Below are 120487 nucleotides of genomic sequence, written 5' to 3'. Positions count from 1 at the left end.
CCCCAGGGGTCAGAAAGGTCTACCTTGCCATCCTAGCCCTTATCACATTCAGCCTCCTGCCTTGTGGTGGTGTTTGCTTACACGTCTGTCTCCGCCACCCGACTGGGAAGCCCCCCTCCTACCCCCACAGTGTCTAGCACTCCAGCACCCTGTCTAGCAAGGAGGAGAAAATCAATAAAGATTTGCTGAATGAATGAGCCTTTGGAAGGACACTCAGGCGAGGTTGGGGAAAGAAGGGGAACCAGGCTGTACTCATCTGGACCTAGGGAGGAAACTGGGAGGCTGGAACTCTGACCATTTTATAGACAGGGACACTGAGGCACCAGGAGGGAAGAGGACCATGGGAAAGAATTTGGAGGAAAGGGGCTGGGATTCCCATGCCTGGGAGTTCAGCTAAGCTGATTGGTCCTCCCCTCTTTCAGCCTTTTCTACTTTCATTTTATTTCACAGTAACCCCTAACCCCAACCCACCCTCTACACATACCCTCCCCCCATGGGCCTGTCAAGGGCCAGCACAGCCTCATTCAACTGTGTAAGGAGTTGTAGAGAAGGACTTACGTTCTGCCATTTACCGTTTATTACTGGGGGAAGCAGGTCAGTCGTGTCTCTGGAGGCTCAGTGTTCCCAGCTGTACAATGGGCAGACCAGAGACCACGCGCTCCCGGAGTACTCAATACACCTGGAGGCACCAGGGCAATGGCGAAGGCCGCTTGTTACTCCAAAGAGAGCACACCTGCACCACGCCATCCCAACCTCATTTGAACTGAGCCCCCCACTCCCAGCTCCAGCCCGCAAGAGGCTCTGGTGTCTTATGACAGCGAGGTGCTTCCTTGTGAAGGAAAACTGTGCTCTGGGCACAGACCACTCCCTGTCCTCACTGGATCTGGGGATTCGGGGTGGGGGGGGGGCAGGTCACCCGGTTTCGCAGAGAAGGACACTGCGCGGGGGACAGGGACTACTGAGGCCACAGGCACCCCAAGCAAACGCAGCCCGCTGGCGCCCCACCGCCGGCCTCTCGCGGGGACTCTGATCCTGCCACAGTCCCTCCTGCTGCAGCGCACCCGTTTCCTCCGCGGGAAACAGCCCCTCCCGACCCCCCGCCGCCCCCTGCACCTGGCCACCCCAGGACTTCCCGGGCCGAGCCCCGTGGACGCCCGCTCCCGGCCCGGCCCGAGGCTCAGGGCAGAGGCGCCGAGCCGAGGGCCGGGCTGAGCGCCCGCCTTGACCGGGTCCGCCCGGGGGCGGGGCCTGCGGGGCCTCCTCCGCAGGCGGCGGCTGCGGGGTGGGGGGCGCCCGCGGGCCGCAGCGGGATAAAAGGGCCCCAGGGTGCCCGGGGAGGCCCGTCAGCGCTCTCATCCCGGCGTCCGGCCCCTGCCCGACCGTCCTCTGTGCTGCGGCTGGTGAGCCCCCGCCTGGCCCCTGGCCCCTGGCCCCGGGGTCTGTCTCGCGTTGTCCTGTCTGTCCCACTTCTGTCTCTCTGTGAGGCTGCCAGCCTCTGAAGGTTCCTGAAGGCTGGGGGCTGGGAGAGGTGGGGGTCCCATGGGCAGATGGCCTAGCCTCCTAGTCGCTCACCAACCTGCTTCCAAGGGAAGTGACCAAATTAGGGAGCTTGGCCCAAGGCCCGCCCAGGGTGGCTGGCCCCAGCCCGTCCGGGGTGCCTGCGTGTCTTGTTTGTGAACATGCTGTGTGTAACCATTTCTCTGCCCTCATCGAGGAAGAAGCAAGGAAAGGGGCAAGGTGGGTTCAGATGTCAAACTTGTGACTTGGGGGACAAAGAGGCAGGGTACATAAACCAGAGATGATTATGCTGAGGGGTAGGGAGACAGCGAGTGGAGGTGGGCAGAGGGCTTCAACCGCAGTATGTCCCGTGCCTGGCCAGGTAAAGCTCAGAGTCATTTGCTGGCACTACTTCAGGTCACCATAATTCGTGGTCCCAGGGAGGGACCCCATCCCCCAAAGAGCTAGAGAGAAGGGGCTTCCAGTGATCCCAAGGCTGGTGCACAGGAGGGCAGCCCCCCTCCCCCAACCATGTTCTCTCCTGAATATCCTTGGGCATTTCCAGCCCATTCCAGGGGGGCCAGTGTCAGCGTCCACTGGGAACACCTGAGCAGTTGCCTGTCTGCGTCAAGCTGGCGGGATCCTGGATGTCACTCAGTTGCACTATGTTGGCACCAACCCCAGTGCCCTTAAACCGAGGCTGGGTCATCAATCAGCCTGCAGCAGGGTGGAATTTCATTCATCCCCCTGCCTCCTTTCCTCCTTCCCCTCCTCCTGGATCCAGCGTCCAGGTCTCCCATGGCTGAGAGCCTGGCTTCTGAAGCCGGGCTGCCTGACTTTGTCCCGGCTGGACAAGTTACTTAGCTTCTCTGGACCTCAGCTTCTCACCTATAAAGTAGTGATAAGTACTCCGTAAATAGTTTCAAATGTATTACAATAATTAATTATTAACTACCCTCCAACCTTCCTTCCCCTACACTATCCCCTTCTCTGCTTGTGAAGAGAACGGCCACTTCTGAGGCTGTTTCCTTCTCGAAGGGAGACTTCTCAGCTGGTGCTCTTCCCCATGCTGGGCACTGGAGGAATAGTTTTGGGGAGATGCGGTGGAGGCTGGGTATGGAGACCCCGAGCAAACACTGAGTGCTGGGGTGGTGGGAGGTAGCTGGGAGGGCTTAATGGAGGAGGCAGCATCTAAGCTGAGTGCTGGAACACCTGTAGGGATTTACCGATCTGACACAGAGGGCTAGGGTCCTCCAAGTAGAAGGAGCAGTGAGAGCAGAGGCCGGGATGTGGAAGCAGAGGATGGACGGCTATGTTTGGGGAATGGTGAGAAGGCAAGTTTGGGGTGACCAGAAGCTACAGAAGGTCCTGCAGTGGCAGGCAGGCTGGGAAGAGGGGTCCTCCCCACATCTGACCCTTGGTTTCTGCTGCCACCCATTCCCCCTCCCTGGGCCACTCTCATGGAAGGGAACTGTCCTCACCCAGATCCCAGTGTCCTGCAGCAGAAGGCCACCCCAGCTCCAGGCAGGCCTGGGACTATGCTTCTCTAATGAGAGCTCCAGGGTGCTGTGGGACATCAGCCCACTCTGTGGCCCATCATAGCATGTCACGGGGAGCAGGAGCCCTAGTGCCACCCCATCATTTTATAGGTGTTGCCCCTGAGTCTCAGAGAGAGGAAAGCCCCTGACTCAAGTCACATAAGGACTTGGTGCCAGAGCAAGGAGCATCCTGACTCCTGGGGGATGGGGCAAGGGTGGGGGATGGGGGTCATCATTCAGGTCAGACTCAAGGCGACCACTGGGTCCTAGCAGCTGGAGGGCTCTGAACCCAGTCCTTTTTCTCTTGTCATCTGGGGAAGGTCCTTACCCAGAGCGACTTCATTTTGGCTCAGTCCCTAGCTGTCCACCTCGTCCTTAGTGGGGCATGTCCCAAGCAGCCAAGCATAAGCTGCTCATGGTTGACAGCCCGTCAGGAGCCCCCGCCTGCTCCAGAGCAGAGAGTCACATAAAGAAAACAGTGTTTAAGTCTGGAAAGGAAGTGCAGGAGGGATCATGGTGGGAAGAGACTTAACCACAGCACCCGGCCCCAGGGAGGGGAACCCGGAGAACCTGGGCTAAGAGGAAAAAGAGGCAAATCTGGAGGATGTTGCAAAGAAAGGTCCTGGGGACTTGCTGCTATATGGCCTCTGTTCCTTCTTTATCTGAGACGGGCTGGGACCACCCCAACCCAGGGCTCCCCCCGGGCCGTTCCTGCTGCTGTGTGACAGTTACCTGTCCGGGAAAGCTGCTCTTGTCAGCGTCCAGAGCACATCCGTTCGTCTAAGCTTCACGAGAATCCTATGAGGTCCTTGCTATTTGGTATCCCTGTTTCACGGAGGGAAAACTGGGGCATTGTGCTATGAAATCACCTGCCCAAGACTGCCCAGAAGTGGAATGAGAACCCAGGCAGCCGGACTCCCAGTCTCTCCCCTTAAGCACGATGCAGTGCCACCTCGCAGCCATGCAACCGCGGATATTTACTGGGGCCACCTACGTACCGGCCTGGCACTCTTCTGAGCACTGGGGGCATGACACAGAGTCGCTGTCCCTGTGGAGCATAAGTCCTGAGCTCATCTAGTGTCCTTCTAGGAGCTCCCTCCGGCCAGCTCTGGGCTCACCAAAGCCAGAGGATTGGTGGCCAGAGGGGTTGGGGGCTGTGTGAAGGAAGAAATAGGACTGAGGCCCAGCCAACATAGCAGTCTGTGGGAAGGGGAGCAGCAGGGGGCCCTGGGAGGCCCCCGCTACCGAGACTGACCAGCTACATAGGACCCCCGGGGCAGCAGTGGCCATGCAAGAGCGGGTCTCCCCAGAACGAGCTCTCTTCTGACTCCAGTGCAGAACAGGGAGTCAAGGACACAATGTCCTCCATCATGTCCTGGGCTGGCATCAACTCCTCACCGGCTGCAGAGCCTGGCAGGGGAGGACCTCGAGCATTGGTGACTGCAGACCCTCTGGCAGCCCTCATCAGCCATGACCTCTCCCCCATGCTCCTCCCTGTGCCCCCAAGACCAAGGCTGCTCATGTGTGAGGGGGAGAAGACCCGCCCTGAACCTCACCCCGCTAAGGACCCAGAGAGCAGCTGATTATAGGCTTCTGGAAACAGGAGCCTTCTCTCTGGCATGTGCTCACTGCCTATAATTTTTCCACGGCCCCTCACCTCCTATAGGATGAAGAGCAGACTGTCCGCAGGTGCACAAGACCCCCAGTTGTCTGGCCCCAACCCATGCCTCCACCTTCACCCCCCCTACATACAGGACTATGTCAAGGCTAGCTATTTATTGAGAGCTATGTGGTAGGCTTGTACTAAGCACTTTAAACACAGTGTTTTATTTAACACTAACAACACTGAAACAAGGATTATTATTCCCACTTTATAGACGAGGAAATCGAGACTCAGTAAGGCCAACTTAAACTTCCTCAAGGTCACGTGAACAATGAATAGTGGGTTTCAACCCAGTTTACCAGCCTCCGAACTCGGACTCCATCGATACCACCGGTAGACATGTGCCCATGGCACACACACCCTTGGAGGGGTCCTGCCATCTTTTGTCCCTGCCTGCAGAAGAAGCCGAGCTCAGGGGTGGAGGCGGTGATCATCGTCACGTTTGCTCCTTCCCCAGGTGCCTTGGCCCCGGCTGCCCTCGAAGTCATCAGGATGTGGTCCCTACCGGCCGCCCTCTCCCTGCTCCTGCTGCTGCTGCTGCAGGCACCCCCTTGCAGTCTGCAGTCGCCGAACCCCGCGAAGCTGCGGCTGGTGGGTCCAGGGAGCAGGCCAGAGGAGGGCCGCCTGGAGGTGCTCCACCAGGGCCAGTGGGGTACCGTGTGTGATGATGACTTCGCTCTCCAGGAGGCCACCGTGGCCTGCCGCCAACTGGGCTTTGAAACAGCCCTGACCTGGGCCCACAGTGCCAAGTATGGTCAAGGGGAGGGTGAGTGCCCGGTGCTACCCAGCATGATGCCGAGGAGATGATGGTCGGTTGCCCTCCGAGGCTGGGCTCACTGAGGCTTCCGCAGACTCCTGCCCACACTTTAATACCCAGCTCCGGTGGCCTGCCCTGTGAGGCATTCCCTGAGCACCCCAGCTGCCAGTGCCCCTGCTCTGACCCTCCCATTCTCGCCTGCAGTGAGGCCGCCACCCTCCCCGCCGCCACCCTAATCCACTCTTACAGAGTGCCTGGCACACGGCAGGTGCTCAGCAAATGTTGCTGAGTGGATGAATGGATGGAGGGATAGGTGGACAGGTAGATCTGATTGCTAGACCTACCTGGCATTTTCCAAAAACAGATTCTACCTCCTCTTGGCAGTAGGTAGGGTTATAGATACCAAGGTCCCAGGAGAACCAACTCCTCTCCCCCACCCCTACTTTCTACACAGGCTCTGGAAGAAGACAGTTGATACCTGTGGGGTCCTAGGAAGGAGGCACAATCCACAAGTGCCTCTCTGTCCCTAAGCATCCCCCTTCCCCTGCCCTCAGGACCCATCTGGCTGGACAATGTGCGCTGTATGGGCACAGAGAGCTCCCTGGACCAGTGCAGGTCCAATGGCTGGGGTGTCAGTGACTGCAGCCACTCAGAGGACATCGGGGTGGTGTGCCACCCCCAGCGCCACCGCGGCTATCTTTCTGAGAGAGTCTCCAATGCCCTTGGGCCCCAGGTAAGGAGGCTGTTCAGGCCTTGGCCTGAGCTAAGGGTTGAGTCATGGGACATAGAGCCTCCTGGGTGATGAACCTGGAGGAAGAAGGAAGAGAAAGGGAGCAGCAGACTGGGCTGAGAGATGTCCCCTGGGACCCCACCTCCTGTTGGTGGCCCGGAGCAGGTGCATGGACAGAGGCCCCACCTGTAGCAGGCCAGGTGAGGGCCCGGGGGGGGGTCCAGGCTGGGGTTACTGGGGATTGCTGAAGCTGCTCCCCATAGGGGAGGCAGGAGGGGGTGTGGGGCTGCCTTACCCCCAAGGCCGGCCACAGTTGCTGCCTCTTCCCAGCACAAACAACCTCGAGCTACAAACGGCCCAAGCAAACAGAAGCAGGCGGGGCAGGTGCTGGCCCTTACCCTCCACTGCTGGGCAGCCCTAGCCTGCGGACAGCGGAACCTGGCCCACGGATGCAGCAGACCAGGGTGTGGTCGGTGGCCTTCATGGTCTAAGTCACCCCGGACCTGGGGTCCTCTGGGCCAACGATCCTGCTGGGAGTCTCAAGCAGCGGATCTGTGTCCATCTTCCGCTCTCCCCAGGTGGCACAAAGAAGGTCCCTCTGCATCCTGCGGAAGTCTCCCAAACTCCAAAGGCCCCGAGCCTGATCCCAAGGAAGGCACAGATCTGCCTGGTCCTCTCTTGAGTTGAGGGGAGGAGCGCAGACAGACCAAGGTTCTACCTCGTGCTCACTGTGTGGCCTTGGCAAATACACTCTTATCTGGGCCTCTGTTTTCTGACCTGTCCAGGGAGGGCCAGGGTTGGGGGGTGATCTTTAAGTGTTCTGAGCCCTTGCTTGCCCATATGAAGGTCTGCAGCGGGCTCAGCAGGGGCAGGAGGCCTGGGGCCCTTGGTAACCTTATGCGCCCTGCAGGGCCGGCGGCTGGAGGAGGTGCGGCTCAAACCCATCCTCGCCAGTGCCAAGCGGCACAGCCTGGTGACCGAGGGGGCAGTGGAGGTGAAGTACGAGGGCCACTGGCGGCAGGTGTGTGACCAGGACTGGACCAGGAACAACAGCAAGGTGGTGTGTGGCATGCTGGGCTTCCCCAGCGAGGCACCTGTCAAAAGCCTCTACTACAGGTAAGGAGAACCGGTGGGTAGAGGGGCGTGGGGTTGTGGGGAGGTGGCCGAGTGTGTGCATGCCTGTGCGAGCTATACACATGTGCTCCTGTGTGTGTGCATGTGCGTGTGTGTGCATGTGCCTTTGTAAGGCAAGGGCCTTACAGAGTCCAGGGAGATGGGCAGGGCGGTGTCTGCAGGAGGACACTCCCTGGGTGTGTGACGGGGAGGGAAACAGGCCCCACAGATTTCCCGAGCTGCGGGGCTCTCAGAATAATGAGGACTGAGGATGAACTTGGAGACCCTGGGAAGTACCTAGAAATGGTCAGAAAAGAAAAACAGCCCTTGCTAGTCATATGGAAAGAGCTGAAAACCACTGAATGCAAACCCGCGTGCCTGGTTAAAGAAGTGGACTTGACTGAAGATGCTTCTGGCAGGACCCGCCAGGACAGACCACCTGAGCCCCCGTCTCAGCTCTGCCAGTAACACGCCGAGGCCACGGCAGGGCCTCCAGGCCTCGATCAGCCAGTCGGCAGGGAATTTCCTCTGGTCTGATCTGAGCCAGGCTTTGACTGCTGCGCATGTGAGCAAGGCGGGGGGCGGGGCAGCACTTGGGAGACGAGACATAAAAACACTCTGTCCAAAACGTGACCGAACTGTCGCAAGATTGCATCAGCCTCTAAATGACACCAGCTCTGTGCCAGTGAAAACTCTGTGTTTCTCATCAAGGGAGACACCCACCACACTCCGTCTGTGTGGCCTCCCCTTGCCTACCCCCAGTCAGTTGAGCAGCTCTTAGATGGGTCTGCTCCCTGGGACCAGCCACGTGGCTCCATCCCTGGGGATGACTGGGATGTGGGCCCCTGACTCCCCACTGCCTGGTAATTGCACCTCTGGGCCCAGCTGGCTCACCCACCACCCCCGAGGAGGGCAGCCCTGATTATAGCCTCTGGGTGGGCAGCCCCTACCAGAAAGCCTTCAACTTGCACCTGCCCCCAGAGGACGTTTACGCTGGGTCACGTTTCTCAGGACACTCCCTGTAGGCTCCCGTCCATCTGCAGGAGGAGAGGGCGAGCTGGGGGCTGCCCACTTCAGTCAAGTGCTGAAGAGACCCCAGTTTGGGACTAGTTGAGGAGGTACCTTGCTGGGCCCCGCTGTTCTCCCTGTGACATGGAGATCACCGGCGTCTGTGACGAGACCACGCTAACAGGGCTGCTGTGCGGCTTGGCGCTAAAATAATGCGGGCGAGTTTCCGTACGGAATCCCCGTGCAAACTCAAGGACAGCCATGAGAAGCCGGGGCACACTGGGTATTCAGCACTCCCTCCATCCCCCCGACTTGTTTTCTCCCACCTAGGAGAGTCTGGAATTTGAAGATGAAGGACCCCAAATCTAGGTGAGGAGCCACGTCCCGAGGGGAGGGGTATGGCACGAAGGGGCAGGGCACGTCCCTTTCCTCCCCAGTGCCTCAGCCTCCCTGACCCCCGAGCTCCCTCAACCCCTTCCCACCTTCAGGCTCCCTTGTCTTCCAGGTTGAAGGGCCTGACACAGAAGAATTCCTTCTGGATCCACCGGGTCAACTGCCTGGGGACAGAGCCCCACCTGGCCAACTGCCAGGTGCAGGTGGCCCCAGCTCAGGACAAGCTGCAGCCGGCCTGCCCGGGCGGCATGCACGCTGTGGTCAGCTGTGTGGCGGGGCACAAGGAGTCCCGGGCAGAGGTGGGTCCCACCGCGTGGCAGCAGGAGTGGGTGAGAGGGACAGGCAGGGAGGGACACTCCGGGACAGGCAGGAGCGGAAGGACCAATCGCCCCCATCGAGGAGGACTTGGTGCAGACTGGGAGGAGGAGAGCAAAGCCTAGCATGGTAGAAATGTGGGATTTATTTAAAAGGAACCGTTTATAACCCGCCCATAAATGGAAAGCTGACATCACGGGCCAGGAATAGCAGGTAACCATAAAGACAGTAATTACATCGTAGCTAACAGGGTTGAGGCCAAAGCTAGTGAACCCGAGCCTGGCCCTGTTAGAAAAAGCAACAAGCAAGTGCTGGTGAGGTGCCGCGGACGTGGCCTCCTGGCAGTGGGATAGCGTCCTCCGTGAAACAGGAAGGACTGGAGAAGGGTTAACACGGAAGTCACTGCCCCACCGTGTGAGTCAGCTTCATTCATACCACGTCCCTGCGCAGCTTGAAATCATCTCACGGATCCCCTTGGGAACACCGATCTAGTTTAACCCCAAGGATAAGGAAGGAGCCAGGGGTGGACGACAGGAAGGGACCCCCCCCCCCCGCCCCGCGCCGCCCGAAGAGAGCAGGTAGAGGGTTGTGAAGGGCAAGAACCCCAGCTCCTAAGGCCCCCTTTTTACCACTGTGGCCCCTGCGGTGGTTCTTTGTCATGAGGGAAGGGCGCTTATGAAGAACGGCTTACTGGTGGATTCGAGGCAGTAGCTCTGAACCACCAGAGGTGGGACTAGAACCCTGGTCATCAGCTCGCCTGGGGGAAGGGGCCTGGCCCAGGCTCCCCACAGCAGCTCCGCCATGCCCGCTGCTGCCTCCTCTGCCTGCCCTGAAGCCGGTTTTCTCCCAGCAGGAGCTGAAGGTGCGCCTCCGCTCGGGGGCCCAGGTGGGAGAGGGCCGTGTTGAGGTGCTCATGAACCACCAGTGGGGGACGGTCTGCGACCACGGATGGAACCTCATCTCTGCCAGCATTGTGTGCCGTCAGCTTGGCTTTGGCTCGGCTCAGGAGGCCCTTTTTGGGGCCCAGCTGGGGCAGGGTAAGCAAGGAGGCCTGGGGTGGGGGGTAGGAGGCCGTGGATGGGCCACTGTTCCGTCCCTTGGTGGCCCTGGTGGTGAGGCCCAGGAACAGAAAGTTCTCTCCGACTATGGGGGGTAAGCCACGGGAGTAGGGTTCTAGAGGCGGAGCTTTACATGGCACCTCCCCCTCTCCTCGCTAGGCTTGGGACCCATCCACTTGAGCGAGGTGCGCTGCAGGGGTTCTGAGCGGACCCTCAGTGACTGCCCCTCACTGGAGGGGTCCCAGAATGGCTGTAAACATGAGAATGACGCTGCCGTCAGGTGCAACATCCCTGACATGGGCTTCAAGAATCAGGTGAGCTCAGCTTCTGGCGTAGCCTCCATCGGGGGGGTTGGAAAGCACAGAGAGCACCCCAGGACACCACATGGAGCCCGTGGAGAGGGGGGGTTCTCAGAGCTAGCCTGGAAACCCTCTCCTCTAAGCCTCCCCCGCCTGGCCCATGTGTCCTCAAGGCCAGGGTCTGGCCTTCAGAGATGTCCCATGGCAATGGGGGCCCTTCACGTGGATGCGCGTTCCCACAATAGGTGCCCTGTGAGGAAGGGGTCTAGGGCAGAGGACCCCAGTGCTGTCGGTGCTGGGGAGTGTCACTGCGAGGCTGCATGGAATGGCCAGAGTTCAGGTGTCATGTGTCATGCGGACAGTGGACAAGTCACTCCTGTCTCTGAGCGTGGCTCTGTCTTCTGTCAGTTGGGGTTGTCTCCTGGGGTTATTGTAAATGCAATAAGAGATACGAAATCCTTTTGCTCCTGGCAAGTCTTCGCTAATGATAGGGGCAGGCACCTTGGGTCTGACTGCTCTAGAGGGCAGGGACGCAGGGACTCTCTATCTAAGTATCTCAAGTGACAGAGAGAGAGAGATAAAGCCAGAGAAGGGGAGAGCCAGCCGGGACCCGGCTCCAGGCTTGTAGTCCTGAGCCCTCCGCCCGGAGGCCGCCGTGCTCCTCACACCCCTCTGACCACTGCAGGTGCGCCTGGCCGGCGGGCGCAACCCCCAGGAGGGTGTGGTGGAAGTGCAGGTGGAGGTGAACGGAGTCCGGCGCTGGGGGGCCGTGTGCAGTGACCACTGGGGGCTCACTGAAGCCATGGTGGCCTGCCGACAGCTCGGCCTGGGTTTTGCCAACCATGCAATCAAGGTAGGTCTCTGTCTTGCTTCCAAACTTCCTCTGTTAAAAGTGCTAACAACTCATTCATGCATTCATTGATTAGTTACTGAGTGAAACCGGGGGCCGATGCCATGCTGGGGGCTGGGGACAGTGTGGTGAACAAGACACAGTTCCTGTCTCAGGAACAGTCAGCGAAGTGGGGAAGGCGGTCATTAACAAAACATTCACGCAACAGGCCCATACTTCCGTCTCTAGGGAAGAGGACTTGCTCAGCAGACCAGGTGGGGAGGGGATAAACAGCCCACATGGGGGAAGCTTGACCCCACTGGGAAGATCAGGGACTGGGGCCGGAGTGGGGCTGTCAAGGGTGTGATGTGTGAGGGAGGGAGGAAGTGGCTGGCAAACGTTCAAAGTCTGCAAAGCAGATGTCTCAAACATTTCTTCTGTGCTGTTCAGCACACTGCTGGGGCAGCGAGAACGCTGACACTCACTGCAGCAGCCCCGCTGAGAGACGATGCTGGCGTGGCCCAGACTAGTGGCAGTCCTGGGGGAGTTGCGGGTAGATTCAAGAGGGATCCGGGAAAGAAAACCACAAGGCCATGGAGTGGCTGGGTTGGCACAACGTCCTCTGCTGGGCCCACACTGGCCGTTGGGGGAATGCCGGGCACCCTGCCCCTAGGAAATGGGACCTGTTCATGAGCACCGCCACCCCCCACCACCCAGCTATGGGAAGCAAAGCTGAGTGGACAGCAAGGGAACGGGACCGTCCTCTTCAACAGCTGAGGGCTGCCCTGTGGGTGAGGGTGGGGCAAGGCAGTGGCGGAAGAATCTCCCTGCCTAGGTCCATGGGAGAAACTTGTGCTGCCGGAGGGGTGCAAAGCAGCGGGGACTGTCACCACGCTGGAGACTTTCAAGCTGGGGCCGGGCACAACCAGGTGGTGGCGGTCCAATGGGGTTCCAGCATCAGATGGGTGTCGGAGGGGATGACTCCAAAGCATCCCCCCTGACCGGGCGCTGCCGGCTCTTTTCTCAGGACACCTGGTACTGGCAGGGGACGCCAGGGGCCACCGACGTGGTGATGAGCGGCGTGCGCTGCTCGGGCACAGAGCTGGCCCTGCAGCAGTGTCAGAGACATGGGCCGGTGCTCTGCTCCCACGGCTCAGGGCGCTCCTCGGCCGGGGTCTCCTGCACAGACAGTGAGTAGCACCCACGGCGCCACTGCTCCCTGCCACCCAAGCCTGGCCAGCCCACACGGCCCCTTCTCGGAGAGGGCCTGGAAGGGTGGGGGTGGAAGGAGGGCTGGACTTGGAGCAGCGGCCCTGCCCTTTACCAGCTGTGGGTGCCCAAGTCACCCATCCCCTGGGGACCCAGTCCTGCCCCGCCTGGCTCACAGGGTTATGGTGAGGATTAAAGCAGAGGAGCGGGGAACACACAAGGACGCACAGTCATGTTTTTCACTTTCTGTGTCGTGACTGAAAGTTGAAAGAAAAAAAAAAAGTGAGAAAACAAGAGAATGTGTTAGACTTAGTAAGGGCAGCCTTTTCTGCTGGGAACCCTATACACACGCACTAGGCCACAACCGCGTGTCCTCGTCCTGAGCTGTGGATTCCCTGGCAGGCTACAGGACAGGACTGTTCCGAGGCAGGGGTCCACCCCATGCATCCGGATGCTCGGGGCGGTCGCATCGGTCTGACACCTGCCGACCAGGTCAATGCCGATATACTGTATCTGGTCCCGAGGCTGCGGATGGCACTGCACCAGGTGGCCACTTGACCTTCTCCCCAGCCAGGCTTGCATGCCAAGACATCCTTGATCTTTGTCAGCGAGCCTGAGCGCTCTTCTCCGTCCCACGCACCTTAGAAAATACTGGGTCCTCACGACACACCCTCACCAGCAGGGAGCTGTGTGGCACCAGCCTGTGCCTTCCCAGCACACTGGGGGTCTGCTCCCCGGCCTGGGACCCCTGTACCCTTCCCTCAGAGCAGCAGCTCTCAGCCTGAAGGCTTCTGACATTTTGCCATGGGCGAGCACGGACAGGCAACCTGCCTACTGTGTGACCATCCCTATATCTCCTCTGTGATCTTTCTCATTCCTTTTCTTCTTTGCCCTCTCTCCTTCTCCGTCTCTCTGGAAGCTCTCCTTCTTTCCCTCAGGAACTCAAAGGTTTGCCGTGAGAATAGCCTAGGAATAAGCACAGGACCTTCGGGAACATTTGGTGATGGTCCAAGCCCCCTCTGGCCGCCCAGCCCAGCACCCGCTACCACCCACAGTGCCCGCCTGCCGAAACTAACCGGCAGTCCCATCTCACTGTCCTCAGCACATAGACTCTCACCCGGCTGATGCCTCTCCCCAGATCTGAACTGTCACCCTGCTCTTGCAAGGCAAAGTCCTGAGAACAGGCAACTTTTCTCCCCTAATGCAACATGGTAACAGCAGCAGAGCTCCACTGGCATGGGGGCAAGGACACATGGGGCTCCAAGGTGGGTGAGAGCCCCAGTGGCAGGAAGGGAACAGGCATTTCTGGCACGATGGACGCTTATGCACAGAGAAGCACTGGGAATGTCATCAGGGAAGAATGCACAAGACAGGCTGGTGTGAGTACCCAGGAGAGCAGTCAGGTTAGAACAGGGACCCTGCGGGAGGGCCTGAAACTGCAGCAGGGTGGACCGAATGGCAGAGCCCAGGAGCAGGCTCAGAGATGATCTCTTCCGACTCTTCCTGTCAGCCCTCTCCCCTTCGCGCCCCTCCCTTGAAGGAACTGAGACCCAAAGAGAGTGACTGAGCTGGGGAAGCCAAGCTGGGCAGCAGGGCTCAGGAGGGGCTGTGTGAGCTAGACCACAAAGAGGCACTTGGAAGCTGAGGAGCATTTTGCAAAGGAAATACCAGCTTACATCGAGGGCATGCTTACCCGACAGTGACCTGAGCACGTTACGGGTACTGGCGCTACTGGCATTATTACGATCCCCACCTTAGGAATGGAGAAAGTGAGAGCCAGAAGCTTAAGCAAGTCACAGAGCTAGTGAGAGGTGTGGCCAGAAACAAAGTAAGACTTGAACGCCGGCAGCCGACTCCAAAGCCGTCATGCCTAACCAGGGCACGGGAGCACTTGAACCCACCTTTCCTGACTCCTGTCCTGGGGAGAGCCCTGCCCTGCTGGTAGCTCCCCCAGAGAGCCCCTCTGCCTGAGAGCAACACGGCTGCCTCCCTTCCTTTGCCCTGTGGCCGCAGGCGCTCCAGACCTGGTGATGAACGCCCAGCTCGTGCAGGAGACCGCCTACCTGGAGGACCGGCCGCTCAGCCAGCTGTACTGCGCGCACGAAGAGAACTGCCTCTCCCGGTCTGCCGACCACATGGACTGGCCCTATGGCTACCGGCGCCTCCTGCGCTTCTCCTCCCAGATCTATAACCTAGGCCGGGCCGACTTCCGTCCCAAGACAGGACGCCACAGCTGGATTTGGCACCAGTGCCACAGGTCAGTGCTCACTCACGCCATGGCTCTCAAGGGACAAACAGCCAAGTCCAAGAATCAAGCCAGTGTGGTCTTCCCCTGTCCCCGGGCGCTCTCCTGGGAGGGGCGCGCACTCTGAGAGCCTTCCTTCCTCAACGCCTCACTGGCTTTGCCTCTAGGAGCCGGTAGGGAACTGCAGGGGCACTGACTGGCCCTGCCCCGGATGTACAGCCCTGAACGGTGCTCATGGGGTGCACCCCCCCAGCAGCGGCTGGTGGAGCACTCCTTGCCAGCAGAGCTGGTCTTTGTTAGAATGATGTGGACAATTAATTTTTCTGTGGTGGACCTTAGGCCTTGTCTTTAAAAGCCACATAAAGTGAAAACTCCTAGAAACCTGGAAACCCAAAAGAGACATCCCAACCAGGATGCTGGCTCTGCAGAAAAAGCTTGCTGGCTTCTGCAGGAGCAGAGCAAGGCCGCCCAGAGACAAGTGGGAACGCAGGGACTGAAAGGAGACAATGGGCTCTCTTTCCTATCAGGAGTCTCCAGCCCAGACAGGAAAGACAAGGCCTGTGACAAAGGCAGAATGGGAAAGTGGTGGTTTCTGCTTTCAGGACGCAGCATGGTCGGGGGGAGCGGAGTGGAGTGGGCAGCAGCGTTGGGACTTGGCCTTGCTGAGATAATGAGCACCTTCCCCTGTAGCAGGAACAGAGTTGTCATCAGGCCTGGATTGGAAACAATGGTAGCAATTTGGTCGCAGGCTCCCAGGGAGCAGAGTAAGCACCCCTCCTTGGCAGATGGGCCCAAGGCTCATTCGTGGAGGTGCCCCTCCCTCCTGCCTCCGATTGGGCCTCCTGGAGGGTCGCAGGGCTGTGCTCTCCCCTCCTCCCCTGGGTCCACACCGGGTGAGGGCAGCTGTGCCTGGCTGCCGTGCAGGGAGTGCCAGAAGGTAGACCATGGTCCCACGGATCCTGGCTTGGTGAGGGAGAAGGGCGCTGCCCTGACGATACCGTTCCCCTCTGGATAGTGATGGGGCCTTGGTCTGGCCTGCCGACTGCTCCAGGCTGACAGCGCTTCCCCTCCCGCAGGCACTACCACAGCATCGAGGTCTTCACCCACTATGACCTCCTCACTCTCAACGGCTCCAAGGTGGCTGAGGGGCACAAGGCCAGCTTCTGCCTGGAGGACACACACTGCCCCCCAGGTAGGCGGATCCCCGGCCTCGCAGCCTCCTGGTGTTCTCTTCCTCAGCCCCGTCCCGGTGAGGCTCCTTTCCGCCCTCAGCCAAGACCCCCTCAGGCACCTGGAGACTCTGGTCTGGCAACAGTCAGCACTCAAGGCATTCCAGAAAGATCGGTGTCTTATCTCCTGACATCTTAGGTGGAAGGTCCCTGCTGCTGCTGCATTGCCAGCACGTTTCATACCACCTGTAAAGGCTTCATACTCTCGGTATGAGATGCAGGCTTGTTTCACTTTGACTAAGTTCTCTGAGGACACGGGTTGTCTAATTCCTGTTTGCAGTCCCACAGTTCCTAGCCTTTCAGAATGGCATGGCAAACGCTCGCTCTTCAGACAGTCAGAAGGATGTAGGGCTGGAACCTTCCACCCATAATTCCTAGGCCAACAGGAGTTCCCACTAGAGCATCCAGAGAAATCCTATCACACATGGGGTTTGCTACTGTGCTGGATTCATGGTTAGTAGGAATTCAGGCTCTGATTCCCAGGCAGGTTATCTAACAGAACCGCAGGTCCCTTGTCTGATTCCACTGAGAGAGATGACCGGTGTGAGGATTCCGTGTGTAGGGCCTGCCTTGCAGGGTCCCGAGCCCCTCCCCCCTGCCTAGTAACCATTGGCGCCCTTCCACACAGGACTGCAGAAGCGCTATGCGTGTGCCAACTTTGGGGAGCAGGGAGTGACTGTCGGCTGCTGGGACACCTACCGGCATGACATCGATTGCCAGTGGGTGGATATCACAGATGTGGGCCCTGGGAATTACATCTTCCAGGTAAGGGGGCTTGGGGATCCCCCATAGGAACTCCAGTTCCTGCAGATATTCCAAGTCTCCCTGCAGTGAGGGAAGAGTTTCACAAATAGGGTCTCCCAACAGGTCTTGCACTTGAACACCGAAGAAGGATCCCGAGGACCTGGGTTTGAGTCTTGAGTCAGTGGACAACGTAGCATAGGAACGTTGACGCCTGCCCTCTGGGTGCCTGGAAGGACTAGTGAAACGAAGGGCGTAAACACCCTTTGCAAGACTGTGTGCAATGTAAACGATGATCACAGCCACTATCGTCACCGGCTTTCACTCGTCCCCTTGTCTCTCTGCAGGTGGTTGTGAACCCCCAGTTCGAGGTGGCGGAGTCTGATTTCTCGAACAACATGATGCGGTGCCACTGCAAGTATGATGGGCACCGGGTGTGGCTGCACAACTGCCACACAGGTAACCACGAGCCCTTGTGGGGCCAGCCGCCTATGGGCTCGGGAAGCTGGGAGCCGCTGCCCACACCCTCCATGGGGCTGGAAGGTGGATGTGGAAGGCTAGGGGTAGGACAGAGATGAACATCCCTTGACATCTTCATAGGTCCGTTTCTAGACCCAACTGGTGACACCAGCAGCCTCACCCAGTCACAACTGACTTCTATATCCCTCTTTGTCCTTAAGGCTGTTTGGATTATAAACTCAGTCTCCCATCTGTCCTGGAGTCTTTTCTGTTACTTCAAGCCAAGTCTGGATTTCTCTTTCCCAGTCCCGTTATTGTTCACCCTCCCTTTCGTATGGTCTTTCTTAGTCGTGCCCGTCCTAAGTTGACTGCCTCACAGGCAGAAGGGGAGGTCCGCCAGCTCTGTGTTGCTGTCTCCAGCTGGGATCACGGAGCACAAGAAGGTGGCCGCAGAGAACAGGGCTCAGGACGCTTAGAGGATTGGTTGTATTGGACAATGGAAGAAGCAGATTCAGTAGGGGACAGAGTACGGAAATGGTTGCTCTACTTGTCTAGGAAGGTAGCAGTCCCTCCTCTAGCTCAAGTTACGAAATGCCTGAACTTGCTATGGGGAGTGTGCGTTCACACCCATGCTTAGCACATAGCGCGGGACGGGACTGGTTTATTCAATCAACAAACACTGAAGACCTACTTTTGTGTTGAATACTGTGCCAGGCACTAGGAAAATAAATAGGAGTAAAATGTGGAGCTCAGTGTCAAACAGGGTAAGCAGGCATGCCAAAGGATAACCCCAATACTCCTGATTATTCCAAACCCGTAAGAACTAATGCTGACCAGGCCCAGAGAGAAAGCAACAACTTGGGGGCTAGCAAGGTCTCCCGGAGGAAATGATGCTTGAACCGGGTTTCAAAGGAGAGGTACAAGTCCGGGAAGAAGGGAACACTAGAGAACGAGCACAGGATTTGGCCCCCGAAGGCTTCACTGGGTTCCAAATCCAAGTCCACCACCTTCTAGTTGTAAATTGAGGAACATCTCAACCTCAAAGAAGTTTTCTTTTTTAAAATGGGGGAACCATGTACTTCAAACCCACTGAAGTGCTTTGCAAGGGGGGTTATGATAGGTCTTGCTAAGAGAATGACTCTCCTGTGGGTTCGGGAACCACTGAACAATTTTAGTCAAGGGGGGGTGCAAAGAGATCAGATTTATGTTTTCAGAAAGGTCACTCTAGCAATGGATGCAAGACCGTAAGAGGAGAAAGAGGAAATAGTCCAAAGATTCAAAATTGTGTAACTGAGTAGGTTTTGCTGCCACAAACTGAGACAAGAACATCAGAGTTACCAGGGACTGGAACCTAAGGCTGCACAGTGGAGAGAGCCTCCCGAATGCTAGTGGTGGGCTGCAAGGGATCCAGGGCGGCGAGGGAGGAAAGAAAAACAGTGCACTTTTGAGCACCGTCGGGGTCCTTGCACAAAACAGAGGACATACCAGGTGATAATACAGTTATTTAATGAAAGGACTGGTGTGAAGAGGTGTGAATAGGACTAAGGAAATGAGGGTTGTGGAGGCATCTGAGGATAAGCCAGAGTGGGAAATTGTTAATGCCTTTCAGCTTGAAGGGGCACAGGGCGTCCTAGAGGCAGGTTAAAGTTCAAGCTTGGAGGGAGAACCTGACCAGAGCAGGAGGCAAGGGAGGCCACCACCACAGGAACAGGGAAGAAATACACCAATGTCTCCCTCCTTCTATCCACTAATCTTCTGCTGTTGCTTCTCACTGACCTAAATCAACCAGAAACAGAGGCTGAGGAAGCCAGAGGGAAGCTATCTAGAGCACAGAGAAAACAAATAAGGGTAGAGAATGAATCTGGGGATGGTGGGTAGGCAGAGTATCAGCATAACCCTTTCTACTCAATAGCCTGTTCTTCCTGATGTGCTTGAAACTACACAGCAGGGTCTGTTTCTACAAAATGTTTATGCCTATGACTGACCTGATGTAAAGGGTGAGTGGGGCAGAATGTAACTCTGTGTGTGTGTGTGTGTGTGTGTGTGTGTGTGTGTGTGTGTGTGTGTGAGAGAGAGAGAGAGAGAGAGAGAGAGAGAGAAGGAGAGAAATTGTCAGGAAGGGGATAAGAGCTTGGGAAGGTTGGCTTCTTACCTGTTCTCCTTTGGTCCACAGGGGATTCCTACCGAGCTAATTCAGAGCTCTCCCTGGAGCAGGAGCGTCTCAGGAACAACTTCATCTGAAGCCATGACTGCACACTTCCGGCTGCTGCCCACACACCAGATACCTCAGCTTACTGGAGCCATGCCCTTCGCAGAGCCCTAACTCAGAGGGAAAGGGGTCAGTGCCAAGGGGCACCAAGAACTGCTCAGGAAGCCTTTTGATGGCAAGGTCACCAAACCAAAATGGTACTGTTCCCTCAGGAGGACTCTGGGCCTGTCCCCTAAGGGCCTTTGGTCTATGGTCTCTGGCCTCCAGGCTTTGTTGAGCTGAGCTCGTCTTCCACAAGGAGACCCAGTCCTTACTGGATCTTGCCCCAGAGTTCCTGATTCAGGAGCAATTAGAGATGGACTATGGCTCAGTCCCCCATTTGAATGGTGCTTTGCAAATGTCTTGGAGGAGTAGGGGACAAAAGGATAAAAATACACGGAAGATAGGATTAACTCTGCTAAAAGCTCAAAGTCACAACTGGCAGAGATGCTGATGAATCCAGGCCCTCATTTGGTCTGTGCTCATTTAGAACTCACCTGTTATTCCTAAGAATCCACTCTAGTGCCTTTACCTTTATCCTACCACACATATGGGTGTTTCTATGCTTCTGGAAGCATAGGCCTCAGGCATCCCCTTATCTCCTGATGAGCCAATACCACCAGTTACTGAGTGCTTGAGAAGGGGCAGGATTTGCAGAGCTGGCCAGATGAGGCCTTCCTACAGAACAGCAAGAGAAGGCCAAGCAGAAAGATTGCTGCGGTGGTATGGACTCCAGCCCCTGCCATGGCCTCTGCCATGGAAAAAATATATATATGCCATTCCCCTGGCAGGCAATCCAGTCTCCCTCAAGATCATTGTACGTCTCAGGGCTGGCCTAAATTTCAGGTCTCAACTAAGCTTCTGGAGTGAACTTCGCATGGAATAAATTAGATACACATAAGAGATGATTTTTACAGGTTTGATGCTCTAATCCCAATAAAGGTTGCTCACTATGGACAGCTACAGTGACAAGACTGGCTCTTTGCAGTTCCCAGCACACGAAGTCTAACTTCTTCCACTCTTGCTGAGCTGGGGACTAGGATGTGTGGGGGACACACTACTCACAACAGTACTACTACATTTCTCCGATATTAGCCTATCATCTGCTTCCCAATTCTCTCCCCAGGCTCAGCACTGAAACGTGGGTCAGAAAGGTCAAGGGACGAAAGGGAGGAGGCAAGAAGGAAAAGTCCAAGGATTGTAAACTTTTATAACCCAGGCTGCAAAACCAAAGTGAACGGTAGCAGATGGGCAGATTTACAATAGTACTCCCCTCCCCACATCATGAGCGCCGTCCCCTCCTCAGGGAGTAAGAAGGGACACGATCTGTAGCTATCCTCTATGAATACAAAGACGTACTTTCTTCCTTCTTCTCTTCTACCTTCTCTCTCCTCCACTCCTTCATCTCCTTCATTAGGCAAAGGGAGCATTATATCTTGGCATGGCAGTTTAGGTAAACAAGGGAAGGACTGATTTCCTGTTGGACCCAGCAAACATTGCCCAAACAGTAACAACATTATACTCGCACATGCGGCTAATGGTCTGTGAAAGAATGTGCAGCCCATGGGGGAGTGTGTGGCGGCTGATGACTATATTCAGGCAGGGAGGTGACCCACCGCTTCTTCCTGGATCCAGTTTCCAAGAGAGCCAGGAAAAGCAGGCCAGGCAGCCAGCCACTGGCTCTGGTCTCAGTCTTGCTGCCCACATCACACGTTCGATAGATGCAGCCAGTTCCAATTCTTGGAAAAAGCTATACAAGGGCTGTGCTGTTATACCACCGAGTTGAAAGGGAAGGACATAGGAAGACTGCTGGCTGGCATGACTTGTAACTAGATGAGGAATGTTAACAGAATACCAACCACCAAATTCCAGACAGAACCAAAAATGTCGTAAGATTTTCACTTCAGCATTCTTTAGTCTCACAGAGGCTGAAGGGCTGGGAACCTCAGCTTACTAATTAGAAGCCCAATTTATTTCTATTCCACCAAAACCTTCATTCTACGGGGAGCATATCAGAACTCAAAGGGAATATACCTTTTTACTACAAATTCCAGGTGACACTGGGATTTAGTCATTTTACACGAAGCAACAAAAACACCTTGCAGAATGCATTCACCGTATTCTGGAACATATTTAACAGAGGAGCCAGAGGCACCTACAGGGTGCTCTCTAGTCAGCTCTGCTTGTGAAGGCACAGGTTAGATGGGACCAATGATCTGGTTCCCATCTGGACAAGCTCAGTGTAGTCCTTGCTGGGCCAGGGAAGTTCCTCCTACGTCCACCCACTATACATAATCCCAACGACTGGAAAAATAGAACTAAAAAGCATATTTTCTACTAATGGTGGAAGCACCAACACTCCATAGCTTTCAGTATTAGCTAAAAACAAATCCCTTTTCTGGACCTAATTATAAGGATAAATCTGAAAGTTCGAGGTAGCTGGAAAAAAAGCATATTCTACTAGCCACCTAGTATACAGAATCCGAATGAGAACAGTACCTTATGGAGTTATGAGTAATACAAGAAAACTGGGTAATGAACATGTGGCTCTATGTTACCATTAATGAGGCCCTTAAAAGCCAGAATGCTATCAGAAAGGGGGAGCACCTCAAAGACAAGTGATAGGAACAATCATCTTTTTTACTCCCCCAGGTCACTCTTAGCCTTGAAGAATCAAAACAGAGCAAAGGTATACCTCAGAAATAAACCATTCAATATGGAGAATTTGCTGCCTTTCCAATGCAGCCATATCATTCAAACAGACCTGCCTGTCTTAGAGAAGGCTGCTGCGTGAAGACCGAGAGCACAAGTCCTGTAGCTGCCTGCCGGAGAGAGGGGCCTTGGTCTAGGCAGTACTAGGACGAGGGTCAAGAGAAGGATTTTTTTCAATGCCCCAAACTTGAAAAGGAAGCACTGGGTATGAACAAGGGACACTTTCAGAACTGACCAAGAATGAGAAAACAATGCTGAGGAAGAACTGCAAGAGGGCTCCAAGACCAGAGAGCAGCAGGGATCGCTGGGTCAGGGCTAAGAACCAAGGCCAGTGTCCTTTGAGGAACATTTGAACAGAGCCCCCACTCCACCATGTTCTAGGCAATGCTAATACTCCACCATTGTCATGGGCATGAAATCATACACATATGAGGCTCTTACCCTCAGTGAAAGCACAGATGGGACATTATTTCTTGCTACCTCAGCCTCTTAAGCCCTAGCACTGCCATTTCTTCAGCGTAGAACTTCTTTCCAAAAGCCATGAGAATGCAGGTAGAATATGAATAAAGCCGAAATTGGTGGCTCAGACTCGTCAGTGTCCTTTAGGAAATTTCTCACTGCCCAGAGGTGTTTGTTTTATTCTGGCAACTCTTCATTGTAACAGATGGTTTGGTGTCACTTGCCAAGCGCCTCTGGTACAGGCTGGGAAGACGATACCAAGAACTTGCCGAGTGCCAGATGCCTTCTGCAGAATGTCAGGCGTGACAGAAACAGGAGGAAGCCAGAAGCCAGGGTGGGGGTGTACAGGGAGGGCAAAAAGGGGAGGGGGGCTACTGCACACCAATCCCAAGAGATGCATGTTTGCAGTATACTCTGGGGCGGAGAGAGGAGCAGCGGACTACTCGGTGCGGCTCAATACAGCCAGCGGATCCACTGAACCCGTGCACAGCACCACAGGGATGGATGTGAGGAGAGCTGTTCTCCAAGTTTTTTGTGGGAATGACAACATTGACAAAGAGAGTGATGTGTGTCATCAAATGAGCTTTAATGTCTCCCTCTCACAGCATGATAGTATTGTTTCAACTGGAACTAGCACAAGGCTTCCACAGCTGACTTCCTGTGAGGACGGAGGCTGGCAGGCCCCTGGATGCTGGAGCAGCTCCAGGCCTCAGCTCGGTCCAAACACCCACATCTGCCGCAGCTCACCCGCTCTGGAGTTCTGGAAGTGACAGTGTCGATTCTGTGAGAACCAAGTTCTTCAGACACTGTTCCACCTCGGTACTAACTGCTCCCTCCACCAGCCCTCAGCTCTGTGAGGTCCGAGGGAGCACGCCGCCTTTGCAAGGCCAAAATCTCTCATCATCGCAGGTTTGAATCCTCTGTTTTGTAACTTCTTCAGACATCTTAGATGCGTGAGCCAGGCTAACTATGGGACCTGCCCCACCCAGAGCATTCTTGGAAGTCCTATCCAAGCCCGCACAAGTGAGCTTCCTGCCCAGTGGCTCCCTTCTATGCCCAACACAGGAGGGTAGTTCCACAGAACTGCAGTTAGAAGTGAAGACGGACAGGAGCTCACCTGCTTTCTGTATCCAGTCAGTGCTTGTCTTGATGGCTTTCTCTCTTTCTTCCATTAACAAGCACTTCTGCATGTACACACAACTCTAGAAGGATCCTCCTATCTGAAGACTATGGAAATATTTTCTGAATTCATAGAACTATCCCCTTTGTTGAGTGATGTTCAAACCGCAGACTGGTCTCTGCCTTCCCAGATATCTTCCCGTTGCTTGGCTTCCAGTCGTTTTCTCTCTGGAAGTAAGGACAGTGTTAGAAGTAGGAGTACCCTTCATACCACCAGGTACTTCCCTTTAATCCAAATTATAAGCAAACTTTAATCATGAGAAAAGGATTTCCTGGTCTCCTTGTACCTGATTCCAAGAGTTATTATTTTTAACTTTCCAAGTGTTTTATAAGTGGAAATAATGTGACTAGTACTATATAATAAAGAGAAAGATCTGGAGCGAATAGAAATAAAAAGTCTGTGGAGTGGGGCGCCTGGGTGGTTCAGCAGGCTGTGTTCAACTCCTAATCTCAGCTCAGGTCTTGATCTCAGGGTTGTGAGTTGAACCCACTTACTGGGTTCCACAATCCAGTTTTGCTGATAATGTATTTATTTTAATTCTACTTCTCAACTGTGTTAGTGGTTATACATAATTGCCTGTTATTCCCACTTCACTGATCTTTAAAAATATTCAATAGGGATAGAGAATATGTTTCAATATTCTTCTGCCTTCTTGCTCAAATGGAAATGGTAGCCACTTGGCTTTAGTTATATCTCCCTATTACAGTCTCACAGAAAAAATATTTCAGAGGCAAATCAAATTTCAGTATTTTCAGAGCACTTTCAGGAGTCAAAAATCTTCTGGTGGGGTGCCTGGGTGACTCAGTGGGTTGAAGCCTCTGCCTTCGGCTCAGGTCATGATCCCAGGGTCCTGGGATCGAGCCCGCATCGGGCTCTCTGCTCAGCAGGGAGCCTGTTTCCCCTCCTTCTCTCTCTGCCTGCTTGTGATCTCTGTCAAATAAATAAACAAAAATCTTTAAAAAAAAAAATCTTCTGGAATGCACAATTCCCACCTGGAAAAATGACCACATATAATCAAGAGAAACAAAGAAATATTTCTAAAACCAAAACAAAAACACAAATCTAGGCAATCCATCTTCAATTTGTAACAGAGAAGCTTAGTTTCCATATAATACTTTTACCAAAACCTGAGACAATACAGACTATACATGATCTGGTGACGCAAGCACTTTGTGAAGTACCACCATACGAGCTCTAATTTCATGGCTAGTCATTCATCACCTTTACAATGAAATGTACATGATAAGCCTAAGTGCTTCCTCTCGAGGACTATTATTTCAGATAGTGCCTGTAAAAGATTTTGAAAGTCATGACCCAGGAAAATTATTAGAGAAATCAAGGTGAGTTTAGAGTTAACACTTGCTATGTTGACATACCTTTCCAAATCAGGATAATCCCTTACAAAATTCCTTTACTAAATATCTGACTGTACTTTAAGGGCAAAGAACTTGGTCAGGAAGTTGACTGGCACTTGGAAATGTGAGAAAGAGAAATTCACTGCTATTTGGGCACCACCTTGTGGCATTATCTGAATATAGCAGCAAAGTTCTAACTTAAGAGACAAAAAAACCCGGGGGAAGGTGCGGTGGGGGGTGGTCGGCAATTCAAAACTGAAGGCTAATTAATTCAATGCCTTGTGACTTGGCTTTAAGACAGGCTTGAACTGGGATTGGGATTCTCCAGGGAGACAGCAGTAAGGAAAACTGGCTTGTCTAAAGGTAAAAGCAATGTTGGATGAGGGGCGCCTGGGTGGCTCAGTCGGTTAAGTGTCTGACTTCAGTTCAGGTCATGACCCCGGGGTCCTGGAATGTAGCCCCTAATCACAATCAGGATCCCTGCTCAGAGGGGAGTCTGCTACTCCCTCTCCTTCTGCCCTACCTCCTCTGCTTGCGCTCTGTCTCTAGCTTTCTCTCTCTCTCTAATAAATAAAATCTTAAAAAAAAAAAAAAAGAAAAGCAGCAGCAATGTCAGATGAAAGCCATCAAAAACTGGTCCTGGATTCCTAGAAAAAGTGAAGAAACCAGGAAAGTGAAATACTAGAACTCAAATTTTTAAATAATAAGCTTAGAAATTTAAATCAGAAAGGCTATCTGGGAAGTTCTAAGAAAAGAGAGTAGAAGAATATAACTGCCCATAAACCACAAGTCCAAAATCAAAGCAATTCTGAAAACAAAAAAAATTTTTTTAAAGTTTAGGGCCAAAGCTCACTTGGTGATAAAATACACTGGAAAAATAAGAGGCTGCTTATAGTCTTACACATGTTATTTTATGGAACAGTCATACACTTTGTGGCAGAAATATTAATGTTAGTGTATTTGACTTTGGTGTTAGGTTATGTTGGATAACCATATTATCTTTCTAAAATTAGAAAAGTTTAGAATACTGAAACATTTTTTACCCTAATGCTTTCTAATAAAAAGATTATAGATCTCTACTGCCAAATACATGTAAATATAAGGGGCAACTCCGGTGGTCAGCCATACCAGAAATCATTGAAGGCTGGGGCACGAACTGAGAAGCACAAGGAAACGGTAGCAATGTGAGGCACACATGCCGAAATTCAGAACACGGGTGGATGAGGGATTTTTAAAGAAGAAATGTAGGTATGGAGAGGCTAAGTGACTTGTCTAAGGTTACATAACCAGTGAAAAACTAAAGCTGGAACATGGATCCTTAATTCTTCAACCAGCATACTTTCCAGTGTCCTGACATCTGAAAATATGTAAAAAAGGGAAAAATGGAAAAAAAAATGTATTCAGAAAGATAAGGAAGCATGTCATCCCTTTATTAAAAAGAGAAAGGAAAGCAGATAATAGCTGACAGACTGCATGAAAAAAGCTCCTGTTAACTTTACCTCCAACAATTAAAAAAGGTAAACTAAGTAAAGAGAAAGCACAAGCGCAGCCATAAGGACAAGGAGCTAATGGAAGAAGAAAAGAATCTGTATGAAATGATTAACCTACAGCGCACGGGGAGCGGGCCCTGCAGACTGTCATTGCCCAGTATGAGAAACCAGCTGGCGGCAATGATTTTATTAAATGAGGTGACTGAATCACCACTTATCACTGAGGGAAGAAAACGGCCTGAAGATGGAAAAAAAGGGCCAATTTGGTGTCATTTCAAAAGAAAATAAAGAAAAGGGATGTAAATTAACACTTCCAAAATCTACTTCTACACCTAAGAAAATAATGGAGAAAAAAAATCACAAAATTCCCAGGCAGCTGCCTACAGAGTAATAATCAACATGAAGACTGGAAGTACAAGTCTGGTCAAACTCATCTAATTGCCTTCTTTTATGGATTGACAGAGCTGATAGATTAAGGAGAAGTAATTTAAGTAACCTCTTAATTTTAGCAAGGTTTTAGATTTTAGGCTTACCAAGTATTTATATAATCACTAATATCCTGGGAAATAAATAGTCTGGATCACAGAAGTGTTAAGGGGGCATTTAACAGTGGAGAGCGGAATGTTCACCAATGTATTATTAAGTGTCAACACAAAGAACTAGGTGCTACTTATTTAGCAATAGTTGGTAAACTGGTCAGTTAATCCTAGGGTTAACATTTTCATCTCTGATTAGGTCAGGGATATACGTTTACTAAATAGAAGGCAAAGGCAAAAATATGAGTAAATGCTGCATCTCAGAGTAGATGATCACATAAAGATGAAAAGAGAAACGTGGTTAGAAATGAAGGGAATTTCACGTTAGGGACGAAAAGACACAAAGAAAATGCCACACGACCCAGATTATGAGTCAGCAATGCAGCAGAGCCCTTGAAGGCAGATAATAGAATGCCTAACCAGGATTTCAAAAGGTAGCAGTTGTGATTAAATTTTTTTATTACAGTTGACTAAGTATTCTATAGGGATGGTTTTACTTTTATATTCTTAGTGATTTAATTAAGCATACTAGGGGATCAAATCATTGTTTACTTACTCTGCCTTTTAGGCCTGTGACCCAAAACATGCCTTTTAGAACCAGCCAATTAGCCATTTAGCCCCAAGAGTAAAATGGAAATAAGTTATGAAATAAAATTTTGGCAGGCTCTGAAAATCAGAGAGTACCTTATTCTGAGAAGCAATGATATCTTTTATCTCCAATTTTAGGCAGGAATCAAGTGTTTTAATAAATGAAACATGGGGAAATTTTACACATACTCCTGCATCTGGTCTTTAAAATTCAGTTTTATTGTTTTTGTGTGAATCACTGGTTTAAAACATGATTAAGTCAAGTACAAGTACAAAGGATCAAGGATGAACTATGCTTTGATTTCCCGCTCTCCGTGCAATGATTATGCACGTGCTCTGATTATGCACTCTGTTAGACTAAAAATCACTTCTCCCATGTTCTAAGACTCACACACTAAAATTTTTTAATTAATTTTTTATTTTTTTCAGCATAACAGTATTCATTATTTTTGCACCACACCCAGTGCTCCATGCAATCCGTGCCCTCTACAATACCCACCACCTGGTGCCCCCAACCTCCCACCCCCCACCCCTTCAAAATTCTCAGATCGTTTTTCAGAGTCCATAGTCTCTCATGGTTCAACTCCCACACACTAAAATTTTTATCCTCCAAATATATACACTATGATTTGCTTAAAATGATTTGGGTACTTCTTTTTTCTCAACTTGTCCCAGGGTAATGTTACTTTCTCAATCTCCTTTAAAGAAAAGGAAAAAACAAAACAAAACAAAAAACTTTCTTACCTACTTTCTCTATTTATCTATTTACCTACCCACCTCTTTATAAGCCGATCCCATGCCCATTGTGGAACCCAACACAGGACCTGAACTCACAACCCTGAGATCAAGACCTGTGCTGAGATCAAGAGTCAGACACTTAACTGACTAAGCCACCCAGGCACCCCTGAATCCCCTTTTTAATTAAGGGCTAAAACACAGACTTCTCATCAAAAGAGTAAGAGGACCAAAGCAGGGTGAGGGAACTTACCAGGAAGTATTTAAACCTGGGAAAATCACAAATTCCAAATTCATTAATTAGAAGGTTTTCATACAAAGTGTTCGACTCTGGGTTTTATAAAGAAAAATATAGAGGACTTGAAAGAGTTCAGAGTAGAATCACGAATGAAATAAGATTTATGAAGAAAAAGTGACCAATGTCCGTCATGCATTCTTCCATCAACGAACATACACACTGAGTATCTTTTAATGAACCAGACACTATGCCAGACAGCAGAACTCAAGTGAGGGTGGGGACAAAGCCTAGCTATTCTATAATACTATTTATAAGAGTACCTATATCAGGATGGCACATAGATTTCAATTTCCATGCTAATTCTGATCAAATGGCAGAGGTCAAGTCAAAACTCACAAAACACTATCATGACTGATTAGCACTATTTGTCGCAAATGGGGAAGCTGCAGTACATACTTGTCTTCACTCTCATTATTACAAATGAATACTAATTTTCTAAGAGTCACATAAACAGAAGTATCCTGAATTTGTAAAGCACCTTTCTAAATAAATGTTTTTACGTATTAACTTCGATTGTGCTCAAAAAATTCTCCAGGGTAAGTCAGGTATTCATTTTGCTTTGTTGGAAACTAGAGCACAGAGAGTATAAGAAACAAGCCCATGGCAACACAGCTGAAGTTAATGGCAAAACTCTCTTACAGCCCAGGTTCCCTTATTCCTCAATAACCTGCTCTTGGCGTCTAAAGATTAGAACAGGATGGTGTCCACATGATCCCTATTTCCACAAAGGAAAAAAAGAAAAGGAAACTGGCTTAAACTATTATACAGATTTAAGTAAGACCCAGGGAAGAATTTTTTGACAGTGAAAGCTGCGTGTAAAAAAAAAAAAAAAAAAAAAAAAGGCTGCCATATTTAACTTTCTAAAGACCTTAAAAATTCTTTTATTTTGTTTTCCCCTAGGAAAAAATGTTAATTACTCTGAAGTCCTTCAAGAGGGATTATAGCATTATAGAGAGAGCATGGGTTTTAATTAGAGAGGCCTTGGTTTAAATGCCTCCTATCAATTTACCAACTAGATAACTTTGGGCCCCATAGTTAACTTCCCTGGGCCAGCTCTAAACTGGAGATACTATTTTCCATCATGGGATTATCATAACTTACAACATTGCCTGGAGTTGTCTTCCCATCCTTTTAATCACAAAAACCCCATCCTGTTTTTAATCCTAAAACCTTCAGAACTAAAAACAAATAATCCAATTAAAAATGGGCAAAAGCCTTGAACAGATATTTCTCCAAAGACAAAATATAGATGGGGAAAGACATGAAAAGACGCTCAACATCACTCAACCTCGGGGAAATACAAATCAAAACCACAATAAGACCATCTCACACCTGCCAGAATAGCTAAAATCAAAAAGGATAAAAAAACTACACGTGTTGTATCATACTCAAAGGGTCTGTCCAACAAGACCTAATAATTTTAAATATCTATGCCCCTAACATGGGAGGAGCCAACTATATAAACCAATAACAAAATCAAAGAAATACATCGAGAATAATACAATAATAGTAGGGGACTTTAACACTCCCCTCACTGAAATGGACAGATCATCTAAGCAAAAGGTCAACCAGGAAATAAAGGCCTTAAATGACACACTGGACCAGATGGACATCACAGATATATTCAGGACATTCCATCCCAAAATAACAGAATACACATTCTTCTCTAGTGCACATGGAACATTCTCCAGAATAGACCACATCCTGGGTCATAAATCAGGTCTCAACCGGTATCAAAAGATTGGGATCATTCCCTGCATATTTTCAGACCACAATGCTCTGAAGCTAGAACTCAATCACAAGAGGAAATTTGGAAAGAACCCAAATACATGGAGAGTAAACAGCATCCTTCTAAAGAATGAATGGGTCAACCAGGAAATTAAAGAAGAATTGAAAAAATTCATGGAAACAAATGACAATGAAAACACAACGGTTCAAAATCTGTGGGACACAACAAAGGCAGTCCTGAGAGGAAAATATATAGCAGGACAAGCCTTTCTCAAGAAACAACAAAGGTCTCAAATACACAACCTAACCCTACACCTAAACGAGCTGGAGAAAGAACAACAAAGAAAGCCTAAACCCAGCAGGAGAAGAGAAATCATAAAGATCAGAGAAGAAATCAATGAAATAGAAACCAAAAAAACAATTAAACAAACCAACGAAACTAGGAGCTGGTTCTTTCAAAGAATTAATAAGATTGACAAACCCCTGGCCAGACTTACCAAAAAGAAAAGAGAAAGGACCCAAATAAATAAAATCATGAATGAAAGAGGAGAGATCACAACCAACACCAAAGAAATACAAACAATTATAAGAACATACTATGAGCAACTCTACGCCAACAAATTCGACAATCTGGAAGAAATGGATACATTTCTAGAGACATAAACTACCACAACTGAACCAAGAAGAAATAGAAAACCTGAACGGACCCATAACCAGTTAGGAGATTGAAACAGTCATCTAAAATCTCCAAACAAAAGTCCAGGGCCAGATGGCTTCCCAGGGGAATTCTACAAAACATTTAACGAAGAATTAATTCCTATTCTCCTGAAACTGTTTCAAAAAATAGAAATGGAAGGAAAACTTCCAAACTCATTTCAGCATCACCTTGATCCCAAAACCAGACAAGGATCCCATCAAAAAAAGAGAATTACAGACCAATATCCTTGATGAACACAGATGCGAAAATTCTCACCAAAATACTGGGCAATAGGATCCAACAGCACATTAAAAGGATTATTCACCACGACCAAGTGGGATTTATTCCAGGGCTGCAAGGTTGGTTCAACATCCGCAAATCAATCAATGTGATGCAACACATTAATAAAAGAAAGAACAAGAACTATATGATATTCTCAATAGATGCTGAAAAAGCATTTGACAAAGTGCAGCATCCCTTCCTGATTAAAACTCTTCAAAGTGTAGGGATAGAGGGCACATACCTCAATATTATCAAAGCCATCTATGAAAAACCCACTGCAAATATCATTCTCAATGGAGAAAAACTGAAAGCTTTTCCGCTAAGGTCAGGAACACGGAAGGGATGCCGTTATCACCACTGCTATTCAACATAGTACTAGAAGTCCTTGCCTCAGCAATCAGACAACAGAAGAAATAAAAGGCATATAAATCGGCAAAGAAGAAGTCAAACTATCACTCTTTGCAGATCATATGATACTATATGTGGAAAACCCAAAAGGCTCCACTCCAAAACTGCCAGAACTTGTACAGGAATTCAGTAAAGTGTCAGGATATAAAGTCAATGCACAGAAATCAGTTGCATTTCTCTACACCAACAACAAGACAGAAGAAAGAGAAATTAAGGAGTCAATCCCATTTACAATTGCACCCAAAACCATAAGATACCTAGGAATAAACCTAACCAAAGAGGCAAAGAATCTATACTCAGAAAACTATAAAGTACTCATGAAAGAAATTGAGGAAGACACAAAATAAATATTGTGAAAATGTCTATTCTACCTAAAGCAATCTACACATTTAATGCAATCCCTATCAAAATCCCATCCATTTTTCAAAGAAATAGAACAAATAATCCTAAAATTTATATGGAACCAGAAAAGACCTTGAATAGCCAAAGGAATATTGAAAAAGAAAGCCGAAGTTGGTGGCATCACAATCCCAGACTTCAAGCTCTCTTACAAAGCTGTCATCATCAAGACAGTATGGTACTGGCACAAAAACAGACACATAGATCAATGGAACGGAATAGAGAGCCCAGAAATAGACCCTCAACTCTACAGTCAACTAATCTTCGACAAAGCAGGAAGGAATGTCCAATGGAAAAAAGACAGCCTCTTCAACAAATGGTGCTGGGAAAATTGGACAGCCACATGCAGAAAAATGAAATTGGACTATTTCCTTACACCACACACAAAAATAGACTCAAAATGGATGAAGGACCTCAATGTGAGAAAGAAATCAATCAAAATCCTTGAGAAGAACACAGGCAGCAACCTCTTCGACCTGAGCTGCAGTAACATCTTCCTAGGAACATCGCCAAAGGCAAGGGAAGCAAGGGCAAAAATGAACTATTGGGATTTTATCAAGATCAAAAGCTTTTGCACAGGAAAAGGAAACAGTTAACAAAACCAAAAGACAACTGACAGAATGGGAGAAGATATTTGCAAACGATATATCAGACAAAGGGATTTTGGGTATCCAAAATCTATAAAGAGCTTATCAAACTCAACATCCAAAGAACAAATAATCCAATCAAGAAATGGGCAGAGGACATGAATAGACATTTCTGCAAGGAAGACATCCAGATGGCCAACAGACACATGAAAAAATGCTCCACATCACTCTGCATCAGGGAAATACAAATCAAAACCACAATGAGATACCACCTCAAACCAGTCAGAATGGCTAAAATTAACAAGTCAAGAAATGACAGATGCTGGCGAGGATGCGGAGAGAGGGGAACCCTCCTACACTGTTCATGGAAATGCCAGCTGGTACAACCACTCTGGAAAATAGTGTGGAGGTTCCTCAAAAAACTGAAAACAGAGCTACCCTATGACCCAGCGATTGCACTACTGGGTGTATATCCTAAAGATACAAACACGGTGCTCCAAAGGGGCACATGCACCCGAATGTTTATAGCAGCAATGTCCACAATAGCCAAACTATGGAAAGAACCTAGGTGTCCATCAAAAGATGAATGGATAAAGAAGATGTGGTATATATATATATACAATGGAATACTATGCAGCCATCAAAAGAAATGAAATCTTGCCATTTGCAACGACGTGGATGGAACTAGAGGGTATTATGCTTAGTGAAATAAGTCAATCAGAGAAAGACAACTATCATATGATCTCCCTGATATGAGGAAGTGGAGATGCAATGTGGGGGGTTTGCAGGGTGGGAAAAGAAAAAATGAAAGAAGATGGGATTGGGAGGGAGATAAACCATGAAAGACTCAATCTCAAAAAACAGCCTGAGAGTTGCTGGGGGTAGGGGGGACAGACGAGGGTGGTGGGGATATGGACATTGGGGAGGGTATGTGCTATGATGAGTGCTGTGAAATGTGTAAACTTAGCAATTCACAGACCTGTACCCCTGGGGATAAAAATATATTATATGTTTATTAAAAAATTTTAAAATAAAAAAAAACTACGTGTTGGTAAGGATGTGGAGAAATAGGAACCCATGTGCACTGTTGGTGGGAATGCAAACTGGGGCAGCCACTGTGGAAGACAGTGTGGAGATTCCTTGAAACATTAAAAATAGAACTACCATATGACCCAGTAATCACACAACTGGGTACTTACCCAAAGATTTTTAAAAAACACTAATTTGATAGGATACATGCACCCCTATGTTTATTGTAGCATTATTTACATTAGCCAAACTAAGAAGTAGCCTAAGCATCCATCAGTATTTATCCATCCATCAATGGATAAAGAAGAGGTGGTATATATGTATACAATGGAGATTATTGAGCCATAAAAAAGGATGAAATCTTGCCATTTGCAACAACATGGACGGAGCTAGAGACTGTAATGCTAAAAGCAAAAGAATAGCATATGATTTTTCACTCATATGTGGAATTTAAGAAACAAACCAAAGGAACAAAGGGAGACAAACACTTGTCTCTTTTGAGACAAACCCAAAAAACAGATTCTTAACTATAGAGAACAAACTGATGGTTACCAGAGGGGCGTGGCATGGCAGGGGGGTGGGGGGGCAGAGATAGGTGAAATAGGTGGTGGAGATTAAGAGTACATTTATCTTGATGAGGACTGAGTAATGTATAGAACTGTTGAATCACTGTATCCTACACCTGAAACGAATTTAACACTTCACATTATATTGGAATTTAAAAAAATTCTTCAGAACTGAAGTGAGAAGAGAAACAACTGCTTAAAATCATATTTTCTTTCTTACTCAAGGCAGATATCCTCACCTGATTTTAAGTCTTAAGCAAAGAACAAAATTTTTCCATCTGTCTAATTCTCCCGAATAAGAGCACAACGCTAGAGGACAGGTGCCTAGTGAAATGCCAAATAGAGTATTACAGGAAATTTAAAATAAAAAAAGTATTGATAAAAAATACGCACTGGAATCTGTGTTAGGCTCACCATACAAATAATATTTCCACTATTACTAAAAACAGCAGCAGCTAACATTCATCATATACTTATTACAGGCCGAGAGAAACAGGAGAGCACGCATTCTGATGGGTTCTGAAAATGACTAAGCATTCCTTGTGAATTATCTCATTTCATTTCCATTTTATGGATGAGGAAACAGAGGCCTCCAGAGAGTAAGTACTCTGCCCAAGGTCACACAGCCAGTAAATGGTAGAACTCAGAGTAGATGTAGACAGTCTGATTACAGAATCTAATGTTACCCACTATGCTGTATGGACCCCTCCCCCTCCAGCAGAAGAAGATCTGGACAAAAAGAACTGTTCTGTTTAATACCTAAATGGTACTTTTAATTTCCACAGGAAAAGATACTTTCTTCCCTTTTTTTTTAAAAGAAAAAACTCTTTAAGTGAGCAGTCTTGGGCTCCATGCAGGCAGGTACAAGAACATCTGCCTAATGCATAAAGAAGTCAGAAAGAGATATATCAGGAATCTTTCAAATGCGTTTTCTCAGATATGAAGAATGGGAGAGCTCTGAAGCATAATAAAGAATCTTCTATAATCTGTACAGCCTCAGCACCAATGGATAAGAAGAACTTATCACAAGGAGTCTCCATTCACAACTAAAGGCCTTCTTTAAAAAAGTAATTAATAGGATACTCACTGAGCGATTTTTACTTGCATCACTGAACTGCCCATTGGTTAAGTGAGCATTTAAAACAAATACTTCAAATGAGGCTGCATGCCACTGTGTTTACAGAAAAACAGAGAGCAGTCCTCCAGACGGTCCCTGTGCAGCATTCCTGCTGCAGTACACGGAGCATTCCGGTTAAGGTGACACACAGGGTAGGGAAGCATGAGACACTGCACAGTCAAATCTTCTCTCTCATCATTGTGGTTATCACAGAGAAAGCACTTTCCTCAGAGATAACCAACTACTAAAGGGTCTTATGACACATTCACCTTTACTCTAGTTCTATTACTGCCATCTATAAAAAAAGTTTCTGAAAGGGCCTCTGAGTGAACATGCATTGGAAAAATCAAAACTGCCTCATTCTAATCATTAAGGCTTCAAAAATTAGTTGGGTTCCACACTGAAACTCTAGCACCTGCCATGACACACTCTGTCACTGGTTATCTGGCCAGTGCAGCTGAGAGTCCCCAAGCCGCCTGCTATCACCACAGCAGAGTGGACAGGAAGTATTAATGGCCTTGTTAGACCGGCAATAAACAAGGAGTTTGAAACTTCAATTCGTTTAATGGAAAAATGAAGTTACTTTTTGGTAAGTGGAATTTTCAGAATAAATTGCCTTTACAGATTCCACAGATCGTGAGCTAAGGCAATGAGACTGTCTAAAGCCTGCAAGGTTGATAAAAAGTACTTAAGTGTAAAGCCAGAATCCCAGGCCCTCACATATAAGTCAACAGCCTAGAAAGAGGGAAGAGAGAGATTTTAACCTCAATTCCAAACTACAGGGAAAGAAAAACCCTGCTGTGCATCAATGGAAATAATTTCTAAGAACTCATAGGTACTGCAAAATAATCAGAAGATAGATTTATCTAGATGTACTCTAATGGAGCCACTCAAGACTGTCTTTAGAGAAAAAAATACCTCCTATAGTTACTATCAACCATGCCAGTCGCTGGCTTTTCCTTAATCTGTCTTCTACCTGCAATCTAAATCATCAGATAATATCATGGCAATCATGGCCCTGTAAAACCAGAGCAAATGTTTAATGCCTGGGAGACTCCTATGTCTTCATAGGAAAATTCTGCTCAGACTTTGGAGCAAGAACTACAGAAAAAGCCATGGATGACGAGTTGAAAAGGCCGAACCTATCTCTTGGAAAACAACAAGTTAAGAGCATGGATTAGGATGCCTTGTGTGTGGAACAGGAAGACAAATCCTGAAATGTCTTCCCCCTAAATATAAGGCATGAAAACAATTTCAATAAACTTGGGAGGCTTCTAGGAAATGGAAATGACAAAATGGAATGGGCTTCATTCATTTTTTTTAAACGCATGCCTTATAGTGAGCTCTAGAGAACTAGAGAGGTCTAGAGAGCTAGAGAGGAACGCCATCACTTCAACTCACCTCGGGCTTCCTGCAGTTTCTTGAGCTCTGCTTCCCTTGCCGTTTTGCTCTGCTTACTTCGAACCCCAAGGGCACTGATGACTAACCTTCTGGCTAGGGCTGCTGAAGTTTCAGGACGCTCCTTTGCTGGCTGCAGGAACTCTGAACGGGAAAAGGGGGGGGGGGGAGTAGGAGGGAGTAAGAAGAGAAAGCACTCTAGCGCCAAATGATTTAACTCTGTAATTAACATATAAAACAGACTAACAAGGGCTGCCTTAGCAGTAATTAATATAAGCCAATAGATGATGATCAGAGGAAACTAGCACGGCAAAACACAAACAACCCTGGCTTCGTTATCTATATTAACACAATTTCTACAGTGACCCTTGGAAACAGGTCAACACTGAGGTAAATCAGATAAGGATGTCATCAGAAAATGGTTGCTGCATTGATTGGCCATCTCTCTCTCTCTAAGTGGCTGCACAGATGCCTTATTTCCAACATAGCCTTTGTCTTTTCTTTAAAAACATACTTCCTGGGGCGCCTGGGTGGCTCAGTGGGTTAAGCCGCTGCCTTCGGCTCAGGTCATGATCCCAGGTCCTGGGTTCAAGCCCACATCGGGCTTTCTGCTCAGCAGGGAGCCTGCTTCCTCTTCTCTCTCTGCCTGCCTCTCTGCCTACTTGTGATTTCTCTCTGTCAAATAAATAAATAAAATCTTTAAAAACAACAAAAAAAACCATACTTCCTTTAACACTGAAAATAAAAGTGATATGTCTTTAGGACTCCAGATGAGGTACAAGTGCTAGAAAAAACAGTAACACAACTATCAACAAGAAAAAGCCCGAGATTATAGGCTCACCAGCATAAGCTCTAGCTTTGGCCTTGGCTGCTCTTGTGGCCTGTGACAAGGGCCGGATTTTCACCATGGTATGTTTACTACCCAGAGCATCACGAGCTGCAAAGAGGAATAAATACAAGAAAACAGAAGATATGAGGAAGAGTGATAAAAGGAAAATTTAAGGCTAGCTCTCAGAAAGTATTTCCTAGATGTCTAGATGTTCCGCCTTTTTTTTTTCTCATGGCAAACAAAAGAGATGGTCAGCTCCAGAAAATCCATAAACAGCTTGGCAAGTGATTATTTTAGATCAGGGATCAATAAACAATGGTTCTGTGACCAAATCTAGCCATCCACCTGTTCTTGTAACATTTTACTGAAACAGAGCCACTTCTATTCATTTGAATACTGTTCAGGGATGCTTTCTTGTTACAACAGCAGAATTAAGTAGTGACTTTCCACCCTAAAATATTTACTACCTGGCCCTTTACAGTTTGCAGACCCCTATTCTAGGTGGTTCAGACAGGAACCAACATCTCTAACATCTTTGAATGCCTCTGCATCACATCTTTCATGAGGCTAATGATGTAAGTGAAAAGGAACCAGGTATTATAGTATCTCAGGATCAAGGCCTACTTCAAATTCATTTGTCTGGGTGGAAAAAAAAAATCACAACATTTTTAAGATTCAGTCACACTGGCTTCTTAAATTTCTACCTATAATCTGTTTATGTATGATCATAACTGACAGTTACACAGCACGTAACCCTGGAAGGAGTTGGCTCTCTCTCCAAATTGCTATTGGATTAAGGTGAAAAGGGAGAGGAAAAGCACATTGGTACAAAGTACTATGCCTTAAAAACCTGTATCCCGTTTACCTACACTGGCTGAATAACATGCCAGTTGGCTAGAATAAAAGGGAAATAAGAACAAGTAGCAAGAGAAAACAGACAATAAGGAAAGACCACAGAAATCCACTAGGTGAATACCTGTAATCGGACTGGAGAATACTCCTAGGGCATGTGTGTCATCCACCCATTTAATATCAAAACCTTTCTTTCTGCAACAAAACAACACAATTTTATTTCTTAAAATATACTTTTATGAAACATCTTTCAAATAGAGTCTCATAAAGCATTTCATAATGAGATAAACACTCAACGAGCACACAGGTGGAATGGGGATAATGACACAAAAAACAGCTTGGAGGACAGAAGAAGCCACTGAATTTTAAAAGCAATAATACCATCCTAAAGAACTACCTGGCAGTATTTTACATTCCCAGCCATTTATAGACATCAACTAATTAATCTCCACATGTCCCTTGGGGAGGTAAAGTATTTATCACACTATTCACAAGAGATGCTCTTATGGGCACAGAACAAGAAGAGGTGAAAGGAGGAAGCAGAGAAGGGGCAGAAGAATATTGGAAGAGGAGGTAGACAAGGAAGGTCACCTGGATTTAAGGCAAACAAACGTAGCCTCACAGAGACAGAGAGGGAGACAGGTCATTCAAAGCAAGAAACAAACAAGAAAGAAACCCCCCAAAAACAAAACAAACAAACAAAAAAATCCAAGAAATTGAGAAAAAAGACAACTATAATCAGAGAGGCTGACCTATTATTTCAAGTTGCAGAAAGGAAGTAAAGGGAGAACAGGAAAGAACCGTGGCAAACTCAGAAAAATTCAGGATAATTAAGATATCAAGATCAGAGAAACATTAGATGGGATTAGAATCAAAACAATGACCATTAAAAACACATTTATTTTGGAGCAGAGCTATTACATAGTGAACAGAAGGACTATCAAAATGATGGCATTAGTTTTTCAGCAGGGAACTTAAAAACTGCTCATACATTCAACATAGTTCTGTAGAAAGGATATGGGGTTGAGGGTCGGATACAAAAGGACTCAGGGCTCTGCCACCTTGAGTTCTTGGACAGATTTAACTTCTCTTGAAGCTAGGTCTGCTTATCCATAGAAATGGGCATAGCACCTTCCAAACAGAGTTATTGAAAATGGAAATGAGATCATCTATGACAAGGCAAAGAGCAGAGTGCTGAGGACTTACAGGCCTTTAATAAATGAACGGTGCTCATTATTTTTTATGACTAATAACAATATTCATTAGGAAGATTATTAATATTGATAAAAGATGGTGACTAAAATATAAAGTTGACTCGGGTATTTGACTCTCAGACATTATTATAGGCTTCTGCACCGTGACCTTGACTTTATTTTTATAAAGCACTATAAAGAAAGAAAAAGAGACAACAGCTAAAATATCTTCCTTCAGTCAAGAAAAAAATTCCTTTGAGGAAAAAAGGAATGAAGGAGGCTTTGAAGGTTAGAGAATTTCCTGAATGTGAGGGTAAGTTTGACCATGGCTTAAAATGACCACAGGGGTTGGAGACTGAAAAAGTTCAATAGCAGAAGAGCCTGTCTGATAAGAGTTTACAAAAAGCTTAGAAAAAGACCTTAGATGCGATGTGGAGAGTCTTTTAGACTTTGGAATTTCATAATCCTTTAAAATGTTGCTCTTCTTTTGGGAATGTTTTTGGGTTTGATAGAAAAATGGTCTTGCAGGTAAGATTAGGAAGAAATAAAGCAAAAGTTAAATAATTCATAAGAATTAACTAGCCTTTAGTAGGAAATTCTAGATATCAATAAAATGAATCCTTGGTTTTAAAAATCATCATTACTAATAACAATCTAAGGTAGTACTAATTTGAGATTTAAGCTCATTGACTGGTTTTTAAAATCCATTAGGCACTTTATATGGAACAGGCCCTGATATAGGGTCTTAACATGTTAATGAATTTGACTGACTAACCAAACCTATACATTTAGCAGAAAGTCTACAGAAAGATTAACTATTCTCTGGGATCCAGTTACCCCCTTATTTCTTTTAGCTATAGAACTGATATCCTCCTCCATCCAAATTTAAGTGAGGTACTTGGCTGCTAGCTAATTTTGCCTGTTCTAAGAACTTCATAGAAAAACAGGGTGCTTTTTTAAAAGATTTTATTTATTTGCAAGAAAGAAAGAAAATGAGCAGTTGGGGGGACGCAGAGGGAGAGGGAGAGAGAAGCAGAATCCCTAGTGAGCAGGGACCCCGATGCAGGGCTCTCTCCCGGGACCCGGAGATCATGACCTGAACTGAAGGCAGTCACTTAACCGACTGATTCACTCAGGTGCCCCATGTTTTCGTACATAAAATTTCACTGAATACAATCATGCTCATTTGTTTACATACTCTCTGTGGCTGCTTTTATGCAATGATGGCAGAGTTGCCTAAAATATTTCCTATCTGGCTCTTTAAGAAAAAGTGGGAGGTTAAACCCTGATGCAGAATCTAACAAATTCAAGATCTACATGAACTGAATTTTAAATGTACATTTGTAGTATGAGACAAAAGACCTAGTTCATTTTTAGTATCAGGATGAGAATGTTAAAGTATAATCCTTCTTTGTATTGACTTTTCCCAGATCCTGAAGATCTTTTCTTTAATAACTTTCTTTCTGAAGCTTATTTTTTATTGTTTCTTTATTCCTGAAGCTTGTTTTCTTCTTCTAAGCTAAAGATACAAAGGTATACTTGATTCTTTATCTTGTCCTATATGTGTAAGAATTATATACATAACAAGAGTTAATGGAATTGTTTTCAAACCCTTTATATCAGTTTTAATTTGTATTTTCATTACATAATTTACTAAAATTAAAACAATGAAAAATGAGTGTGAAAAAAGATGTTGTGTCTAAAAAAACTTAACTGAATGCTGTGGAACAGCAGAGAATGGTGAAGTCACTAAAAAATCCAAAAATGACTATCAATTATGTTTGGGCAAAACAGCTATAAAGGACAGGAAACATTTTAATCTACAAAGAGTAAGCACTCAGATGCCTCTAAAAAGGTACTTTACAGTTCTCATTCCACTTTAATTGATATATTATGAGGAAAACATACAAGAACTCTTCTATCAATAGACCAGTAACTTGAAAGAAAAAAAAAAGGTCTTGGCACCACATCAAAGACTGGCAAGTAACTAGATATTTATATGTGTTGTTAAAATAAACTAGTTGAGACACAGAACAATCATTTTTTATCATTCTCCACTTGACTATTTCTATCTCAGTGGTCAAAATAACCTCAAATCAGTAATTTTTTTTTTTTTAAGATTTTATTTATTTATTTGACAGAGAGAGATCACAAGCAGGCAGAGAGGCAGATAGAGAGAGAGGAGGAAGCAGGCTCCCTGCCGAGCAGAGAGCCCGATGCGGGGCTCGATCCCAGGACCCCTGAGATCATGACCTGAGCCGAAGGCAGCAGCTTAACCCACTGAGCCACCCAGGCGCCCCTCAAATCAGTAATTTAATTTACAGTGCTGCTGAACTCTTTGGGCCCTTGGTGCCTGGCAGAAGAAAACACGTATCCTCTCAGGAGAAATCCTCTTCTTCTACAGTAGACTTCAATTCCCACAAATAAAATTCCAAGGAAAACAGTTGGCTCACAATAAAAAATATTACTAAACCTGAGAATTTGCAGAAGCAGAACTAAAAAGACTTCAGGTAAAGGAATTACCAGACACAGACCATAGAAGGTCTATGTTTAATACATTTAAGAAATTTTTTAAATCTTGAAAATATTTTAGAAAAAAACCAAGAAACTAAAAAATGACCACGCAGATTTTAAAGAGAAATAGAGAACTTAGAAAAATGAAAAACAAAAAATGAAATTTAAATATTCAACGGACAGATTTAACAGCAAATAAAACACAGCTGAAGAAAGAAATCGGTGAACTGGAAATCAGAGCTAAGGAAACGATTCAGAATGTAAGAGACAAACACAAAAAATATAAAAGAGAGGTAACATTAGGATTAAGTGAGAAGGTCTAATATATATTTTCTTGACATCTTAGAGAACATAAAAAAGACTGACACAAAGGAACTACCTGAAGAGATAACTATGTGTTCTCCAAAACCAATGAAAAATACTTAGTGATTTAAGAAGCTCAAATACTCTCAAGAAGAATAAATTTTTAAAAACACAAAGCCACATCACACTAAAATGCACAATACAAGACAAAGAGAAACCCCTAAGAGCATCCAAAGAGAAAAGAGAGATTACATTCAGAAGTAACGGTTGTGAACTTTCAGCTTGCTTCTTATTTCCCACAGAGAAAGCCAGGAGATGGTAGAATAAATCTGCACATTTCTGAGAGAAAAATGACTGCCAACCTAGAATTCTATACCTAGCAAACATGTCTTTCAAAAACAAAGTTGAAATAATGCCATTAAGAAAACAAAACCGAACTGAGTTTGTTGATGGCTGACTGTTACTAAATTAAATGGTAAGAGTATGTTCCATGCAAAAAGGAAATGATTTCAGATGGAAGATATGAGCTGCAAGAGGTATAAATGAAGAACACAGAAACCGGATAAATCTGAATGCTGACTCTATAAAAGAGTAATAGCAAATAATGGAGTTTAAAAAGAAAAAAATTTTTTTAAAAATAGTCTCCATAGCATATAGTTGGGAGTGGTGGAAAGGGAGGGAATGGAATTGGGAAATGGAGTTAAAAAGCCCTTATAGTGTTTGGAAAGAGTGTAAAAACATTAACTTTAGCCATTGGTAAGTTAAGCATGCATTTTGTAATTTCTAAAGTAACCACCAAAGAATAGAAACAGAGTATCATTTCCAAACAAAATAGAATGAGAAAAAAATACCTCATCAATCCAAAAGAAGGCAAGAAAGAAAGAGAAATAGATGAAACAAACACAAAAAAAGATGGCAGGCATACATCCAAATACATCAATAATTATAATAATTATAATTATAAATGGATTAAACACACCATGAAGACATCCAGAAGTCATAATCGAAGACACTCTTCTTAAATGCCCAAAATGGGGTCTAGAAAGACTATTTGGTATTTTTAAAGAACTTACAAGAAGACAGACTTGATACAGAAGATTTCTAATGGACTTGGAAAAGACAATAAACAAAACTGATGCTAAAATAAATAGGGAATATGTAAACAAGAGATGATTTTTCAGAAGACATCTTAAGAAAACTTCATCTCACCTTCCCAAACATGCCCAACTATTTGCAAATACTTACTGATAACTGCAGAAAACCCGCAGGAGGTCTTCAGTACGAAATTCTTGGGGGAAGTCATAAATTTCAATGACATGTGGAAATTCACAGTCACTGAGGTCAATATCAGAAACTTCATGGTTGTAATAATCAAATCTAGGTTCCTGGATGCTTTTTCTATTCTTCATATTCCCTGATAACTAGAGAAGAAGAAGCATATAATTGACTGTTAAATCAAGCCAAAGCACTATAAAATATCCTACCATATATAAATGATCCTTCCTTGTCTCCATATTCCAATTCCTTAATCTTTAACAGTGTCTCTGTATTAATGCTATTCACAAATACAAATACACAAATACAATAATGACCAGGAGTCTATCATCCAGTTTATATTAACATAAAGAATACTTTAAAAAAGGTGTTGAAATTCCAACAAAGATAGGCAATGCATGAAACTTAACTTGCATCTATCAACCAGAGTGTGAGAAAATGTAGACTGATTAATGAGGTGAGTTACAAATGATACATCTTGGAAAATGAATTTCAGAAAATAGCTGAAGAGATGAATTAATAACATTTGTTTTATTTGGCCTTATTGATCAGGCTCATCTCATAGTTTCTTTTCTGGGAGTAAACAAAAATAAACAAGAAATTTTTAAAATGAAAACACTTTGTTAGTCTACCTTTTCTTACATGTAGCTTACAAAGGAATTTGTTAAGACAAATGTGAGTGGTAGAAGTAATTGTATTCAAGGTCTCTAACATGACAGCTACCTACAGGAATTCCCACATCACAGATTAGTTAAAAAAAAAATTAACAGTAATGAAAAATACTCAAAATTCTACTATTCTAAAGAAAACTGAAGGCTATTCACTATTTCACGCTTCTGGAAGCAGAAGGGAAGGGGGAAAATAGAATATGGCATCAAAGCCAAGACAGTCCTTTGTCATTCATCTGTTATAAAACCTAGGGGCTAGTACTGATCACCCAAAGCCTTCAGACCTGAGAGTATCTTCTCCCTGTTAATCAGAAGTCCGACTAGCAGTGGTGGGCGGAGGGGGAGAGTTCAACTAGGTCTCTTCCAGCTTTTCCCTCGTTTATACTATGCCTTACTGCCCATCAAATGAGGAAAAGAGAATTTGCAATGCCAAGGATACATCTCCTTTCCTTGCAGAAGTAAAAAATGGATTCAAGAATTTATTTGGGAGGAAGAGGAGAGGGAAAGTGATATAGGTAGAATCAACAAAAATGTTTATTTATTGCTGTACCTCTAATTCCTTTTCTCCATTAAGCTTTAGTTTACATTTAAAAAAATAGGAATAATAATAGCACCTATACCTCACAGATAGGTGTGTAGATTAAATGATATGTAAGTGCTTAGCACACTAAGTATAATACTTATATAATACCTAAGTATTCAATGAATTCAACCCACTTAATTAAATTTTAACTGAGTGCTGAATGTATTACAGGCCAAGTGCCATATTATTTCCACTCTGCTTAGGATGTAGAAAGCAGGAAGAGAATTATTCCTTCCACCATAACAATGAGAAGATTAGGTGATCCATAAAATAGTAGCTTTTCTTGAACTCACCAGACCACTGAGCATTCGAGATGATCAAAAAAACTGAAATCCCAAGAGTGGCAAAATTCCTCCAAACAGAAACAGAACACAGAAACTGTTTTGCCACTGACAGATCATGGTCAAAGAAGTGGGCACTATAAAAGCCGGCAAGAAGAAATCAGCTAAACTTAACAAATCCTTAAAAGCCTAAAGTGGGCTGGTCTATCAGTTTAAGATAACTGTCCCAGAGACAAGGAAGGTCAGTAGTCATTTCCAACTCCATCCTTATGTCAGTGTCACACTGTCTTGATTACTGTAGTTTTTTAATAGGTTTTGAAATCAGAAAGTTTTATCTTCCTATTTTGTCCTGCTTTTTCAAAAATCATTTTGGCTATTCTAGTCTCTTGGATTTCCATATAAATCTGAGGATCAGTTTGCCAGTTTCTGCCCCAAATGGGGGGGGGGGGTAGCTGGGATTTGCTGAATATGTACATCAATTTGAGAAGTATCTCAACAGTAAAAAGAAAAGATGAACACGGGATAGCTTTCCGTTTACTTAGGTCTTCTTTAATTTCTTCCAACAATGTTTTGTAGTTTCTGGAGCACAAGTTTCATATTCCTTTTGTTAAATTTATTCCTAAATAGTTTTTAAACGCAATTGTAAATGGAACTGTTTTCCTAATTTCATTTTTGAATTTCTGGCATTAACTTTTTGAGGTACTCTGTAAAAAACAAAATAAGTCACTGCATGTCTGTGCATTTATAAACTGGGCCTAAATAATGCATTGTGAGACATAAACAATGCATGACTACAAAATGCCTTAGAATTATAAACCCTAAGAACTGATTATAAAGAGGAAGGAAAGGGGCGCCTGGGTGGCTCAGTCAGTTAAGTGTCTGCCTTCGGCTCAGGTCATGATCTCAGGATGGGATCAGGCTCCAAGCCCAGTATCAGGCTCCTTGCTCAGTGGGAAGCCTGCTTCTCCCTACTCCTGTCCCTCTGCCTGTAGCTCCCCCTGATTGTGCTCTCTCCCTCTGTCAAATAAATAAATAAAATCTTTAAAAAAATAAAAATAAATAAATGAATAAAATAAAAAATGGTCTGCCAAGGACATCTGTTTATGGTCCTTTGCTCTAACCTACTCAGCAAAACTCAACTTGACATACTTACATTCCATTTCTAAGGAAACTACTGAGTGTTTTGGCTTCTGGGACTGGTTAAACGCAAAGTGTTAATAATAACAAAACACAATTCTTATTCTACATTTCATAACAATAGATATAAAGCCTGCAAATTAGATACTCCTGACTAGTTTTTCCTATCAGACACCACTATTATCAGGGATTCCTAACTTTTCCAAGGAGGAGGAAGAACTTCATTTCCCCGTGGCACTGATATTGGTGAGATCAGTTTACGTTTCTACTAGTAACACATTTTTTTTGGTGACGGTATGGTGGTAGGTAGGAGGCCATACTGTTAATGCCACTTTCTCTCCTGAGAACCCCAGCCAAACATGACAGGGAGCCTTGACAGAGTTTGTGACACTGAAGAGGGAAATGTCTAAGAGAACAATACGGAATGAAGTGAGGATCAGAGCAAGACTGTGAAGGGAAGCGAGGGGGCGGGGCCGCTGTCACAGCGGGATTAGACAGGGCAATACAGACAGCTTTAAGGAGAGGCTCTAAGATTTCACACACCAATTACGTAGATACACCTGCAGCAGACCTGAACAGCCCAGCACGGTAGCTGCCAGCCACATGTGGCCACTGAGAACTTGAAAACTGTGGCTAATCTAAATTGAGATGTATTTTATACATAAAATACACATCAGGTTCCAAAGACAATACAAAAAATGAAATATCTCATTAATAATTTCTTATATTGATTACATGTTGAAATGATATTCTGGATATATTATTAGATGACACTTCTCTTAATGTGCCCACTAGAAAATTTTTAATCATATACATGGTTCCTATTTGTAGCCTGCATCATATTTCTATTAGACAATTGAAACATTTACTCTAATAGTCACGTATAGTAGAGCAAGTATCTGCTATGCTGTCAATGTGAAACCTTCATATTTTAAGACCTACATATGTATTTTTCTTTCTGATGACTAAGAAATGTTTGATAGAGCAATAGAGGTTTTGAATTTGATTCATTCTCTCTATTCATAATCTCTCTATTAGACCAAGGGAATAAAATAACTCAGAGCAAATAATTTTGAGTTATGAATCACAAACATTTTAGGATTTTTTTTTTTTTTTTTTTTTTTTTTTTTTGCCAGTGGTCTGTCTTGTTTATTTATAAAGTGTAAGTGAAATGTGAGTATTCCTTCATAGGCATAACCAGCTTCCATATTCAGCTAAATTAAAATCATCTTCCCCAAAGTGAGGGTTTTAAGACTCTTAAAGCCTAATAGTCTGGTCTTAAAAACAAGTCTGTAAAATAGTACCTGACTTGCTATGACTTAATTGCCTTGATCCCTTTTTATAGAGGAAAAAAAAGGGTGAGAAGAGTAGGTCAATCAGGCATGGATCCTTGAGCTTTTTATTTTTTGTTGTTTTTTGTTTGATCCTTGGTTCTTCAAGGATCAAAAAGATCTTTTCTTCAAAAAGAAAAAAAGTTATGAAGTTACGAAGCCAGTTACTCTCTACAGACAAAAAACAAAAATATGCTACATTACTCTGGAATAAAGTCATATTTATATCTCTGTCAGATGAGCATGTCAGATGGCTGCTATTATTATCCTGATTACAAAGATGGAGGATTGCATCACCGAGAGACTAAAGGGTATCCTTAAGATTACAAATCAAATTACTGACAGAGTTTGAATCATAACTCAGGTCTCCTGACTGCTAGTCTAGTATTCCTTCCATAACATGATGAAAAGGTCTTTCAGTGAACACAATCAGAAACAGTGCTGTATTAATGTTCAGGACAACTAATTCTCTCTGATTAGGGATTTATGGATATAAACTATTCTAGAAAGAAGGAAGGGAAGGGCAAAAGGAGAAAAGGAAGGAGGGAGAAAGGGAAGATCAATGGCAAAACTAAAAAGATAGTACAAGGTTGCTGATTTCTTTCTAGTTGTATATTCTAGATAGTATAAGGGGCATAAATTAAACTATCCAAAATACTGCCGTGACCATGTCATTCCTTTGATCAAAAATTTTCAGTGGCTGTACTTAAAGCTCTCATAATTTGGCCCCAACCAGAATAACAGCCTCTCAAAGACATCCATATCCTAACTTCCCTTAACCTGTGGTTATGGTACATACGGCAAAGGAAAACAGAGGTAGCAGATGGAATTAAGGTTGCTAATCAGCTGACTTTAAATCGGGGAGATTATCCTGCATTATCAGAGTGGACCCAGTTATAACCACAAGGGTCCTTGAAAGCAGAAGAACTCAGAGGAAAACTCAGAGTCAGAGTGATGATATTAGCAAGACTCAGGGGCCCCGAGCCAAAGAATGTGGGCAGCCTCCAAGAAGTTGAAAAAGCAAGACAGTACGTTCTCTCCAAGAGCCTCTGGAAAGGAATACAGCCTTTGCCAACACCTTAATTAATTATCCCAGTGACACCCATTTTAGACTTCCGACCTCCAGAACTGTAAGTCAATAAATTTGTGTTGTTTTAAGACACTATTTTGTGGTAATTTACTACTGCAGCAATTTTATACTACTATACCTTTCTACCTTTATCTCATGTCATCCCTTAAAATATGCTAAATTCCAACCAAAGATTAATATTCACTATGCCTCAACACATCTTACTTCCTCCTCCCTATTGCTTTGGTCTTACTACTTCACAAGTGCTAATGTCTGTCAGTTTGCATATCTCAAAATATCACACCATTCTCCAAGGACATACTCAAATACCACCTCTTCTGTGATTCCTCCCCTAAACACCCCAAAGCATGGATAATCTAACTTGTCCTCTACCCTTTTACAGTTTTACTTCATCTACATTTACTTCATCTGTACTACTTTTGAAATACTCATTACACAAGACCTTATATTAGAGCTGGACCTGGCTCTTCCTTCCACCTCATCCTGATCACCTAACCACTCACCCAACACACATTTAATGTATGTTCAGCATACATTACAAAAAGAACTTGAATTTCAATATGTAATAAAGTTGTATGAAATACAATAAACCACTTTATACTATAGGTATGTCTGTAACAAATTTACACATGGGGGCATAAGTTACAGGGAAAAGGACAACAAAGACTTGACCACAAGTTGGTGGTATAACATGATAACATGATTTACAGAATCAACCCACACAGTCAATTCTCAATTATATAGGCTAGGGTATCCAAGTTATTTGTTTCTTTCTATTTTTCTCTTCCGCTTATATCTTATGGCTACATAACTGCTTATTAACTCACTTTCTGTTGAAGAAAATCAATTTAAAATGTCATTATTTACTATAAACCTTGATAAATGTAAAGATTTCATTGGAGAACAGGTTAAAGCTATAAACAAAAACATAAAAAAAGCTTTTTGAACTATCTGGATTTAATTCTATCTAAGGTATGCCAGTATCACAGAAAGTTGAGAGTTAACAGCCAAGAATTTTTCATGTTGGTCTACAGTATTGTGAATAGACCAAAAGCTAGAATTAAAATGTTTTACCCATTTAACTTCTCCTCTTTGGCAGACAGGGAAATAACACTATTTATTTAAAAAAAAAAAAAAAAAGTTTTTCAAGTTTTTTCAAATTTCTCATAACCCAAATTCAAAAACATCCAAAAGGAGTTCCCTAAAAAGGTAATGCCATGGGGCGCCTGGGTGGCTCAGTGGGTTAAGCCGCTGCCTTCGGCTCAGGTCATGATCCCAGGTCCTGGGTTCGAGCCCCGCATCGGGCTTTCTGCTCAGCAGGGAGCCTGCTTCCTCCTCTCTCTCTGCCTGCCTCTCTGCCTACTTGTGATTTCTCTCTGTCAAATAAATAAATAAAATCTTTAAAAAAAAAAAAGGTAATGCCATTAAAGTATTATAGCATAAATATTTATATGCTATGCAGCATAAGTGATAGCTTCTAGGCCTCTCCTGTACTATTCTGGACTTACATCCTTTACAACAGAAGGATAAATTTAGACTTTTAAACTCTAACATTTTATATAGTAAGTGTAAGAGGAGAAAATGTCCCCAGTGGAATTCTCTACCCACAAATAAAAATTATCTACTCTATCTAGGCTATGCTGACCTTACCACTGACCTTACCAGGAAACCACAGCTGGAAAGGCAAACTTTGGCTTCATAAAATTTGTAACAAGAATGGGTAGAATCTCCTGTAAGGTGTCATCTACAGATTTCTCTAGAATAGGTATAAGCAATATCTCAATACCTCTGGTTATCCTCAGTGGGAGAAAGCCATGGCCACAGCTTTGGATTAAGGCATAATTAAAGAGAAGAAGGGGAGTGGGGATGAACAAGGAAGCAGAAAAGGAAAAGGGCTAAAGGATATAAGAGAAAAGTTAGACAGTGAGACATGTATGACAGCCCAGCCATTGGTTCAGATGATCATTTACTGACCCTAGTGTCAGAGGTTAAATTTGAAGAGCCCTAATTCTCTCCCATGGATGGTAATGTATGACACATGAATATATGGGCAAAGATCAAGTGAACATCCTGAACCGACATGGACCTGGTTCCTGTTCAGATCGTACATAAGCTAACATGGCAGACTGGCACTGGCGTCCTTGAAAAGATGCTAAACCGATCCACCAAACAGATTTAATTAATAGTCAAGAGAAGTGCTGAGAAGGCAGGGAGACATCTCTACTTCCTCCTCCTCCCAGCATGACTGGAAAGATTAGATGGAGAGATGCCATTGATGATGCAGAAAGCTCAAAGACCGGACTACCCAAGAACAGGAGACTGCTAGAGGTCTGAATCTTCCCAAACTGTCCCCGACAGCTTGACTCAGGTACTGTTATGATAATCACTGACAATGGCTGCTCACAAGTCCTAAGAAACACTGCAAAACAGATAAATGTAGCGTTCACTGCCATTCCACTTCTTGGTTTCTCTAGTTCCTGATTATGCTCCCTTCAACTACCTAAGATCCTATATCGTATCTATGCCAGTTCTCCCAAATAAAAATTTCTTCGTTGTTTATTACTTTAGAGAGTATTAGCCCTTGCCTATTTGTCCCCATCAGGCAATACATATGTGCTTCTGACCTTCAAATTGCAGACTCAGACCCACTGCTTTAAGAAATGAGTCAGTCTTGTCGTGGGCAGGGAATATAAGAGCATGACCCATCATCTGAAGGATCAGAAACACAGACTTCGTGCATCAAGCCTAGGATCCAGCACGCCTGGGCATCCTCTCGGCTTTTCCTCAACAGTCTCAGTTTTGGGTCAATTCACACAAATGATCTGTACACGGCTGCTGACTAGCACTTAATTTCCCTCTGTCCTGCAGGCATTACTGCTAATTTATACCTCCTCACACCCCATCCCCAGATTCATAACACAAAACAGTCTGAATTTAAATATATTTTGACTGCTGGCTACCCACTTCAGGAGTCAGGCCTATAGCTGGGACCCTCTCTTCCTTTCTAGCACTCCCTCCCAAAGCCCAGCAACAGAGTATTCAACGTGCCATACGAGAAATTTCTGATACAAATGACTACATTAATTCAGATCAAAGTGTAGATGAGTTTAATTCTTGTTAACCAAACTCTTTAACAGAAATGAACTAAAAAAATCATGAAAACATTTAAACATTTTTAAAATTGTTAAAATCTTTGTGATAAAGCTGTTAGTATGTTTTTCTCCTGACTGGGGTAGAGTGCACACGCTGGTTCTCTTTGCCAACCCTACCATTTCCCCTCCCTGCTACTGTCACTGAACAGGGAATGAATTAAATGGAATAAACATTACAAGTGATATCGCTACTCCTACCCCAGCTGCCCCAACTATATTCCACATATACATGTCATGGAGCTCACTAAGGCAAAAGCACTGCCAGGGACAGAGTACAGCACACCAGGAACCTCCCAAGCTGCAGACAAGAATGCCTCCTTGTACCGACAATAGAAGCCTAGAATAGTTTACCTCTCTTCAGTTCTGAAAAAGCATCAGAAATTAAACGCTGTTGGTGTGAACGCAGATTAAGAGGAAAAAAATTTATGTAACAAACCTAATGGAGCTCAGATGGGAGATTTTTTTTCATTTTAGGAGATGTTTGGTTTAGAAATAAACTATGAGCAATGGTATCCCCTTAATATTCCCTCTCTTTCTATATGAACCAGAGATCCAGTCATCATCCACTAGTGGACTGAACAACAAATAGAGTACTTAATTCAACCAGATTCTTCACTGGATGTCCCAAGTGACTGCATTCGAATATACGGCATCTGGAATCCTCATTTAGGCAGCCAATGACCTATTAATTCAGACATTTTAATAAAAATATTAAATATAAGTCTGCTAAAATGAGTTGCAACTAATAATAAAAGGTACTGTGAAAATAAAAATTAAAATAGTAATAAAACAGTGAAGGAGTCATATGGGAACCCTGAACTTTTCACTCAATTTTTTTCTGTAAACCTAAAACCACTCAAAAAAAAAAAAGGTAAATCTATCAATTTTAAGAAACAGAAAAAGAAAATAGAAATTGGGAACATAACAACAATCTAAGTGGGGCTTTAAATCTTGTTTAATTCTACCGCCTCAATAACATGCAACAGTATCAACCAGTCTAGCCCTCAGGGATCTCATCCTCTGTTGACGCCACTCTCTAGATCACCCATCAGACAGTCAAACTTAGGACATCTCTCATGAAGTGGTTTTATATTAATTAACCTTCAGATTGCTATATGACTATCTAATCACATGGTTATATCCTGTTTCTCCAAATTAAAAAACAACACCACCACCATAGATAAAGGTGAGAAAAAAGCTGCCATGTAACACAGTGCCTTTAAAATGGAAGTGATGGGGCGCCTGGGTGGCTCAGCCATTAAGCATCTGCCTTTGGCTCAGGTCATGATCCCAGAGTCGTGGGATCAAGCCCCACATCGGGCTCCCTGCTCAGCAGGAAGCCTGCTTTTCCCTCTCCCACTCCCTCTGCTTCTGCTTTCTGACAAATAAATTTTTTTAAAAATAAATAAAATAAAACAAAACAGAAGTGATAATAACCATATATACCTAGCTATTTACAATTTACAGTTTCTCAAACTCTAAGTACTCGATCTTTCCATTTAACTGCAAAGTGATGAAGTACCAACTATTAACGAAGTCCCTAGGGGATGGGATATGAAGGACTTTCCTCCCTTCATTCTTCATATAATTTGCTTTTAGCGATGGAATTTTGAGGTTTTCCTTTTGCTTTTGGGCTTCCTACTTAAATTCAGAGAGCATTTTTCCCAAAGTCTGTGTAGGAAGAGCACATAAATGTTGAGTCAGTATACACAAAGGAAGAGAGTTTGGGACGGCTGGTGTTCCTTTACTCTTCTCTTTTCCATGATTGTAACATTGTTAGTAGCCTTCTGTAGCAAAAGGAGACTCCTACCTAAATCAAGACCAGAAATGACCAGTTTCAAATGACCAGTGAAGGGGCCGAAGCCACAGTCTATCAACATCAATGTTACATTGCTGGTATTGTACTAACCCTCCTACCAATCAATAGATTTGCAGATCACTATAGGAGGCAGAAGGAGCTATGGACGTTTTTTTGTTTTTGTTTTTGTTTTTAAAGATTTTATGTCTTTATTTGACACAGAGAGATCATGAGGAGGCAGAGGCAGGCAGAGGGAGAGGGGGAAGCAGGTCCCCCACTGAGCAGAGAGCCCAATGCGGGGCTTGATCCCAGGACCCCGAGACCACGACCCAAGCCAAAGACAGAGGCTTAACCCACTGAACCACCCAGGCCCCCAGCTATGGACGTTTTATCTAGACAACAGTAATTCTTGCGTTCTCATACCAGATCTCAGAGGGTTAGAAGGAGAAGTCAGGCCAAGATCTTTCTCTTTATCAATTACCAACTTAAAACTTCTGCATCCCAAACCACGGCTTAAGGAGAGTAAGTGTGATCTTTAGAGGCTCATCAAGAATGGTAGTTCCAGGAATTCAGGAATGACCTATCTATGCTCTCTACCCACTCACGCAGTTTTAGAAGTTCAGACGTTGCAGGAAACTGCTTCACATGCCAATGGCTGCCACACCCTGCTCCACAGCATACCTCCCTGCCCACTAGAAGTATTAGACATACCTCCATGTGTAGGCATTGTCAACAAAGAAACAGGCCCGCTGGGAAAAGAGCCAAAAAATCATTGGCTGGAAAATTTTCAAGACCGGCAGACATTCTGGTTTAGCCTTTAATAAAGTATGTTTGGAGCAATATAAATAATAAATTAAGAGTAATAGTCACTAGAGGGCTATTAATGTTACTGGATCTGTGGCATCTTTTAATAACATTATTATTACATCTCCTGAAACTCAAAGCACAGGAGACCATAGTTTGTGGAGTTGCAGCCGCTACTTGCTTTCTCAATCCATTTCCTTCCCTTGTGCTCTCATCACCACTTATACCTCAACACAGACCCCACCCCCGGCAAGCACCAACCCAGTATGTGATATCCAAACACAACCCCCAAGAACTAGCTGTCTTTAGCTTAAAACATTACTCCATCTTCTAGCCATTCCCAGCTTTAGGTCATGCAAGTGTCCTCTTTGGCTATATTACTATGCGCCTCGGAACACTTGAGTGATTGCCTACATTCTTTTGCACCTGTTCTAAAAAGCATTAAGACCTGAAAAACAGTTGCACACATGAACCCTCCTCCCCTGTTAGAGAAGCCATATCCCTAAGCTACCACCATAGAGAATCCAAATTCCAGCAGCAGTGAAGTTTTGACAGCCCCTGGAGTCCACCCTAAAAAAATCACAGAGCTCCAACTCTACCCTATCACCTACATCCATTCAATAAATACTTACTGAGTCCCATCATGTGTAAAAGGCTCTGTGTGCCATGCCCTTCTTTCATAGGAAGCTATTCCTTCTCTCCAATGCATAACTGTGCTCTCTACCCCTCAGGTAATCCCTTTGCCATCCCTGAGACCTTCTTCCAATGACGGGATCCTTAATAACTTCTCTATATTCACCTACCTTCCCACATTAGTAGTATTTCTTAACCTAATTTGGGTCTAAAACCTCTGCTGAACAGTGTTCTTTCTAGTTACGGTTGGACAGCCATCTCTAGTTACCACACTCACATTCTGATACCTATTTACATTGGTCTATTACCTTTTGAGCAACGGTTCTCACCTTATGTGCATCAGAGTCACCTGGGAAACACATAAATATATAGACCGCTGGGCTAAAGAGTCTGCATTTCTAACAAGTTCCCAGGTGACACTAATGCTGCTTGCCCAGGGACCACACTTAGAGAAGCACTGCCTTTGAGAATCTGATGAAAGCTATGAAAAACTCCACATACATGTAACATTTTGCATGCAATTTCAAGAGGTTTGTGGGTGCTCACTCACAAATACCTTCTGCTCTGTATTTCTTTCAAAGGATGTTAAGGACAACGACTTGCCCATGAGGAGTGCTAACCGTGGTACACGTGCGCATGCAGACACCTAAAAACGACGAGGAACTGCTTGGTATTGGAAAGTCATTTCTGTCCAATGGCCTGTCCCCGCTGTAGTCTCACGTGTTTCTTCACATCCGTGTGATCATTTTTTGGTACTTCTGGTTTAATTCTCAGAAACAAAAGCACTACTCACTTCATATTTAAAAGGCTCTTTGGAATCACTCAAAAGTATTTTATAGGTAAAGACATGGTTTGGTAGAAAGAATATAAACACTAAATTGAAATTTTGATTATGCCTTTCCTAAAAGTATGACCACTAAGCTTCAATTTCCTCATTTATAAAATTGGGGACTTCACAGGGAAATTATTTTTTCTCCTTCCAGACAAAGGTTATGTGAACCCACTATAAGGAATGAAGGGGGAAGTGGTTCTACTATTTAAAACCAATGATTGTTATTTGTGGTAAGGAATTTAAAAATTGGATATAGAGTGAATGTCTAAATTAAGAAAATGAAAAGAATTAAATAATTTCTAAAATGTCTTCAAACCCAACATTTTGTATTTATGAACTCTAACCAGCATGGCATTATTCACTTATATTTTCTGTATGTACTCAACAATCATTTACACATTAATTTAACTCAGCATAAACTACATAAAAACAATCACACCTTCCCTCATTTTACCCTTCCCTTCTCTACTTCCTTCCCTCCACAGTGTCTAACAACACGGCAACATTGCCCGGAAAAACGCAACAAAAATAAATAATAATAAGTTATTCTTCTCCCTCAAATAGGCCTGTGTAAAATACATCTTGTCAATGTAGAAAAGCCCTTTTGAAGAAGCTTCCCTCTGTGTTCCCGCAACAGATAGCCAGAACCCATTAACTGCATCCCTAATCTACTCACTAAGATCTCTCAGGACGTGGCTATTATAAACACAGCTCAATTCGGTATGTTTTACTTGGTAAGATCTACCAGGCATTCTCTTCTCAATCTACAATCCCATTTGTTTACCGCAGGAAGCCTCACTGGATGTAATGAGTGAATATATGAGTGTGCACAAATGTCTATCAAAATTACCCCAAAAATATCAGGCTCTACGAATCTATAAATCATGTAAACACTGAGCAGCTTCTACTGAACAGACCTCTTGTAGAAGACGTGGATCCAGGCAGTCACCATCATCATTAAACAAAGACTCCCAGCTCTCCTCAATAGCAGCACTTCCCTCCACACGAGCCATTTCCGTTGCTTTCGGTTCCATGGATGTTTCCATAGATACAGTTTCTATATCAGGAAAGGATACACCAAATTCCATATTCTCTGAGTCATCTTCCTCTTTTGTTTTGAACTCTTCAGTTTTTAGTTCGTGCAATGCCTCTGTTGTATCACCAGTACAATCCAGATCATTGCCCGAGGCATTGTCTGAAAGTACTTTTGTCCCATTTAACGTACTGAGTTCAGAGTCCAAAAAAGTGTTACAATTACTACCAGCAATCTTCTTTATAGGTAAGGAGGAAGCACAATCTGACAAGCTCTCTATCAACTTTCCTGTTGACTCTGTGAAACCAGAGGAAATACTCTCAGGGTAAGTATCTGAGCAAGCAGTCAGGCTGCTGGAATTTTCCACGTCATTCCCACATCTAGCTACATGAAGAGGGGCTGTATCTGTACTCATTTCTAAGTATTTTGAGAAACTACCTGTGTTACTGCAGACCTCATCAGCTGTTCTAACTGCAACTACACAAGGGCTGTCCACAGTTATTTGATCAGATGGGACATCTGTAATGTCCATCTTACATGCTTTATTAGTAATGTCACCTACACTCTTCGACTCATCTGTATCTGTTTCATGAGCAAGGAGAGCTGTATCAGAAGGTTCATACTTTATACATAAGTCATCAGCAGTGCTGTCATTCTCCTCACATTCTCTAATCACTGCAGGATCAAAAATGCCATTTACGCTCTCTAATTTGCTGACTATAGTCATTTTATGAGAGATGTTATCTAGAGTCTCAGGAATGGAATCTATACCACTCTGACCCAAGATGAAATCTGTATTGTTGGCTACCTCACTAACATTCTCAGCTTCAAAGTCTACACAAGTTTGGTCAGTGACACCATCTGGACTTCCAGGAACAGAAATAGCAGTGATGCCTCCACTACTGGGAGTCAACATTCCACATGATGTTTGCATGCTTTGTTGTACAATTGCAGAATCAGAATTCAGTTTTACAGGTACTATCATACTCTCAGGTTTCAACACACAATTAAAAACTCTAGGAAATTGGGATAGTATCTTCACAACTTTGGCATCAGTTTCAATTCTGCTTTCTAAACCCCTGCTTTCAAATGTTTTGCCACTTAATTCATGCCTACTGACATCACAGAATTCCACATTTCGGAATGGTTTGTTTAGAACCTGAGCCTCATTCATTTCTGAACAAGACCGAGAGAGAAGCAACTTCCCAGGTCCTGTCACATCTGTGGCTTCAACCTCCAAACATTCCACCTCCTTTGGTTTAAAATGTCTTTGTAAAGGTAGACTAGGTATCCCAGGATTTGAGACACCCTCCTGACATCCTTGGCATAATGTTTCTTTGGATCCTGTAGTTTGCCTCTTAACACAAATCCTATCTTTCTTCCTTTCTTGAAGGCACACGTCTTTTCTTAATTTTGTTGAAAATTTCTTTCCTTCTCTACGGTTGTGCTCCTTTTTATCAGGATTAATGCTTAATCTCGGAGTCTCAGATTTGTCTCTGAAGATCTCCTTTTGGAAGAAACGATCCTCTTTTTGTTCTTCTTTCACCATGGAGCTAAGTGGACCACAGCCTTTTTCCTCATCACCTGCCTTGACCAGCACTACACTTCTTCGAGCTTTAGGTACATAAAGTGCCATGTCAGGCCTTCTGACTCGAACTCTGCATCTCTCCGCTGCTTGCTGCATGGTACCACCTCAATCTGCAAGAAGAGAAGAATTCAATTACCAAAAACGAATTACAATGTATTGAACCAAAAGATTTTTAAAGGCTAGGTAGAGGGCCTACTAATCCATCCTATAGAAACAGAAACCCTCAAGTTAAAAGAAAGCAAAACCTGCCATAAAGTAATTAATGCAACTAAGGAAAGTAAATTCCAAAATAACTCATGAGCCCATGAATTTTATTATCCATATATCCTCCTTCTTCATATCCCAAAACCCTTTATCTCTACGTCCCAAGTCCTTTCTACCTTTTTAACAAGTAGCTTTATCTTAGTTAAATAAAACGATTATTCAAAAAGTGACTGCCAGCTATGAAGTACTCATAAAACACTATTGCTAGCGACCAGAACTTACACTGAAAAGTATATGCAAGGAGGAGCCCTAAAAACACATTAGTTCAACATAAATGTATACATATAAGTAAGACTTTTAAAAATAACTCAAATGTAGGTGAGAAAATGAGACAACTAATCCAGGACTGCCTTCTAGAAGATGTTTACTATTTAATCAAATGACCTACTATAAATTTTTCCTCTAGTAGCAATAAAAAACAGCATCAGCAGGAAGGAGAGTGGAGACCAAGCACTGGGATGAGAGGGGCACCTGGGTGGCTCAGTTGGTTAAGCGACTGCCTTGGACTCAGGGCATGATCCTGGAGTCCAGGGATCGAGTCCCACATCAGACTACCTGCTCGGCAGAGAGTCTCCTTCTCCCTCTGACCCTCACCCTTCTCGTGCTCTCTCTCTCTCTCAAATAAATAAATAAAATCTTAAAAAAAAAGAAAAAGAAAAGAAAAGAAAAGAAATGGAATAAGACAACTCACATTAGTAACTGCTCGACAACCTCCACCATGGCTGGTCAATGGAAATTAACAAAGGGAAAAAATTTTAACAAATGGTTAAATAAACCTAAATCTACTATAAGAAAAATACAAGAGAATGTGCCAGTCAACTTCATATTGAGTTCTTTTAATCTTCAAAATAAAACTATGAAGTATTAGTGTATCCACAACGAAGAGAATAAGGAGGTGCACTCCACAGCAAAGAAATATCCTTATATACTCAGAAGTACTTATTGTTAAGAGTTCACCATACACGTCAAAGCAAATAGATAACAAGAGAGAAACTATTTCCATACCCCTAAATTCTCACCTGATCCAGAATACTTGCTCAGTGAAAATGCTGGGCTCTCAAAGCACAGGCTTTTTTCTTTTCAGCCCAGGTATATACCATGACCCTGACCATCAAGTGTTCCCAGGAATTCTCCTATCCCTTTTCTCTTCTGGTATGTTCATTATTATCTAACCCACAATTCATGATGGATTTTCTATCTTTCCGATTGTGGGTGAACAGAACTTTAACATTTAGACATGCCAGGATTTTGGAAAATGCCTACTTTTCAAAAACAGAAGTACTGAAGTGTATTTCATTGGTGGAGATCCCACAGACATCATGTGTCTTGATCTCAGCAAAGCATCTGACAATATACATCATGATGAACTTCTGCATATAAGACGGAAAATGTAGGCTACTTAATAGAACTAGTAGCACCCACAGCAAAAAATAATAGGTAAAAGAGAACTTAGGATTATTTGAAGGTGATCTGTGTCCCCATAGTCCTTTGAAATTCAACATTTTAAATAATAATTTGAATATAAACAATAAACACTGCTTATCAAACCTGCAACTGACATAAAGTCAATATGATTAATAAATACCAAAAATGGTAAAATTACAATTTAATATCATTTCTACAATCTGGAATGCTGTGCTGAAAGCAATAGGAATAAGTACAAAGATCTACTTTGATTTAAAAAGAAATTAAACAATCCAACACTTGACTTGTGTATAATTTGCACAGAAAAAGATTTAAAGGCTTCACAATCTTAGATTATAGAGCTCAGAAAAAACACCACACAAAATACAATTAATGGAACTAAATAGGGGCGCCTGGGTGGCTCAGTGGGTTAAAGCCTCTGCCTTCAGCTCAGGTCACGATTCCAGGATTCTAGGATCCAGCTCTGCATCGGGCTCTCTGCTCAGCAGGGAGCCTGCTTCCCTTCCTCTCTCTCTCTCTCTCTCTGCCTACCTCTCTGCCTACTTGTGATCTCTGTCTGTCAAATAAATAAATAAAATCTTAAAAAAAAAAAAAAAGGGAACTAAATAAAGATATACTTCTTGCCCAAAGAGGTCTAAATGGAAACATCCAAACTACCTTTATACCTGAAGGGCTGGCTGTTCTACAGAGGAGATAAATGTTCTCTTCTGTGTTTCTCAGAAGTCAGTACCAGAACCAACTGGTAGAAATTAAAGGAAAACATAGGTTAGCTCAATATACAGAACTTTAAGAGCTCTCCAACACTATTATCAGGTAATGAGCTCCATCTCTATAGTCTGGATGACTGACTGATACACTAGAGAAAAGAATTTCTATCTGTAAATGGGTCTGGATTTATTTTAAGCATTCTTTGAACTTGAAATTCTATGATTCTATTTCTGTTCTACAGTAGACATATAATCAAAAGCTTCAAATTTAAAATTATTTGTGCTATAGCTAATGACTTTTAAAACTCAACTTTTCTTTTTTCTTAGTTAATGCCCACATGTCATGATATGATTTCCTAAAGCTGAAAAAAAGCATAAAAAATTTATACCATCCACTTCTTACCAACACACTGAACTCAATTATGCCATGACCAGCAATGTGCTGAAACATGTTTAGCAACCAGCTAAATACATATCCACATGGAATTCCAAGTACTGGTTGATATTTTCACTTACATCAATGATGTCAACAATGTAACATCGTTGCTGAAGTGGATAATCATTTTTGAACTGCAAAATATATTTTCAAATTTTTGAGCTATGTACAATGTAATAGCTAAAGACATGACACCTTTAAGTTTACATTATTAGCATTTTCTCCCTCACCTTACATCTAGACAAGCAATAAACAATAAATCAAGCCCGGATTTATGGCATTTGCCTAATAACTCTATGATGTAAGTATTCCCACCATAGCTAATTTCAAGCTATCACTGTAACATCACTGAAAAGAGAGCTGGGAAAAGACACACAGTAGCACACCATAATACAGTACTTCAACCGAAAGATACAATATTAATAAATAGCTTCAAGAACATAAATCATAGTAAAATATAGTGAAATAATTAGGAAGTGATGAATTTTAAGTATCTACTACCTTTTTATACATGCCATTTATTTAACAAGCTATATAATTTAATTTTTAATGATGGCTGTTGTTTAACCATCAGTTTGCATAATTCCTAAAATTTTAATAGTCAGCTCTCAGGCCAGTAAGAGATTCTCCAATATACCACTGGCTAAAACAATTCTTTCATAAAAACACAGACCTACAAAAAAAGAGGAGCATCCCCATCTTGTGGACTTTCAAGATAATGCCAATTCAGTTTAAAGCCTTGGTGTGTTTTTGTGAACTTTTGCAACTATAGGCACGAAAGGCCTTGAACAAGGAGAGAAGAGGTGCCTATCATAAACAATTTTAAAAAAATAACTTAGATTAAAAATTTCCCACTCAGTATTTACTCATAGCACTTGATGTTTCATTTCTCTCTTTAACATGGTTTTAACTTTTTTACAATATTCCACATGCTTTTATTGGTCCAGTTTCCTTCTTTTTTTTTTTTTTTTAAGATTTTTTATTTATTTGTCAGAGAGAGAGGGAGAGAGAGCAAGCACAGGTGGACAGAATGGCAGGCAGAGGCAGAGGGAGAAGCAGGCTCCCCGCCAAGCAAGGAGCCCGATGTGGGACTCGATCCCAGGACGCTGGGATCATGACCTGAGCCGAAGGCAGCTGCTTAACCAACTGAGCCACCCAGGCGTCCCTCCAGTTTCCTTCTTAACTGAAGTGGAGAATCAGTTATTTGGGGTGTATTTTGCAGTCAACTTATCCTGGAATGGCCATCAGCATGCAATTCTGTTTAAAATTATATTATCTAAAAGAGATAAAGATTCATCTGTTAATGATGGGCAGCTAACTGCTAACATATACCTTTAAAATATTTTAAGTCAAACCATCATTTTCTATACTATACTTCGGAACACTGGGATCATATGTGAGAACCTGTCCAATTACTTCTATGGTTTCAAATATTCCTTGAAAAAAAATAATCAGTATTTCCTAAAGTACCTCTCCACCCCATCTTCATGAGTAAGTGAACTAGCACAAAACAAATCAGGCTCTTACATCTTTTTAACAGAATTTTAATGCTGTTTGTCCATGTTTGGCATATAAAACATATGGATCCCTCTTCAATCAACAATAGAGAATACTGGCACTTAGGGCATTCATTGGCTAATTCAACCATGAACTGATTTGATCCAGTACTTAACCAATGGCTCACTTGGGAAATCTAATATTTGAGAGAAACTGCCTAATGGGCATGTAGACTATTCATTCTTCGAGAACAAATTAAGCACTATCACTTTGTTAGCTCATTAAAATGCATCATAACAACAGCATATATTTTGCCTTTTTACTTGGAAATAATTTCATATTCACAAATAAGTTAAAGAAGTAAAAATACTACATACAGAGAGCACCTGTACATCTTTTACCTGTATTTATCTACTGGTAATTTTACCCCATTTGCTTATCATTTGCAATCATGCATGTTCCCACTCTCTCTACACACACACACACACACATGAATTTTTTTCTGAACTTTCTGAGGGCAAAGTACAGACAACATGGCCCTTTATCTCCAAATACTTCAGAGTATATTTTTTATAAGCAGGCATATTATACAGTTAACAATGTCGGGAAATTTAACATGGAAGTTCTATCAAATCAAACATAGGCATTCCAATTTTGTTGGCTGATCCAGTAATGTCCTTTAGAGCATATTTCCCTCTCCAGTAATGGATCCAGTTTAGAATCAGGTAATGCATTTATTTACATCTCTTTAGCCTCCTACCTTCTAGAATGTTTCCAAAGCCTTTCACTGTATTTTATGACACTGACATTTTGGAAAACTACTCCCCCTCCCACCCTTTTTTTAATAGAACATCCCTCATTTAAGGTTTGTCTGACATTTCTCATGATTAGATTCAGGTTATACATTTTCACCCATATTAGGTTATATATTCTCAGAATAGTACACAGAGGGTCAAATGTCCTTTTCAGGGCATCACATCTGGAGGCACACGATTCCCATCTCTCCTTCACTGGGGATTTTATTTTGATTACCTGTGGTCAAGGTATTGTCCAATTTCTCTACTGAGTAATTACTGTGTATTTTCTCCCTTTCAACTAAAAGCAGTCGTGGGGTAACCCTCCAAGAGCACGCGAATATCCTGTTCCTCATCAAAGGATTTAGCATCCCTAGATTTAGCATCCACTAATGATTCTAATCTGATCCAATCTTTATTATGATGGTTGCAAAATGATCTTCCAAACTCTGAAAGTCCCTTCGCATTTACTAGTCAATCCTTGGCTTTTTTCCTGAAAGCAGAAGTAAACCACATTATCTTCACTCACCACAAAAGCTAAGATTTCCTAAGTTAAAATTCAATGTTAAAATCTGTTTTCACAGTTGGTAGATAGAGAAAATGTTGCAGATCAAAGGTGTTGTCATCTTACCCCACCTCACATGTATGAAAAAGGGGAAAAGACATGTCACTCAGATGAAGTTAACATAATCCCTTTAGTAGGTATAGCAAACATGTCCCTTTCTGCTCTTTTCCAGAAGATACCAGAATTAAGTCGGGTATACAAACACAATGATTAACCCATCCCAGATGTCTGGTAATATTTATTTCTCTGCCCCTTTTTAAAGTCATCTCACATTCCTTTGGGAAGGAGGCAAGGCACAATCAATTCACATATGTTAATAAACAGAAAAAGGATCTTCTCAGTATCATTTCCGTATCATTAATTTCTGCTCTCAGCTCTCATCTTTATTATTTTCTTCCTTCAATTTTCTTTGGGACAATTCTGTTCTTCTTTGATTAACTTCCCAAGTTAGTGACTTTATTAGCTATATTCTAAAGTTTTTGTTGTTGCTGTTATTACTTATGAATTACAAAAATTTTCAAACATATATAAAAAGAAAACATTTATAGTGACTATCAAATACCCATCCCTCAGCTTCAAATCATGGCCAGTGTTTCATTTTATCTGTGCACATGTTCCCAAATATTTCATTTCATCCTTAAGTATCTCGGTATCTATCTTTAAAAGATTTCGACTTTTTTTTTTTTTAAACAAAATCATAATACCAATATACACCTTAAAATGGGGGGGTGGATACTTCCTTATATCATCACATTTCCAGTGCCCAAATTTTGCCAACAGCGTGCCTTTTTTGAACACTTGGTTTGTTAAAATCAGGATCCAAAAAGATCTATATGCTGTCTTTTAATTTATAGGTGCCTGTCAATCTGTTTTTGTTTTCCTATCTTGCCATTCATTTGTTAAAGAAACTGGGCTATTTGTCCTATAGAATTTCCCATATTCTGGAGTTTGCTGATTACATTGTTGCAGTATTGTTCAATAAATTCTTATATATAGTCTCTCTATTTCCTATAAAGCAGCAGTTGATCTAGAGGTTTGACAGGATTTGGGTTTAATTTTTTTATAGCAAAAATATGTCTTAAATGGTGCAATGAACTTCCTATCACATCACATTGGAAAGCTATAATATCTGATTGTCTCCTTTTTGTAATGTTAACATTGATCAATGGGTTCGTGTACTGTCAGCCTGAACCATTCACCATAAAGCTTTGTATCAGACTGTCACCCAATGGTTTTAGCAACCCCTGATGAATAGTGCCAAGATATACTATTTCATCAGGGTTTACACAATGATGACATTCTAGCTATTGTTCTTTTTGTATTTATTAGCTAAAATTCTTTTATAATAAACTTTCATCCACTATTTTGTGACTCTGAGGTAGTTTATATGGGTAACACAGAATACTTTACCAGCTTCTGAATGAACTGGTTCCATGGCATCTTCCAAAGGTGACCAACATTTTGTTGATTTTAACTTAATGTGTTTCAATCCACTGCAATATTCTTCTTGAAGCTCAAACTATCTTGGCCAATGGCCCTTTTTACATAATCTCAAGCTGTCTCTTGACAAGAAGAGTTAGTCAAACTGTGAAAAGAAGTTTCTTCTTTTCCTTTTTTTATGACAAGATGTCCTACTATGGCCGACCTAGAGCTGGAATCAGCCACATTTTTCAAGAAGCCCTAGTTCATTTTAATAAAAAATAGTATTTTAAAACTACAATCTGGGCACTAACATGAGTTTATTGCTACTGAGTTGGTCATTGTGTCTAAGCCCTTTTAGATCTCACAAGCTTTTTGATTCCCAGAAAGGATAACAAAAATACCTATTTCTATGATTTTTCTGTCTCCTAAGTTATTCAGAAGTATCTGCCAATATATCTATTTTATTTTTAAGTTGATTTCCAACTTAATTACATTGTAGTCAAAATGAGATCAATTCTTCAAAATGTGTTGATTTTGTTTTATGGTTTAGTAAAAGGTCAATTTTGGTAAATGTCTCATCTGTGCCTAAAAATAATGTATCCCTACTAAACTTTGGGGTGCTATGTGTGAAATCATTAATCAAATGTACTGAAGTATTATTCAAATGGTATCCTTACTTATTTTCTGTCCACTTAATTAAGCATGGGTATTGTGTGTGTGTTTATTAAATCATGTTTATTAAAGCATTGTTCAAATCATATCTTACTTATTATCTGCTGGCTTAATCACTGAGATATATATATAAGGTACCTGTTTGTAGATTTAATGGTTTCTTCTCTGTTTTTGTATGTTATTTTTTTATATTTTTATATAATTTTTGATGTTATCACTTATATTTAGAATTCTTCTTCTTTCCTGGTAAATGGTTACTTTTACCATTATGCAGCAAGCCCTACTAAAGTGGCTTTTGTATAAAAGGAATATAACTATGTAACTTTCATTGGTATCATAAGGTATCTTGCCTTTTTACCTTTTTTTTTTTTTTTTTTGCCTTTTTACTTTCAACTTGTCTCACCATGTTTTAGGTTCGTCCTTTGCAAAACGAATACAACTTAACAGTGCATTCTTTACCCACTCTGTCAATGTCAGTCTTTTAATTGAGAATTTAGTCCATTTGTATTTATTGCAATTATGGATACATCTGGAAGTATTTCTACCTTTTTATTTTGTGCTTCCTTTTCATTTATCCTACTTTTTATAATTTTCTTATTTTCTTGCTTTCTTTAAGGTTGATCAAGTTTTTTTTTTTTCCTACTGCTCTAAAGGCTCTAAAATCTTATTTCTAGTCTGTTAGTGTTTTAACATGAGTGCTTATCTAAATATCTAAAGTTAACCATTATTTGTATTTGTCTCCTACACAACCATACAATGTTTTTTATTTCACAATGCCTTCCATATGTACTCTTAGTTTTTGTTTGAAAAATATCTTTACACTGCTCCCATCCTTTAATGGATTTTGACTTCCATTGTTACTGTTAAGAAATGTGTTGTCAGTCTGTCATAGGTTTGTAGGTAATATCTGTTTATTCTCAAGATGTTCTTAAAATAGTCTCTTAAGTATTTGGTGTTCAAGTGTCTACTATGTGTTTAAGTATGTGTTTAGTATTATTTTTCTCCTAGAACAAGACTATGCTTCTTGAATTTGAGTATTTTAGCTCTGAGTCTTTTTACCAATTCTATTCATTCAAGTCAATACCTTCAGATCCACCTTCCCCATCACTAGTTTTCTCTCCAAATTTGCCTGTTCTGTATTTTACCGTATCCAGTTCTTAAATTTGTATGACTAAGGTTTTGTCACAGAAGTTATATTTACCTCCTATCACCCCCCAACCCCTCCTGATCTTATGTCTTTTTAACAGCTGTGTTGATGTTGTTCTGATGTTTGTTTTCTTCTTTTATCTTTTATCATTTTTAAACATTTCCATTTTATTTTTAAATGTTTATTATATTTATTATAATTGTAGCATTTGCTTTTTCTTTTATTAATTTTTATAATACCAAATATTTGTTATTTAACAGTTCTACTTTCAAAAATTCTTGAGGATTTAATTCTGCTGTGTTTTGTATCACTGACTTTTGCTTAAGGAATGGTCTTTCATCGTCATCTTCTCTAACTTTGGGTCAGTGAGCTCAACACCAGTGGGGCTTTATCTATGGGAATTTAATAAGTGAGACTACAAGTGTTCCTCTACGGACTGGTTCTACATTAATGCCAATTTTAAGACTGAGGTTTTCTGGACCATTCAGTAGGTATAACTATGAAACACCAACCACAGCAGCTACAAAAAATCTCAGGGACCTTTTCCACTTCACTCGGAACCCAGGTGAAAACAGAAAAGCTTCTCAATTTCTTTCTGTAACCCTAATTTTTTTTTCTAGTCTATCCTCTGAGTGGGGCACAACCTTTTGAGTATTAAGGCTTTAGGGGGTAAACTCAGTTTCTAACTCATCTCTCCTAAGCCCAGTGACTCCACTCCTATTTCCCACATGGCTATTACAATCTAAGCTTCTTGGTTCTCAAGAACAGCAGCAACAGCAATATAAAAAATAAACAAAAACTGTAAACAATCTAAACAGGAATAACTCCTTAAAAGTATGGTTCATTCATAAATGGACCTATATCCAAAACATAATATTAAGTTAAAAAAGAAAATTATAATCCAATCATTTTTTCTTTTTGGCACAAGTGTGTGTGCATGTATGTGTGCACGTGTGCGCACACATACTAGTGAACAGTCAATACAGGCTGTGTTTCCCGGGTTAGAATCCCAGCCCCACACTTGATTAGCCCTTTCCTTGGACAACTAACTTTATTGGGGCAAAAGTTACCACTCTAAGCCTTAGTTTACTCAGAGGATAATAACAGACTTATTTCATAGGCACACAGAACAGATTAAATAAAATGATCCATGTATACAAATTTGCCACTCATGGTAAAGTCTCGATGAAAGTTAGCTATTATTTAAATAGGTAGTTGAGTTCCTTAAGTTACAAGTTCGCAGACAGAATCAAAACCCCTTATTACAATATACAAAATGTGCCTTGATCACCTATAAAACCCATTTCTACCTAACACTAACACCTACTCCAACTATATATCCTGGTTTTGTCTACCACTATCTCACGAAAAGTCTCATGTTGTAAACATCCCATAATTCAAAGTAAACACAATCCAACTCAGTTGTAAAGTGAAAATACAAATCTTGAAAAAATGTAGGATTTCATGAAGTCTACGAAAATAATATTGAAGGAAGTGTTCTTCTCACAGCAAAACCCTCAGGGAATGAAGATCTGGCTAAATCAAACCAGTAAAAACTGAAGAAGGGAAAATGCAACAAGGATGATGACAGAACAGGAAACAAGAAAGAAAATGTCAAGGGATTAAGAAAAATCCCTTGAGAAACTGCTAAAGCTCTCAACGGTTTTCCTAAACCAATGTGATAGGTCTACTCTGTAATGATAATAAGAAAATCAACCAAAGCGAAGGATACTATTAGACTATCACACAATTTTAGTGGAAAAATTATACCAAAATATATCATTCTTTGTTAAAGGACAGCCATAATGAAAACCTAAATTGTATTAAATATGTGGTAAAATAAATGTTTTTATTTTAGAAAACTGTCACTACCAAATCTTTTTTTCATTACTTTAAGAGGTATTTTCAAAGTAACAATTTTCTCACCTAAAACTTCTCATAAATGTGTATTTCTTTTTTTTTTTTTAAGATTTTATTTATTTATTTGACAGAAAGAGAGAGAGCACAAGTAGTCAGAGAGGCAGGCAGAGAGAGGGGGAAGCAGGCTCCCTGCTGAGCAGAGAGCCCAATGCAGGACTCCATCCCAGGACCCTGAGATTACAACCTGGGCGGAAAGTAGAGGCTTAACCCACTGAGCCACCCAGGTGCCCGTCATAAATGTATATTTCTAAGGGGAGAAAGACTATCATCTAAACTGTTAACAGTGGTTACCTCTTGGAAAGCAGAAAACGACAGATGAAAAAGAACTAAGGATTAATTATCTTTTCATACACATACCTTAATAGTGTTTGAATTTGTTACAGTAATTACATTTTTTTGTAATAAAAACAAAATCCCTAAATTTTAAAGATATGCTGTTGTTTTTGTGTAAGAGGACATTACCATGAATTGCTGTAGGACAAAGCAAAGATAATGAAAATTGATAAACAGATCTTTATTGGACAAAAGTACTCCCAAGTAGGAAAATGATGAATGGAGAAAAGAGCGACTTCTTTAATATACTTGACAGTATAATAAAACAAGTGGCATATAAATTACTTGATGTTGGAAAGATACCCTCAAATGTTGCAGAATGCTGAGCCAACTTCTACTCTTTGGTCTAAGAATGATCTAGAACAACACTGTCCAATACATAACCACTAGCCACATGTAGATATTGAGCATTTGAGAAGTGGCCAATCTAAATTGAGATGTGCTATGAATGTAAAATACCCCTTGGATTTCAAAGGCCTGGTACCCCCCAAAAAATAAAAAGAAAATATCTCACTAATATTTTTAAATTTATATACGTTGAAGTGATACTATTTTGAATATAATGAGTTAAATAAAACACATTAACTTCATCTGTTTATTTTTGTATTTTTAAATGTGACTACTACAGAATTTACAATTACAGATGAGGCTTATATTTGTGGGCTGTGCTATATATTTAATGCAACAGCACTGGTCTAAAATCTTGCCATAACCTTAAGACCACAATAACAGTCTCTTTTTCCTCTTGTGTCTTACCTGTTTCAGAATTTTCCACTTACAACAAAGTAATACACCAAACCAAGAAATCAGCTAAAACATAAATGTGTAGATAAGCTTATTATCTCTGCACACATGAAATACTTTAACGTTCCGTAAGTTCACAATGATCAAAAAAATAAAGCATCAAAAGAAGTAAAGTCTACTTATATTTCACAAATCAGAAAATAAGACTGATTAAACAACATTAACTATATGGTAAAAGTTATCCTCAACTCAAATTTCGGTGCATTTTTTCCATCTATGTTTAAAACTGTCGAGGGCCCTAGATTTAGAATTATTTCTTTACATAATAATAAAGCTTCCTTTGTGTTGTTATTCTATCAAGAGCATTCTTATTCTCACTGGTCTACTTACAAACTGACAAAACTAAGACATGCCAAAATCTTTCAGTTGAACATCATGTATGTCCATTTGTAAGAAATAAAGATATCTTAAAAGTAAATTTAATAATGTTTATAATAAAAGGTAATATGTAAAATATATTAAGTGGCACAAGTAAACTAACAGATTTTTGAGCACTAAAATAATGATATACTTTTAAATTCTAGCCATCCCCTCAGAAAGATTCATTGCTCTTCAGTTCCCAATCTCATAGCAGGGTGAATGGAATCACTGTCAACCCAGTTGTCACACCGGCAACCTGGAAGTCATTATCCCTGACATTTCAATCGGTTACCAAGCCCTGTTCATTCTACTTCTACACTGTTTCCAGTAATTTTCCAAAATACAAATTAGATTTGGCCATTTCCTTGTACAAAATTCTTCCATGGTTCCTTACCACATACACACTGTCGAGCATCCTGCGCAGCATATTTGCCCCTATGTGCTGTAACTTCACTGCGACCCCTAGAACTACCTATCTGCCTAGTTTCATCTCCAGCCACTCCTAATTTCAGACTTTATATTCCATCAATTCCATACCCTGGTATGACTAGAAACATGCCCAGCTGCCTTCTCCCATCTCTGTGGTTTAAGACTTACAACCTTCTCTGTTGGCTGCTTGCCTAAATGGTCTCGTCTTTCAACTCTCACCTTAAAGGTTACCTCCTCTGCAACTTCATCACTGACTCTCCCTGATATACTCTGGTACTACCAGTAAGTTCCCACTATACACCTTTACCTATACCTTTATGAAACCAGTATCATATTGCTTTTATAGTTAGGGTTTGCATATCTGGCTCTCTTCTAAAAATCAAGTTCCTTCAGTGTAGGGCTAATGTCTTTCTATCTTTGTGTCTACAATGTCACAACAGTACATTTGACACTAAATGAATACCTGTCCAATCATGGCAAATGAGACTTCTTGACAGATGATGTTTCCCTAACCTCCAGTTGAGATCTGGGGCCCCATACATGTATGTATTCATTCCACAAACATTTACTGAAAACCTATTATGTGACAAATCCCGTCTTAGGCACCAGGAACACAACAACAAACAAAACAAAGTCTCTGGCCTCATGGAGCTTACGCTGTAGTAGTGGAGATAAGAAATAAACGTTTAACCTAGATGTCCATCAACAGATGAATGGATAAAGAAGAGGTGGTATATATATACGATGGAATACTATGCAGCCATCAAAAGAAATGAAATCTTGCCATTTGCGATGACATGGATGGAACTAGAGGGTATTATGCTTAGCGAAATAAGTCAATCAGAGAAAGACAACTATCATATGATCTCCCTGATATGAGAAAGTCGAGAAGCAACATAGGGGGTTTGGGGGTAGGAAAAGAATAAATGAAACAAGATGGGATTGGGAGGGAGACAAACCATAAGAGACTCTTAATCTCACAAAACAAACTGAGGGTTGCTGGGGGGAGGGGGGAGGGAGAGGGTGGTTGGGTTATGGACATTGGGAAGGGTATGTGCTATGGTAAGTGCTGTGAAGTGTGTAAACCTGGTGATTCATGGACCTGTACCCCTGGGGCTAATAATACATTATATGTTAATAAAAAATAAAAAATTAATTTTAAAAAGAAATAAATGTTTAAACATTTAACTTCTGATGCTGATAAATGCAATGAAGTAAAATGGCAGGAACACAGATATAGAGTGATGGGGTCTGTGGCTATTTTAGAAGGCAAAACCATAGAGTAAAGCAGAGAAGACCACTCTGAGGAGTTAGTACCTGAACTGATACTTGAACTGAGTCAGTGAGTCACACGAATTATCTAGGGAAAAGAGAAATTCTAGGAAAAAAGAAGAACAAGTACAAAAGCACTGAGACAAGACAAGCTTGAAACATTCAAGGTATAACAAGAAAACAGGTATAGTAACAATGAAGTAAGAAGACTCTAAGATAGCTAAAGGCCAAAACAAGTAGGGCTCACAGGCCAAGGCAAGAGCTCTGGAATTTATTTTGAACATGTTGAAAATCACTAAAAGGTTTCAGCAAGAGAATGACACGATCTGACTCACCTTTGCTAAAGATCATTGTGGCAGAAATGTGAGGAACTGACTATAAAGGTAAAAGTAGAAGAAGGAAAATCTGTAAAAAAAAAAAAGTCTAATAACTAATAGGCATGCAGCATGTCTCCTTCAACAGAGAAGGTCACAAGAAGTAACCAGAGTAATGATATATACTGAAGGCAAAGCTAACAAAGGCTTGGTGGAATGACTGTATGGGATGTGAAGGGAAAAGAGGAGTCACTTGGAGAGTTTGGTCTGATCAACCTCGGTGAAGACAGTTACATTTACTAAGCTACAGAAGACTGGGGGAAGGAAATAGGAAAAGAGAAATCAAGAGTTGTGATTTGGACATTTTAAATCTGAATGTCTGTTGGTCATCCTATATAGTTTCTAAGGAAGCAACTGGAAATAGAAGTCTAAAGCTCAGGGGAGGTGCAAGAATTGGGAGATAAAATTTTGCAAGTCACTGTCATAAGGATTCAAGCCAAGGAACGAGGTAAGACTACCACCTAGGGAGTGACAGAGAAAAAAGGCCACGAGGATTGAGTCATGGGGGAAATCTATGACCTTTAGATGTCAGGAAGAGGAGATGTGGCCAGCAAAGGAGAATAAAGAAGAAAACAGGAGGAACAGAGGCATGTAGTATCCCAGAAGCCAAGTGAAACATAAGGGCTGTGTTAAGTAGAATATAATATTATGAAGAGCTCAATTATTCACCTCAGGACAGCTAAAGTACTGTGAGCCTCAGTATTTATACATAAATCAAGCTCACATATTCAACATCTTTCTTGAAAGTTATTTGTACCTTAGTAAAGTTCAGGATTACAAAATCAGTTCCTCAGTCGCTTGAATTTACTCACAAATACCTAAATTCTGCTTTTTCAACAATGGACACATATAACTTTGGAGTACTGGGTCATGATCTTGGGAATGCAGCAGTTAAAACCCATTTACATACTTGTATAGAGTACTCAGTGTTCTGATATCAAAGTTAGATTACAAAATTCTTTTACTTGGTTACTATGGGCTACTACCTGAGGAATGAAGTCTCCAAATTTAAAAAAAAAAAAAAAAAAAAGGGTTTTTTTTCAGACAGGTTACCTTTTTTATAAAGAGAATAGATGGCTCAAAGAAAGGTCTGTGATAGAGGGAAAATCTCATTTTAAGAAAAAAATTAATAAAGTATAAAACTAACTAAAAAAGTAAAGTTTTTCTGGTATTTTCCTTAATGCAAAAGCATTATGCAATAAACCCCCAAATAAAAAAGCTGTATTCTCACCTTACAAAGATGATAACTATTGACATATTGCTATATATTCTCCTAGGCCTTTTTGTATTTTTTAAAAAGCTTTGTGAGTGAGACTTATCAGAATAGATTCCTGTTAGGCTTTCTAAGCCAATTTTTTCAAATTTTTTCTTACACTCCAGCTAAAGACATTTCACATCATGACACAGTAGATTCACACACAAAGATGAGACTGAAACAAATTCCATAAAACACCCTTACTATTTGCACTGGTCTTATTTTCTAGTCTATTTTATTTTACTTTAATTTAAAAAATTGTAGTCTTATCATAATTTAAAATCAGTTTATTCACTAAGTTGTTTTACTTGACTGACTTTGAAAAATACTAAAGAGCATATTCATGTCAGAAATTTTCACAGCAGGCATAGAAAACATTCTCTGTTTAAAATGATTTGAAATTTTTGTTGTAGAGCAAGGGCAAAGTAAAACACGAGTAAGACACCAGAAGGTTATACCACCTTACCAGGAGTCTTTAGCAAAATAATAAAATTAGGAATATATCTATACCTAATCTTCCCACACTTTTAAGGTCCTCTACCCACGGTTGAATACACTTCAGCAAATAAAGAAAACAAGAAATGTCCTTCCTCTGCAAAAGAGCTTCACTTTAAAATATACTTGACCTAAATATAACACAGAGGCACTTGTGTGTGATATAATAACATAAAAAATTATACTTGGACAGCAGAGAAATGGCTTCATATTTAAAAACTATAAAATCTGCTAATGAACCACAACTGATTCTGCTGTAGTTTTCTTAATGCATCCTTCCGTAAATGCACTTGCACTAGTTAATACAATGACATATTTTATACTCGAAGACACAAAATAATTCCTACATCCATGTGAAGGCTTATTCTTATTTCTATCCAAACCAGGTTTACAAAATATATTTTATATTTCAAATTAACAGAATAAAGACAATAATTTGCGACATTAATATCTAGAGTTGAAGAGATGACTCTAAGGCCTTCTTTTAACATAACCTGGACTGAAAAAGTAAGTTGTAGACACTCATTTAGAGGACCTTATATAGATTTTACTGAAAGGCATGGAAGAAACAGATTCATTAATGGGAAGTATTATCCAAACTGCTAAACTGGCCATGTATAAAGTAACATATCAGGGCCTTATTCACAGTGAAAGTCTGCTCTCAGCCCACATACAACACAACCATATTATGACCTCCGGATTACTATTTTTTTAGTAGAGTACCTGCTTTTCATTGTTTCTGCCTCTTCACCACCTGTCATGTCTTGCCACTCCAAGCATTTTCATTTCTCTCAATCTAGTGAGTGCTGAATGTTCAAAGTATATATAAAATAAGAATAAAAAGCTTTTTTTTTTTTAAGGTTTTATTTATTTACTTGAGAGAGAGAGAGCATGAGAGGGGAGAAGGTCAGAGGGAGAAGCAGACTCCCGGCAGAGCTGGGAGCCCAATGCGGAACTCGATCCTAGGATTCCAGGATCATGACTTTAGCCGAAGGCAATGGCTTAACCCACTGAGCCACCCAGGCACCCCAAGAACAAAAGTCTTCTAAGTAAGGATCAGAGATGCCTCTTATTTGAGCAAATTACATGAACTTTAATATATGAACTTTATGATACCTATTTTGGCCCCCTTTCACATTATTTGCTTATTTGATGATATTCAAATAGTATCATCCTCATTCAAGCCTCCCCAAAACTCTACAAAGTGGTATTATTACCGGTTCAATTTTATAGATGAGAAAACTGAGCAAGGATGTTAAATAATACGTCAAAGGCCAAAGAATTAGAATGTGGCTGATTCTAATCTAGATAATCTGACCCCAATGTGTGTGCTCCTAACTCTACTTTTGGAGATATGCTCTGCTGCCTTATGACAATACGAACATCCCAGTGTGTTTAGTACCCTCAGCTTTAGTATCTCTGACAATCCTTTGAGGAGGAAAAATAGTTAGGAGTAACTGCATCAATTAGCTGATGCTTAGGAGATCAGAAGCCCTAACTACCACCTTTCACTTCTTCAAAAGCTGCTCCAAAAAACATAATTGAGCCATGAAAGAAAGAAAAGCCAGAGGTATACCAGTGCGTCAACAAAGCTGTTCAGGCAAGTTTTCAGAGGTCTAGCCTTGTCTAAGATTACACCATGCCTGCTCTACAGTGAATCCAAATCCAAGATTCTCCATTACCATTTGAAGATCTACTTGCCAAGGATGATTTAGGACTGCCCCTTTTGAGATGCAGCCCCAGATGAGCTCTCTGAATACCTGCTGTATGCTGCAGAGGTCAATAAATATTCCCTAAGTAAATGTGGGGCAGGTATTTTCTGTTCCCTGCTGCCATACCAAACTACTAGCTCACCTGACTCTCAATTCCACCTTAGCTCCTTGAAAGCAAGACATGCCTTATCACTATTATATCCTCAGTGCCCAGCACCACTCCTGGCAATGGATGGCATTCAATAAATGATTGGTAAATAAATGAGTATAAATACAAATGTTCCTAACACAAACCAGTATTAATCCAGATGTCTCTCCTTGAGACTCAATAAGTCAAAGTATTCTCAATGAAAGTTAAGAATTCTTTATCCATTTATTAATTGTACTATTTTTTATACAATTCATTACCTAGTTTCCCACAAGTGGACCTTTCTTAACTTGTGTATGTAACACATGGTACATATCTCTTTACAGAAAGAGACCTTATGTATAAACTAACAGTGAGAGCAAAATTAAACCAGAGCCAGGTTAAAGCCCTATCCCCCATATCTGGTTCATTCCAGAATACCACAATGTACTACCACCATCAAAGAAATGATGCTCTATATTTTTAAAGTATTACCCATTTTTACAGATAATTAACATATACAGACATATTCCAATTACAAGATGCTGAAAAGCACTAAGACTATAAATGTTTCCCAGATTATAAAAACCTTATAGTATGTTGAATTTAAAGAACTGTATATGGCAACATAATTTAAATTTCTACTGCATTTAAAAAGATGATGAATTAAGCACTATTCTAAGTGTTCATATATAATAATTCATTTAACCATCATAAACAAGTCCTTAAGGTATGTACAACTATTACCATTTTAAAGATAACACCACTAAGAATCAAGGTCAAACAACTAGCTAGTAAGCATTGGAGCCAGAACTGAAACCCAGCTTTAACTAATAGCTAAGTTCATAACTGCTCAAAACTCCACACCCTACAGTATACCCTCAACAAAACAACTCTTGAATTTTCTGAATCACACTAACAGTGTGATAACATACCATATTTATTTTTAATTTCATCATTCTGAGAAGTAAAATTAAGGAAAATTATTTACCTTCATGAGATCTACACATACTTTCCTAACTTAAACCCCTGAAATTTTGACTCATATAGAGGCCATTTATCACTTACTTCCCCTTTTTTTGAAAATTAAGACTGTGCTCCTCCAAAACTATGAAAACATTGTTAGCATCCACCACTGCATTCTGTATAAAACTTGCCACAGCTATTGGTGGCAGTGGTCACTACTTCGGTGACACTTGGTGGAGTCTTAGAAGACTTGTACTCTCTAATGCTTGTTCTGAAGGTTTTTATAATAACTACCACATGAAATGTTGAGTAAAAACATCTGGGAAAAACAAGGAAATTAAGTGATTAAATATAGTAAATTTTTCTCTACATGCAACAGCTCTTTCAGAAGATCGATTGTATGCTATTTTTGCTCAAAAAAAGCAAGGAAGCCAGTTTGCAGATTTTATTTGTTTATATGCCAACAGGCTAAACATCAACATTGAAGGAATCAAACAGTCTTATATTTTTTTCAGTACTCAAACCCAATCAGTGAAAAGAACTGACTTTATTCACCATGGCTTACAAATTATTTAGATATATTTTCCTTGTCTCCTTTTCTTTTTTTTTTTTTTTTTTAAGATTTTATTTATTTATTTGACAGAGAGAGATCACAAGCAGGCAGAGAGGCAGGTAGAGAGAGAGGAGGAAGCAGGCTCCCTGCTGAGCAGAGAGCCCGATGCAGGGCTCGATCCCAGGACCCTGAGATCATGACCTGAGCCGAAGGCAGCGGCTTAACCCACTGAGCCACCCAGGCGCCCCTCCTTGTCTCCTTTTCTTACTTCCACCCAAAATCTCAATGAATTTTGAATCATGGGTCCATGAATGGTGGTATAATTAAGGTAAACCATTGGGGCACCTGGGTGGCTCAGTTGTTAAGCGTCTGCCTTTGGCTCAGGTCGTGATACTGGTGTCCTGGGATCGAGTCCTGTGTTGGGTTCCCTTCTCCGCGGGGAGCCTGCTTCTCCCTCTCCCACTCCCCAAGCTTGTGTTCCCTCTCTCACTCTCTCCCTCTCTCTGTCAAATAAACAAACAAATAAATAAATAAACCAAATATATTTTCTTTCTGCTTCCTTTCTTAAGGAACAAAGGAAATTTGGAAGTTCTGTAGAACATCCTCAAATAAGCAGGACTTCTGGACACTGTTGATGATGTAGAAAGCTAGAGAATACCATTCCCACCCATAATACATACAAAATAAATGGTGGAAAATGTGCACAATCACAAATTTTCTTGAACTCATCAGAGAAGCAAGGTCACAGGTCAAGCAACTAATCCCAGATCTAAAGAAAAGAAGAAAGGTTTCCTCAAAGACTTTTACTCAATATACTTCAAGTCTTCTTCTCTCTCTCTTTCCATACTCAATCACTTGACAAGTTCCACTGATCTTATCCGAGTATCTCTTCAAGCTGTCTAGTTTTCCCCATAACTACTCCAAGTTAAACCCATTCATACAAATGCCTAAATTACCTTAAAAATCCATCTAACTGGCCTCTCTGTGTTGCTTACTTTCTATTCATTCTTCACCTTGGATCAAGAATGACCCTTTTAAAACCATTAGCTGCTCAGGAATCCCCCTCCCTAAAATCTTTCAATGACTTCCCATCATTCTTATGATAAACTCAACTTTTTTAAACATGGCTTACAAGACTCTTTTTAACCTGGCTCCAATTTCTCTTAGCTTTTGTCACTCCTGTCTTCATATGCCATACAGCCACATCAAACTTCTTTCAGATTCTTCAACTCTCCATGTTATTGGTTTTCTGGTTTGTTTGGTTTTTTTCTTCTTAGGCTCTACACAATCTCTTTCCTCTACCTAGTCTACTCCCCAACAGCCTCCTAACCAACTTCAACTAATTTCTACTTAACCTTTAGGACTCTATCATTATTCTTTAAGAGCTTTACCTAATCATTTTAGATTAGGTGAGGTGTCTTTGCCATATACCTCTGTTATAGCTCCTGTATTTGATAATAATTACTTCTTTAATTTTCTGGTCCTCACCACTGTACTGTATGTTCATTAAAGAAGGAATTATGTCTTACTGCCCATCACTGTATCCCCCACACTTAATACAGTGCCTAAGACAGAATCAAAATAATTTTTTTTTTTTGTAGAATAAGTGAATTAAGAACAAACAAAAATAACAATTTGGGAGTAGTAACTGAAAAGGACAGATTTAAATGGTATTCTGATCAACAAAAATGCCGTATCAAAATCACATCCTCAAATAAGTAGGACTTCCAGACACTGTTTATGATATAGAAAGCTGGAGAATGTCATTTCCACCATTAACACAAATAAAATAAAATGTGGAAAATGTGTACAATCACAGATTTTCCTGAACTCATCAAAGAAGCAAAGCCACAGGACAAGCAACTCACCCAAAAGCTAAGGAAAGAAGACAGGGTCCTCAAAGGAGAGACAGAACATAAACCCTTTCTTAGCTGCAGTGAACACAAGATGCCGTAAAAGCCAGTATGAAGAACTCAGTTAAAATGTTTTAAAAGTTGCTAAAGGCCAAATATGGACTACCAGGAGAAGACAGAATGCTTGGCAAACACAGAAACAAGAGGAATTCTCACCACTCACAAAATCTTTTCCACAGACCTCAAAACAGAGGCTCAAAAGACTAAGGACTAGGCAAGAGACAGAGAAGTCTAAGTCTAGCCTTGTAGTGCAGACTTGGGAGAAATAAGTTACCAGTCCATGTAGGAAAAGTACCAAGCCCCACCTGGATCCTTCTTGCCTACTTCCTCTACAGGTTAAAAAAAAAAACCCTTAAGTAGCTGGGGAAAGGTAGCAAATCCTGTTTCCCTCAGGCAGCAGGTTAAGGTCCATGCAGCTAAGGAAAGTAAACAAAACAAAAGCACTAACACTTCTACCCCTAAAAAAGGGGCAAGACTGCTGAAAAAGAACCACCCCTCTGAGACTCGTGGAAAGCATCTACCTAAAACTGAAACTGAACCATATCAACAAAAAATGCCATGCCTTCCTCCTCTCCCCCCAACAGGCTAATAAAACATAACAGCAATTGACTACTGTGAGAAGAACAAAAGCACAGAGACTTATCTGAGATGCAAGTTCAAAGGGAAGATCTAAAGCCAAGGGGAGAGCAGACATTAAGAAAAACTCTTTGGCAAACCAAACCCCACCCTAAACACAAGGTAATACAAGGGAAAGTTGAAGCCTATGGTCAAACCAAAACTCAGCTCAAAATCCTGACCAGACAGGGCTGGCTCAAACCCCTCTCCCCTCAACACACATGCAAACATCTTCAGCAAAAGATAAAGCACACTCATTTCCAGGCATAAATACTATTTACTACTCTATACAAAATACGCAGATTTTTAACCAAAAAAAAAAAAAAAAAAAAGAGCAAAACACAAAAATCAAAAATGAAACAAACTTAACTTGCACTGTTAAGAGACAAAGCAACCAAGAGAATCGGATTCAGATATGACCCTGATGTTGAAACTACCATACATGGAATTTAAAGTAATTATGATTGTGTTAAAAATTATAAAGGCAAATGTGGACAATATGTACAAGCAGATGGGCAATTTAAGCCAAGAGGCAGAAACTAGAAGAATCAACCAAATGGAAATGCTAGAAAAACACACTAACACAAATAAAAACCTTCAGTGGCCTTATCAGTAGACTCAACACAGCCATGGAAAGAATAAGTAAAGATGGATCAGCAGAAATGACTCAAACTGAAGCAAACAAACAAACAAAAAAGGAGAGCCTGAAAACAAAACAAAGCAGAAGACAGCATTCAAGTACTATGGGAAAATATCAAATAGTCCTAACATATGTGTATTTGAAATCCCAGGAAATAAAAAAGAACTGTGACAAGCAATGTTTAAAAAGATAATAGCCAAGAATTTTCTAAAATTAATAAAGTATGTCTAGCCACAGATCCAAAAAGCTCAGAGAACACCAAGCACTGAACACCATACATCAAACAAACAACAGAAACCAACACCTAGACACATCATATTTAAACTGCAGGAAAGAAGAATTAAAGATAAAGAAAATGCTTAAAAGCAGCCACAGTGGAAAAAGACCTATTATATACAGAGGAACAGGATAAGAACTTTAGAAACTATGAAAGCCAGACATCATTAAAATGCTGACAGAAAAAAACTGTCAATCTAGAATTCTACACCCAGCAAGAATACCTTCAAAACTGAAGAATAAAAACTTTCTCAAACTAAATATAATTCACCATAGCAAAAGATCAAAGAAGATAAAATATGTAATCATCTCAACAGATGCACGAAAAGTAGGACAAAATTCAATATTTGTCCATAACAAAAACTTTCAACAAGCTTGTTGATAAAGCTTGTTATCTTCAAGCTTGATAAAGGATACCTACTAAAAACAAAACACACACACAAAAACACCAAACCGTGAAAAAAACATACAGCTTGCATCACACCTGATGGTGAAAAATCAATTGCTTTCCTCCTAAAATCAAAAACAAGGTGTTACAGAACCCGGACAGGGTCCTGACAGAAGAATCTGGCGGCACTCAAGAGACTTTGGAGGTTAGGAGGTTTATTTAACACTGGCAGGCTCAGAGGAGGGTGATCTCCAAAGGAGCCCCCAGCACAAGCCGGGAGACTAATTTATACCCTTCTACTTCCTCATATTTGGAACTTTTGGCACAGGAAACGGGGTAGGGAAGAAGAACTTGGAAGGGCTCTGAGACAGGGACTGGAATTCCCTTGCTGGTTTGGTCAGCCATCTTAAGAGTACAGGTTTTCCCTTATCAAAGATAAGGATGATCATTCACACTACTTCTACTTGACAGTGAAGTGAAGGTTATAGCCAATGCAATAAGGCAAGGGGAGAAAAAAAAAACAACAAAAGAACTCCAGGTTGGAAAGAAACGAAACTGTCTTTGCAGAATTACCTTCTACATTATAAAATCCCACAGAACTTACAACAAAGCTAGCAGAACTAGTAAGTGAGTTTAGTAAGGTAACAGGATACAAGTAGTAGTTCTATGTGCTATCAATGAACAAATAAAGATAGAAAATGTAAAAAAAAATGTAAAGAGTATCACTTACAACATCACTCAAAAACATGAAATACTTAGGTATAAATCTAACAAAGTATATGTAGAATCTATGCTAAAAACTGTAAGACACATAAAAGAAACCAAAGAATGTCTAAATAAAGGTCATGAATGGGAAGATTCAATATCACAATGTCAATTCTCCCTAAACTGTCTCTGTGTTTCGATCAGAATCCCAGAAGGAATTTTATAGAAATTAACAATCTCATTCTGAAACAAATATAGAGGAAAATAAACTAGAAAAGCCAAAACAATTTTGAAAAAGGAGAACAAAGTTAAGACAACTTACTCTACCTTGCACTACCTTACCTGATTACTGTATAGTAATCAAACAGTGTGAGTCTTGGAGAAAGGATATACAGATCAACAGAATGGGGAGAAGAGTCCAGAAACAGACCCACACATATATGATCAGTTGACTTTCAACAAAGGTACAAAGCAAATTCAATGATAAAAGGATAGTCTTTCCAATAAATGGTGCTGAAACAATTAAAATACATATTGAAAACAAGAAGATAATTTCTATCCATACCTCACACCATATATAAAAACTAACTCTAAATGAATCAGAGACCAAAATATAAAACCTAGAACTATACCGTTACTAGAAGAAAATATTGAAGGAAATCTTTTTTGACTTTGGGTTAAGCAAAGATTTATTAGATGCAACACCAAATGCAGATCCATAAAATTTAAAAAAAAATGTTTAAATCAATAAACTGGACTTCAGGGGCACCTGGGTGGCTCAGTGGGTTAAGCCCCTGCCTTCGGCTCAGGTCATGATCCCAGGGTCCTGGGATCAAGCCCCACATCGGGCTCTCTGCTCAGCGGGGAGCCTGCTTCCCCCTCTCTCTCTGCCTGCTGCTCTGCCTACTTGTGATCTCTCTCTGTCAAATAAATAAAATCTTAAAAAAATTTTTTTAAATAAAATAAAATAAACTGGACTTCAGCAAAATTAAGAACTTCTGTTTCTCAAAGACACTGTTAAGAAAATGAAAAGACAAATCGCAGACTTGGAAAAAATATTTGCAAAATGCATAACTGATAAGAACTTTATCCAGAATACATAATGGCCTCTCAAAAGTCAATATCCAAAAACAAACAACTATTTGAACAATACTTTACCAAAGAAGATATAAAGATGGCAAATAAGGGCATCTGGGTGGCTCAGTGGGTTAAATCTCTGCCTTTGACTCAGAGTCCTGGGATTGAGCCCCACATCTGGCGCTCTGCTCAGCAGGGGGCCTGCTTCCCCCCTCCCGCTCTGCCTACTTGTGATCTCTGTCAAATAGATATATAAAATCTTAAAAAAAAAAAAAAAGATGGCAAATAAACATTGATGCTCAACATCATTTACCACTAGGGAAATACAATTCCATTTAGAAGAAATTCTGGAAAAAGCAAAACTTAAGGGCCAGAAAATGTATCAGTAGTTGTTAGAAACTCAAGTTCGGGTGAAGGGCTGATTACAAAGAGGCAGAGAAGAATTTTTTTGGATTGAGGGACTTGTCCTGTATCTTAGTTGTGTGGGAGTTACAGGACTGCAAGTTTTTGTCAAAATTGACAAAATATACTCTAAGAAAAATAAACTTTACTGTATGTAAATTATATTATCAATTTTTTAATGAAAAAAATCACATCCTTTAGAAATTCCTATCAAAATATAGCTGACAGCACCGACTTCTTAATTTCTAATTCTTGGCTTTAAGAAGCCAGGGAGTAATTAGCGCAACTTTAATGAAGTTACATTAGTAAAACTGAAGATCAATTTGTTTCTTAAAACTTGAGGCTATAGTCTTTCCTAATTTAATTCTTTGGTCATTACTTAAAACTTCCACTGACTTACTCAACTGAACATGAATAAAGATTCTAAAACTTAGTCTGTTATCTATTCTATATATAACCAAATCACATAATCTTTGCATTGCACTCAGAGAGGTATATCAAACTGTATTTTTAATCTGGATGGTTTTGTTCTGAACAAACAACCTTAGAAAAGAGGACACTGAGAATATTCTAAGATACTCTGGTAATTCCAAATAACATTAGGCACATCAATATATAATACTTTTATCTAAAATATACCTTCTTTTCATAATCCCGTGCTCAAAACCTTAGTGACTCACCAGGGTCTACAACATACTAATTAATCTTACCCAGGACTCAAGATTCTCCAAAATTTGGTGTCACTCTACTGATCCAACCATATTTCTATTACTCTCTGACACAAATCCTCCATTCTGCATCAGATGGCCTCATAATCCATTCACTCCAACTTCTGAAATGCTCTTCTTGAATTGTGTCAGTTTAAACGCTCCTCCTAGTCACTACTCCTTCAAAAGACTTATCTCAAATCCAACTTTTTCCTTTAACTGTTTGAAAACATGTTGATTTCACCCTTCTGTGAATTCCTGTGCATTCGTATCTACGGTATTCATGTCATTATATACTAACTTATATTCTTCTTTAAATGTTTTACTGATGAATGTCACCTCATATTCTCTAACATAGTTTCTTGAGAGTAAATACTGTTCCTCACATGCTTCTTGTATCTTCAGGAACATAACAAATACTCAATATCCCAACAAAAAAAATTAATGTGAAAGTTAATATAAAAGTAAATTTAGAGGTGGCTGGGTGGCTCAGTCAGTTAAGCATCCAACTCTTAATGTTAGCTCAGGTCTTGATCTCAGGGTTTTGAGTTCAAGCCCTGAACTGGGGCTTCACACTAGGTATGGAACCTACTTAAAATTTTTTTGGGACGCCTGGGTGGCTCAGTTGGTTAAGCAGCTGCCTTCCGCTCAGGTCATGATCCCAGCGTCCTGGGATCGAGTCCCACATCGGGCTCCTTGCTCATCAGGGAGCCTGCTTCTCCCTCTGCCTCTGCCTGCCATTCTGTCTGCCTGTGCTTGCTCTCTCTCCCTCTCTCTCTCTGACAAATAAATAAATAAAATCTTTAAAAAAAAAAAATTTTTTTAATCACTTTAAATTTTAAAGTAATTTTAAATTAATTTAAAATACTTAACTTGGGCACCCGGGTGGCTCAGTGGGTTAAAGCTTCTGCCTTCGGCTCAGGTCATGATCCCACGGTCCTGGATAGAGACCTGCACTGGGCTCTCTGCTCAGCAGGAAGCCTGCTTCCCCCCCTCTCTCTCTGCCTGCCTCTCTGCCTACTTGTGATCTCTGTCCAATAAATAAATAAAATCTTTTAAAAAAATAAAATAAAATAAAAATAAAATACTTAACTTCCTGGAAAAGCTCATTTTAAAGCTTGAGGAACTGAAGCCAAGGGCACAAGCTTTCCTTCCCAAGGTCTGTGCTGTAATACTTTCGTCTTCATAGTTCCAGGGTTGAACAGAGTGCCTAACATATGGAAAGTACTTAATATTCAAATATTTTACTAAATTTCATTTTCTTAGACCAAAGTAGGAACAGAAATCCTGGAGTTCTATCCCAACCCTCCCAAGATTATATTAGTACCTTGAAATGTTCTCTAATTTCTCATATGTGTTCACAGATTCTCCCTGAATAGACATTTAAAAAAAAAATCACAAGAACAAAAACTATACTTTCTCCTCCTTTTAAAGCTCACAAAGCAACTACCATAGTGCTGAGCACATGCAGAGCAGGTAGGCGATATTTCTATCAGATTTCTTAAAAGCAACATAAAGGCAGCTCATATATACTTTTCTGCTCCATGTAAAAACATACTAGTTACTATTCCTACTGGGAAGATTTATTTTTCATCATCTTTGGCAAAAATTCTAGAATGCTATCTGCCAGGTCCATTGCCCCAATAAATATGCATCCACAAGCAATTATGGAGATAGATAGCTTATGAGGAGGGGGCACTCTTTGGTCAGGTCCCAATGCTGGCCTGTGGTTAGGGGGAAGGGAAAGTTGGGGGAGGGGTGTGGCCCCCATGATTAATCACTGCCCACTCTGCTTAGGGGTATTTATCACAGCCCGCTGTCAGGTAAATCACTGGAAAAACACCTCTTCAGTAATTAATGTGAAGTGACGGATGGACAGCCCCCGGGCCCATTAATCAGGAACATCAGCAGCCTACTGAGATTATGAATGTCAGGATGCATAAACTGCCGGTGGATCAATAGGCCCAGGAATTCATCCAAGGCTCTCATTTCCGAGGCATCTCCGGTACATTAGGCTCCCCTGACCCCTCCCCCAACCTGCAATGAAAAGCAAGGCTTCAGAACAAAGAGCAGGGGCTGAGGTCTGAAGTGACCACTGCAAGAACACAGTCAAGCTGGCCATGATAGGAAACGGACCAGGACAGGCAACATGAGCACAGAGCTGTACCTACAGTCCCTGCCTTACAATGACTTGACTTAATAATTTTACAACTTTACAACAGTGGGAACACATATGTATTAAGCAGAAACCATACTTTGAATTTCCATCTCTCCCTGGGCTAGCGGTATGCGGTACAATACTTCCTAGTGATGCTGGCCAATGGCAGCAAGCCGCAGCTCCCCATCAGCCACACCATCACAAGGACAGACAACAGATACACTTAAAATCACCCTGCACCCAAGCAACCATGCTGTTTTTCCCTTTCAGTACAGTACTCCATATATTACATGAGATACTCAACACTTTATTATAAAACGGGCTCTGGGGGCACCTGGGTGGCTCAGTGGTTAAGCCTCTGCCTTCAGCTCAGGTCATGATCTCAGGGTTCTGGGATCGAGTCCCACGTCGGGCTCTCTGCTCTGCAGGGAGCCTGCTTCCTCCTCTCTCTCTCTCTCTCTCTCTGCTTGCCTCTCTGCCCACTTGTGATCTCTCTCTCTCTGTCAAATAAATAAAATCTTTAAAAAAAAAAAAAAACGAGCTCTGTGTTAGATGATTCTGCCCAACTACAGGCTAATGTAAATGAGAGCATTTAGGTTAGGCCATGCTAAGCTATTATGTTCAGTAAGTTAGGTATATTAAACAAGCTTTCAACTTATGATATTTTCCACTTACAATGGGTTTATCAGGACATAACCCCATCATTAGTCAAGAAAGATCTGTACTGGGGCGCCTGGGTGGCTCAGTGGGTTAAAGCCTCTGCCTTGGGCTCAGGTCATGATCTCAGGGTCCTGGGATCGAGCCCCACATCGGGCTCTCTGCTCAGCAGGGAGCCTGCTTCCCCCTCTCTCTCTGCCTGCCTCTCTGCCTACTTGTGATCTCTCTCTGTCAAATAAATAAATAAAATCTTTAAAAAAAAACAAGAAAGATCTGTACTGACCAAGAGGCTCTTAGACAGCTCAGCGCCCTGGAAAAGCAGGGAAGCAGGAAGATGACAGTTAACACTCACGTTGAGCCTGATTATTCATTTTAGGAGTAATCCAGCTTCTTGCTTCTAGTCTTTTACCCATTTTTCTATACGTATTTTCTTTTCTTTCCTTCATACTGACACCACTAATATAGAGAGAAATAAGAGAAAGAAAATTCAATTTCTGCTACCTAACAACCTAGGTACAAATTTCAAATTAATAGGAAAAAGAATTTGTATAAAATAAAATCACTGAATCATCCTTGAATTTAATTTAGCCTTATCGCTCAATACTACAAAACTGGGAGTTGCCAAAAGTACCCAGTGTTTTCAACTGAGAAAAAGGTGGTCATCCTGCTTCATTAGCATTTACAAAGCATTCTGCCAACATAAGACATAGGTTAAAGGCTACACTGTGGTGGGATTCCAGCAATATGAAATCAGATCTTAATTCTTTTTTCTTCTCCAAGCCAAACAAACTCTCCATCAAAAAGATCTGTTCAACTTGTAATGTTGCCTGGTCACCCCAAGTTTATCAAATTGTATGGGAAGTAGGGTTGTGGTCTGGTCTCACACTGAACACATTCTAGGCTTGTGCTGACGGGAATGAGACTGCACTTGCTGCCACATCCCGCCAAACCCCAGTGCTGTGCTTTGTGGTCACACTCAGGCCAGGGCTGCAATTGTTGGTCAGAAAGTGTCTCAGAGTTACGGCTGCCTGTTCCGCTAAATCTCATTTCATCCTACTGATGGATGGATGGACAGATGGCTGCTTGGTGAAAGCAGCATTATCAGGCAGCTTCTATGGAGCCTCTGAATGATGGATAGCCCTCTTTCTACTTTCTCCAAACCACCATCGATCCAAGCCATATTTCAGCGGTCAGGAGCCCAGTAATATTAAGACACACAATCAGGTTAAGTTACTTGCAGTGTAAACCTCTAGAACAGAAATTCTAACACCTCTGCTTTGCTGTCATGAGCTAGGCTGAAAATGTTACAGTTTCATTCTTTCTAGCTGCTATCCCAATGAATTCCAAGAGCTCAAAGCCCAAAGGGAACAGCTGGGCTCCATTCCTAGGAGCACTCAGAAAGCTGCTTGCCTGCCAAATCTTTTACTAGCCAATTCTGTGAAATGAACTCTGCAGTATTAGTGCACAGATCTGTGAATATGTCTACCCACTGGAGTGTAAAGCCATCAGGACCATACAAACCATGTAGGGTTTGTCAGTGATAAATTCACTAGCCTCAAATGTGTGGAGCTTTGGGTATACCAAGCAGACCCTACCTACCAACACCCAAGGATGATGCTTAATTAAAGCCAGGACAGGTTAAAATTTTGTCTTTTGCTCATAATCCTGAAATTCTGTTTCTATGCAGTCTCCCTGGCTGGCTTCTACTCTCTTGTGTACATATCACATTATAAGTACTAATCCTTGCCTGTTTTCATAAACATACTTCTGCATCCATTCGATCTGTCACCTTCTAGACACTCATCTCAGCTTGTCTACTTGGACTCCATATCCTCTCTGTTCCTTCCACGTTATCCAGTGCTCTCAGACAGCAACTCAGACTCATAGAACTGGACACTGTATCAAAGTTATTTTCACCTATGTAGCTGGAAGAAATGGGACTCTGACTCCAGCTTTTTGATACAGATTCCCTTTGTGATATAGATGTCCTCTTTTTTCAAGGTCTCTTATCCCGAAATGACTTCCCCTATGAACGCTTCATTATCAGCTATTTCCCAAATCAGCTTGGCCCGGCTCCTACCACAGTGTGGCCCCTCTTGAATGACTTGTTGCATCCTGAGCCTATGGTCTAGAGAATTTGTTTGTGGGGTTAGAAAAATGTCTCAGTGGAGTGTTTTTCTTCCTGCTCTTATGTAGTTTACTTTAATACTTTAATGTTAATGCCTTAACAACACTTAAAGTCTTGTTCCTTGCCCCCCCAAAAAAAAAGAAATTATGTACTATTTTTATAAGATACTACTTAATTATAGTGTTGTATCAAGAATATCCACTGCCCTTCACATAAATATTAAAGAATTTTTAAAGAATCTCAGAATTACATTACTGAAAGGGATTGCATAGGTCAGAATTCAACATCTTTATTTTCCAAATAAGAAAACTGAGGATCTGAGGTTGTGATGCCCATGGTTAAACAGATATTAAGTGACAAAGAAAGGTTGGTACCTAGGTTTTAATTGTAAGTGCTGTGCTCATTCTATTATATTTCTCAGATATTTCATTTTCATTCTGGGGATTTACAAAGACAGTGGAGGTAATTAGGGTTCAGTGTCACTTGTGTGTGTGCCTGTGTATTTGGGGGGAAGAAGGCAACCACAAATTATTGAATTTGGTCACCTATACTATTGTGTCTCCCACCAAAGTTGCCCACGGGTCATCTGAGAGCCACTCACTATCCTGGAGAACAAAATTTAATGAATCCCTGGCAACTAGAAACCTCTACTCTTTTCCCTTCCTCCGTATTTGTCGCAGTCCTATCTAGAAGGCTAACAATAACAAAAGCAGAAATACATTTAATCCAAGTAGAATGAGAAGAGCGAGAAGCTCCATAACGTATTTAAACAAAATGGATATAAGAGCAATGTGACCTCCTCATTTCCAAAGATGCTACCGTTCTTGTCAAAACATAGCACAAACTGACTGACTGGACTTCACCCTCTGGTGGCCAAAATGTGTCACTGCTGCATATCCCAACTGCCAAACTCCCTCCGTATCTATCTAAAAAGCTTCCAGCTAAAAAAGATCTTTGAAAACCAAGTGGTATCACCTCCTCATTTTAAAGATGAGGAAAGTGGTTGAGGAATTCATCTAGGACTTACAGCTATGTGAGTAGGAACGGAGATGAGAACCCAGGTCTCGTATCAACAAGAACTAGTAGTCTTATCCTCATCATATTGCCTTACCCAGTTTTTCACCCCGTATGCGCTCCGGAAATGAACAAAGTTTAATCAGGAAGCTAATCGTGATGCAAAAATAATCACATAATGCAGAACAAAACCAAATATATTATCCATACTAGTGCTCATCTCCATTAGTATAAACGATCAGGAAGACTTTTCCATCCCATTCCCACAAAAAAAGTGCTTCATACATGGGACAAGAACTCTACTATGACTATTCTTAACACCAGACAAAATACTTCTCCTAAGAATTTTTTAAAAAGGCACTTCTTCAGAAAAAGCAGCTTGTATAAGTGAGTAATAAGAAATGACAATACTTTGAACTCTTATTTCTATACACTCCTTAAGTTCAAGAAAGGCTGTTTAATTTCCATTAACCAAATACATTTTAAAATAATTTTTTATATTCATTTGCAAGGCTATCTTAAGTCAACATAACAATCCTTTCCTTTCATGAAAAAAGTCTTCTTACAGAGTTTCTATCTGGTTAAGATCTAGTAAGCAATGTCTAAGAGAACAATGACATTATTTTTCCAAATCTGCTGCTGTGAACCATATCTAATTATATTTTCTGTTTCATTAAGGTTTAGGTCCTATAAGAAAAACTGAAGAAGTGGTAAAGTAGTACTAAGAGTAGTAGCAGAGGAAGAAGAAGAGGAAAAAATAACCAACTACCATTTAATGAGTATTTACCATGTGACAGGGACTATGCCAAATGTTTATATATATATACATATACATATGTATATATAATTATTAGTTATATATAATTTGTATATTATATGTACATATATGTATATACATGTAATTACCTTACATATATACATACACACACATACACATATATACATATATATATAAGATCTCATTTGATTCCAACTATAATACTACGAGGTGGTTATAACTACCCCAGTTTTACAAACGAGAAACCTGAAGCTTAAATAATTCAAGATCACACAGTTTTGAGCACCAGTTAGGATTTCAAAGTTCCTGCATTTAACTGTTAAAATACACTGCTTGATATTCAGCAGGAAGGTCTCTTACAATAATGTATTAATTCATAAATATTCACAAATCTGCTTCTGTATAAATATAAAAGCAACCAAACAGAGTTCAAAGACCACTGCAGTAAAACACGAAAACCAAAGAGGAAAAGAATGAAAGAACTTAAATGCTTTTCCAATAACCTTCCAGCCTTAAAAGTGCTGACAATAACAACTCACTATTGTCTCTGAAACTTCCTCATTCACCTTGCCTCACCCTCAGAGCCATATGGTGAAGAATCTCACCAGGTGTCAGGAGAGGAACTCCCTCTCTTCTATTCCCCTTAAGAATAATCTCTATACTTCTTCCTACCAACTCCCCCAACCATTTGAAAACATTAGCCTTCTTTCCATACTTCCCTTTCTCCAGAGGCACATGTGAACATGGGAACAGCAACCAATGAAAGTGCTAACACAAATCTTAGACTGGAGGAAGCTTCAGGGCAGAATGTAGAGTGCACTTTCAAATCAGTCTAAAAACAGAAGAAACTTGTACATCAAATACCTACTGAAGATGGTATTTTCAGATTTAACCTTCAACAGGATATAACAGCTACAGTATATTAGCATTAGTCTGTGTTAGAGATTTATAGCCTTTGCCTCTCTGCATGCAGTTGCACAAGAATACAGTTCGCATAACTGGAAGAAATATTTCATGAAAAATCTGATTATCAAGACAATGAAACTGTATATATGATTCCAATAGGATCGTAGGGGCACCAAAATACATAAACACACTATGGCATGAAAAGGTTTTCCTCACAACGAAACACAATTCATGTCCTCAAGTTATTTTACACTCCAGTGGCGAGAGTCGCCATGCATCGGCACCAACTGATTTCACGCTTTATAGGCTGGGAAACAGTCCGAAGCTTAGTCTCTTTCACACTCCACTGACATGGTAACCCCATAGTTCACCAACTTAACTGTCTGAAGTTTAATGTTAGTGCATTAGTGCACCTATTAATGACCACCTCAAAATGTAGTCAAACCAAAACCTTACTATAACTGAACAGCAGCAATGTAACATGTAAGAGAGAATGGTGGAGAGAAAGCTCCACTTCCTACTCCGCATATGTACCCAGGGAAAAGAGAAAGGAAAAACTCCCTCCTAAACTTCTTTCCCTCAGCAGACATCTGGAGGTTGGTCTGTATTTCTAGACTTCTTAGAAATCAGTTCCTCTCCTGGGTCTATCCTGGGTTTCACTCCAATATCCTACAGCTGACAAGCGAGAGAGTTGAAATGGACAAGACTTTAGGATTGTACCTCAAACTTGACATGCATTAAACTTGATCTTTCTCTCCTTTTAGGGAGAGACTAAAGCTATTAAGACTAAAGCTAATAAGCCACCCAGTAAATTTTCAAAGTAGAAGCCACTAGGCTGTTATATATATTACCTCATTTGCTCCCGACTACATACGAAGACGTAACTATGATTATTACCTCAATTTTACAGATGAGAAATCTGAAACTTAAGTTACTTACCATCACATAGCTTCCAAGTGTTGGTTAGGACTCCAAAGTCCCTTAACTACTGTGGTAGACTAGAATATATGCCTTCTAAAATTGGAGTAGGGGTGCCTGGGTGGCTAAGTCAGCTAAATGTCCAGTTTTGGCTCAAGTCATGATCTCAGGGTCCTGGGATTGAGCCTCAATGTCAGGCTCCCTGCTCCAAAGGGAGTCTGCTTGTCTCCCTCTGTCCCTCCTCCTGCTCATGGGCACTCGTTCTCTAAAATAAATAAATAAATAAATAAATAAATTGGGGTAAAACAACAGATAGCAGAGAAGAGCTTTAAAAACGAAACAAGGGGCCCCTGGGTGGCTCAGTGGGTTAGAGCCTCTGCCTTCAGCTCAGGTCATGATCCCAGGGTCCTAGGATCAAGCCCCGCATTGGGCTCTCTGCTCAGCGGGGAGCCTGCTTTCCCCTCTCTCTCTGCCTGCCTCTCTGCCTACTTGTGATCTCTGTCAAATAAATAAGTAAAATCTTAATAAAAAAAAAAAAAAAAGCGCAATAGCAATAGCAGAGTAAGTGCAAAGGTGGTGGAATCCCTGTGTTAGAGATACAGTCACAACTCGGCCCCTCTCTCTTCCCTCCTTGTGGCTATGCTAGCAAGTGTGAAGGCCAAATGTGGCTGGTAAGAATCTGAAAAACCAAAAGAAGTTTCACTTCAAAGCAGGCAAAGAAAACATTAGAAAATTAACAGATAAGAGCTTTTCTTATATGCAGATTGAAGGTTTACTAATTAGAGATTCAAGAAAAACAAACATGTAATTACCTTAGAATATAGTAACTTCAGAGCAATGCTCCTTTAAAAATCAGGAAGCCTGTATCAAACACTGCAGAAGGCTTTCCAAGAAGTAGTGTACTGAGCAAACATGACTCAGGTACTTAAACTGCATTTTAATCTATTATTCTTATGATACAAAAAGAAAGATAAATGTTAAAGATTGGAAAAGCTAACAATAGGTAATGGCATTTTCTCGGAGTCAAACAAATATTTATTAAGTGCAGATACCGCACTGTGCCGGGTCAATGGAGATTGTAAATTAAGACTACAATAATGTAACATGGTCTGAACCACATGAATAATGTAACCTCCCCTATAAGTTGTCCCCACGTAATTGGGAAGGTAAAAAATTTTTTTCAAAAAATGTTAAGGTAATATATGATAGCCAAATAGAGACAAAAGCAGTAAATGATAAAAACCCAGAAAGAGAAATATCAGTAAGCGCCTGTAATGGTTGAAGATGTCATAAAGTAGGTGAAATTGGAGGTAGGCCTTTATAGGCTAGTTTACAGAAAGAGAATCAGAGGGAGATATTCCAAGAAGGAATAGCCTAACTAATATGAAGAGGCAGTAAGTCAAAGAATGTTACTGTCGAGACAGTTAAAGAAACTAGTCTAGCTAGAGCCAAAGGCTGAACCATATTGAACCATAACTTGACTCACATTGAATTCTATTCCACAATCTAGAAATACTCAGAGGGACACCTGGGTGGCTCAGTTGGTTAAGCGGCTGCCTTCAGCTCAGGTCACGATCCCAGCATCCTGGGGTCGAGTCCCGCATCAGGCTCCTTGCTCGCCGGGGAGCCTGCTTCTCCCTCTGCCTGTCACTCTGCCTGTGCTCTCTCACGCTCTCTCTCTCTCTGACAAATAAATAAAATCTTAAAAAATAAATAAATAAATAAATAGAAATACTCAGAAACGTATGCCTTGTTCCAATGAAGACTGTTCTAGCTGGCCAAGTGTTTCTAAAACACCACCACTTGATGGTATGTGTATATAAAATCTAATATATAAATAAATAACAGGATATACATTTGTCTGAGATAAAGACCCAGTCATTCTGGATCTAGATATGAAAACCGGCCTTACTACCATTACAATAATCCCTAGAAAAGGTAAGTACTATCCGTATCACCTGGACTTTTATAATCTCATTTCCTGGCATGAAGTGGTATTTCTAGTGTCTTCAAATTTTTAAAATCTATCCAATCCATACTCTCATCAGTAGAACACACAGCCTTACAGTTTTGATGACAGAAAGAAACAATGACACCCTAAAAGGAAATATGAAATACCCGATTTTCCCCACACTCTGGCTGTTCATTTCACAGCGCTGTTAGCAGCGCTAACAACAGCTTCCATTCAAACTGCCCACAGAACCTGAGTTGCTCTGCTCTTCTCTCATTGTTCCCCTCCCCACAACTTATACACAACCACCTCACACTGCTGGCCGTCTTCCCCAACCGCTGCCCAACAATTCACAGGCCGTCACAGATTGTTAGCACTGCGTTCAGGGACTTGGCAAGTACTCTTGTGGGACAACGCAGTGTGTTAGTACAGCATTTTCCCGGACACAATGTCACTCTTTATAGCCAGTTGCAAATTAGTTTCTTCTTAAAAAAAATAATACTCCTAATAAGACAGGTACAAGGAGATTTTAAATAACCAAGATTAAAACTCACTTTGGTATGTTCTCAGATCAGGGCCGTTTCAGACTCATGCACAATGAAATCCCATGCCTTTACTCACACAAGCCATACACACACTACAAGAACATAGAAGTCAGCTTTCTGATGCTAACAAAAGCAAAGAGACACCAAAAAAGATATGAATGGAAAATCTTCTTTCCTTTTTTTTCTGTAGCTGTGGCTCCTCATCCTTAGATTTTATCTGAGAATATTTTAAGCTCAGCTGTCAACATCAATATTTACTTTTCATTATATATTATTGTGTAAAACCATTTAATAGAAAATTCAGTAAGTCACCACTATCACTTCATTAGTTTCCAATTTTTTGCCACATGCTTCAGCAGCACCCAAGTATGATTATCTTCTGACATTTGCTATGACTGACCCTCTCGATACCACTAAAGCCTTCACCCTACATATCAGCTTTCCAGTAAACACTGGTGACACATAAGAATCAGAAGCTGGAGGGGCACCTGGGTGGCTCAGTGGGTTAAAGCCTCTGCCTTCAGCTCAGGTCATGATCCCAGGGTCCTGGGATCAAGCCCCACATCAGGTTCTCTGCTCAGCGGGGAGCCTGCTTCCCCCTCTCTCTCTGCCTGTCTGCCTGCCTACTTGCGATTTCTGTCAAATAAATAAATAAAATCTTTTTTTTTATTTATTCATCAGGGGCGGGGGGAGAACACAAGCAGACAGAGCAGCAGGTAGAGGCAGAGAGAGAAGCAGGCTCCCTGCTGAGCAAGGAGCCTGATGTGGGACTCGATCCCAGGACCCTGGGATCATGACCCGAGCCGAAGGCAGCAGCTCAACCTACTGAGCCACCCAGGCGTCCCTAAATAAATAAAATCTTTAAAAAAAAAAAAAAAAAAAAAAAAAAGAATCAGAAGCTGGAACAGACTGAAAAGATCATTAAGAGAATGTAGGTAAGAAGAGCCTCTTATAAAAACAGTGATCATATCAACTTACTATGTCTTCCTGGGGGAAAAAAACTTAATTAAAAAAAAACCTTTAGTGTAATAGTAAACAATTAAAATCAGCTTCACTATATACCTCATTATTTTTCATTTCTAATTTCTTTGCTAGCATTCTTCATTCTGCTTCATTATGCCATACTGAAGATATAACTGTCTATTCTTGCTGAATCAGTTCTTCAAACCCCATACAATAACAGACGCTCTTTACTGCTGCCTGTATGAACCGGACGGAAGCTCTAGAGCTTGACAGGAAGGATGTCAATTCTCAGTTCTTATGGTGGAAACACACTAAAAAGAGCAAAGCTAGGATTTCAGCTTTGAGAAATATTTAACCAGCCCCTGTTCTCTTTACAACAAACACCAAAATTAGGAGTGAAGAGAAGAAAATCTTTAAGAGACCCTTAGTCCTTCAGGAAATTGCCACTCCCAAACTTGTTTTACATGAGAGTTACAAATAAAATGACACTAAAGAAAAAAAAATATAAGCAAGCAAACAAATATTTAGAGTAAATAAACAATATTTCTATAATATTTGCAGAAATCAGAGTTAACTGACTTACCAAATAAATGACATTTATTTTCTGAATAATAAAATTCTAGAACATGCAGATAGATTGTGTCTAAAGGCAAACAGCACAAAGCTTTCCTTCTGATAAACAGCAGTCTCACCTGGAAAATAATAATAATAAAAGTTATTTTTATAAAAACAACATAATTATCACTTCTCTGACACTAGTCTATGCAGTCAACTTTCATTATCTCATTTTGTGAATACTAAGAGCATAACACAGTGATTAATCTACCATAGAATGTGCAATGAAAATAAACACAAATGACAGAAATACTTCTTAGAAGCCCATCAACCAAAAAGAATAAAAAATGTCATATTTTCTCATTCTCAGTCCTCTGAGAACTACTCTGAGGGGGCAGAAGTGCCTAGTAACTGCCATTAAAGAGAGAGACAGACAGACAGACAGATAAAAAACAAAATAATACAAATGATGAAAAACACAAAAAGATCATCAAGCTCTAGTCATTATTACAGTTCTAACTTACAGGATGGCACATGGCGGATACTCAGTAAGAATACACTGAAAATGGATGGTTGGATGGATAAAACATAAAATAGCAAAGAAAAAATAAAGCACATCAGTTAGCAGAGAAATGCAAAATATTTTTTTTGTCTATCAAACTGACAAAGATTAAAAAATAGAGCAATAAGGTCCTGTTTTGGTAAACGGAGACTGAATAAAGTTCACACATTGTTAGTGGAAGTATACATTTTATTAACATTAAAGCATTTTAACAAATTTCAGATAATGAACTTCTACCAGAATACTTATTCCAGAACTATTTATAATTGTGAAAAATTATAAACAACTTTACTGTGCACCCATAAGAGCAAGGTTAAATAAATTATGGTACATCTAAACTATAGAAAAATAGACAGTCATTAGAAAGAATAATGTAGCTCTATAAATATTGATATAAAAACCTACAAACATATTGAGTTTTTTAAAAATGGAAAATTTAACAAGAAGGGTACAAAACCAATATAAAAATCTTGAAACATTCCTGAGACACAAAAGTAGATTTAAACAAATGGATTCAACACAATTCAACATCATAAAGATGTCAGTTCTCCCTCAAGCAAGTTATGAATTTCACATAATCCCAATAAAAATCTCATTTGAGCAAACTCTTTTATGGAGATAGACAGCTGATTCCTAAAGCTTGACAGAAAAATAAAGATGTAAGACCAGCCAATGAAGCATTAGAAACGTTAAAAGCTATCCCTCGATAGATTATCAAGCCTCTATAATTAAAAGAGTGATAATGGTACAGAAATAGATAATGAAAAGAGTAGAAGTCCAGAAATAAACTCAATGGAAATTTAATGTATGCTAAAGGGGGCATCTCAAAACACTGGGGCAAAATTGGACTTTTTAAAGAAAAAACAGCCAGGGTAACTAATTAGCATTTGGAAAAAATTATTAAACTTGTATAATATTCATTTTAAAAACTCTAAATGGAGCAGGGATCTAAATGAAATAACTAAAATAATACAAATACTAGAAGAAAGTAAGTAAATTCTTCTCTACCTGGGGGAAAGGGAAAGGTATTCCAACTATAACCCAAAATTCAGATGCAACAAAAGACTGAAAAATTAAACTAGATAAAATAAAAGCCTAAACATACAGACATGCAATGTGTCAAAAGACAACTGACAAACTGAGAGAAAATATCTGTAACATATACAATTCAGAAAGAGCTAATATCCCTAAAATAAAGAACTCTTAAAAACTGAGGGAGAAAAAACCCTAATAGAGAAATTAATAAAAAGACACAAGACAATTCACATAAAAAAGTATTTCAGGGCACCTGGGTGGCTCAGTGGGTTAAAGCCTCTGCCTTCAGCTCAGGTCATGATCCCAGGGTCCTCGGATCGAGTCCCGCATCGGGCTCTCTGCTCAGCAAGGAGCCTGCTTCCTCCTCTCTCTCTGCCTGCCTCTCTGCCTACTTGCGATCTCTGTCTGTCAAATAAATAAATAAAATCTTTAAAAAAAAAAAAGTATTTCAATGACCTTTATACACATGAGAAGATGTTCAGCCTTACTATAAACAAAAACATTAAAACTATATGGAGATACTTCTTACCTATAAGGTCAGCAAAAATTAAGAAGTATTAACATACTCTGATGATAAGGTTGTGGGGAAATGAACACTCTCATACACCGCTGGTAAGAATTCAAATTTGTACAACCCCCAAAGAAGTGTATTTAGTAATATTTATGAAAATTATACAAGCTTCTAAACTTCTGACCCAACCATCCCATCTTAGGAATCTACCCAAACATTTATTTCCAACACACAAAAATATGCAGGACCAGGTTAGTCTCTGCAGCAGTTTGCAAATGCAAAATATTGGAAACAGCATAAAAGAATGGTCACCATCCTAACAATAGGGTAATACTACACAACTGTCAGAAGGAGGAAAAGACAGAGAGGGAATGTGAGTCTATAAGTTGATATGGAATGAATTCCAAAATATATTGTGTTAAATGAGGAAACCAAAGTATAAAAGAGTTATCTATAATATGCACCTTTTGTGTAAAAAAGAAGAGGAAATAACAAAATATACATGTATCATTCTTGGGGGAAAAACACAGTAAGGATAATTCAGAGAATTATGAAGCTGGCTATGTATTAGAGGGTGGGTGCAAACGGGTGGTAAGGGAAAAAGAAGGGTGACACTACTCTGAGTATGTATTTTTTGTACAATTCTGACTTTTGAAACCATGTTAATGTTTCACATACCCAAAAATAAGGAAGATCAATTAGGACGGGGAGAAAAACTTAGAATAAAAATAGAACCGAACTATATTTCAAATGACTAACATAACCATGTGAGGGAAGGAAGAATACTGGAGACAGAAAACTAATCCAAGTAACTTTTAAACATGGTTTTTAGATCAGCACTGTCCAAAGGAAACATGATGGGAGCCACATAGGTACTTCAGTATTTTCCAGTAGCCACATTAAAATAGGTAGAATTAATTTTATTAATATATCTTATCTAAATATCTTAAAATATCTCAATATTTTAGGTATAATCAACATCAAGATAATACTAAAACACTAATGATATATTTGAATTCCTTATTTCATGGTTAAGTTTTTGAAATCTAGTGTATATTTTACACTTATAACACAGTTCATGGATAGTAGCTACCCTATTTGACTGTGGTGATTTAGACTACATATCTTTAGGCTAAAGGAAAACCTATCAACAAATATTGAACTCTCCTGGGGCGCCCGGGTGGCTCAGTCAGTTAAGCGGCTGCCTTCGGCACGGGTCGTGATCTCGGGGTCCTGGGATCAAGCCCCCCGTTGGGCTCCCTGCTCAGCGGAGAGCCAGCTTCTCCCTCTCCACCTGCTGCTCTGCCTACTTGTACTCTCTATCTCTGTGTTAAATTTAAAAAAAATATATATATATATATATCGATATATAGATCTATATATCGATATATAGATCTATATGTATAGAACTCTCCTTAGTAGGTATCTTTTTTTTTTAAGATTTTATTTATTTATTTGACCGACAGAGATCACAAGTAGGCAGAGAGGCAGGCAGAGAGAGAGGAGGAAGCAGGCTCCCCGCTTAGCAGAGAGCCCAACTTGGGGCTTGGTCCCAGGACCCCGAGATCATGACCTGAGCCAAAGGCAGAGGCTTAACCCACTGAGCCACCCAGGCACCCCAGTAAGTATCTTTTAAATAGTGGCATGAGTAAGCGATTCTTAATCTATTTTCTGATATTCTAGGATTGAGCCAATAAGTAAAAATACAAATAATAAGGCTAGGTTTCTCACTGTTGGAAAAGGGTACAGAATGAAGGAAGGACAGACTAAACCCTGCAGTAGTGGCTAGGATCAGAGGTAGCAGCATAAACTCCGTGCTTTCAGTAGACAGATGAAGATGAACTGAGTGTGTGTGCACGTACACACGTACACCACACACATCTATGTCCTAGATGTCTGCCAAGAGGGCCTGGAGCAATGTTACCCAGTAGTAACGAGGGCATCAAGAATCCAGATCATGGCTTTTAAAACCATTCTCTACTAAAAGGTACCTTTCAGAGCTCCTTAAAGAAATAACTCATTCCAGGGCTCAAGATGGGAAAGTACAAGATGAGTCCAAACATTTTGTTGTGATAAAAAGTAAGGCAGTACTCAAAGAATGAGAAGGGCAAGCCAAAAGGAGACAAATCGGTTTGAAGGGGCTCCCACTGGCCAAATCAGGGACAGCAACAAAACAAATAAATAAGAATAGAAAAAAAATGGCAGAATTAAACACCATTTAGGAACCTTCATGAAAATGACTCAGGCAGTAATCACTGATTGATACCAAAATTGGTGAATAAAAGTTTAAGAAGTAACAAGACATTCATAAAGTCTCAAACTTTTTTCAAAGAAAGTTCAGAATTACAAATAAAATGTGGGGGTGCCTGGGTGGCTCAGTCAGTTGTGTGTCTGACTCTTGAGTCATGAGATCAAGCCCTCCCCCACCCCGCATCCAGCTCTGCACTGGCATGAAGTCTGCTTGAGATTCTCTTTCTCCTTCTGCTCCTCACTCCCCCACCCCTGCTCACATGTGCACAAAAGTGAACATTCACTCTAAAAAAAAAAGTGAATGTACTTAATCCCACTATACACATAAAAATAGCTAAAATGGTAAATGTTGTTATGTATATTTTACCACCAAAAAAATTACAAAAGGAAGAATCTTTAACTACACTGGAAAACCCAGCAGGCACTACCTTTCAAAAAACTTGGGGAAAAAAAAAAAAAACAGGCTTTTTTTTTTAAACGTATGAAATAAGGATGGATTTTTTAATGAAGTGATCCAAGATCACTTTACCAGTAATTTAAGGACCTACACCTCCTGACATGATGCACTGATAAGCGTAACTTTATTTCTATGATGCTCCTGCCAAAAATGGATAACCTAAATCCAATCATGAGAAAACATCAGATAAGCCCAAATTAGAGGCATTCTACAAAATAACTGGCCTGAATTCTTCAAAAATGTCAATGTCATGGGAAAAAAAAAAAAAAAAAAAAACAGACTGAGGAAATGTTCCCGATTAAAGGAAACTAAAGAGATATGACCATTGGAATGCACACCATGATCCAGAATTTTCTTTTGCTATAAAAGCACATCATTGGGACAAGGGCTGAAATTTGAACAAGTCTGTAGATTAGATAATAATATTAAATCAATGATAATTTCCTGATTTTGACAACTGCAATGTGGTTACTTAAAAGAATATCCTTATTTTTAGAAAATGCATTTTGAAGTATAGGTATTCAGGGAAATAGGCCTGCAACTTACTCAAATAGTTCAAGAAATAGATATACAGAGTGTGTATATATAGAGGGAGAAAGGGAGAGGCAGAGAAATGAGAAGGAGGAAGAGGAGAAAGGAAGGGAGGCAGAGAAAAGGGAAATGTACAGAAGTGTTCATGTTTGAGATATCTGGGTAAATATTTTGTATTCTTATAACTCTCCTACAGTCTGAAATTACATCAACATAAATTAAACAGAAAAAAAAAAGATGTTAGCACAGAACCTGGCACATAATCTGTGATCCAATAAATGACAGCTATTAGATGTTGTTAATATTATCTCTAAATCCTGCACACAAAAAAATCCTCTTAAGAGATATATACATTGAGGCACATGGATGGCTCAGTCGTTAAGCGTCTGCCTTCAGTTCAGGTCATGATCCCAGGGTCCTGGAATGAAACCCTGCATTGGACTACTCCCTGCTCAGTGGGAAGCCTGCTTCTCCCTCCCCGACTCCTCCTGCTTGTGTTCCCTCAACACAAGCAGCTGTTGCTCTCTCTGCCAAATAAATAAATGGAATCTTTAATTTAAAAAAAGAGAGAGAGAGACATTTATGGTGGGGAAAAAAAGGAGAGGGGGAAGTAAAATAATACATGTTTCATTTAAACATACTTGCACAAATACATTAGTAAATGCACAGAAAAGACTAGAAAACACACTGAACAGCTAACAGTGGTTAGCAGGGGAATCGAAGTGATTCTTATTTTCTTCCTCATACTTATCAGTATTTGCTAGGTTTCTTATAATGAAGATGAATCATTTTTATGTTTATTCCAAAAATTATTTGTAGAAATTAAAGGGACAGCCCACAATCAAGGGAGGCATGACATTTTTCCTTTTCTGTAACAGCCCCCTCTCTGCAGACCCATATTTAGTTATTATTTTTGAGCACCATATGCTGTTACTTGCCTTTCACGTATTAAAATTATAATGATCATGTAGTATCATTTCACATAAAAATGTTTTAGTTAGTCTTATCAAATCCTTTCAGCCCTGTGGGTTAAGAGAGTGGAATGGACATACACGTATAAATTTGCTTCTTTACAAAATCCTACTAATATAAAAGTTTGTTTTTTAACATACAAATCAACAAGGATGGAAAGAGGAGAAAAGAGTAACACAACATTGGAAGTTGGAACATATACAGGTATTTATATAGCAGGTCCCTGGGAAGCCAAATCCCAATCCAGAAGTGGAAAAAGCAGAGACCCAACCCAATTTACAGCCAGAAACCCACACAAGGGTCAGGAACTGCCAGCACACCTCCAGAACTGGAAGTGAAATGGAGACTATCTGAGGAGCAGTTGAACCCTAGGTCCCCTTCTACCCCTTGAAAGAAAGCTTTAGGTTATCTCTGCAGAACTTTAGAAGTAGAAGGGATGATCTATGGTTTATGAGCTGACTAAAAGTGCAGAGGTCTTTCAAACGGTGATGAAGCGAACACATTAATAGCTAAGATCTACTGTTCCCTACTCCATCCCCATACACCAGCTCCCCCCAAAATGCAAACTGTTGTAGATTACCAGGACCTCTGAGTACCTACAAATACCCAGCACTACATAAAAATAGACAAAGACCCCCCCCAACCAAGCCACATCACTATTAGAGAAAAAAGGCAGAAACTCAACAAGTTTCCAAGGAGTAGGTCCAAACAAAAGAAGAGGGTTCACATGTTTGCTGAGGACTTCTCAAGAGCAATAGAAGACAAGGAGAAAAAAAACTATACCTTCAAAATTCAGAAGAAAAACATTTCCAATCTAGCATTTTACATTCATCCAAACTATATTCAACAAATGTGAGGACAGGGGAAAAAAAAAAAAAGACACTTTGACATGAAAAGGCTCAAAAAATTACCTCCTATGTATACTTTCTTAGAAAATTACCACAGGACTGATAATTCAAAGTTCTAACAAATTCAAGAAAAGACGGATTCTTTGTAGCCACAGAAAACTGCCAGGAGTATCGGTTTTAAATCCATTCAATTGGTAAGGACAACTCAATAAGTAGGCACTTTTACAAGCCAAAGAGTCAGGGACAGAATCACATTCCCTACTGCCAACCAATGAACAACAGCGCCACCCAGGTAACCATGCTTCTATAGATGATGTTAACCCCCACCTCTACCTCTTAAAATTCTCCAGTCCCTTAACTCCACCCTCCCCAAAACCACTATGTAAGATAAACAACTCCACCGCCCCCAACAAAACCACTATGTAAGATTAACAATTCTTCTTTGTTCAAGGAGACTGTGATTGAAGAGATATTCTAGAGAGTGGGGTGATGGTCTCATCACCCTCTAACACCAAATGAAGAAATAAACCAAAGCAAAGAAAGGCATGTACGGAAAACAGGATATCTAACACAAGAGAGAAGTGAAGGAATGTGGGTGAATGGACATTCCAGGATTCCAGGATGCAAACTGCACCAAAAGTAGAAGGCAAACAATTCAGACTGAAGCTATGTGACAGAGTCAAGAAGGTTGAAGGCTGTCATCCCCATGCTCTCTGCCATAGTACCATCTTTTTCATCCAACACAACTACTAGAGGATGTGCTCTAAGTAAGAGGGTAAACGAAGAATAAGGAAGATAAGGGTTACAATACTGGGAATCAGACTGAAAAGGAGAGAAAAGTCTAAAGATAACAAAGAGAAATCTTCCCAGGAAAAGAGCTGTGAAGTAGGCCCAGACGGTAGGACAATGAAGGTCTCCAAAGAGAAGTTGCCAAAAGATTTTTTTAAAAGGAAAGAAAATTAGAACTGACAGAAAACGATGACTGACCTTGTGGAAAAATGCACTGAGAGGCTACTATTTCAGACCTATCAGCCAGTAAAATTTGCACAGGCATAATAATGTAAACACAACATCAACTATCTCATTTAACCAAATATTATAACTAAATTGGAAAGCTAGAGGAGGAACAGTAGTAGTGATGGTGGTTTAAGAACAGTACAGCTTTCTCTACCATAATAGAGACTCAATATAAAATGAAAAAAGACAGCACTGCACATATACTATTTTGAAACATGGAGATACATAAATGCCAGAAGAAATAGCTTAAGGAGCTAAAAGTGGTTACCTTTAGTGAGGAAACCAGAGAGCATAGGGATTCACTGTATTTTGTTACAAATCCCTTTTTTAGTATTTGACTTTTAAAACTTGTCCACTTTAAACTATATGTCTGTTGATAAGATACAAAAAAACAAGTGATGAATTTCTTAAATGTATTGTTCATCACTCAAAAAATACGTAATAAAATATTTTCAATTGAAATAAGAAAAATCTTACAGGAAAAAAGTTTTTCCCTTTTTTTAGGAAGACCTTCACATTTGTAATACTGAAAGAACACAAACATACAAAATATAGAAGCTTTAAAAATAAAAAAAATTTAAAGCAAATAATCACCATTGGAGTGGATAGACAGAATTCAGTAATTGTAATACTAGAAAGATTGTAGGTCTGACCTTACTTACAAATTCATTAATGATCAGGAGAGTGCAAATAACACATTTAATTAAATTTGCTCATTTATCTATTTGGGGAAGTACGATTAACAGCATAACAGCAGTAAAAGAGAGTAGTAATATAAAAGGACAGAGATGGATTAAAACATTGCCCAAAACAACCAAACTGGAGAGTGGATGGAAAGCTAAGTAAAATTATGGGCTTAAAGCTACAAAAAAGAAATACATAAAATTTATATAAATTTATATAAAATTATATATATAATTTTACTGCACATTGTTGTCATATGAAGTAATTTAGGCCAATGCCAAGTTAAATGAGGAAATATATAAAAACACACACGCTGGGTACCTGGGTGGCTCAGTTGGCTGAGCGACTGACTTTGGTTTGGGTCATGATCCCAGAGTGCCGGGATCGAGTCCCACCATCAGGCTCCACAGGGAGTCTGCTTCTCCCTCTGATCTTCCCCTCTCTCATGCTCTTTCTTACTGTCTCTCTCTCAAATAAATAAAGTCTTAAAAACACACACGCACACATTATGTATTTGTATATACACACATACATGTACAGACATACACATAAGTTTTTTCCTTAGAAGAGACTGATAATCCTTATTAAAAGCAAGGACTCGTGAAGGATTACCCTCTAAAAACAAAGTACTATTGACACAGTCTGACAAGAACGGTTTTATAATTGTTTTCATTTATATATAAACTCTGTCAAAGATTACCAATAATGAACAACTGTCCTAGAGACAATTAACTCTTTTATCGACCCTATATTCTTCATCTAGCTATACCTGGATTATCCTCATTGTTCCTGTTCTTTGTGCCCAGGCACTGACCACTCGAAATAGTCTATATACCCCAACACCTCCAGCATGAAGGTGTGGCTAAGTGACTAATTTTCACCAATGGAATATGGGCAGAAGTGGTACATGTAACTTTCAGTCAATATCCTTAAAGGGAAGGAGATGTATTTCCTTCTTCCTTCTTCCTGATGGTTGGAAAGTGAATGAAACAGCTGGAGCTCCAGTAACTATCTTAAGACTATAAAGTGACTTTGGAAGAGAACAGAATCCATGCACAAAACAGCACCATGACAAATCAACCATACCAGCCCTAGACTACTTTTGGACTTCCTGACATTAAAAGAAATACATTTCTATGATGTTTAAGTCTCTTTTATTTAGCTGCAACCAAATCTAATCCCGATTGGTATAGCCTCTATACTCAGACCCACTTCTTGTTTTCTTTCTTTATCTAAACAATCTTCACCCTGCTCCTTTGCCAGGCCCTTTTCTGCCTCCCAAACCCTTACTATGAGTACTCACCAATATTCCACCCTTGGTCTTTTCCACTCTTCTCCTAGGCCATAAAACAAAACAAAAACCAAACACACACACATCTCTATAGTTCATGTCTTTTATTTGGGCTCTAGTTTTATCTCCAGCTGTCTATCATTTCACTTGGATGAGACATAACTGAACAGGAACATAACTGATGTTTAAAATAAACAAAATAAATACCATAGTGATGGTAGCAATAGCAGTGGTTGTTATGACACTAATAAACAGCTAATATTTACTGAACTCTTAATATTTGCCAGGCAGTGTTCTAAGTATAAGAGCTAATCCTGACAACAATTCTATGAAGTAGGGAGTATTATCACCATACCCATTTTAAAAAAAACGAGGAAAGAGACCCAGACAAATTAAACAACTTGCTCAAGACACATAACTAATGTATCAAAAAGATCATTCAAACCTGGGTATTCCAGAACCTACCCTCTTAACCAGAGCGCACTGGTACTTAGGATGCTATCACAGCTTCAGACTTTTTAAGTTGTCCTCAGCAACCACACTATAATCATTTAAACATCCACTGTGGTAATAAATTTTATGCCTCTACATTTTCAGAAACTGTCAAATATCACTTAGAAATCAGTAAATAAGATGAGTGATCAAGCTAGAAAATACTCTTTTGAAGACAAAGGATATGATCATCAAGTAATGAGACTGGTTTTCTTGTATGACTCTACTGGTTCTGAAATTAGTTTCAAAAGACAAATTCCAAAGAAAATTTATTTGCTAAAATAAATGCATGGCCTCAAAAACAAATTACTTTAAAAAGAAGAGCATTCGTTTTTAGGTTCTTTAGTTTTGAAGCACCAGATTTTAAGTACCACTCAAATTATCCAATACCTAAAACTTGTATTAGCACTTGAACTCATTATCATTCTCCCTACACTGATCTAAGCTCCGTTCCCAATGTCACTATCAATGACACCACAATATACTTGCAAGGTCAGGCTCAAAACTTTGAGGTTTTATTTCTTCCAGCTCTTCCATCCCCATGCTTACTGTTCTTCCTCCATAAGAGTACCATGTTTTCTTCCCACATTACCCCACCACCATCCTACTGAAATACTCTCCAGCCATTCTCGACTACAGGTTATCCAACAAAGCTGCCAGAACAACCTTTCCCACTGTTTTCATCATATGACTTTCAACAGAAGTACCATCACCTACAGGACCAAATCTACATTCTTCAGCCCAGCTTTCAAAGCCTTCCATTAATTCTTCCTCATTATCACACACTTATAAACCTAACAAATCATATCTCTGTACTACTCATCATCAGTAAAAATCATTACCTTTCATTTGTGCATACTGTTAACACTCCCTTTTTGTCTCACTCAACTCACATATTGCACTCATTTTTGCTTCTAACTTCTCCTCGTTCCTCTCTGTGTGGAATTGTCTTCTGCCCTCTCCAGTCAGTCTGTTACTCTATCACTTCCTTCAAGAGCCTCCTCTTCCTTGAAGTCCAAATAACCCTCACAGAGACTGCTCTATTTTGTATTCCTCAACACAGGGACCATCCAGTAGCAGAACTAGGAGAGAATCTCAAACACTGACCAGACTAGGTCTTCATCTGTGTATGAGTGATTTTCTAAGGAAAAGATTAATTTTCATCAAATTGTTGTGTCAAATACCTTAGAAAGTTTGCTGGATGGCTGCCACAGTGAAAGCCCAGAGATATCCTACAACTTGCCCTGCTTTTCAGTTTGGCAATGGTAAAGCCAGAATTCAAACCCATCTTCTCATTTCCCCACCCAAAATGAATATAAATTTAAAGACCACTGCCCAGAATATAATTCCTGCTAGTTTAGAAACTGTGCTAGACACTATTCATAAAAACGTTATTTTTTTTTTACTCAGGATACAAAATTTATACACAATAACAAGCGATTCCAATTTAAGTGTGTTTGTGTTACATTAATACACATACACAAAAAACAGAAAGGAAGGAAATAATCCAAGATGTTAACAGTTACTTCCAAACGGTGAAAGTAAGATATATTTCCCAAATCCTCTGTAATGAGCACATATTGATTTTATAATAGTAATAAGAAATACTTTAAAAATTAAAATTGTGTGACATTATAAAGTCAAAGATAAATTCCCTGACTGTGAACTTAAGAGTCAGAAGCAGGGACACCTGGGTGGCTCAGTTGGTTAAGCAGCTGCCTTCGGCTCAGGTCATGATTCCAGCGTCCTGGGATCGAGTCCCGCATCGGGCTCCTTGCTCAGCGGGAGCCTGCTTCTAACCCTCTGCCTCTGCCTGCCATTCTGTCTGCCTGTGCTTGCTCTCTCTCCCTCTCTCTCTGACAAATAAATAAAATCTTTAAAAAAAAAAAAAAAAGAGTCAGAAGCAAAGAAAAGTTTCAGGCTACCCAAAGAAACAAACAAGAAGCACAGCACAAAAAAGAAACACTATGGCAAGAAGGGAAAGAAAAGCAATGTCACTAAATGTGACAACACTGGTGGCAGAAACCAAGAGCTACATGGCTTCTGGGGCTTGTCAACTCCAGTACTTAATAAATCACTGGTTCTCACACTAGAAGAGTCAAGAAACCAAAAAAGTCACTGGAAATTCTGAACGTATTGAAAGATGGTCACAATGAGTTTGAAACTGTTATCTGGGAGGGCTGCAGAGAATTACCAATCACATAAACAAATCAAGGCTATTTATTTTCCTCTAGGTCTTTTCCTAAAATTAAAATGTGAATTGAAAGCACAAAAGTTCCAAAAAGATTCACAGAATAAAAAAGTTTAGAGCCATATATAGGCCAATAAATTCATCTTTTCCTAGCACTGGTTTTTAATTCCAGTCCAAAATCCTTTATCCAAAACTCTTGGAGCCAGAGAGGCTTCAGAAATCCAAATTCATGTATGTGTTTTTGTTCCTCTCTTGGACTCTGCCTTTCAGTGAGTTTCTTCCTCACAGCTACCCACCCCATTTCCAAATCATTCTTGTTACCTTTTCCCTCTGATCTTTGTAAACAAGCAGGATTGCTATTATTATCCCTATTTTACAGACAATAGAAACTATAAACTGGACTACTAATATAAATTTGAGAGTTTAGGGTTTGAATCCAAGTGCTTCTTTCTTAAGAACTCTTCTGGTATTCCATGGCAAAGAACTTGAAAGAGCCCAATTACAAGCCGATATTAAAATTGTGCATATTCTTTTCTAAGAAGCATATCTCCTACTAAGGAGTACCACCTACCCTTTGCCCCTATTTTTGCCTCTGTGCCAAGTTAAATGGTCAGGAGCTGTCACAAATAGATACCATCACATTTACACGTTAACCTGTTATCTGGGAACCTCATGATACTAGACACCAGAACCTGCTGTTTCCAACAGTGCTTCTCTGCTTCTCTATTTTTATCCCTAGTCTGAAAACAGCCATGTTTGACATAAAAAGAAAAAAAAAGAAGAGGGAAAACAAATATTAATAAAACTGAAGAGTGAATTTGAAGAATGGAAAGCTATATAGAAGACTAGCATAAGACAGGTGAAAAATGCACGCCACAGACTGGGAGCAACTGGTCTATGTTTTATTGTGAGAGGAGAAAACCCTCTTCAAATGCAGGCTTATAGCTTGCTGAGTAATACCCTATAACTTCTCTTCTATCTAAAGCTCTGACAACTGGAATTTCTCTGTAATTCAATAAACTCTTACGAGTTACACGGGCTTCATCCATCCTGCTGGGCTCATTAATGGGGAACTCTAAATGTTTTCTCCACTAGCTAAGAGCACATTTTCTGGTGGGTGGCAAAGAAGGAGGGTTCTCTTTCAAGATATAAATAACCTAATTCCATTTCTTCTCACTTCTTCTATGAGTAGGAAGTCTGCAACAAATATAGTTTAACAACTAAAAGAAATGCCTAAATTATAACTGGTAGTGGTCATCAAAGATCATCCTATAGGCCCCCAGTTTTATACAAAGTGTGAGAGCTACTCTTATATTTATACAGGGTTATAATTAAACGTCTATACTTTTACTTCTGGCACTAATTCATGTAATTCTATTATGTCTAATGAGTGCTTGAGTGCCGAATCAACAACATACCAGTTTTATCATTCATTCTGGTGAGCTATTTTGTGAGTAGTTAGCTTATGGAGCTAATGAGGACAGGGTCACAGATTCAAACATGCAGGCCAATTAGCTTTGCTGTGTTTCAAGGTTCCATGGTCACAATCAACAACCTTAACCTTGGCTAACAACAACAACAACAAAAATACACTAATCATGTGAAGCATTAAGGGAATGAATATAGATGTATTACCAAAATCAATGACTATCAGAAAAATGTAATAAAAATTTTTTAAAGAAATACTAGTAACATAATCTACCTTTTGCCAACCCTGGTTAGTATGTGCCTAGTCCAAATAATCTCTAATCTTTTCAGTCATGTGGGGCTGGTATTACTATTCCTGTTTGAAAGATGATAAGAAAATGAACTTGGAATGACAGTAAACCAAAGTCATAAATTACTATTAAGTAGTAGAGCCTGGATTCAAAACTTGATCTAACTCCAAAGCTTAGGCTACTTCTACAATACCATATAGTGTCTCTAGATTGTGTCTTAGGGACAGAGGACAATCAACAAAATGTTTTTATTCAGAACTATTCAGCGCAGTCATTACTAACTGAGCATACTACATACTACATATCATACTACATTACTAACTAGCATACTACACTACAAACAGATGCTACAGCTGAGAATGAGTCTACCTTCCAAAACTTCTCTAAGTAAAAAAAAGTCAATGAACAAAAGTATTTAAAACAAAGGGGAAAATAAAACATTACAGGACACAAAGTAAATTTTAATGGAAGTGACTAGTGTCATAGCTTTATATAAAAATCTACAGTGAAAAAATAGTTATCTTGCTGATTCATAACTAAAAGTAAGAATAAGAGGTGCCTGTGTAGCAGTTGGTTAAACATCTTACTCTTGGTTTCAGCTTAGGTCGTGATTTCAGGGTTGTGAGATGGAATCCCATGTCAGGCTCTGAGCTAAGCATGGTGGAGACTGCTTAAGATTCTCTCTCACACAAATAAATAAATAAATCTTTAAAAAATAAATAAATAAAAGAATGAAATTGGCAAGGCAGAACCAGAGGATACCACATCAAAGAGAGTAAAGAACACATTCCCTAAGTATCTGAGCCTGTGGATTTCTTATAGCCAACCCCTATTTGTAGGAATTAAAAATAAACATTTCAATTCTTAACCTTAAGATTTTGCTTTGACCAACAAATCAGTTTTCTCTATTAGATTTTTCTTCACTTTTCTTCTTGGTTTCTCTAAACTCTCACTTCCTTGCAAACGCACATACACCAACGTCACTAAAAGTTCTCACCTTCAAACAATGAGGTCACCAAGCCTTCTGGAACCTACCTACTAAGCTAACTTTTGGAGTTGAATAGTCTGACTTTAAAAAAAAAAAAAAAAAAAAGGCAGGGGTGAGGGGAAGGACAAAAAATGCTCTACAAAATTCTGTCCTAGTTGATAGTCAATATAAATCATAAACATAGATAATTGTTCTACTACAAGTTACAATGTGCAGACAGAAAACCCCATTCTCACTACAGGTTACCAATAAAGCACCAGTTCAAAGCACATCCCAAAACAACCTTTTCACAATAGCATCTGGAAACCTCTAAAAATAAAAAAATGGCATAATATAATCTTTATATAAGGTGCAAATGATTTAAAAAAAAAAAAAAAACAAAACACAAAACACCCTGCAATCTGAGTACTTCTACTTACAGTATTTTTGGGTTACGGATAGCTACCTCATTTTATGGGGGGAGAAAGAGAGAATCTCAAGAAATACATTATCTAAAATTATCATTTTTGATCATCATTACAGTCAACAATTACAAAAGCAATTAAGATATTGAGCAATTGCTCCAGGCACTACTCAGGTCCTTATACTCACATCTCGTTTAATCCTTATAGACACTTTGTGAGGTAAATGTTATTATATCTAGTTTAGAGACTAGTAAACAGGCTTAGAGGTCAGCTACTTTGCCAAAAGTCAAAGCAGAAGTCACAGCACCAGGATCTGAACTGAATTTGTTCAATTTTGTACATTCAACTAAGGCACTGTACTGCCATCCTGGTTTTTGAACCGCATTCAAGTATTTTCCAACTAAAGATTTCAATGTAAATACAGGATTACCTAATTACCACACCTCCAAACCCAGAAAAAGTTGACTGTAAAATCCCCATTCTCTCTAAGGGAAAAATAAGACAAAAAGCCACCTGCTTAGAGTCTCAGATCTTAATTGCCAGAAGACTGGGATAGGGGCTATTCTGAATATATATATTCTGAATCCTAACCATGAGGAAACAAGAGTTCTAGCACATACACCTAGGATAGGTGAAGGTAACCCCAATATTTCAGCTAGTATGCACACAAGGTTAGTGGCATTATGTTAGCATTAGAGCTAGATTTAGGACCAGCAGTATCTGAAAAGGGGGGGAAGAAAACACAAGACCAGCTGGAAACAGGCATTAGGTCAGCACCACAAATGAGGAACATTAAGTGCTGAGATATTTGTACTTGTGTAATAAATGCAGGTTATGAGATAGCAAAAGGGGTAGACAGTTGGGCGTGTTGAGGGAAGGGAAGTGTCCAAATTCTGGGGAAACCTTAAAATCCAGATGAAGTTTAAAACTGACTCCACAGGGGCGCCTGGGTGGCTCAGTCCTTAAGGATCTGCCTTCAGCTCAGGTCATGATCCCAGGGTCTGGAGATGGAGCCCGGCACTGGCCTTCCTGACATCAGGCGTCCTGCTCCGCGGGGACCCTGCTTCTCCCTCTCCCACTCCCCCTTCTTGTGCTCCCTCTCTGGCTGTCTCTGTCAAATAAATAAACAAAATCTTAAGAAAAAAAAAAAATGACTCCACAGGTGCTAGGGCCTTAACGTCACCTCTTCAACAGGAACATTGCTTAAGAATGTTTGTATGGCTTGTATTCATTTCCACACACACTTCCACCTATTAACTCATTTGATTTTCACAGAGTGTGATCATATTATAATCGAGTTCATAAAGACGTAAATGTGGTTTTAAAATACAACTGCCCTACAGTGAAGAAAGGATATCGAGGCTACATCTGATACATGCTTTCTCACATATATCACTTCTGTCGGACCCCCGAAACAGCGGGAAACAGGCAGGCCAAAGACTATCATCCCCTTTTTTCAGATACAGAAACCAAGGCTGCGCTAAATGGGCTACAAAAGATGACAAGCCCAGCAAGTGGCAGACCTGAGACTCCTAGGGCATTAGACTCCAAATCCTATCCTTCTTCCCTTTCTCAACTCTGAAAGGCGTCTTTATTGATAAAGAAAACTTTTAATAATCGGACTTTGGGGGCGCCTGGGTGGCTCAGTGGGTTAAGCCACTGCCTTCGGCTCAGGTCACGATCCCAGGTCCTGGGTTCAAGCCCCGCGTCGGGCTTTCTGCTCGGCAGGGAGCCTGCTTCCTCCTCTCTCTCTGCCTGCCTCTCTGCCTACTTGTGATTTCTCTCTGTCAAATAAATAAATAAAATCTTTAAAAAATAATAATAATAATCGGACTTGGGATTTTCCGAGGGCCGCCCAAGACAACCAGGAAGTACATCCTCCCGTACAGACAGCTCACGCCCAACCTACAGCCCGTAGCCCGGGGCTCCCGGCCAGCCAAGCGGACTCACTGGAAAGGCTCGAAGCCCGGAAATCGCCGGCCGCCCCGGGCTCTTCTCGGGACGGCCTCGGTGGCCTACAGCCCCATACTCCGGGGCTGGGGGACGGGGGAGGAAAGACGGGGAGAGGGGGATTCGCCAAGGACCCGCTCAGTACCTGTTGAAACCCGGGGAAGAAATGTCCTCTCCGCAGAGAGTACTTGGGAAGAGGGCCCAGAGAGGGCACGCACTCTTAGAACAGCAAAAGGGGCTCGGCGGAACCCCGCAACCCAGGGCCTGCAGGGGTCGAAGGGCGGCAGCTTCCCAGTAACCTCCGCCCCAGGCGGGGACCCGCCCCTCGCATCACGTGAGGGGAAAAAAGTACCGGTAAAAAACAAAAAGGGAAAGGAAGTCTAGTCCAAAGTGTATGGGGAGAAGTGGAAGCGAATAGCCCCGACTGGGGGTGCGAAGGCAGGGAGGGACAAGGACGCGGGATTGCTCGTTACCGGGGGCGCCGTCGCTCTCTGCTTCCGCCGCCTCCTCGAAGCTCATGCTCTTCCGCTGGCGCCGCTGGGGCGCGCGCCAGGCCTCAACTCCGCCCCAGCCTCGCGCCGCGGGGCCTTCTGGGGACTGTAGTCCTTCCAGGCCGGTGCTACGTATACCGCTTCCCGGTCACGTGGGGGGGAGGGTTGGCAAAAAACCGGCTAGGAAGGGAAGGCGTTTGCGCTCCTGTCTGCCAACCCTCCCTGCTTCCTCTCGGCTATAAATGTGCTCTGGCCTCCTCACGTCCGGCTCAGTCACAACATCCCTCCTTTTCCTTTCCCAGCCAAGTTTTTTGAAAAAACCAATCTAACTCGTCTCCGCTTCTTCCTGCGTGCCCTGCAGGTTCTGCCCCCAGAAAGTGCCCTAGTTGCCAGTCAAATCCTCATTGCCAAACTAACGGGAGGAATTTTCAGGTCTTCCAGTTTAATCTTTAGGCACCATTTGAGGCTGTTGGACATTCTTTATCCCTTACTTTCTCTGTTACTACCTGCATTTTCCTTCTCAGGCCGTCCTTCTCAGTCTCCTTCAAGAATTCTTTTTCTAACCCATCTCTTAACTATTAGCGTTCTCCAGAGTTCTTGGCAATGGAATGAACGTTGGGGGCACCAAGCGAGGGCTGAGTGCCACATTTGTATATTCGCAACTTCATAGTCCTAGGAGGACTCCTCCTCATCCATGTCGCGCAGGCGTCTCAAATGCAGCAATTTGACAAGGGAACAACCCCTCCCCCACCCCATTCACTAATAGTCACTCCAGCCCCCAACCTAGATTCCTCCTTCTCTCCCATGAGATTCCTCTTCCACCCATACTCAAATGGTCACTGAATCTTACAGAGTCTATCTCCCAAGCATCTCTTGAATCTGTTCTCTCTTCACATCCACTGCCAGTGATTTAACTCAGACCAGCATCATTTCTTGCATTGGCTTCCTTAGTGGTCTCAGCACCTCAGCACCTCTGTGTAGTCCTGCCTACTGCCATCTGGCCCATTTGTGTAAATGGCAAATTTAATCATGTCACACTTTTGGTAATCTCCTTTAAAGGATTCACTCGATTGGATTTGGGAAGAGGTATGGAGGTGAATGCTAGGAGGTGAATACAAAACAAGAATGCTAGCCCCACTACTCCCCCACCATTGCCATCCCATATTGTGGTTGGGAGGTTCAGAGAAGGAAGATTTATAACAGATCTTAATTTAGGGTAGGTGGGCATAAGCAAATTTTAAAGGTTCCCCAGGTGATTGACTCACTTAACAAGAATGTTTTTTGTTGTCTAATGCACACTAGGCATTGGGGTGGGTGCTGAGAAAATACTAGCGAGCAAGACAGTCCCTGCCCTTCTGGAGTTTACATTCTCTTGAAAGAGACAGATAGAAATCGAATGATCACATACAAGAAAACAAAACCAACGATAATAAAAACCACAATTACCAAAACCCAGAATTACCAGCTGTGATAAGAATTATGCAGGAAAAGCAAACAGTCCCTTTCCCTTCCCCTCTGCCACCTGCTCCAGCCCAGGGTGAAAATTAGCATATGCTCCTGGTCTATCAAACAAAACCTGTCAGGAGCTAATATCCTCCCACTCCCTCCCACATACATCTAGATTTACTAGACTGCTGGATTGCACTTGCTCTCTCACCTTTGCAAAAGCTGTCCCTCTGTTTGGAAAACCCTTCCCTTTCTCCCTTTACTAATTTCTACCTTGTCTAATTCTCCTCTGTTGGACCAAAAACAAACCCAGCATAACACCAGCCACATGGAAGGATTTTCTGAGGATTGGTTTGAGTCAGCTGATAACTACCAGGCAAGCAGAGGGGAGTCAGGATGGTTGAATGTGGGCTACTGGGGGCAGGGCTACATTAGCCAGTTTGGAAGCATAAGGCCTGAGCCAACATAACCCATCCTTCACAACCCAGATCAGGTGTTACCTCCTCCAGGAAGCCTTTACTGAGCTTCCCCCAAGATAAACTACTGCCTCTTTATTAGGTAATCATTTGCCCCCATCCCAGCCTCTTTTCCAGTGACATGCTAGACCCAGATCACACCAGGTTTGAAGAGCCAACTGTTAAATACTAAGGAATTTTACAAGTCAGTTTCTAAGCCATTGGTAGCTTGAAATCCGCTGTGACTGGAGTATTTAAACCACCATGCAAATAAGCAAATGACAAATCATGGCCTTTGGGGGGTTTTTTTGAAGAGTCGTTTTGCCAGCATATAACTGTCTTTATCATCTCATGCATCTCTACGTTGTACCGTGGTGATGACTCCCCTATTAGATGAATTCCTTGTAACAACTTCATTTAGCATGTATTTATTGTTATTTACTACTATACACAAGAGACCAGCAAGATGCTGAAGGGTATACAGTGGAGAACAAAAATGCATGGTCCTTACTGTGAAGGAGCTTACAATCTAGCAGATAAGACAGAAAATAAATAAAGACCTCCATACCTACAAATTGAGCTGGGCTGCTTTGAGACAGAGCATCCTGGCAATGAGTGGTAGTGGCCAGAGAATACAACACTGCTTTGACAAGGTGGTCCGGGATGGCCTGCCTGAGGAAATGAACATTCCACTGAGCACCAAAGGGTTGAGAAGGAGATAGTCAAGGGGAAAAGTGTTCCAGCCGAAGGGATCAGACTATACAAAATAAAGCTAAGCTGTTTGAAGGACAGAATCATCAGTTTTGTGGGGTTGATATGATGATTAATTGTGTCAACTTGACTGTGCCACAAGGTGCCTAGATTAAACATTATTTCTGGGTGTGCATCAAGGATGTTTCTGGTAGAGATGAGCATTTGAATCAGTAGACTCAGTAAAGTAGATTAATGTAAAGTAGAGGGGTCTCCAGTATGGTTAGGCATCATCACATCTGCTGAATCCCTGAATAAAACAAAAATCAGTGGAAGGGAAGATTCATTCCCTTCTTGCCTATCTGTTGAGCTGAGACATTGGTCTATTGGTCTTCTCCTGCCCTTGGACTAGGATTCACACCACTGGATCTCCTGGTTCTCAGACCTTCGGACTCAGACTAGAATTATACCATTGGCTTTCCAGGGTCTCCAGCTTACAGAGGGCAAGAGACTGTGAGTCTTCTCAGCCTCTACAATCACATGAACCAAGAACTCACGATATAAAAAGTGTATAAATCTCATAAATACACACACACACACACATAAATAGGAGAAACATACAGAGATAGAGATAGATTGATAGATATTCTGTTGGTTCCTATTTCTCTGGAGAACCCTGACGAATTCAGGCAGAATGTTGGTTTAGTGATCCAGATGGCAAGAAGAGATAACTAGGGGTGCTTGGGTGGCTCAGTGGGTTAAGCCTTTGCCTTCGGCTCAAATCATGATCTCAGGGTCTTGGGATGGAGCCATGAGCTCTCTGCTCGGCAGAGAGACTGCTTCTCCCTCTCTCTCTGCCTGCCTCTCTGCCTACTTGTGATCTCTCTCTGTCAAATAAATAAAATCTTTAAAAAAAAAAAAAGAAGAAGAAAAAGAAGAAGGACTAACTAGAACTAGGTGTGCATAGCCCTGAGGCCACAGGAAGGACCTTGGATTAAATTATAGCCACCAAAAGGTTTAAATGAGGGAGTGATGTTATCGATATACATTTTGATCCCATCACTCTTGGTTTTGTTTGGAGGACCACAGTAGAAGTGGGAGCACATTGTGGCTATAGTCTAGGTAAGAAATAACGAAACCAAGTGCTGGCCATGAAACGAAGTGCGTGGGTTTGACAGGTATTTTGCAGACCAAGTCTATAGGACTTGCTGAAAGATCGAAGGTAGACGACAGCGCAAGAAAAGACCCAGGGACAGAGGTTGTTCATATTTATCTGCATATCCTCAACCCCTAGAATAGTGCCTGGCACATAGTAGGTGTTCAATAGCTGTGTGTTCAACAATTTCATTCATTCTACATGTTAAGCCCTGCGCCCTGTCAAGGTCACATTGCTTCATATAGGGCCTCCAATAGCCCACACAGTACCTTTGTGCAAATTTCAAAAAAAAAAAAAGAAAGAAAGAAAGAAAAAGGTGCTCCTTCCTCTAGGTGGATACAGCAGAGTGCCCAGATTGATGAACGGAGCAGAAACTACATTTCAACCTCCAATTACTCCCTCGGGGGACACCCCTGTGCTGGGTACCATCTGCACAACCACATACGGCATCCCTGGCTTAACATCCCTGGGAGAGGATTTTAGGGCATTGAGCCCAGTATTCCTAGGGAGAATTTGGGGTCAAGAGAAAGGAAGCTGCCGGCCTGGGGTCTCCAGAGCTGCTGCTGTGACTGACGGTCAAACCTTTGCCCTCTGAATCCCTGTGGGCTCTTTAGCCTTGGAGCCACATTGTCTCTCCCAAATCACTCAGACCATCAATAAAAGGCTAACTTCACAATGGTGACTTTGCTTCCTTGAGTTTCTCATCTGTCTCGGTTACTATTGTTAGAGTAT

At 41.5% G+C, this 120487-nt stretch overlaps 2 protein-coding genes across 15 annotated transcripts; one reads left to right on the top strand and one right to left on the bottom strand.

Moving 5' to 3' along the window:
- The first annotated feature begins 1263 nt into the window (after positions 1–1263).
- Positions 1264–20288, top strand: LOXL4 (lysyl oxidase like 4). Of its 5 annotated transcripts, none has more exons than XM_047703320.1 (15): positions 1264–1400; positions 5156–5464; positions 6010–6188; positions 7096–7301; positions 8637–8675; positions 8812–8998; positions 9865–10051; positions 10232–10386; positions 11057–11224; positions 12228–12390; positions 14423–14666; positions 15731–15846; positions 16512–16648; positions 16972–17083; positions 19257–20288. In XM_047703320.1, exons 2-15 carry the CDS (start codon positions 5191–5193, stop codon positions 19322–19324), a joined length of 2235 nt encoding a protein of 744 aa, XP_047559276.1. In that variant the 5' UTR covers positions 1264–1400; positions 5156–5190; the 3' UTR covers positions 19325–20288. The 5 variants fall into 5 exon arrangements, with proteins under 5 accessions (XP_047559276.1, XP_047559277.1, XP_047559275.1 ...); XM_047703319.1 differs by lacking the exon at positions 1264–1400 and adding an exon at positions 1440–1737 and having other exon boundaries at positions 9868–10051; XM_047703318.1 differs by lacking the exon at positions 1264–1400 and adding an exon at positions 1440–1737.
- A 2776-nt stretch (positions 20289–23064) lies between these two features.
- R3HCC1L (R3H domain and coiled-coil containing 1 like) lies at positions 23065–116085 on the bottom strand. 10 transcript variants are annotated; one of them, XM_047702344.1, is made up of 9 exons: positions 115991–116085; positions 97645–97753; positions 75686–75768; positions 57088–58901; positions 43832–44007; positions 38701–38771; positions 37737–37832; positions 36899–37039; positions 23065–23849 (listed from the first exon to the last, which is right to left on the bottom strand). In XM_047702344.1, exons 4-9 carry the CDS (start codon positions 58885–58887, stop codon positions 23782–23784), a joined length of 2352 nt encoding a protein of 783 aa, XP_047558300.1. In that variant the 5' UTR covers positions 58888–58901; positions 75686–75768; positions 97645–97753; positions 115991–116085; the 3' UTR covers positions 23065–23781. The 10 variants fall into 10 exon arrangements, with proteins under 10 accessions (XP_047558300.1, XP_047558299.1, XP_047558297.1 ...); XM_047702343.1 differs by lacking the exon at positions 115991–116085 and adding an exon at positions 115663–115964; XM_047702341.1 differs by lacking the exon at positions 75686–75768.
- Between the last annotated feature and the right edge of the window lie 4402 nt (positions 116086–120487).

Source organism: Lutra lutra, chromosome 14, assembly GCF_902655055.1.
Source record: "Lutra lutra chromosome 14, mLutLut1.2, whole genome shotgun sequence".
Taxonomy (NCBI): domain Eukaryota; kingdom Metazoa; phylum Chordata; class Mammalia; order Carnivora; family Mustelidae; genus Lutra; species Lutra lutra.
Note: the sequence above shows the minus strand (reverse complement) of the source record. Positions and strands in the feature narration are given on the sequence as shown.

Coding starts and splice junctions, on each gene's coding strand:
- R3HCC1L (XM_047702344.1), bottom strand. CDS start 58,887: ATGCAGCAAGCAGCGGAGAGATGCAGAGTTCGAGTCAGAAGGCCTGAC. Junction 44,008..57,087: donor ATCCACGTCTTCTACAAGAG/GTCTGTTCAGTA, acceptor CTTCTTCTCTAG/TTATCAGGGAATATGAAGAA. Junction 37,833..38,700: donor ATTCTCCAGTCCGATTACAG/GTATTCACCTAG, acceptor TCCTCTTTGCAG/CTCGTGATGCTCTGGGTAGT.
- LOXL4 (XM_047703318.1), top strand. CDS start 1,680: ATGCTGTGTGTAACCATTTCTCTGCCCTCATCGAGGAAGAAGCAAGGA. Junction 1,738..5,155: donor GAAGCAAGGAAAGGGGCAAG/GTGGGTTCAGAT, acceptor CTCCTTCCCCAG/GTGCCTTGGCCCCGGCTGCC. Junction 5,465..6,009: donor CAAGTATGGTCAAGGGGAGG/GTGAGTGCCCGG, acceptor CCCTGCCCTCAG/GACCCATCTGGCTGGACAAT.